General features: G+C 41.9%; 2 protein-coding genes across 4 annotated transcripts; one reads left to right on the plus strand and one right to left on the minus strand.

Annotated features, from left to right (window-relative positions):
- Positions 1-10,851: 10,851 nt before the first annotated feature.
- CAPN7 (calpain 7) lies at positions 10,852-42,186 on the plus strand. 3 transcript variants are annotated; one of them, XM_038173691.2, is made up of 21 exons: positions 10,852-11,029; positions 12,899-13,007; positions 14,500-14,657; positions 16,869-16,936; positions 17,812-18,012; positions 19,469-19,555; positions 20,406-20,532; positions 21,307-21,392; positions 22,408-22,501; positions 24,054-24,200; positions 25,809-25,915; positions 27,165-27,285; positions 27,521-27,665; positions 28,637-28,736; positions 30,053-30,188; positions 30,620-30,695; positions 33,059-33,204; positions 33,690-33,752; positions 36,302-36,432; positions 37,992-38,084; positions 38,164-42,186. In XM_038173691.2, exons 1-21 carry the CDS (start codon positions 10,928-10,930, stop codon positions 38,306-38,308), a joined length of 2,442 nt encoding a protein of 813 aa, XP_038029619.2. In that variant the 5' UTR covers positions 10,852-10,927; the 3' UTR covers positions 38,309-42,186. The 3 variants fall into 3 exon arrangements, with proteins under 3 accessions (XP_038029619.2, XP_038029621.2, XP_038029620.2); XM_038173693.2 differs by lacking the exons at positions 30,053-30,188; positions 33,059-33,204 and having other exon boundaries at positions 10,854-11,029; positions 38,164-38,455; XM_038173692.2 differs by lacking the exons at positions 10,852-11,029; positions 12,899-13,007 and having other exon boundaries at positions 14,514-14,698.
- Positions 42,187-42,991: 805 nt separating this feature from the next.
- Positions 42,992-85,338, minus strand: SH3BP5 (SH3 domain binding protein 5). The gene is made up of 9 exons (XM_038173694.2): positions 85,014-85,338; positions 83,547-83,609; positions 74,909-75,037; positions 57,539-57,703; positions 50,700-50,830; positions 48,088-48,130; positions 47,365-47,584; positions 45,111-45,371; positions 42,992-44,435 (listed from the first exon to the last, which is right to left on the minus strand). The coding sequence occupies exons 1-9, from the start codon at positions 85,140-85,142 to the stop codon at positions 44,254-44,256; spliced, it is 1,323 nt and encodes a 440-aa protein (XP_038029622.1). The 5' UTR covers positions 85,143-85,338; the 3' UTR covers positions 42,992-44,253.
- Between the last annotated feature and the right edge of the window lie 22,217 nt (positions 85,339-107,555).

A 107,555-nucleotide genomic window follows, 5' to 3' on the forward strand; every position in this document is an offset into this window, starting at 1 on the left:
GCCATGAGGTGGATGAGATGGCAATTCCACTACAACCAATGCTAATGCTGAAATAAAAAATCTGTGACAAGTTAAGTTTTAAAAAAAAAAAGAGCCACTAAATTTATAATCCTGAGGGCTGGTCATGAGAAAAACTAGCTGATCTACTTGAAAATTTTAAGAATGCAGTGAAAGGTGACTGAATGACAGCACATAGACAATGTCTCTGACTGAAACATCCTCCTCATGGCTGCACATGGCTCACATAGGTGCACTTTTGCAAGTCTAGTATTTTTGTACTCTCCTGACACCATACTGTGAGTTTTTTTCCCCACTAGTCTGAGCAGCTCTTAGATGAAAATTGCTTTCAAGGTAGATGCACAAACACTTGCACACATACACAAAGAAGTACACTTTAGCATTTTTTTTGTGCATTCTGCAGGTATTTTGCAACAACAAACAGGTCTCAACAAACAAGGTACAGTCCTGCTAAGAAATTAAATATTAGACTTAGGGATTCTGCAGTTATCCAACAAGATCTGTTCAAGATCCGTGTGAAAAACTTTGTTGCCTTTAAATGCATAAACACTTTCTTTTTTTAATCAATGTGCAAGATAAAAACGCATCAACACAACAGATGGAAGCAATAAATCACGTAACTTTGAAGTTCAACAGAAATTGTTTGATTATCTGATAAAAAACACAGATGTAAACAGGCTTACAGTAAAAACTTCTGTTAACTACTACATTTGCCTGTGATGGCAGCTTTTGCTTACAGACAGAAATACTATGTATTTCGCAAGTGGATGTGAAGACTGCCAAAAGTGTTTTGATTTAGACAGCTCATTTTAATTCATGTTCAGATTATCTCCCTGAGCATCCATTTATTAGTCAGATTTGCATCATTAAGCTCACCTAAGAAACTCTGTGTGCCTCAGCTCCCAGTATAGTTTCATGTCATTTCATAAGCCCTATTTATGGAAGAAATGAAATCAATGGTAAACTAAAGGATAACTGAAAAACTCCCCACCCCTCTCCATCCCTTTGCTCGCCTTTAAAGTAGCTACTGGTCTGTCAGAGGTGGGGAAGCAAACCTCTATGCCATTCACTAAATGTCAGTTTCCGACAAAGGAGTAAAATCCCCAATGAAGATTTGAACCGGCAACACTGCAGCAAGCTACAAAGTTTTCTAAAATAAATTTGACAGGTTTGCTGTAAGGCAAGCTTCTCACCTGAAAGGGTAAGGACGTTTAGTTTCATGAGTTTGATGCATCCTTGTTTGCAGTCCATTGTGCTAAAAGATAAATAAAGACTCGCCTACTATCCTTTTCCTTACAAACGAACATCTTAACCTATCATTGCAAGTATTAATTAAATTGTTAAAAGGTTAAATTGTTACTGCTGGACAACTTCTACTTATCGTGTCTTTCACTGAACAACTGATTTCAGGTATCAAAATACCGTAGTGGTTGGCTAATCCCTCCCATACTGGGGCAGGGTGGAAGGGGCTCACTGCTCAGTGTATAGGACTGACACTGCTGAATGTTTGCACTTCCCAAAGGATCATTCCAGCAGTATCTATTTGCAGCATATCCGAAGAAGTTTCTAGAACACCATGTTCCTGTGACAGAATCACTGAAACACTTAGGTTGGAAAAGACATCGGAGACATCAAGTCCAACTGCTAACACAGCAGTGCCAAGTCATGGCATGACAATACACAGTTCGTGCCTCAATCCTACACAGTAGGATTACAAAGAAATCCTCAATCCTCAGGAAAATGGCATTTGATGAGTCAGCAAAGGAAAGTGAAAATTTTTCATTAAAAAAAAAAAAAAAAAAAACATTTGTAAGAACTTGTCAGTTTTCTAAAATATCACTGAATCATTTTTAAACCCTGCAGTGACATCTCATGGCTCCATGGTACTACCAGCAGTGAATACATCAAAAAACAGGGAGAAAATGGGAACATATGGAGATGTAGAACACCAGGTAGCTGGTATTGATGTGATCTAACCTCTTTAGTTACTTACACCCAACTCAATTATCCTCCCAAATGAAGTTAGTACAATACAAAATTCCTGTTATAAGGCAGATAAGGCTGTTTGTGCACATAGACTCATCACATGTCAAGAAAACTAGTTTTAAATAAAAGGAAAGTATCCATGGGGAAAATGAAATTAAATTCATGAAACCTTGTCTAGTTTCTTTCAAGGAGCAAGGCCAGAGGATTGAAACCATCACATGAATATCATTACAGGAAGCTTTATATCTGCTTTGCAAAAGCCAACAAGAAGTGAATTAATCTTTTTTATTAATAAAGTTAACATGTTCTCTCAAAACAGCTTATCTAAATGCTCAGTCAAAAGAGATCTAGGACTAAAACCATTCCAGTCTAAGAACTCACTGCACCCTTACATTCTTCCACAATTAAATGCAAGATCAGATTTCATTCTTTAATTAACTCAAACCACAATATCCTTTTATAGGTCAGAAGAAAACCAGCATATAATTGATTTTCTATGCTGAACAGCAAAGCTTCTAACTAACTACTTCTCTTGGGAGTCTGGTTTTTTTCTTGCTTATGTTGCTGCAAATGTTAAGGCACCTCAAGGATAGAAACAAACCAGGAAGAAAAACGATAAGCATGTTACTTTGCTGTTGTTGTTGAGATTGGGTTTTGAGCCCAATAGAACTCTGGTGTGATTATTTGGATGATCAAACTCAAGCTCTGGGTGAAAACTCAACTACTCCTACCCGTGCACTACCATACCACCTCCGAGTCATTACATTTCACTGTAGCAAATTCTGTAGGAAATAAATAAATAAATAAAAATTGGAAACACAGTTTATTAGCTCATTTGACTAATTTTGTGTCCCACTACAAATATTGAAAAGTGATTATGCCAAAGCAGGAAATGTAATAAGTAAAACCTCTAAAGCCATAATGAAGAGAAAAAATCTAAACTGGAAGACTAGACACCATTTTATCTCTAAACACTTGGCTTTTAGTGAAGTTCATTACTGAAGCCAAATTTCGCAATGGCAATTTTTGATATTTAGTGAATATGATAGCGGTTTTAACTAGAGGACATAAAGACAATCCTCAGAGAAACCCCCCATCTTCTATAGAAACATTTTTTCCTCGTTTGGTAACCACTGGTCCTAGTACAAAAGGAAGGAAAATAGAACATCTGGAAAAGTGACCTCTGCAACGTTCCTGAGAATAGATGGTTTACTGAGCTCCCTTATATAAACTGCAATTCTTTGCACTTGATTGCCACATGAAGACGATATTAGATCAAGTTAATACAACTTTCAGAGTTGCACATCCTTTTTTTCTTTTTTTCCTTTAGTGTTTCGTAACCCATATCACCTTCACTTAAAAATTGATTTTTCTTGCTCTTTATGTCTGTTCTTGTGTCATATGTTGGTTTGGGAGATTTTTGACCTATCCTAAAGAATTTTATCACAGAGTGTCATACAAAAGAAACAGAAGCAGCAATGTTTGCACAACTGCCTCTAATTGCAGGAGAACTTGACAGCTCAGACATGTCAATCCCATGCTTTTTGTTGTTGTTGTTTTTAATATTCTTCCCTCCCATGTGATCAAAACCCCATACCCCCAGTGCAGTAAAGTAACAGTCATTTAGAAATACACCAGCAATAATTCAGCAGATTCAGTCAAGCACAGAGCAAGGCAAAAGGGCTAATCACAGGTATGGAAAGACTTCTAAGTGAAAAATAACTGAGGAAAGATATGACAGATGTTTATGAAGCTGTGAGCAATTTGGAGACAATGTCTCGTTAACAAAAGGGTAGGAAGTCAACTAAATGCAGATGCTGGCAGATTCAGAGTAAGGAAAATGTGCATATATTATGTACTTAAGTTATAGAACATTTCACACCATGATCTCGTGATTGCTAAGAGTTCAGATCAGCAGAGGGTGTGAAAGTAACATATATCAGAGGTCATTACATATAAAGATGCCACCTTTTAGCTTTAATAGACCCCAATCCCTGAGCTGTTGGAGGATGGGAAAAATCTGGAAGTATTACCAGGTTTCTGCTTTGTTCTCTGCTTTTTATACAGCTGCATATGTCCATTATCAGACAGGATAGCAGCTTAGAGGGACATTGGTTGGATCAACTGTTGCCATTCAGGCTTTTATGGCTAGTTATCCAAATGCCAAAAGTGAAGTGATATAAAAACAGAAGCAAGCAATTAAGCCCTACAGATCAAGTGCAAGCCTGTTGCAGCATTGTTTAATTTACTGCCTCAGAGAAGCAAAAGATTATGCCTATTAAAGAACAACTCTGATTTTCATACTTAAGGACTGGCTTAAGGACAAGAGCTCTTGTAGCAGCATTTATCCCACACTGACTTTCAGGGACAAGGGAAAATAATTTGAAAAGTTTCTGCTCGACCAAGGATCTGACAATTTATCATTATACAGAACACAAGGAAAGAAGATTGCTACATAGAGCCTGAAGTCAAGCTCTCTCTAGCAGTAGGATGAACTTAATAAAAGAATGTACACAAGTCACTTATTAAGTGGAGCAGAAAGACAATTTCCTGTAATGGACACAAGGGATTTTGTCCTGAACAGTTACAGCTTCCAGACTGCTCTGCTTCCAGCTCTAAATTGCTCCTTTGTATGTCTCTAGGAAGAAAAACAGGTGAAATATTCAGCTACTAGTACTGATGGAGGTTCAACTTCCAACTTCCAGAACACAGTCAGTACCACCTTCCTTGCCCTCAGTACCTAAAAATAAATTATAGAAATTGTCTTAGTTTAGAAGGACATTTTCAGATCATCCTTTTGTTCACTGTTTTCTGATGGATACTTACCCTACTGAAAACCAAACAAGTACCCTATTTGTTTCAAACTTTAAAGCATTCAATACACACACACAAAAAAAAAAAAAGCTGTCCTGAGACTGTCATTTGTAAAGCCACCTCCAGATGAAAACATAGGATGATGATAGCCAGGTTGGAAGTGACATTTCCACCTGATGTTTTTCTGTCCTTGACTCCTTCAGATTGTATTCATCCGTTTCACGTTAAAGAGACTGATGTCTATAATTCAAGAGTCAGTGTGAACTCATTTTTGGAAGTTTGTAGTAGATATCCTGTAAGGATGAGGGAGCTAGAACTCCATACTATATTCTACTTGGTGTTATTTTATCCCGCAGTTAAACACTGCACAGTGGTCCCACAGGACTAAAGGGAGATTCTGGTTACTTACTGAAATGAAAAAATAGCTAGCTTTTCATTTGAAGAACCAAGAGTTGTTTGTTTTTTGTTTTTCCACACTTGTTTTGATAATAGCTGAAGAATTATGGTTAGATTAAAGGGACTCAAACATGGTGTACACAATTTCTTTTGTTCCAGCTGTGTAAACACTTATGCATGTGACCAAATTTAAGCCTGAAAATGTCACCAGCATTAATTATAAGTTTAGTACATGCAAAAACGGAATCAAATCTATCAGTGCATACATATTTGTGTCACAAACACTGGATTGACTTTACCTATTCTGACACATTCTTAAGCAGCGCAAGTGGCATTATTTATGCATACATTGGGAGGTCTGCCTGCTGTCTGCCTGTTTATATGACAATAATACTGCATCTGGCCTCCTACAAAATAATAATAAAAAAATAATCACATCATTTTCTGATATTTAAAAATAGAGATAATCTATAGGTAAAAATGGCTCAACTGAACACAAACATATTTGTACACAACAGGAAAGACTGGGGAAGTTTAAGATGCAGCCTAAATCTTTACTCAGAATACTATGAAATTTGTTTTCTGCATCAGTTGATGAGGACAAACTTTCTCACTAGAGTGACACTTACCATGATCAAGAAAAATAGTCTTGAAGGAGTTCTTCAGTATCCTAGTGCCCTCCCATTACAGGTGTTTTTTTTTCCCCTTTTCCTCATTCCCTCACATACGTTTGTTCTTCCCACCTAGATCTTATGGCATAAGGACATGAGAACACTTTTACTATAAAGGTTCCTCCATAATTATTAAAGTCCAATGTCATTAGTATAGTAATGAAGTTCATTTGTGAAAGAAAAACAACTTTGACAATCCAAAAATCTTGCTAGCCCCAAAATGTCCCCAAAAATGGACATAATAGACACAATACCAGTCTTGCCACTGGGTATATACAGCACAGACTTGAATTCCACCTGCCCAGATTCAGCTGCAAGGTTAGGAAGCACTAAATAATCTCACCTTACATGTAAGTGTTTCTAAAGACAGTTACAGATGCAATTCAGAAATGGATGTTTGACTGAATTTCTTTGTGCCACGGAGTTTCCAGGAAGCAGAAGCTCCAAAAACATCTGCTCCAGATGTTTGAGCACATCATACTACATGCTTTGCTCCAACCTAGAGCTATGAATTTCAGCCTCAGATGTTGCTCTACAGAAAAGACCACCCTTGCCAAGCGTCTCCAAATGACTTGGAATTGATAAACAACTCTGATGAACCTACCATCTAATTAGACACGTGTTTCAGAAGAATCAGACAAAAAGGGGTCAAAGCCCTGTAATTCATCTGAAGGACTCTGTCAATTAAGATATGCAAATAAAATTACTGTTTGGGAAGATCCAGTGTAAACTAAATCAGCAGCTGCCCCACACATGACATTCCTGAGTACAGTATGCACAAACTAGTTTCGTTCTCACTGATCTCACGCTTACTATTTCATATTGCAGGGTGAAAGCATTTACATGGTACGTGGCACAGAGCAGCAGATACTCCTCAAGGTCACGCCATGTGGTGAAAACACATGAACACCCTTACAATATGAGAAATCAACACTTAATATCCAAATGTTCACAGGACCAGCAGCCGCAGGAGGGTACAAAGCACTTGGAGGTGTCAGTGGTTCTAACTTTTGTCCCTTTGATAAACAACATGTTACAACTGGGTCTTCGACAATGGCTATCCCTGTGTGATTTCAACATCAAGTTAGGCAGACCCTGTTGCCTAACTTCCTTCTGCAGTTGTGGCTGTAGTTTAATCAACAAACTTCACTTTGGGGTACACCTGTTACCAATTGCACAAGGCAACCCCAGAAAGGGAACCTGAACTGCTTGTACCATAAGATCAATTAGCAACTAACCCAGCCCAACTGACTACTGCAGCAGTAGTTTCTCTCATTTTCCATACAAATTTTATCAGCCCAATGCATGACTGATTATATATATCTATATATGCATAAATACTATGTGCAGACCTCTTAATGCAATTGTTCATTCAGTGGAAGTCATTGGTACCTTCCACTCTAACATTAATTTTATATAAAGCTTTATTTAATAAAACTTCCTTTTGTTAATCTCATTTTCCCAGTCAACACAGTCAGATGAAAGGATCTGCAGATGCAATTCTAAAAGGAAGTGCGCTTACTAAAGTGAAGAATAATCTTTCTAACAAAATACACTTTTCACTTTCTTCCTTTATTTCATAGTTAGGATCACAGTCCCTATCATCATAACTGTTTACTTCCAAACAGATGCCAAAAATTACAGCCTCTAAAAAAGCTGAGAGACAGCATTTTAACTGTATAAAGAGGGATTCCTTACTTTCAGTGATCAAAGTACTTTTTCTAAGAAACTAATCTAAAGCATTTTCGGAGGAATCCAATCTCTGGTGAAACAGCTCTATTTAATCAAAAATTATCTACAGAATGACAGTAGCGTGATTTTATATGAACCAAAGCAACTTAAGACACATCTGTAACTAAACCAGAGCCAAAATAAACTTCTGCCTTTCTCACCATGCAAAAACTTCTAGTGCTAGTTCTATCTAACAGTAGATGGACATCTAGTGGTGCAATGTAATTGACTCCTTTTATTAAGTAGCTTCATACATTAAAAGCCCCATCAACAGAAGTGCTTCCTAACATACTAATAATTGCAATAGTATATGACCTCTTAAAGGTTTTATTTGTTCTTTAGCTGCCTTTCAATAATCCTTGGGATAGTGTTCTCTGGAACTTTTCCAGGGACTGACGTTAAACTAACAGGTCTGTAGCTTCTGGGGCCTTTTCTTGTGTCTTTTCTGTAAATGGGTGTAACATGGCAGGGGGTTGGAACTCGATGATCTTTAAGGTCCCTTCCAACCCAAGTCGTTCTGTGGTTCTATGGGCTAACCTCCAGCTGGTAGACACCTCCCCAGACTCCCAAGGCCTTCAGTAAATTGTTGATAGGGAACTAGTTAGCTGTAGCTAGCAAACTGTAACATCCACTAACTCCCTCAGTACTCTGGGGTGAACTCCATCAGGCCCCATGGACTTGTGAACGTTTAGCCTATACAACAGGTCCCTTACAAGTCCAGTGACCACAGGCAGAAAGTCACTGTTCCCTCAGTCAGGGTCCTCCAAATCTGAGGACCAGGCAGATGATGAGAAGCAAGTCATCTTTTACATAGAATATTACTGCATTTTATATCACTGCAGTCTATAAAGTTTAAAAAGCATAAGGCAGAAAAGAAGATAGAATGAGAACAGTATCTCTATACGTATGAAATTTGGAGGTGAAAAATAATAGATTTTAGTATTTCAGTACTTAGTATTCCAACATTTATCTGCACCTCTTATTAAGTCTATTCAGAATCAAAGAATGGGTTGGGTTGGAAGGGACCTTAAAGATCACCCCAATCCATCTCCCTGCCATGGGCAGGGACACCTCCCACCATGCTAGGTTGCCCAAAGCCCCATCCAGCCTGGCCTTGAACACCTCCAGGGCTGGGGCATCCACAGCTTCTCTGGGCAACCTGTTCCTGTACCTCACGACCATCACAGTAAAAAATTTCTTCCTTATATATAATCGAAATCTACTCTCTTTTAGTCTAAAACTGTTCCCTGTTGCACTATCATTATCTGCCTGAGCAAAAAGTTGCTCTCTATCTTTTTTATAAGCCCCCTTTAAGTATTGAAAAGCTGCAATAAGGTCTCCCCAGAGCCTTCTCTTCTCTAGGCTGAACATCCCCAGCTCTCTCAGACTTTCTGCATAGGAGAGGTGCTCCAAAAGCCTCCAGATACATTTCCAGGGCATATTTTCATATCTCCTGAAATATGACATATTTTCATATCTCCTGAGATATGACAGGAGACTGTCACAAGTCCATGGAGCCACATGGGATCCACTCGACGGTGCTGAGGGAGTTGGTGGATGTGATTGCTGGGTCACTTTCCATCATCAATCAGTAGTCATGGTCATCTGGAGAGGTCCCAGATGACTGGAGACTTGCTAATGTGATGCCCATCTATAAGAAGGGCTGTGAGGAGGACCTAGGGAACTACAGGTCTGTCAGCCTGACCTTGGTACCAGGAAAGGTGATGGTACAGGTCATCTTGAATGCAATCATGCAGCATATGTGGGACAACCATGGGATCAGGCCCAGTCTGCACAGATTCATTAAAGGCAAGTGCTGCCTGACCAACCTCATCTCCTTCTATGACTGGGTGACCCACCTGGAGGATGAGGGACAGCCTGTTGAAATAGGTTACCTAGACTTCAGCAAAGCCTTTGATACAGTCTCCCACAGTATTCTCCTAGAGAAGTGGGCAGCCTATGGTTTGGACAGGTACACTTTTTGCTGGGTTAACAACTGGCTGGATGGCTGGGCTCAGGGTTTAGTGGTGAATGGAGTGAAATCCCCCTGGCAACCAGTCACCAGTGGAGTTCCCCAGGGGTCGGTGTTGGGGATCATCCTCTTTAATATCTTTATTGATGATTTGGACACTCAGTGCACACTCAGTAAGTCTGCAGATGACACCAAGCTGGGGGGAAGCACTGATCTGCTGGAGGGTAGGAAGGCCCTGCAGAGGGTCGACGGGGAGAGGACAAAGGGATGAGATTCAACATGGCTAAGTGCTGGGTCCTGCACTTTGGCCTCAACAACCCCATGCAGTGCTACAGGCTTGGGGCACAGTGGCTGGAAAGCTGTGCAGAGGAAGAGATCTGGGGGTGCTGGCTGATGCTCGCCTGAACACGATCCAGCAGTGTGCCCAGGTGGCCAAGAAGGGCAACAGCATCCTGGCTTGTATCAGGAACAGTGCAGCCAGCAGGACCAGGGAGGTGATCGTGTCCCTGTACTCTGCTCTGCTGAGGTCGCACCTCGAGTGCCGTGTTCAGCCTTGGGCCCCTTGCTACAAGAAGGACATCGAGGCCCTGGAGAGTATCCAGAGAAGGACTATAAAGATGGTGAAGGGCCTGGAGCACAAGTCCTGTGAGGAGTGGCTGAGGGAACTGGGGTTGTTTAGCCTGGAGAAGAGAAGGCTCAGGGGAGACCTTATTGATCTCTACAACTGCCTGAAAGGAAGGTGAGGGGAGCTGGGGTTGCCCTCTTCTCACAGATAACTAGTGATAGGACCAGAGGGAATGACCTCAAGTTGCGCCAGGAGAGGTTCAGATTGGAAATAAGGAGACATTTCTTCTCAGAAAGATCAGTCGGGCATTGGGATGGGTTGCCCAGGGAGGTGGTAAAGTCATTGTCTCTGGGGGTGTTTAATGTGGTTGGATGAGGTGCTTGGGGACATGGTTTAGTGGGTGACATTGGTGGTAGGGGGGTGTTTGGACCAGGTGATCTTGGAGGTCTCTTCCAACCTTCATGATTCTGTGAGCGCATGATTCTGTGAACTAAAAGAGCCACCTGCACAGCACAGGGCTTTGCAGTACCTACTGCACTGAACACCTCCATTAAAAAAGAATAAAAATAAAAAGCAGAAAACAAACAAACAAACAAACCGGGAGCGCACTCCCCACCGCCACACCGCAGGCGGGCGCCATCTCAAGCACCCTCCCCGGGGCGCGCATGCGCCGCCCGGCTTCCGCGTCAGGGCGGGGAGGGGAAGGGAAGGGAAAGGAAGGGAAGGGAAGGGACAGGGTGAGAGGGGCCGGGGAGGGGGCGGCAGGGCCCGGCCATGGACGCCAGCACCTTGGAGCTGGACGCGGTGAAGTTCGCGCAGCTGGCGGTGCAGCGGGACCAGAGCGGGCGCTACCAGGAGGCCGTCTTCTACTACAGGGTATGGGGCGGGGGGGGGAAGCGCCGGGGGGCGGTGGGGTCCCAGCCCCGGGGCTCTGAAGTGGGTGAGCGCAGTGTTGGGGTGCCTGCGGGCACCAGAGGTGTGGAAAAGGTCTTAAATAGTTAATGTGGGGTGAGCTGAGTGTGTTTGTGGGAAGTGGGTGCTGTTGTGCGACGTTGTTGGTCGTAAATGCCAGCTCTGAACTGTGCTTCCGTCATGTAAACAGCCGGTGTGCTGGCTCTGCAGGCATTTGGAGGCTTAATGTGTGGAAATTTATTGTCACTCTGCCTCTTCAAGCCAGGTAGAACAGTTGTGCTTGAAACAAACCGCAGGAGAAGCATCAATTATGCATGTTTTTTTGACATATTGGGTTGAAGAGCCACATTTGTTTTGTGCGTCATACACAGACAGGTTACAAGGGGATACGAGATCTGTCTGATCTATCTGTACTTCTGGTACGCCACAGACGTGCGTATGGTCCTTCAGCAGGTATCTGTAGAATGTTTTTTCTCCCAAATAGCTGTATGCCACACCTTAGCAGTAGTTAATTGCTACGCATAAAAGGAACAGCACTTCTCTTTTCCTTTGTAATGTGGTGATGGATGTTAACCATGAGCATGAAGCTCTTGGTTCTGCGATGCCCATCGCTAAAATATTTATCCTGATAAGTACAGGCTGTATTTAAGCTTGGGCAAACTAGGCAGGTGCCTATGGGAATAAACTGATAAGCTTGACAACATCATAGCCACAAGAGCAAAAGATGCCAGCTGTGACTGCTTGCCCCACAAGGAGCAGCCTTTCTGGAGACCATCTTTGTGGAGCAGCTCTCAGGGAGTTACTGCTCTGCTTCCTACTAACACAGCCTGCTATGTGACTGCCACCTTCTCATCTGCTGCTGCTAGGAAGAAAAGCACTGCTGCAGAAGTCTGTCTGTTCTTTGCTTTTCCCCCTGTGACAATAATGAGGACAAAGTAAGGTTTTTATCTTCGTTTTTAGGAGTGACAAATTTCAGTTTTCTGTATGCTTGTGAGACTGCGTCAGCTGTGGCTGTTGATTACCACCCTACCAAACCTTAATGTGTTTTTCATAAATGTAGTGAATAGATAGGCAGCTTATGCAACTGAAGGCATTTTTTCTACATAGATTTGTGCGGTATAGAAATAGCCTTAATGTGGATAAACACGCTCTGCATCTGAGCTGGAGACCTACACTCAGTCCTTGATGTACTTTGATTAATATCCAGTGTTTTATGTGCTTACAAACATTTAAAGATCAAAGTTTGAGGAGCTAGGAAACTTTAATTTTATAGAATTTTGAGATTTGATAGCATTATATGAGTAACACTAATAGAAAAGACTTCATAAACCAAAATTCTATGGGTTTGATTTCGAAAAGTTTTTGTATTGGTTTTCTTCTCATTATTATCAAATTCAATGTGAATAAGTTCAGTAGCATTTTCTTTTTTTGTTTGTTTGTTTAAACCATAAATCTGAAGCTTTAAAAATAAAAGACAGCTTGCAACCTGTGAGCTTTACTTAAATGATTTTGGTGCATGCTTGAGAAAGTTTATTTAACGTTTCTGAGTTTGTGGATTAAACTATATGTGCAGATCTAAGATCAGGCCTTAAAGAACTTCAGAAGGTTTATTATAGTTTTATGGGTTGTCCCATGTGTGAGAAATTGAGTGTAGGAGATTGGATTTCATTTATAACTTCCTTGCAACAGATCTTTCCCTCTAGCCACTGAGTCATTATGTAGATGTCAGGTCCTGTTTTCATGCAACTTATGGCAGTTAGAGGCCCTCTGTTCATTGAGAATAATTTTCCAGGCAGGAAATATTATCTTTGTTTCAAATTCTTTTCCTTTCAGGAAGCTGCACAAGCCTTGATTTATGCTGGGATGGCAGGGTCAAGCTTGGAAAACATTCAAGAAAAAATAAATGAGTACTTGGAGAGAGTTCAAGCTCTCCATTCAGCAGGTGGGTAAGGAGCTTTCTAATTAAGCCTTTGTTTCAATTGAGTAGAACGCCTTTCAGTGCTGTGAAATATTTATCTGTGATGTTCGCTCTGCTTTTCATGTTTCTATTATTATTTTTTTTGCACCGTGTAACAGACCATAAATACAATAAGCACATCAGTATTTTGAGTTCTGTAATACCTCAGAAGTGAAGCACTTATTTCCTAAGCACTTGAGTGTGGATATTCTTTCCTTTTAAGTATTCCTAGGAACCATATCTGCACAGCAAACCTGATAAAATAATTAAGCATAGCAACAACAACAACAAAAAACAATCAGGAACTAATCAAAACTTCCATCTAAGCCTCAGCACCATGATGGGTTCAAAGCAGGTGTGTTTGGATATTTATGTAGAATTATTAACTTCAAGAGGGTGAAATAACACAAGAAGTGTTTGGACATAAATCAAAATCCCCAGTTATTGTACACCTGTAATTCTCCTTTAGAATCTCAGCCCAAGTGGGATGGTGGGAGGTCTATAGACCAGTCTCGTGCTCAAATCAGGGTAGATGCTGATTTTTGGATTAGGTTGCTTGGGTCTGGCCAAGTCCAGGAAATCACTACAGACAGAAATTCCCCAATGTATCTGGGCCTGTGTTCCAGGGTGCAATTATCTTTCTTGTACGATTATTATTTTGTGTCTAGTTGAACTTTCCGTTTCAGTCTGTAGGCAGTTCTCTCACTCCCTTGCTTTGCACCACGCTGAAGAGGCTGAATCCATTTCCTTGTTAAACTGATGATTACCAGCAGATTGCTATTAGGTAGCAGGACAAATTCTCCTGCTCCTGACCATGATTAGGGACCCTGGTGATTGAACACAGTATTCCAGATACAGCCTACCGGGCACTGAGTAGGGAAGTACTCAGGGACTCCCATGCCCTTTTCTGCAGAGCTGTTCCCCAGCTGGGCAATCCCAGTCCGTCTGGTGTTGGTCTGTCCCAGGTGTGGGGCATGGCACATCTCCTGGTAGAACTTTCTGTGGTTTCTGTCACCCTGTTACTTTAGTTTGTCTGTGTCCTTTTGAATACAGCTGTGCCCTGGAGTAAATTGGTTTGGTGGGGTCTGCAGTCTTGATGAAAATGCACAAATTCTCCTTCAGGTCATTAATAAAAATATTCAATGAGAGGGACACCTAAGGAACATATATATTGCAGCAGGTGATACATTTTCACAAAGGATACAATATTTCATATAATGAAACAATCTTGTCTTTAGTGTAATATGAAAGATTCTGTGTACCTTACTTGGCATGTGAAATATCCTGAGAGCATGTCCCTGCTTTTGGGGAGAGTGTTTGTTTTTCATCGTTGCAGAGATGTCTGTAGCGAAGTTTTTGTTTCCAGTCAAAAAGTAGATAATGCTCATCTGGTAGAACTGCTAGGGCTTCAGTACTGTGTTAAGGATGCTTTGACGTGTCTGCTACTGTCGAATGCTAAATACTCTTTTTCATTTAGTTCAGTCACAGAAAACAGATCCTCTGAAGTCAAAGCAACAGTTGGACTTGGAGCGTGCTCACTTCCTCGTTACGCAGGCTTTTGATGAAGATGACAAAGGCAACGCAGAAGAAGCTATAGAGTTGTACACAGAAGCGGTGGAACTCTGTTTGAAAACAGTATGTTAAGCTACAAGTTAACTTGGTGGAATTATGTGATGGTAAGAAATTCTTCCACTTACACAAGTGACTGACCCCTAAAGACTGGCTTAAAAATGGAGTACCTGTATTTCTAAAAACTGCTTTTGGATCTTTCTTCCATTGGATGTTTTTGTAATGTTTCTTCCCATTGTTACGTTGTTCAACACAAAATTCATGGGGACTTGTGATTTGTGTATTTTTCTCTGAACCAGATTATACTAAAAACTAGAAATATTCTGGAATTTTTTTCTTGTTAATTTCTGCACTAGAGTGAATGCAATGTTAAAGCAGAAATTAAGAACAGTTAAGATTGAAGATGACTTGCCAGTATGTCAGCTGTATTACTTTCTGAGTTTATTAAAGGAAGTAATTTTTGAGAAATTTTTCATGTAACACTTCCTGAAAACGTAAGTCCCCAATGCCAAAACTAGTAAGAAAAAAAAGTATCACTTGATTACTCAGTGCTCAACATTAAAACTGTTATGAGTGAATTTGATTCATGTTGAAGTTAATGGTAGGGATAAATTGGCTGTAATATAAGAAGAATGTAATTACAGGTACTGCTTTTTTCTCTTAAGTCCAGTTGTCATAACTAACTCATTATAGGAAGAGCTCACCATCATAATGTAACTCCACCAAGTCTGTTTTTCTTTTCTCCTCTTCTCTTCCCTTTTTATAGTGTGAATATATGTGGGTTGTTGGGAGGGAGACATTACTATTGCTGCATACTAGAGTAAAACCTTTGTTCTGCTTTTTGCAAACCAGTTTTAGGTAGCCTGAAAAACCTTGGCGATACAACATAATCAGACCAAGAGCTCTAGTAGAACTGCTCTGTTTTGTTTTTGTTTTTTTCCATTTGAGCTGTTGCATCAGAACTTCTTCAGTCTATTATATAAAACTTACTGCAGCAGCATACTTTTTTCCTCTGCTGCATTCCTCTTTCTGTTCTGTTAGTGCATGCAAATATTACTTACCTATGTAGAAGTTACTCTGAAATTATCTCATGTTAACAACTGATGTTACCTGATCTTTTGTTGTGTGCAGATACTACTGAACTTTCCTTTGGTCTTGATTAGCATATTGTTTTATTAAGGTGACTGTAGGCTTTATCCCTCGAGGGGATCAAAAAGTGTCTTCCTAGGATGAAAGACGATTGAAGGAACTCTATCTTGAAGCAGTACTATTTTGTTTTCTGCTCTGTGTATTCAGGTGGAGAGTTTCACTTTCTTACCCTTGAAGCAGTCAGAGATCAGCCATTCCTTTTCTTCTGTGGCTGTCTCCTGGATGGGTCTGTAGGAGTACCACATCCACTGCTTACCTTCATGGATCTTTCGAAGTCTTTTCCAACCAGGAACTCTTAAGAGTAATTTATTACCAGATAAAAGTAGTTCCTTATAAAGAGTGCTTCTAGTTTCATTTCTTAGGGTGAAAGTAGCTTGCTTTTTGTTTCCTCAATTGACCTAGAATCAGTCAAGGTACGAAGCCAAACCCTGAAACCTGCTTGTGGGTGTCACAGAAAGAGCCACACCTCATGCTGTGTCTCTTGCAGATTACCTAGTTCCACTAATCATGCTTCACTTGGAAGCAAAAAAAAGTGTAAACTGGTTGTACGAGTAATCTATTATGGCCTACCTCCCAACTGGGAATAGAAGTTAGCACACTTGATAACTGTTTTGGTGCCGTGATGTGGATAATTTTATGCTTCACATCTGCAAGAACAAGATTTTTAACTTTCAAGTAGACTCTTTCAACAAAAGCGAACATTCAAATCTATCTTTTCCGAAGTTACTATGGTTATTTTTGACTTGGTTATAGGAGGAAAAAAAAAAAGAACACATCTACGTTCAGTAGTGTACATAACATTTGCTTTTTAATATTTTTTCCTGTTCAGAATTTTAGTATGGTTAATCCTTCTGGCAGTTTTTTGCGTATAGTATTTCCCACACTGAAGAATTTTAAATAACGCTTTCATTCTACAAGCATTTGCTAGGATTGCAAAATGATATTCACTTAGTACACTTTTTATGCTGAGATTTTTAAAAAACACATCTGCTCGTTTCAAAGGAAAATTGGAAAAAATGGGTAGTTACTGTTGGCTGTAATTTAAAAGTGTGGAATTGTACCAACTGAGCTTATAAAACGTGTGTTTTCTTTGGATGTGTAGCTTTTCTGTTTTGTTTTGAATTTAAGGCTACTGAAACTTCAGAAGCAGGCCTGCAGTCAAAACTGAAACAGCTGGCTCGGCAAGCACTGGATAGGTGAGTATAATACTTAGCTCAAGGCAGCAATTTAATTGTATGGGTAAATCTAGTGCATGGGAGTCTATGTCTAAAACAAGTTACGTGAGTGTGAGTTCAATGTAAGTCCTTTTTCCAACAGTACGATGGAAAAAAATGGACTGTACTGGGCTTTTTCAGTATAAGCTGTTTTCCAGCACTTTTTCAGTCTGTGTTTTTAAAAAAAAGTACTGATTTGAATGTGTAGCAAGCCAGCAGTTCAATGCAACAACAAAAAATATGTCTCTTGAATACACAGTCTTCAAGCAGTTGAAATGCTGGGTTATGGTAAAGGTAGTAGGTTTTTCTGTTATGGTAGTTTTTAGACAAATTAAATCCTGAATTTCTGAGAGAAGGCAAAGCAGTAGGTGGTGCTGAAGCCAATGTTGGTGATCCTATGATCACCATGTAGGGTCGGTCTGATCCTACTGTGTCCTGTCAGTGAATTACTCTTAAGAGGGAATTTTTTCTCTCAGAGTTTGTGGTCTTTTTCTGAGGTTCCAGATAATGAATGTTTACCCAAATTCTCCTACTAGCATAGTCTTAAAGGTGACAAAATCTGATGAGTTCTGCTGAAAGTAGTTCATATTTGAGTTGCAAATGGTGGATTTTCATTTATTCTAGAATGGGAAAGTTAAGAAGTACTGGCATCAGTACTGAACGTTTTCTAAAACACCTATTATCTATTGATGTTATTTGTGAATTGATTTTTCATAGGAAAAGTGGTATCGGTCAATTTAAGCATTTGTTCATCCCATTTAACAAATATGGGAGCATGAACAAGGAAATAAATGACTGAAACATAACTTTATATTTTTATTACAATTGTAAATAGAATGCATTTTTATTTGCTTTAGAGCAGAGGCACTGAAGGTATCGATGTCAAAGTCATCTCAGAAGGAGAAGTCAAATGCAGCTAAACCAAATCATCCGGTCAGAACGTTTTTTCCATTGGGACCTGATTTTTCTTTAAATGATAAACCACAGACAATCAGAGCGGTACAAGCTAGTGAATCTCAAGGTCAGAGATACACCGCAGAGGAGATTGAAGTACTCAGGTAAGTTGAGGCCAAGCTTTTCCAAAGTTTTAAAATTTGTGCACGCATTCTTAGTGTATCTTAGACAGTAAATTATTATACACAGAACAGTCTTGGAAAAACACTACTTATTAACTCTGTTGTTGTCATTATATAGATGTTAAATTGTTTTCTCTGTGGTCATGCAATCAGTAGCTTTTATTCACGGAGCATACTACCTGGAGTGTATTTAGAAGACAATTTTTTATAATTGACTGCCAGAATTATTTTTTTATAGCTTTATTTTTGTATATACCTGATTGAATTTATGAAAGATCCAACTCTGAGATGCCAAGGTACAAAGTTGTTTTTACAGATGATACAATTAATATTTCATTGGAAATTGAGGAAGCATAATATATTTCAGGATTATGCCTTTTATTATATCTTGTTCTTTTTGCATTGATTTTTGTTATTATAGGAGTCATAATATACGAATAGTAAGGAATCCATAAACTCTTTAGGCTAAATTGTGAATTTTGAAAAATATTAATTATATGCAAAAATGCGTTGTTTGATAGGTGTTTCAGCATTCTTCCTTCTACCTTCATGGTCAATAAGACCATTGTGTTCAGGATGATGTTCAACGCTGTCCAGGATTTGATCTTAAAATATTTTGTCTGTTACTTTAGTTTCAGGGACTTAAATGGACTAAGGATGTAGTCCTAAAGATGGAAGTGTATGTGCATCTGAAAAGTTGCAGACCATGTAGAATTGCCTTATTAAAATTGCATTTGTTTGTGCAGATATATTTCTGTTCTGTGGATTTTGGGGGGAGTGTTAAGTCTTGCCAGATAAATTAGTTGTGTCTTATCTTTCATTATAATATGATTTTAAAATATTTCACGTATCTTTTTCAGCTAAATTCTTGATTACAACTTAATTGCATTCACATTTAAGTATGATTCTCTTTTTTTAAAAAAACATTCTATGTACTTCAATCAAAAATGTACTAATTAACATATGCAGTGTGTTTATTGGTTTTTGTTTGACAAAGCATTCCAAAATACTACCAATTAGATGAAATTTCATGTCCCTAAGTGTTAATTGTTGTCAATTTACCCTAAAATTCTCTTCAACGAGTTGCTGAAGGGACTTGAGAAATTCTGTTTAGAATAAGGTATTTTTTACATGTTACTTCTAGACCTAGAACAGGTTTGTGGCTTAGTCATTTCTCTCTGGCATGGTGACTTGCCCACAGGTACGTACCTGTTGGATTAGTGACTAAGCCACCAAATGCTGCACATCTCAAAATCAAATGAATGACAGTGCTTATTACATTTGCAAGAGGTGGTCATCTTGTCTTCAAAGGCACCGTTTGTTTTTTTTGTTTGTTTGCTTGTTTGTTTTAAAAACTAATTTGATGAACTTTTATGAATTTAGTCTTGAAAAGATGATAGATAAGTTTGTAACTGTATTTTTCTCTTACGATTTACAGAAAGACTTCAAAAATTAATGGTATTGAATATGTCCCTTTCATGAGTGTTGATCTGAGGGAACGTTTTGCCTTTCCTATGCCATTTTCGTAAGTGCTATTCAATTACTGATCTTGTTCTGTTTTTATTTCCAAAGCTTTCCCATATTATTGCTGTGTTTTTCTTCCTCAGAATTTAAAACTGCTTAAGTAGGATTTTAAGCATAATTCAGACTGAGTTATTTCAATACTGTGGCCTCCTTTATCCAGCCTGGTCTTTGAACTTTAATGTAAGCAGATCCTGCAGTTGTTTCTTCAGGCCTACCAGCAGAACATTTTATTTGGCTTTTTGGAGTATTGAACTAAGATGGAAGTTTGGGTCCACTTCCTGACTGCTGTGTATATTACTTTGCCTCAGTTATCCCACCTGTAAAATGAAGGTGATAGCTGTTTCTTCTCTAAAGAACTATTCAGAGGAAGAGTGATATATAAACCTCTAGATGTTTATTCATGGGCCATGGTATAGGTTCAGATTACATAGTCATAATAGACAAGACATCTGGTTGGTAGTTGTTTTTTTTTTTCAGTTTTCTACTGAAGGCTTGACAATCAGATAAAGCTTGATATTTTCTGAACTAAAGAAACTTTTCAGTATTAGTTCATCCTGTTGAAGTAAAGGAAGTAATTTGGGTTTCTGCTAGTATAGATGGCTTTTTGCAATTCCTTTTTCCTGTTCAGTCTTGTGAAGGAACCTCCTGGGTTTTATTTCACATTTTCAATATTTTTGCTTTTTTTGCCCCAAATCAACTATGGAGTACTGTTCTTTGAAGTTGTCTTACAGCTGTGTACCTGTTCTGTGCATATTTTGTACCATCTGTCAGAAGTACAAGATCTGGATATACCATGAGAAGTTTTTCTAAGCTGTTGACTTATTTCTACTTCCTTCCTCTCTCAAATCTAGCGATAAATGTGGGAAGTTACCGTTATCCCCCAAACAGAAAGCAATGTTTGCCAAGTGGGTACGGCCAGATGACATAACAAATAACCCTACGATGATTTATACCGTATCAAGTTTCAGCATAAAACAGGTAAGTTGTTCCCAAAGAGAAATGTATGCTGTTAGAGTTGATTGCAGGGAATGTGAGACCTTATAAAGGAGAAAAAGCACATTTTTTCAGAAATGAACCTCTAAATGTGAGAGAACTTTCCTTAACTCTCTCGAGACTAAGTAAACAAATCAAGAAATAGTACCACCTCAGATTCCATGCGTTTTCTAGCCATGAAAATGAAGAGGTATGTCATCAATGGAAATGAAAACCAGAATTTGAATTCCAGCTGAAAATCCTTTCTTCCAAAAACAGTAGTAAAGTTCGCATGAAAAAAGGCAAGGTGTACTCTGTGGCAAACAGTTTATTTCATGCAAAAAGTAACGGGCAAGATTTTAATTTTTGTATTTAAAGCACAAGTGGCCCACTGAGAATAGTGGAAATGTTTTTGTGTAGTGTTAAGTTGCAGATGGGCTAAGCTATTTTGAAATCGGCAACAGATTTTGCCATTGAGTATAGTTTACACTACGGAGTGTGTTTTGGGCAAAAAAAGAGGTTAAGTGTGAGTGAATGATGAAGTAGCTGCACTTGTCTCTCATCACATTTAAAAGATTTAATAAAGGTAGTTTGCTCAGTATAGGAAGCAACATGTTTCCTGCCTTTTTGTAGTAACTCTTGTTTCTCTCGGTGTAAGTCCTTTCCCTTTTGAAGGGCATAACCAACGATAACATTTTTCACCTTTCCACACACCCTGTTTGTTTTTTTTCCAGTATCTAAGTATTAGTAAATCACATCGTTGTTCTCTTTTCTTTATAGACAATAGTGTCAGACTGTTCTTTTGTGGCATCACTAGCTATCAGTGCAGCATATGAAAGAAGATATAACAAAAAGTTGATTACAAGGTAAATAGCTACTATTTTCTATGATTTTGTCAGATTTAATAGTGCTGAGCTTTGGCAGTATGTCTGCAGTGGTGGTATGTAAATTGATACCTGTTAAGTTGTATAGTTATATGACTAACGGAAAAATATTTGGATTAGTATTCTCTACTTTCATCAACTTTAGCTGAGATTCTATATTTGTATGACTATACACAGTAAAAGTTAGTGTTTGTTTCACCTTCATCTCCGTGGGACTTGTGTGGCTTTAGCATTTCCAAAAATGAAAACAATTTGAGGTAGATGAGTATAAAGACATTGGAGTCTAATTTCAGATGTGCTTTGAGAAGAACAAATAGTTTGGAAGGCTTGCTTTGTTTTTAATAGAAATGTTACTTAAAACGTTTTATAGGTTTGTTTTCTTCATTTGCTGTACTAAAGGCTGCCAGATGGTCTATCTTCAATCTCACTGCAGAGTTAATGTTAACAACACTATCTCAATTCAGTTTAGCATACTACGATAAATTTAGCATGGGTTTGGCTGTCTGTCTGTCAGGAGCCCATTGCCAGACCAGTGTGTGAATGTTGTGCTTGGAATTTTGTTTCAGCCTGTACTTCTTGAAGTGAAGATGCATTCTTTTCATCAACATTGAGTCCTGTAGCATTGCAGTCTTCAAACCTTTGACTATCCTTCAGGCACTTACTGTATTTAAATGGTATTTGCATATCTTCAGTATGTGTAACAGTAAGATAAAGGTGTTTGCATTGCTTCTGTTAGAGAAACGATTAGGTTACTTGTGTACTTTTTCTTAGTCTATTAAGGGAGGAACCGCAGCAAGAGTAAGGTATGAAAATAAAGCCTACTTAAACACTATTATCACTTTTACTAAATTTGAGTGACTCTTTCATATAAAAATTTCACATTTATCCTTAGCGTGAATTCTAGAAACAGACCATATTAATCCCACTTCTCGTGTTATCAGTGTATCTACAGCCATGTACTTTGTCACAATTTCTTATTCTTTTTTTTTTTTAACAGTATCATTTACCCTCAGAATAAGAAAGGGGAACCAGAGTACAATCCATGTGGCAAATACATGGTGAAACTTCATATCAATGGTGTACCTAGAAAGGTAAATGATTAGGGGGGAAACTTAATACTGTTACTGTTTAAACCATATATTTTGAAGGATTGGTCTGCTTTACTGTGAAGCTGTGCTTTCAAAGCAAAAAATTTAGGAACATTTTGACGGAAAGTGATTTTTAATTGTTAAACTTTTTGGGATTCACTTTGGTAGTGAAATATGTAACGGTAGAGATTTTATCTGCAGATGATCATGAGAATAGCTTTACTCCCATTCAATTCAAAAAAATAAGTTTACATTGCATAAAGGAATTATGAAAACCATACAGAAAAAAAACGCATCCCATATTCATGAATGAGTATTCCTTTTCTCAACCCCATCTCAGAAAAGAAGTTGCAGAACTAGAAAAGTACAAAGAAGAACTTCCAAGGAAGGCTATAGGCCTGGAATGGTCAAAGGACTAAAGTGGATGACCAAAGATTTTTAGTAAAGAGAGGAGATGCCTGAAGATAAATAATACAGCTTTATGACTTCACAAGTGTAATTATCTTAGTGCATATAAATAAGGACATAAATTAAAATTGTGTAGCAGTCACTATTGCAGATCATTGTGGATGATGAATGTTTATGGGAGTTCAAAAATCAAGTGGTTCTATTTAGAGAGAACGGGCTGCGGGGGTGAGTCTTCAAATGCTATTAAATGCTAAGATATAGCCTCTCGGTCAGGAAGTCTGTTGGCAACCCAACAGATACTTCATGGAAGTATCATTTATGTACTTGACAAGCTCTTCATACTCTTTCCAAAAGATCTCGTAATAGCTGCTTTCTGTTAGGATGAATGACTGCGTTTTGTGAAAAAGATTGTCTGTTCTTAAATGAATAGGATTTGACCAGAAAATGTACTGTGTTGGTAGTAGACTAATGTCAATTTGAGACTGAAACATCCATACTGGGGAACTGTTTCGGACCATGACAAGTACTGCATTAATGATCTATACTTATGCAAAGTATATTCCACATGATTTAAAGGAGAAACATTAGTATTTTCACAAGTGTTGCTTTGACATTATTTTCCTTTCTAGAGAGAAGAAATTTAAACCTGGAACTAGAGACTGTGAAAGTAATACGACACATTTTGTTTTGCTGTAGATATGTAACTTTATTTTCCTGCTGGCTACTGAACATAGTATACGTTCTTTTTCCTAATTAGATGAGGGATATTGGTGGCTTTTTTTTTCTTTCTTCTACTGCTGGTAATTACCGAGCTTTTCTGTAGCTGCCTTCAATAAATGTTAAACGCTTTGTGAGTACTGTCAACATCTCCATTTTATATAGGGGAAACTGAGGCAGGTGTTTACTGGTCACCTGGTGGACCAGCATATGCAACACCTGGCAAGACAATTTCTTGTTCACAAGGGCAAATCACTGCAGGATTGATATGGGTGTCCACATCTAAGAGTGGTCAGGTCTGTCTGTGTCTCAGAAGATACATATTGCTGAGAGTTTTTTTTTTTTTTTTTTTTTTTTTATAGTTCTTGAAGTATTTCCAGAATACTGCATTAGCTTTAGGATGACTTTTTCATTTGTTTATTTTACACAGGTAATCATAGATGACCAGTTACCTGTTGATCATAGCGGGGAACTCCTCTGCTCTTATTCTAACAATAAGAATGAATTGTGGGTATCACTAATAGAAAAGGCCTACATGAAGGTCATGGGAGGATATGATTTTCCTGGATCAAATTCTGTAAGTAGTAAATTATTTCTAACAAGCAAAAAAAATCCAGTTAGATAACCTGTCAAATAACTTTCCTTCTAGTGAGATCAAAATTAATTATTTGTGGAGGCAAGTCTTTGATTCCTTCTATTTGTTGCTCTTTTTTGTTGTTGTTTCTTCATTCCACAAGTGTACTTAACCATGCTTGATGAGATCTCTGCCGAAGAAGGTGTCTTACTCATTCTGGTTTGATGGAGTTAATCTTGGTACTGCAACTGTAGGACTGGAATGTATGGTTGGAAAGTATTTGTGTTCTTATTGAGTCTAGGTGAAAATTTTGGGCAAAGTTATTATTGATGCAGGCAAAAGAAGTTATGCTGATTTGTGATTCAACTGTTATTCTATCAATAGGGCAGTTTTTCCTTTTTAGGTTAAAGAGTCAGATAGGAAAGGAACATACTGAAGTATTCCATGTATATGGAGGGAGCAAGTACTTCTGGTCTGTGAAAGTTTACCATATTGTTCCATGTGTTTATATGTTTCAGGTTCCTATAGTGTAGCTACTGAAGAAGCATTAATAATGCTTCCGCTAACTTGACATGCAAGCTATTCTTTCAAAGAGGCTAGTTGACTCAAATGAGTTGCCCAAATAATCTTCATTCATGACTTAAAAAGCATTTCTGATTTTTTTTTTCATTCAAACTTCTTAAGAATGTTGATAGTGTATTTTTGATTCCATGGTGCTGTTTGTGTTCTAGTTGGTGTCTTGATAATTACATTCTTTGTGGGTATGACAGGTAATCATCACCTTTGGAAATATACAAAGCCACGTTTGTCTTGATAAGCAAAAGGAGTAAATGTAGCATGCTTTTGTATGCTATAAAAACATGTATGTTTATGTCAGTGGTGGGCTGATGTTTTGCAGAGCAAAAAATCATGAGACAACAGCTGTGTTATCCACATTGTCCTCCTTTAACTTGTTATCTGGAAAAACAGCTTGACTCATGACATTTAATCTCCACCCATCCCACGTCTTTTGACTATATTATAGCTTCCTTGTCTGTTCAGGTTTACTTATTGTCCATGTTGTATTTGTAATTCCTGAAATTCCCACCCATCAGTGCTGTTTATTGACCCTTCAAGCATTTATAGTTCCTGCTTTTCCTTTGAGGAGTACAAAGCAAAAGAAGCAGTATTTTAAGGAGATGAAATGGAGAGATTAAAGCATCTTTTAACAGGAAAACATGAAAGGCCTTACCAAAAAGAATAAAAAACCTAAACCCTGAGCCTTAGAAATAAAAGTTAAATAATTAAAAATGCATTTATAATATCAAGGTTCAAAATATTTCTTCTGAGATTGTGCTTTAAAAGTGTATGAATCAAAGAAGTAAATGCAACACATCATAGAACTGCGCATGATTGATCACTTTTTAATGCTTATGTAGCTTTGAAATTCTGGTTCTTCATCAGTTCATTTTCTAATTTTATATAGTCTAAATCTTGAGCCTTTTATGTGTGGAACTATACTGTAGCACATATACTTGGTTTCTTTCAAGGCACTTATAATTTATGTGCAGGGCATTGTAAGCTTATAGATGGGTTATCTGTTATGATTTCTTTTGAATGTTTGTATTTCAGAATATTGATCTCCATGCACTGACTGGTTGGATACCGGAAAGAATTGCCATGCACTCTGACAATCAAGCTTTTGATAAAGACAGCACTTTCAGAATGCTCTATCAGAGGTAGATATTCTTTCTTAGCTAATTAAAATGATTAGTATTTGAGCAACTATGCAGCAAAGAGCAGGTTGGAACCACTGTATAAGTTCAGTCTTTAATAGGTAGAAGGAAGTATAGGAAGCGTATCCCCTGGAACTTGATCTGCTGTCCCTAGCAAGTGGATAGAGTATGGTGTTAATCATATCACAAGATCTTGGTTATGTTCCACTAGTAAATCTGGAGGAGCAGCAGAAAGCTGGTCAAAACTGTGATACTGATCTTCAGGCTTACTGTAACAATTCTACTTACAGTGCAAGATACAGCTGTCAGCTGTATTAAACATCAACTAGCAGGTACTTTGATTTATTTCAAAACTTTCTGTGCAACCAGTTTCTTATGCATTTCACAGCAGTGGAAGGGGGATATTCTGTTGACTGAAACAACTCCATGATGAGAGTGTGTGACTGTTTCTGCAGTGCTTTTTCAGTAGGTTAGGAAGTCACACTTAATTGCTAATAGCTTTTCAGATATTCTGGCATTGCAGTTTGGAGATGTGGCTGCAATTAGGATGAGATTATAGCTTCACTGTTGTTTTTGATCTGTGCTAGACTGACAATCTGTAGTGCAGTGACCCTGTAAACCATGTAGGAACCCTGAATGCATACTTGCTTTTTAGCATGTGCTAGAAAGCATGCTAGTAGGTCTTCACAGTCGTACTTGCTGTGAAGTTAATGACTGCAATTCAAAACAATTGCAGAGCTGAGTTGTTGATGTTCAGACCCTATAGGCCTGTGCTGAATAACACAAAACCTTAGCGTAAACATTTGCAAAAGCCTAGAAGGATTAATTTTTCTTTCATATTTGAAAAACATGGAAAAACAAGGAAAGCCACCTCAAAACCCTGGGGTCAGTGGAGTTGTTGATTTACTCTATGTAGTGATTTAGCTAAGTGTTGATGAAACCATGTTTGTGTTCAGCTGAAGATCTGTGAAGAGTCACTTTAATAAGTGCTACAGATTGAACTTCAGGTTGACAGATGATGTTTTTTTGTTTGGAACAAAAATAATATTTTTTTATGTGCAGCCTGTACTTAGATACTGTAAGAAAATAGTTCCACTGTGATTTCTGATTACAAAAAATGTATTCCTTTTTTTTTTTTTTTTTTTTTTTGAAATCATGGTCACACAAATAGTATACAAGCATACCATTGCAGTGTCTGTCAAATGTGAGTTTGCAACTGGTAATGTGTTATTTTTCACCTCTTTTTGAACAGATTTCACAAGGGGGATGTCCTTATCACAACAGCAACAGGTGTGATGTCTGAAGAGGAAGGAGAAAAATGGGGTTTAGTTCCAACCCATGCCTATGCAGTCTTGGATATAAGAGAATATAAGGTACCGAGTGAAAAAGAAAGGTTTTTCAGATACCTGCTTGAAACTTGTGTCTGAGATAGGTATCTACTGATTTTTGTTCTAATGGCTTATATAGTTTATTTTGTCTGAGCTTCACTGGGAAATTCCAGAAGCCTTAATGATGATGTATTTCCTTAAGATATTGGTCTGTATTCATATATTTAAAAAAGGAATCTTGACAAGATGAATCCAGCAATTTTATTTTGTATTTCTTTAGGGACTTAGATTCCTTCAGTTGAAAAATCCCTGGAGCCACTTACGTTGGAAGGGAAGATACAGTGAAAATGACACAAGAAATTGGACCCCAGATTTACAAAAATATTTGAACTTTGATCCAAGAACAGCTCAGAAAATAGACAATGGTAATAAAGCATAAAAAGTAGCTATATAATTAAATAATGTAGATCTTTGTGGTTTATCCCTGAAGAAAGGTAGAAAGAAATACAGAAAAAAATAGCAGTCCTGTTTTTTTCTGATAGTTATGAATGATTAGCTCATTATTTACTTGGTGATTCATTTAGTAAGGAATTGTGTATCTGCAGAATCTAATAGTTAAAATTATTCATGTAATTTTATATAAATTTTAAGGGAGCTAATTTTTCAGACTGTATTGACATACTGGTTTTGTTTTCTAAGTGTAGCTATTCTCTCTATATTTTTTTTTAGTGCTGCAAGATATGCAGCTGCCAATATCAGGGACTTGCATTATGATGGTGTTACTTTTTTTGAGTTCACTTCATCAGGAATCTGTCAGTTTGCAGGTGGTGTTGGTTGGAGTTGTAATTAAGCAAGCTATAGAGAATTCAAATAAATCCATGAGAATTGTAAAGACGAAGCAGATTGGGGGTGCCAAAACAATCCCATGGGTATTGGATGAAGTATCTTAGAAATACATTTAAACATACTCAAGTTTATTGAATGTTTTACTGAGCTACTAAACTAGGTCTCTGAACTAGAGGAGCCTATTTGACTATGTTTTTTTTTTTCTCAGAAACTTAGGAAATAGGCAGTTCAGAATCAATAAGTGATGTATTTTTTTTGGCTACAACAAATATTTTCTCATGCTCCTGATTAGTGCTTGAGAATGAAAAATGCCCCGACAGCTTCAGGTTGAGAATTTGGAGATGTGCAGTTATTCTTTGCTTTTCTTGTTTCAACTTGTTTGTTTTGGGGATTAAGTTTAAATTTAGGAACATGGGCAATGCAAAATTATGACTTTTTACAGAAATGTGGGTTTATATAACCTCTATTATTTGCCTAGAAAGAGACTTCTGAAAAAAAGAGTAAAAGCAAGGTGTCTGGTAAGCAAACAGTAACAGCAGTCCCTTTTTAGGGATCTTCTGGATTGCCTGGGAGGACCTGTGCCAGTACTATGATGTTGTCTATTTGAGTTGGAACCCAAGTCTTTTTAAAGAGTCTACATGTATTCACAGGTTGGTCCAAGATAATTTTTTTGTCAATATAGCATTAAAATTTTTTGAGGTGTTTACTTCCGTCCATTCTTCTCAATTACAGCTGAAGAGCCTGGACTCTGACCATGGTCCCAAGCCTGCCTTTATATTTCTAAATTCAAAACTCAGGCTTGGAGCGTTTCTGTCATGTTGTTACAACTCCTGTGACCTTTATGATGCTGCTGTGGACATAAGGTTGTGTAAGCAGCTTCTGACCTCAGTCCTTTATCTCTGTATGGGAACAGAAATCAGATTTTTGTGCACTCCGTGTTTGTTTAATCAGTCACTAGGCTATGCTTGAGTAACCTAGCTTTTATTTGAAATTGTTTTTCCTGGACAGTTGCAAGTCATTTGTGCAGTGCCTGTTGTCTTTACAAGGTGTGTTCACTCACATCAGAACAGTCAAACTCCATTTTTCACCAGTTGTCTTGTGTTAACTTCCTTGGCCGTTGATTTTTCTGAACACAATACCTGTCTCCCACCTAGTATCCATCACATTCAGCCTTTCTGTTACCCATTTTGAGGAGAAATGCCTCAGTTTCTGGTAGTGAGGGTTCCTCTCTCTTCCCACTCCAGTGTGCTGTACCACACCCCCATATTCTCTTCAGGGCTACTCTCATCCATTCTCTGAGGCAGAAGGATAGTAATAATTTGAAGCTCAGCTGAAAATGCAGCCAGCCATTCACACTGGCTGCCCAGTTAAAAAGGGTGAGAGGGTCAATGGAACTTAAGAATACCTTCATCCATTTTTGTTCCTAGTTTGCCACATTTTGCATCGTCGCCAATACTTTGTGGTTTTCCCCACTGTATTTTTCTTGTCTGGACAGTTCATGAGGCAGGTTTTGTAACAGGGTAGCTAAAGGATTTAAGACTTCATGCAGGCACCTTTCCAAACATGAAAGAGATTAATTTTAATTTTAAAGTTTACCTGAATAAAAAACGATGGGGAAAAAATTGGCAATAGTGACAATATTTGGCTAGCTCATAATCCATGAATTGTTCACCTTTTCCTGTGCTTTGTGTGGTTGCAGTCACCATACCAAACAAGCTGTTTGCATTTAGCATTGCTGATAACCATGCTTGTATTGTAGCAAAGTCGTTTATAAAAACAAATATAAGATAAAGCTTCTGACATGGCAATTACAAATAAAGTAGTTGTAGATACCAGTAGAAAATTAGCCTTTGGTAATTTTGTTACTGATAATAGATAGCTCTGTATGCATGTAGGATTTTCAGTTGGTTTTCAAAATGCAAATCAATATCCTACTGATCTAACGAAGTGTCTGCATTGCTTCTAGTACTTGGGATGCAAAACAAGGTCCAGTGAAGGATGCTTACAGCCTGGCTAATAATCCTCAGTACAAACTGGAGGTCCATTGTCCACAAGGTGGTGCTGCAGTCTGGGTGCTGCTCAGCAGACACATCACAGATAAGGTGCCAAGTTCTTTCTAGATTGAATTCTGTGATGTCTTCTCTAAATTTTTCGATACTGCTGTCTCTAGTATGAGCTTATATTTTCACGTTCAGGTATGTGTGCATGCGTGTGTATATATATAGATTTTAAATTCAGTGGGTATAGATACCTGCATAGAAGATTGTCGAAATGGACCCAAAGTGAAAAATTGAGAGTACACCATAAGGGTACTGAAGTAATTCTAAATCCTGAGGGCCTGAACTTTTTTTCTGTGAGATTGTTCAAAGTTTATATCAGATGTTTTAAAAGGAATTGGTCGGGTATTTCAGTAAATACAGCTATGAGACCATACCATGTGATGATTGAAGGGTTTGAGATAATGTTATACTTGATTTAACGTTAGTTACATTCCACAGAAATATATATCTCTACTTAATTTGTGTTTTTATAGGATGACTTTGCACACAATCGGGAATTCATTACAATGGTTGTATACAAGACTGATGGCAAAAAAGTTTACTATCCAGGTTAGTATACTGTGATTGTCAAAAAGATGATGTTTAAAAGTAAATGAATTCTTGCAAAGGGTTTTGTAGGAAAGAGAGGCACAGTTTGTGTTAAAACTGGATGCCTCATTCTAAGACGTTAGTCTTTCGAAATAGTTGTTTGAGCATTTGACCATCTTTGATAGACTACACTGAAGGAATAAACCAAACTGCAAGCATTAGAAGCGCTGAGCCCTATTTAGAACTTTACCATAGCGCTGCTAACACTTGATTTTGCCACAGCATTTTCTTTATTGACCTGTTTATTTTGCAGTGGCAGTAATGTTTAAAGAGACACTGCTTCTGTTTATCAGATAACATGGTTATTTCCCACATTGGTGAAATGATTTTGGTTTACAGCTTCTCCTAAATGATCAATGTTAACTGTTCTGTGAGCATGGCTTTGCAAAGTATCTAAAGTAAGTTCATGAGATACTCTAAAATATTTTGAAGTGTTCAGCTGCATTGGGTATGTAATGTTTAAGAAAATATTTAGATGTTTAATTTTATCCAAGCGTTACATTACTCTTGGTCATTATAGGTCAGATTCTGCTTACCCTAAGAAGAAGGGGATTGATTTTTGGAGCTTTGTTGTAGCTGCAGGAAAGCCATGCATGTTTTATTTCGAGACAAATAGCAGATCTGAGACACAGGAAGTAAAGGTAATGGCTAGGTAGACTGCAACCTTAAGGTAGAACTGGTAACGTCATGGTTTTATTTGTTCTCTATGTCACCATATAGGTCTTGGCATTTAAACAACAAACAACAACAGCAACAAAAAGCCTCCTTGAATTAATTCAGTGAAAATGCATCCTGTCATAAGCAGGAGTTGGTTTGTTTCTTTTACAGTTAGGGAACCCCTTCAGAACTAGGGTTGTGTTCAGATAGCTCTTCACACAACAGGTAATAGCAGGAGTTAATCAGAGAGCAGCTTCTAAAACTCTTCTGAACAAAGAGAGTGGAATTTGTGCTTGTTTATTATTATTTTCTGTGCATTTTTTTTATTTCTCCTACTGGAATGGCTGATAAGGGTTATAGTGTTCTCTGGTCTTGTTTCAGTTAACTATGCCAACCAGTTTGCCTAAAATCCAAATGCTCTTTGAACAGAAAGCATCCACTGAGACCTTACCAAATAATCATCACTTGTTGCAAGAGCTGATCTTGTTAAAGAATTTGCTCTACCTTACTGCCCAAGACATGCTTGTGATTTTGCAGGTTTTTGTAGCAGTGCTTTTGCATGTGTGTTATACTGAAAACATTCTCAAGTGGGCAAATGAAACGTATTTGTACAGTGAAGGAACTGTTCGGTTGTGCTTGAAACGGTCTTCCAGCAAGACTATTAACAAGAGCTGGATAATTCATCTGCTTTCTCTTGCTACCCAAACTCTTTTATAAACTTTTAATCTCACGAGCTCAAACTCATTTAAAACCCTTTTCCATGGAAATAAATTTGTCAAGCTGCAGTATTATTTTTACCATCTGTTGAAATGAGATCAGAACAAAGCAGGTTAATCCTTTGGCACAGAGGCAGGGCTTTCCCATTCCTAAGCTTCTCATTGTTTTATATTAATCCTTTCCCCTCTCCCATGTTGCTTTGTAGAACAAAGGACCTGATCCTGGGTCTGTTGAAGTAATTGGCTAGGTTTGTTCTTGCTTCACTAAAATTAAAAGAAGTCTGGAAATAACCAATTAGAGACTGAATAACGAACTGTATTGTCTAATTGTAAAAGAAAATGTTTGGGATGTTTATAACAAATGCTGCATTTGCATTGCTACTGGGACGCAACTACATGTATGTGTGCAGTGATACCAAGGGGGAGGGAAAAAGATGGAGATAGTGGGTTTTTTGTTGCTTTTTTGTTGTCTCCTGAAGACATTAAGATCGTTGCAGAATCTTGTTTACCAACTAGAACTGTCCTATCAATAGAGAAGGGAGCATCTCTAGAAGATGCTTCATAGATTTATTTGTATAGAATACTCAAACATTCTTCATTCTTTTCTTTAAACTTCAACATAATCCCAGTAGGTTTCCTCTGGATAGAGACACTGGTAGGAGATGGGCAAGCATTTCTTGTAAGTCATGGGATCTAAGCTCAACTTTTAAGAGCAGAATTTGTCCTGACATGTGATGTACCTCTCCTGAAAATGATAGTTGCTCTTAATATTATTTGTCCTTTATGAGCAAATCTTGAGGCTTTCTTTTGAGAGCACTGAAGTCTGCTTATAGTCTGACCTTAGTACCAACAATCTGACTTTCTGGGTAAAATTTGCTGATTATAAAGTGGCTAAGAAGTTTACCAAGCTGGAGGATTTTTTGATGTGCAAGAAGTCCTTTTCCTTTTCAGCTGATCCTCCTCCATATATTGATGGTATTCGGATCAACAGCCCCCATTATCTGACCAAGATAAAGTTGACCTCTCCGGGGACCCATACGTTTACCTTAGTGGTGTCCCAGTACGAGAAACAAAACACTATCCATTACACCATCAGGGTATGTACTGTTGGCTTCAAATGTAATGTAATGTAAGCAGTTATAGCATAAAATGTGCTTTATTTGTTAATTTGATGAACAAGAATGCTTTTGGGTTGATATTGTTACTTTGAGGGAGGCTATGAATGATGGAGCAGAACCACTGAATAATGTGCTCGATAATGTTCTCCCCTGGAGTTAAGACAATGTATTGTGTCTATACAATACAGTTGGGGCGATAGGAACAGGACTCACCTGCTTTGGCAGTCAGCCACTACTTGAGATCTTTTCGGAGCAGAGATGGGCTCCAATGACCTCCATCCTTCTTACCCAAGTATTAAAGCTGCATTTCCTTGGTGGGGATTTTTTAAAACATGTAAAGTGAACAACTATCTAAAAACTGTGTGTATAGGCAATTTTCCTTTTTTTTTCTTTTCTAGTATGTTATGATTTCATGTGAAAAGTGCCAGATGAATACATAACCAACTTCTGCTTTTACAACACAGGTGTATTCCTTGTGCAAGTTTACCTTTTCCAAGATTCCTACACCTTACACCGTTTCCAAACGGGTAAAGAAATATTTTCTTTTATGGGTCGCTGTATAATAATTTGGTTTTGGCTTTTCCATATGTGAGATATGTAAGGTTTCTAAATACATTTTTACGCTAATGCCCAGACATGCCAGCTTAGGCTATTGTCTCACAAACAAAACTTCTTAGCGAGGTCAACTGAAGCTTAATCTAAGTAATCTGAGCATACCTAGCGTAACACCAATCCTGTACTTTTGTTATATATAACATGCCAAAGCTGCTCTTTAGGTATTGTTCGTACCAACATAAAAGCCTTGGGTGGTTGACTCACTCTGTTCACACCACTCTGTAAGAACAGTTGCTTAACTTTTATTGGCATAAAAATCCTATTTGGTACGTAAACTCCATCTTTGTAGTAGTGTTACAGCTGTACCAGTGCAGATAGTACTACAAAACCTTTGTAGAATAGACAGACCTTTGGAGTAACAGCCTGTACCCTAATATGCAATTATTGTGTGGAGATCAGATTGTGCCAGTGCTACTGTAGAGTAAAAACTCAGCCAAGAATGTCACTCGTTTTCCTTTGTTAGAAGTTTTCTTGAAAAATTCTTGGCATGACGGGGCAAAATCAGCAATGGCAAAGTAAAAGCACCAATACCAAGACTGTGACAAATGGACTTAGCATGGCAATATCATGATACTTCACTGGTCTTCAATTTTGCTAAGGCATCTCGAAAGTCTGTAATCACTGGGATAAGCACTTGCACTGCAAAATAGGAATAAGGTGATGTATGGATGGTACGTTTCATATAGAAATGGTCCCTAAGAGTAGAGCAGCGGGGGCAAGAGCAAAAAACTTGACTAAAACTAGCGAGAAGCCCAGGCGGTTTGGGGGCTGGCTGCTGTTAGTATTTCAGATGTTAACATGAGCTGCAGTTATGCGTTCAGCTGAGGTATAAATATAGATAGGCGATCACAGGATGATGTTTATTTTCAGAGCTATACCTGGTATTAGCAATTTCATCCTCAAGAAAGAATGAATTACCAGCTGTTAACTTTCATCTCTCTACTTGATGTGTACATACCCTGGGAAATCCTAATATAGACAGAAGTTTTCTGTCCAAAGAAGCAATGTCTTCAGGAAAAGAGAAACGGGGCTGCGCTGAGCCACAGTGGAATGGTCCATTTTCTAGGATGCTTGTGCCTGAAGTTGAGGATTATGTTGCTTCACGTAGCCAAGGCACCATACCATCTTGCAGCTAGGCTCTTAAGTTTGGAAAGTGTTTTGTAACAGCCCCTTGAATCTAGCTTGTTTGGGAGAATAGTAGGTGGCTCGAGAGATTCCTGGGAACAATGTGAACACTCAATGCAGAAAATCGTCACTTCTAGCTCTTAAAAACTGAGCTGGGAGAATGGCTTAAGAAGGCAAAAACACACTGAAGGTGACACAGCTGTTTGAGGCAGGTCATTTGTTTGATGTTGTAACATGTTTAAAGAGAGAATTAAGTATGTGGAAACCTGTTAATTATTTGAAGCTGTGTCTAGCCTTCAACCAAAAGGCATGTTCTATCTGTATCATTACATACAAAAAGCAAGTTGCCTTTCTTCAATGCTTACCTGGTATTTGTTTAGTAGTTACTGCAGTTAAAAACAAGCAGATAACTAATTCACAGTTTGCCAGCAAAAGAAAGCTCTGTTAGATATCTCATACTAAAATTGAGAGGTCAACCTCTGGCACTAGCCTAGCTGTAGTGGGGCTCCTGGAGCAAAGTCCAGCTGAGCTGGTTTTTGGACACTGAGCAGAGAAACTAAATCACAAGAAAAAAATCTTGATCCCTGCTGGTTTGACGGAAAGGGGAGGGAAGTAACATCCAAGGAATGTATCTCGGCCATAAATTTGTGCGAATGCCTGGCATGTCTTGCAAGTCTAAGCTTTCACTTTAATGACTAGCAGGGGGAACTCGCAAACAGATGGCCTGTTTCTCCACGTCTGAGCAGCATGCTTTTTCTTGTATTTCTTTGTCCCTTTGGAATCTGTCCTCACGGATACCTTTCTTGTCCCTGCAATGCTGTTTCTCAGAGTGCAGAGATGTGAATGGACCAGTGGTGGGAGGAGTGATTTCAAAAGCCAAGGCTATAACACAGGCAGTGTTGTAACTCTTGTGCTGTTTGTGCTTCTCATTTGGTACAACAGAGGAGATTTTGGGAGAGGAGGGAAACACAACAACAAAAACACGACAAACTAAACACAACAAAAAATCTTGAAGAAGACACAGGATAGATGGGAAGACGGATTCTTCCTTAGATACAATTGCTCATAGTCAGAAACATTCACTGGGTACTGTTACTAAATATAAGCTGAAATAGCCTACCTTTACAAGGGACTGAAGGCTTTGAGTGAGGTAGGTGGAGGACTGCAGTGAAACTTTCTGAATACGAACACATTCTGCATTTCACTTACACTTAAAAAAAATTCAGAGTCCATCAATCAGTGACATCTGAACTGAGAGGATTTTCTAGTCTTATATTGCTTTTCTATACACACAAACCCTCAGGATATAAACATTTCTGTATTTCTCATTTTTTAGGTTAATGGACAATGGAAAGGTCACAGTGCTGGAGGATGTGGAAACTTCAGAGACAGCTACAAAAATAACCCCATTTATCAGTTCCAGATGGACAAGAGTGGGCCATTACTAATTGAACTACGTGGACCAAGGTTTGTAGAATAAGCATGTACCTACACAGTGGGAGTATCATGTGCTATGGACAAGTGTGGTCAGTATTTTCCAAGGAGAGGGCGGGAAGCACCCTGAAAACCCAGAAGATGAGATACAGGAGGCAGCTCAGATAAATAATACTATTTGTTTCTAGCTTTGCCATCAGTAGCAATTTAAACTTCCATTTTTTGCTACTAAGGAAATCCTTGATGTACAGGGAAGGCAGGAGTCTTCTTTCGTTTTAATTCTGGGGTCTGAGCAGAGCTAGGTCTTGCAGAGCAGGGAAGAGGGTACAAAGGACTTGTTTCCTCATATAATTATCTTATGGTCATACTTCCTTTTCTTTTATAGCGGAGCTAATATGCGGGATACTAAACAGTAACTTAAGGGGTTCTTAAATAATGGTCTGGGCAGTAGCTTGAGCTCTGAAAGTGCATTAACTCTGTGACCTGCAGATCAGGAGGAAAAAATGGATGTCAGTGCCCTGTGGAGTATCTTTCACATTAAAAGCTTCTCCCTGGTATTGCAAGTGGTATTTATGAGTTTATGGGCACTCAGCTGTTGCTCTGATAGAATATACCTGTATCAACTACTGCAGCCCATTCCTGGAAAGGCTTAAGAGGACTGAGAGTTGGAGGGGAGATTTGAGACAGCAGAACATAAAATAGGTTTAACTTAAAACATAGCTCAAAGCTTTTGACCCTCACAGCCCCATTTGCACACAAAGTAGTGTCAGTATGCTTTTTTTAAAAAAATAATGTTTTCTCACAACTGGTAGTCTGACTGCTGAGGTTATGCAGGTCAAATTCCTACAGCAAAATTCATTCTCTACCTCAAAATGCCAGCATACGGAGCTTCTAAATAGCAATGTATCTCTTAACATGCAGTCAAGTGTTGTGATGGTTCTTCCGTCTTTTTTTTTTTTTTTTCGCAAAGCTGTACACTATAAAATAGCAGCACATCTTTTTCCTCCCCTTTTGAGGAAACTCCTCTTGTGAAATGAAGATGAGTACAGATGTGCTTCCATGAAGGTGTGGCTCTCCTGCTCCACTAATGAAACATTACTTTTTCTGAACGCATTTTCTGCATTTTTAGCTTGTTCTTGGGCACTCTGAATGACAGGGCCAGCTGTGCCTGTTGCATGTATTAAGATGTAGCAGACAAATTGTCCCAAGTTGTAACGCAACATGAGAAGTTCTGCTGAGATGACCAACATTCCCATTCCTCTGACAGTGATCAGATCACAGCCCAGGATCTGTGCCACTCAGCACAGAAATATGTCACCACAAGCTTAACCACTTGAAGGCTGTTTTGGTGCAGAGACAAAACTAGCAGTAATTTTCCATGGAGTACAGCTCTGAAATGGATGTGTGTGTCTTCCTCCAAACTGTGCAGTCATGCTGTGGTCATTTTCATTAGCAGTTCTGTCACAAATGTTACAAAACTTTTAGATGTGTTCCAGCTGTACTATAGAGTTTTGTTTTTTTAACAAAAATTGCTCTCCTTATGGTAGTCCTGGTGACCCAAATGACTAAAATGTCTGTCACTTTACTTGCAGGCAATACAGCGTTGGCTTTGAACTTGTCACAGTCTCAACAGTAGGAGATCCCGGTTCCTATGGCTTTCAGAAGAAGAGCAGTGGTGACTACAGGTAATAATAGTTCATTCAATGAAGTCTTAGCAGTCTGAAACACTTCAGATCTTATAACGGGTCACTTCTTTTATCATAGGTGTGGATTTTGCTACTTGGAAGTGGAAAACATACCTGCTGGAGTTTACAACATTATCCCCACCACATTCTTGCCTCAACAAGAGGGTCCTTTTTTCTTAGATTTCAACAGTACTACTCCTCTTAAAGTATCACAGCTCCAGTAAGGAGACAGACTTGTGCACTACTCTTAAAAGAAGTCATTTTGTCCTGTCCTACAGCCTGAGAAGAGGTGAATAACTCTTACTACACAAAGAACGCAATTTTATTTTATGCATAAGTCATAGCCAAAAGCATGGAGTCACCCATTTGCTGATTAATTGTGGTAGACAGCTGTGGTTTTTGCTGCTATGGTATGAGAGTGAGCACTGTTCAATAGGCCTGTGAGCAGGCTAAAATGTTTATTTTCAAATGAACTGGCAGGACATAATTTACTGGAATTTTTCTACGTTTCAAATCAAAATATAGTGGGTTTATGTAAGAGAAAAATTAACACTGAAATTCACTTCTCCTGAAATATAGGGCCTATGGGTTTAGGATTTCATTCTTAAAACTAAACATCTAAGAAAATGTTACTGTGCATTCTGCTTATTCAGCCTCAGGACCAAATATGTATTGATTGCTATTTGTACTGAATGTCTTGAATGTTTTCAGCACTGAAGTAGCTCTCACATTTAAATGTGAACTTACTACTGCTGAGCATGTCAACCAGGCTGCCTCTAACATGTTCAGCTTATCTAGAGTGTGTACATAGAAGTAAAAGATAAGGAAGATTCCAGCTTCAGCTATTTCTAGAAGAGGAGCAATGGATTCACCCATATGACATGTGCTTTAAGAGCTGTTATTTTGTATTAGTATTACTTTAATACATATTCTAACACAAGGTACTGTATGGTTTTCTTCCTACTAGCTGCAAAACCTAGCCTGATCACAATCAGCACTAAAATCAAAAGTTAACCAACAGTCACGTACAGAGAGTAGAGCATGCCATTCACTTACTAGATGTGAAATGTTTTCAGCTGAAGGTGCACTGTAAGATTCTCTGTATCTACTAAAGTAGTCTCACTGGTGCTAGGGGGTAGTTCACTCCCTCCCATCAGCATCCTAACAAAAATAACAAGGATAAAGCACTTCTTTCCAAGTACTTGGCCTGTATAGGAAGGGTCATTTTTAAATTGAAACTGATGAATAAAGGTAGCACTTAACCCATGCCATCAGTAGAAATAAGGTTCGAGTTCTTAAGAAAATAGTGGAAGTGGAATTACTCCAAGGGAGGAAAGAAAAAGTAAAGTCTACTGTATCTGCTCTATCTCTAGCTTTTAAGATACATATAAAAATATAAAGATCCGAAAAGGATTTAAAGGTTAACTTTTTTTTTTTTAAACAAATGACAAAAAAAAAACTCTATGTGAAAGGAGGAGAGGGTACTTTTAAAACAGCCATAGGAAGTTCTGTGCCATTCAGGTTTACCTGGCATTTTTTTGACCAAAAAGGTATTACTTATTTAAATAATATCTTAAATAGTACCTGTATCTTAAATAGTACCTGTGCTCTACACAATAAGATTTGTTCATTAGGAAAGTAAGCATGCAGTACAGGAGAACAAGAAATACCTGTGGCCTCAAGTCACTTTCCTGGAAGTCTGCTATTTACATTCTCCATAAAGTACAAGTCCCTTTTTGTTTCATCTCCTTCATCAGACAGCTTTTTAACAACTGCCTAGTTTTCAAAGGACACTGAAAACATGTCTTTAGACTGCACTTTTCTCAAAGACCCTATCTGGGCTTTGTGACAAGTTTGTCATAGTTTGATTTACCTTCTTTTGCAGGGAAGTTTCTGATGATTATTGCAATAAACCAACATAGGGAATTGCATGGGCACAAGATGAGCAAAAAGCAAGTTCCTTTATGGTTATCTTTGGCTTTTGGGAGTAGGCAGTTGTGCCAAGGACTGCTTCCTCTCTACAAAATTAAGATTTCACTTAGCACAGATTTATAGAGGAAAATATAAATCTTAGCACAGGCTAAACCAGAATATATTGCATCTATTTTTAACACCTATGAAGTTAGAGGTAGTTATGAAGTCTAAACAGTGTATTCTTGACCGTATGCAAGGCAGATGCCAGAACTAAGTGTTTGGATGTCCTCTGCTGTTTGAGATCAAGCTCATATACTTGTCTGCAGTAAAACCTGATTTTCTTTTGTAGTCTGTTTCTGCTCTGTAGGAAGTTGTCCCCTCCCCTTTTTTGTTTCTCTCTCCAAGCACAAGCTAGTGCCAAAGCTTATGTTGGATGAAATTCACATGTAAGGCTCAGCTTCCATGCTGTACTAAAGCAAAAGCAAGGAATACTAGACAAAGCTGTCTCTACCCAGACACAGTAACAGTTTGTACGTACACAGTACAGTCAGTGGATTGGGTTTAGGCCCATAAATACACAGGATTTAAGTTCAGTATCACTGTCCTTTTTAAGACAAGTCCTGTTCGAATACTGTACCTGCAGAGTTGGTAGAATCCCATCACCATACATTTCCTTTCACAGGTAGGACAAAACATTCATGTGGAGCATCTCAAAAGAAATACACAAGCTATTCTTGTAAAGTTTGGTCTCTGCCAGTTCTGGTTGTGGCAAATCACTTCTACAATATTATTTGTTTGCCTTTTTTATTAGGAAATCAGTCACAATTACTTCTGATATTTTCTGTCAAATGCATACTTTATCACTTTTTTTTTTTCTGCAAATCTAGAAAAATAATCAGAGATTAAACTGCTCCTTAAGTTTTAGTGCAGCCTCAGCTCAAGATGAAAGTTAAGCTTTTCTTTCCCCTACATCAGTTGTTATTTTTGATCTATAATGACAATATTAGACTGAGTCAAGCTGGGAAATGCTGCACAGAAAATACTTCTAGAAAAGAGTGAGGCCTGTGTGGGGAAAAACTGAAATAGCTGCACAACAGCTTAGATTGTAACAAGGGTACATTGGTCATGTTACTTTACTCGCTCATGCAATTCTTGACCATTAAGTGTTCTCTGCCTGTAAACATTCATTTAAAGCCTTTAAACATTAAACTACAAAGCCTTAGAAAGTTGACCAACAAGCAGACTGTATTGCTAAGTTGTCACATACTGTACAGTTGTAAACTGTCTAAGCTGCAGCTAAATGACAACGAAAGCCAGTTGTTGTAAGGGGCTTTAAGAGGATTTATAATTTCTTTGATTTACTTAGGCTACTATAAAGAAACGATTTTTTAATTAATATATAATAATATCATAATATCATTGGTGCTGAGGGATAACTGGACATACTCTTTTAAAAAGTTTGGATGTTCTCCTTGCTTATGTGCTGAAACACCTTTTCTGAGTTTTTTTGTTTTGTTTTTTTAAATCCTACCTTAGAGCTCCATACACAACACCATATGCTGCTGTTTATAGCTCAGGGTGAGATGCCCCCCCCCCCATGCACACACATCTGTTTGTTTTGTTAGGAAGAAATGGGGTTAGTCCTTCATTAATCTAATCCATCAATTTTCAAATACTTACCAAGAGTTAGAAACTTGATATCATTCATCCATGTACTATGTCATCTGTCCCAAGTCTGAGGTTCAGTCCTAGTTTCCTGATGCAAGTTTCATGAAACTATTTGTACAGTAATTTTTATGCACTTGACCATGTGAACTATAAGGTGTTTGAACAAGCAGCTGCTTAGAATTAAGTTTGTGTACATATAACAGAGGTTTTTATCACTTAGTGAAAAAAGTGACATTGAAGTTGTGTGATAATACCAAAGAGTAGAATTCCTAGATTAAAATTTGCTTTATACATTCTCACTGATCACGTATACTTTGATACACCAGAGGCTTATTTTTATACCCATAAAGGTGGCTGCCATCATGTTACACTTCAGAATACATCAAGAATTCCTACAAACAGTAACCAGAGAAAGCTTGTTCATTTGCCTGTACTCCACAGTGATGTATGTTCATTTAAGTTTGTCATATTTATAATTATGCCTTTTATGGAGTTTCAAATAAAATGAGTTTTCCATTAATTTATTAGACACGCTGTTGTGCCTGTTTGCTTGCACAATTCGAGTGTAGTTTACCTGCTGAGCATTGGGGTTGCTGAAGAAGGCGTCTGTAGCAAGATCTTTGAATAATTACTGGAGAAACACAGTGTAACAGGAAGGGTTGGTTGGGTCCCACACCCTGCCACACTTCTGATCAATGGCTTTCATCTGCTGGGAACTGAACCCCACCATGACATACGCCAGGCAGCACATGCAACATTCTTGCATCCTGCTGAACATAAGGTTATTCATTACACAAGCGCAGGGTCTTTGGGTTTCCAGTCAGACTTGGCTCTGGGAGGAAATTTGATAGCAAGAAGCTTAGAAAAAAAACTCAAGTGTATTAGAGGTTGACTGGCAGGTGTACAAAAATAGATATTCAGCCTCAAGTTCCTCCGTTGGTTTCTCTATCTGTATGCAATACAGGCAGTAGCTTAGTTATGAAATTTTAAGTGAGACATTCAATAGTGTGACACTGCGCTACTGCTTTTCATCTCATATTTAACGCTGGCAGTCCCAGCTTTTCCCCAAGCAATGCTCACAGCAGAAGCTGGAACCAGTCTTCTTTTTCCTAACCACGTATTGGGCTGGGAAATGCTGCCAATGGTCTTTGGACCATGTAAATGCTCATATTCACTGCCACTGTGAGTTTAACAGCTACAATGTGTAGAATCTAATTTTTATGGAAACGGGGTTCTTTACCTGTGGTTCTGCACATCCTTTAAAGACTAAGCTTGCTGTGGGAAAAGATTCGGTTGAGATACACTTAGCTTGCACAAACTCGAAATGAAATGTGGAAAACAAAAATGTTTACTGTAGTGTGAAGAATTTTACATTAACTTGGAGAATAGATACACAAGCTGTGGCAAGGACAAAATACAACAGGACTGCAAAAACATAGAATAGAAAATACTTTGGGCAATACTAAAATTCCCATCAAATTAACAATAGAAACGGACATTTTAGATAAAATGGTGCTTTCAGAAATGCTTAGCCACCAAAACTGAAGAGTCCTAGGATTTTTTACTACCACTTATTAGCATAATTACCAGACACTACTACTGCCTAACAGCTGCTGGCAAAACATGCCCGTGCCCTTTCTAGTTTTATTGAACACTTTTCTCTAGGGCATACTAAAACCTCAAGTCCTTTTAACAGTTATAAAACCCCACACAGTACAACCTACGGAGCAATTTAAGAACACATTGTCAATCTACACTGGCAACTCTTTTTTTCTTCATGCATATTTGAAGGATGAACCCCTTGTCGGAACTGTCCCGAAAACATCTATCACTCCCATTTCCGAGCAATAACACTTAAAGTGCTGAAAAATAATACTTCACTTCGCAGGGGAGGGGGAGGGCGAGGGGCCAATCAACTCTTTTGGTCACTGGATCACCCTCAGAGTCCCTGCCAGACTCAGGAAGGTGGCTAGAAAGGGCCCATCGCTGCTGAGCATTACCATCCCGTTCCTGTCTCTTACGCCGGTTTTTATAGGGCACGACTGATCTTTATCCTTTCTGTGAGCACCAAGGGAAGAGTGAAGGCTTTTAGACCCACACATGCAGCTTTCCTGTACACAAAATATCTCTACAGCTTCAGCATAATACAGACAAATACAGATGTTTAAAGAATATGCCACTGATACTCAAGAGATCCGCTGTATCTAAAGAGCATTTCATTCTACAAAACTGAAGCCAAACTGCTCTCTGCAAACGTCTGGCTTGAATTTCAGACCCCCTACTGGCACGAATTTACACGGGAACATTGCTAGTTATTGCTTCAGCCAGGCTGCTACAAAACAATTTTACAAAGTCAGTGAAATAGGGGCGCAGCTTACCATTTGATAACTTGTCTGGCCTACAAAGGATTTACTGAATAAAAACTTCAGCCCTCCACATCCATTAGACTTCTTAGTGCAGTTTCAAATTCTCAGAGTAAACGCTTAAGATTTGGCATATATTATTGGCACAATGTTCTTCAAACACTTAGAAGTTCATGTATAAATATTTATACTCCCATTAAACCAGGACAGGGCACAAGGAGGACTCAGCCAATCTGGGCAGCTTTTCTGCCCGCGCATATTCCCTCTTTGATTTTCATGCACTGAAGGGAGAGCTGCTTCATTCGGTTATCCAAAGCCAGCCCCTCAGCGGAGCTGCTCCTGTTGCTGCTCCTATTCTTGTTCACTCTGTCGCTTGTCTTGTTCTCAGCCCCTTCTGCCCTATCCCCTGCAAAGAAAGGATTAAACTCCATGTTAAATCCCGATTTCATTCTGAGCAACTTAAAGGCTCAAGCGGGTCCCTCCGCAGCTTCCTTTGCCAAAGCACGCAAAAATATAGGAGCAGGAGCAAGATGCCTTAAAACTGGAGTTGGCCTTCCAAGCCATGCTCATCTTGTGCACTGCATCAGTAAGTTACAGCATGAACAGGTTTAGGTTGGAGCACACAAGAGCAGCCGTAATCCTCTAGTCTGAATAAGTCAGCAAGGGCTTGCAAAGCCTGCAGGTGGTTCCTTTTGACACCTTATTTGATATTTTTTTCCCCCCCTCTGAAAAGCAGGGATTTCAGCAAGCAGGACAGGAATTAAAAACTAAACTCGGATTTTCCTTAAAATAAGTGTACCATCAGAATCCCACTGCTCACTGATTTTCTGAGGAACCTCGAGCCCCTCTGCTGCACTGAGGCAAACCTGGGGAAGCTGCGCAGCCAGCAGGAGAACAGTGAGAGCATTTAGGTGTCACTTAACTGGGATGCAGGGCCTTCAGGAACTGCCTTCCCCAAGGAAGCAGCCAGAGGGTCAGAGCTCAGCGAGCTTGCGACACGCCTAGGGGAGCTGAGAGGGTTTTCCTGCTCCCTTTATAAAGCTGAAAAGCATCGGCCCAGGCCGTATCCAGCTGTGCGTACCTCTTTCGGCTTCACATTCGGGGGACGATGCGCCGCTGCACTCGCTTCGGGGGCCGAGGACGGGGAAGATCATCCCGAACTCGGAGAGGGAGACGGGGCTGGGCAGATCCAGGCTCCCAGGTCGCGTGGCGGGAGGAAACTGAGTGGGCACCTCACAGGGGCTCGTGGGGCCGGAGCTGAAGCTGGACACCGACTGAGTTTCTGAGTCTTCTTCGGATACAAAGCTGCTGCCGTTGTCATCCTCAAACACTTCGGAAGCCACTGCAACAGTGAAGGAAACATTCTCATTAGCAAACCTACTCCCTAATTAGAAGGCACATAGCTCTAGGGGCAGACTGCCTTCACCTTATCTTCCCACTTTTGCAGTTAAAAATCCAACATAAGCTCTTAATATTTCTTTTTGGATGGAGCACTACACAACAACAAATTAAAAAACAACAACAAACCTCACCTGCATCATTCTCCCAGATCATGTTTGCTCCTACCTGGACTCTACCTAAAGCAAAGCAACTCCAAACCGACTAGATTAAGCTGCTCGCAACAGGAGGAGGAATTGACTAATGAAAACTCTGTTTTGTACTAGATACAGGGTGCAGATTTTGCTAAAAAAACAACATTTTTCAGTCTCGGCTCACTGCGGGATGGGGACCTGCAAACCAAAGGCTTTCTGCACTCCAGGAGTCTCACTGGGGTCAGAAGGTTTCTTATGTGCATCAGCCTCAAAACGTGTGCTGGAATCACACCGGCCTGAAGAAATCCCAGAAATAGCAAGACATTTAAGATGCCCTGAGGTTATTTTCAGTTACATCTCCTCACCACTCCTGCTGTCAGAGAGGCTCAGACCCAACTCGAGAGAAGAGCAGGAGCAAAGGAAATCTTCCCAAGCAGTCCCCCTGTTATCCCTGCACACCCCTCAGACACAAAGGGTGCAGATGGGGTTACTTCGGAGATATGCAGCCTCTTTCCGCCGCACGTTCAGATTGCAGGGCTGCATTTACACATTGCAGAACTGACCAACAAGGCTTCAAAAGCACAAAGCTGATGACCAGCGTTCTCCACCTTCCTGAGCCCCCTTCCGTGGCATTTTATTCTCAGAGACAGTTTGCTGTGGTTTGGATTTTGTTGTTTTTGTTGTTTTAGACGTCAAATCCAAGACCGCAACGTGGCCTCTCTTGTCACTTGCTGTGTACTGCTTCCTACATGTTGATAAAACAGATAACTGCAGAAGGTGGAGGCAAAGGTAGAGTAAAAGAGATGTTTCCCATTACAGGAGTCCTCTGCTTGGCCAGGAGCACTGACACCAGCTAGTCTACAGCAAGCAGAAGTGTAACTACAGCTTATTTATTACCATCTGAGCTTACTGTGCCCCACAGGAGCATCTGCTAGGGCAGAAAATCCTTGCTGATGCTGCTTTATTTAACTCCAGCAGACAGAAACCATACGTAAAACATATAAAAGGGCCTCGGTGGAAACTTGCCACGTTGCAATATGAGAGCTTAACCTTTCGTGGCTATTTTGGTTATTGTGCCTAGCAGGCTGCTAGCCCTGCCCTGCCATACCCTGGTTTTATGCTGGCACTGGACACAGCCTGGAGTCCTTCCACCTGTACCACGCTGCCCCTGAAAGGAAACCCTGACTCTGTTACACCTACATCTCTGGGGAGGCCTTCTGCATGCTGAAGGCACACCTGTGGGCATCCCAAGAGCCAATCCCTGTCTCACTTATGGGGACACAACCTAAGGATTTCAGGGAATTCAGAAGTCGTGCTGAAACCACATCGCTCCAGCTGGCCCAGACACCAAAGTTGTTTGCTGTGCCAGGAAGGTCCCAGCTCCAAAGTACATGGTGGGGGGGCTCTGGGGTCGTGAAATTTTGAACTCCTGCAGTCCTGACTTCGACTTTTCCCTGCAGAAATAGAGCTGAAACGCAGATCAAACTGGGATTGGTGGGACAGGGTAGCAAAAAAAAAAAAAAGGACTTTCTGCACCAAGAAGGGGAGGAAGTGTCCAGGAGGGAAGAAAAAATGGGGCTACATGTAGTATCAATCTTATCCACTTCTACCCAGAGCCAGGACAAAAGCAAACCAAACACGTTCAGCTCATACACCTTCCCCTTGACAACTGGCTGTTGAAGAATACAAACTCCTGCAGTAACTGGTACTGTAAGTTCACCAGTCCCACAACAGCCAACCAATTTCGACATTTCTTACAGTGCCCACGGGATATTCCCAGGCACAGGAGCGCTCTGTACTCACTTGAGACGCTGTCTGACTCCAGTTTACTTGCTGACAGGTCTTCCACAGAGGTATTGCTTCCTTCAGCACCCACACCACATCCTCGGGGCCCCATGGCAGTGGACCGTCTCCTCTCATGAATCTCATCTGAGATCATCTCCAGGTTTTTCAAGGCAGTCTTATACTCCCCCTTTGCCAGGGAGAGTTTCGCCTGCAGGTCATCCACTGTTTTCTTCAGTTGCTAACAAGGAAGACAGGTATTAGACGTGCTTTTGCCATGATCAACGTGGACACACAGCATGCAGCTCCACCTCACAAGCCTGGCACCCCCTGGAGCCCATCCAGCTCCATGTCCCAGGCCATGGGCTTGACATCCCACTTCTTCCAGAACCTGAAATTCACCCCTGAGTAACGTCTGAGTACTATCAGCAGCCCAGTGCATGAAACACGGGGCGGGGGAAATCCAGAGAGGAGAAGCAAAGGCAGTCAAACAGTGTTTTTGTTCAGCTCTGAAGATGAGCAGCAGGGCTCAAACAGAGTTGGAGCGCTTTTACTGCACACGAGGAAACAAAATGTCTTTTATCTTTAAAATGTGCGTAGCAAATTGTTGAAGATAAGGGGTTTGGAATAGAATTGGTCGTGTACAGACATGCAACACAGTTGTTCCTGTAGCACTCTGTATGCACTTTCAATATTTACCACACGCAGGAAATAGGCTCAGGTGGATCTGAACGATGCACGTACCTCTAGCTGGACGTAGTACTTCGCCTTGAGTTCAAAATAAGGTCTGTGGAAAGACAAAGAGCATTTGTTTACAACCACTGGGACAAAAGGACAAGAATACTAGAGTGGGAGTTGCTCTCCTCACAGCACTAACAGAGCTATGCTGTGGTTCAGTGTAATCCTGAGAGGATTCCTATCTTATGTAGGTGATAAAACACCTACAGGTGCTCTCAGCTATTTTTTTTCCTCCCCAACACATCTATTTCTTGTGGGTCTTTAACCTAAAGCCAAAGAGCAAAATTCCAATGTTTGGAGCTGACAACGTAATTCCCTCAGGCCTAGATTCTGCAATGTTTAAACACAACGTCCAGCTTCAGGCATAGACATCCTGTCTGTAACCAACAGCAACCTCTTCTGAGCAAATAGCACTTCCCTGAGCAAACAGCACTTGCCTCGGCTGTAAATCCTACTGCAGCTGCATCGTGGACTGTGCACCACGACTCAAGAACTTGAAACTCTGGCTTTCCAATCCATATATGCTTTTTTGGGTTGAATTCAATACACGGTCATACACGAAATAACCTGTTCTCATTCCTCTGTGGTTAGGTTATTTCATAGCTCCTATTTTTTAAAGCACAAGAAGAGTGAAAGGCACTTTGCCCAAGTTACCGGAGCAGAAAGGGACTTCCAAAAACTGGCTAACACAGACAAGTTCATCGTCCTACAGCTCAGTGGCGCTGAGCCATAGATCTGGTGGATGTTAATACGCAGCTGTGTGCGCATTCAGAGCTCGCAAGCAAGGACCCAGAAACAAAATTAAAAGCAAAACCAAACCAAAGCAATCCAGTAATCATCCACACATCGATTTGACAGGGCAAATCACCTAAATGATTTTCCTCCAGGCTGTCCTGGTCCTACTTTAGAACAGTAATGCTTTAAGCATCTTAATTCAAACCGAAGCGTGGAGCAAACACAGATCACTTCTTGCAGGGGAAGCAGCAATTCTTTCACCAGGTCTGCCCAGGGGTTTAGGGAGAGAGAGGCTGGACAACGTGATCCCAAAACGTTCTGCAAGACAAGCAGCTCCAAATTCAACAGCCTCAAGTCCCAGTTTATGTAGCCACTTGACACCACTGATGTTTTCTGCTCAGTTTCAGCTTTCCTTTGTGTGAAACTTGCAGTGCTGTGAGCCAGGTCACCCTTCCAACATCGCTAGGTAGCATGACTTCAGTACACCCATTTTAACACACCTGCTCACCCCATTCAACATTTTCCATTTTAATGTGAGGCTACAATAATTGGCGTTTCTCCTTTTTGGAGAGAAACTCCAAAACATCCTACCTAGGTGGCTCATGCTGTCAGCCCTGCTGTGAAACCAAAGGGAACACACTGGGATCCCTCCACACACAAGTGAAAATCTCCTTATTCTGAGGAAAACAACACAACAACATCCCTACAAGGGTAGTTTCAGCAAGGAAATGGAGACAAATCACACAAGAGGCAATTGGTGCATCAAGCTCAGCACCACAACCATTATAAAAAGGTATATAAGAGCCCGCTGACAACTCACCGGGGTCTTTATTTTAAATCTTACTGTAAGAAAGAAACTCCTGGTAGCCAAACCTCTTCTCAGATATTGCTCTTATCTACAAGAAACTGTCATTTCGTGATCTGGTGATATTTTTGCACAGTCCCTGTGCAGTGCCAGACAAACAGCATGCAACTCATTCGAGGAAGGCACACTGCTATACTGTTTTAGCAAACATGCCTGGATCTTCTTTGAGAAGTGCTAACCCTGTCTTGAATTGAGCAAACACCAATCAAAATAGACTTTTGGTTGACCAATTTCATGAAAAAATCATTTTTAGATAGAGGGATTAAAAGCTGAACACAGCAAGCAGATTGTTTAGACAAGCTACAGTCTGGAACTATAAAGAAAGACTGCGAAATACAAAGAGGATTAAGATTTGGTTGTAAACAGGGCCAAAATTTTAAATGGATTCTGAGCAAAAAGCTGTTTTATTTCTCTGCAACAGAGCAAAACTGCTCATCAAACGCACACACGTTTATTCGTGACATTCACTGTTTAGCTATGCTCTCTGAAGTCTGTTTCTTTCTCCAGGAACAATTCTCACACAGCTTTGCTACGGCAGCGTTAGGAAGTAAACAAGTCTGATGTACAGCATGCTACTCTGATGCAGTCTCACACCTTTCAGGTTTCTGTCACTTGCCTGGTTGCCTTCCTAACTAAAAATAAGAACTGAAAAAAAAATAAAAATAAAAATCCTAAACTGCAAAACATCCCCGCACAGAGCTCTGCGGCTCCGTAGGCAGCATCTATGTGAAATCCCATATGCCTGTTTCTCTAGTCACGTGCCATGAAAGGGTTCAATGCACAAGAACACAACTAAGGACGTGCCCAGGAAACTTTTCTTACCCCACTTAATTCACCAATCTATCAAGTCAGGTGCTTCAAAATGACACTGAGGATGACAGCAAATGCAAGGACAAATATTCTCCTACCAATTGTCTTACAGAAGGCAACACACTCACAAGTTTCAAAAACCCCACGGAATCAGCATCTCCTACAAGCAGACTTGATCATTAAGCTCATCTTGGAATATGAAACCTACTTGGATTTATTGATGGCTCTTTTCAGCTTCTTCTCCAGCTGTTTCATCCTTCCCATGGCGGCGTTGTACTTGGCTGCAGTCTCCTTGTGAACCAGTTCGCTTCTCGTTTTGGTTTGTTCCGCCTCCATGACCTTCAAGGGGGAAAAGACAAGGTTCAAGAGGTTGAGTAGCAAGACCCACTGACCATTTTGATTAACAGTATCTTCGTAATAAATCCAACCAGGAGAGGGCTGAACCCCAACCACAGGAGTGAGAGAACTGAAACGCAGTTCAGGCTGTCCCCTCACCATAACCACCAGCACGCCCAACGAGACAGCCTGCTTGCAGGAGGCTAGAAAGCTGACTTTTCTCCTTAAAGAGTTGGCCAGCCTCAAATCATGCTTTCAACACCGCAAACACAAAGATGTTTGGACCACGAGCTAACGCAGGGGGGTGATGCTATGCTGATGAGCAGCCCCATAACACCCATCAAGCCCAGAGTGTCAGCCACTTTCCGTGGTGAGCAACGGGAAATGTCCTTCCATTCGCTGCTCTGCTGGCCTCTCAGAGCCATGCCTTCTCTCTCCAGGGTACTTTCAGTTTGCAAATTTGAGCTGCAAGTCAGAAAATGCTTTTTCCTTACATGCACTAGCGGACAGGATCCAGAATGGTTTGTTTAAATTAAACTGGTGACACCTCTCCACAGGTCTGGCAGTAAGGAGGAAGCAGGCGATTTTCACACTCCCCCTCCTTCAACTCTGAAGGCATTTGTACAGAACAGAAAGACAGGACCTATTTTCTCCAGCATTAAGTTTTCAAATATTTCAGCCGTAAGACTAACTACTTGAAGCACATTTGTTCCAGCAGGCTTCCACTGCCAGAACATGTCATCTATGCTCCTAGATGCACAGAGAGAGGAAAAAAAAAAAAATCAAAGTGTCTTCATCTCGAAAAACCTCACTCACCGCTCTATGTTCTTGAAAGTGTCAGCCCTCAGGGTAAACTAAGTAGGGAAAAAGAGCACAGTCAACTTTCACCTGCCTGGTGTGCCAGCCTGCTCGGAGATACGGTGTTTTGTCCCTTCTGATACCTAAATGGAAGTGTGAAACTGCCACAGGGCAAAGCTGGGCTGCATCAGCTGGAAGCTCCTGCTGCCATGACTGCAGGCTACAGATGCTCACCTGCACACACTACTTACCATTAAACAAAAGTTGCTGCAGAACTAGAAGAAAGAAAGGTTTCCAGATGCTCTTCTGATTACTTAAAGTAACCTACTCAGCTATAACACCCTTCAACACCCTGCCTCACATATAAATAAGGCAAATGCTTTGAAAGAAAGGTCAAAAAAAAAAAAATCCAGACTCCTAGCGTGCTCGCCTGCATCCATAAAACAAGCTGCAGCCTCATCTCGAAACGTTAGAAAGCTGGGCTGATGTGAAGACTTTCCCTGGTGAAATGTGTCAGACGAGGCTGGTTTTAGCATCTAAATGTCTGAAATGAAAACGCCGTCTCCAAAGGCTGCAGAGAAGCTGGTTTGCCTTCTTTGTAGCATGGTAAAGAAAGTGCAATTTAAAAGCGCTGGAAGCTACAAAATAATGGAGCGGCTGAAATTTGCCCATTTTTAATTAGATGTTGATCCTTTCCATCCATTCTTGGGGCAAAATGAGCACTGGCTTGGAGACCTGGGATCAATCACCTAAGTACTACCAGCACCAGGGACTTAGAACAGGTGAGGTGCTGAGCACCGTGCTTGACTTTGCGCATCTTTCATCTCAAACATCCCAGAAACACAGAACTGGGATTTGAGGATGACAGACTGTAAACACCTCAAACTCGCTGACAAAACACGGAGCTCGCTGCCAGCCACACACACCCACGCTCATTACCCTTTTGGGAAAGGAAAACAGGTTGCATACCTCATCCTTTTGAAGAAATCGGGGATGTGAGGAACGCCATCCCCCCCTGCTCCCCGGTTTTCCTATGGGTGTTCTGCTCTTGTGCTCACCTTACCCACACAATCCTGGTCGGAGGGCAGGGACACTGCATGCCCTGCCCAAGGGAGAGCTGCTCAAGGTGCCAGGCTGAGGGCAAAGACGCAGTTCTGCAATACTTGAAGGCTGTCCCACAGAGGTATCTCCATGGAGATCCCTCTGCTGCCAAGAGGCTTTTTAAGCCTTTCATTCAGACAAGGAGAAGCCACGAGATGATCCACTCCTCCACCAAAGCCAAGCAGCCTCTAAATACAGAAACTGTCAGGGCACGTGGATAGGAAGAGACTTGCAAACCATGCAGCCAGCTCTATATCCAGGAGGTTCAATGGAAGATAAGCTAGGGAAAAGCCTTACCTTTTAAGAGGGTCTTAAGAGAAGACCAGCAAGGCTTGTGTAGGAAAGCAGCATGTTTTATTATACCCAGCAGTACTGCTGGGGGGAAAACATGTTTAGGAGTCCATATAAGAACATGTTTTTGGTCACACTTTCTGAATAAGCTGCTTTGTTTAGTAATGTTACCGTGCTTCCACCAACAAACCTTGCTGAAGCCATCACAGATGCAATAATGTCACTTCAAAAAGGTATCAATCGATGCCTCTTCCCTCTTCTGCCCTCTATTTCCAGCCCAGACTTCTAGGAAAGGAAGGTCAGCACAGAACGTGTGTTATTAGTGAATAGGTCTGCATAAGCAGCTTTGTTGCTCCCCGCCAAGAAATGTGCATGAGCTGAAGTCAAAGATGGACTCCAGGAAAATTGCAGTAACAACAACAGCTGCAAAAGCAACATTTATCAGGGAAATTGAGCAAAGCTGACCATCTGAGCCAGAGAATTATTCTGGACATCTGGTTCTTCCTCCAAAATTTAAATTGATGACTTTTCTAGAAGAACTAGAAATAGAAGAGGTAAGCCAATGCAGGATCAGTAAACCAGAAGGAGGGAATCGATGATACAGGGGATAAAGATATTAGAGGGAGGAACAGAAACCAAACTGCATTTGACTTCCAGCGTGAAGGGATGGAGAGATTAGGGCAGGGAAGGCTGTGGGTATTTTTGTTGTTTCTTTCATCGCCTTTTTTCCCCAAGTAGTTCTCTCTTCTCTCCACATCACGACGTACCCACGCATTTTACACTGACAGATGGTACTGCACGGTGTAATATCAAAGGGAGCTTCACAAGCCAAGTTAAACCAAGAGGGAGCATGCCTCCTCCCTCTTCGCTCTCCCCTCACCCCTTCCTTTTAAAAACGTTTCATGATCCAGAGCCAAAACATTTCTTCTCCCTGCCAGAATTTCTGAAGTGAACATATCCCAGGAAAGACTGTAAAAGCAGAGCATTTTGCAGATTGCATCAGCAATCAGGAATTAGCAGTTCCTCTTGAAATTCATGCAGGATCTTCCTTTCTGCTCCAACTGGTCTCAAACTTCAGGTGACGCTCTGTTAATCTGGCCACGCAGATTGCTCTCCAGACACCATCAGCTTGATGAGCGGACCCCCTCTGATTACAGGGGGATCTTAAATATGCCTAAAAATAGCCAAATCAGAAGTACAAAGTAATGTTCTGGACACCTAAAACTGATGAGCTAAGTCCCAGCCTATGTGTCATTACAGCCACCTCAGATCTGTTGAGAAATGGACTTTTAGAAAAAAAAAAAAAAAAAACACAGGAATTTATCCCAAAACATACACCTGCTTGAGAGCCATAGTGGGAAAAGAAGCTGCCTGACTCGCAGGATCGCTTCACAGCCCTGCACTTCTCTGTGGTCAGCACATAGCTCAAGCACAGACACTTGCAGGGATCAGTTGCATCTTCACAGGCAGGCTGGCATCTATTTAAACACAGCTTCCTTTGCTTTTTTGGAAACCTAGCTCAAAATGCAAGGTAAAAAAAATTACTGACTCCCTGTACCTACTCATGCTGGACATCTGCTCCGCAAATAAAAGCGTCTTCCACACGTTCTGCTTCCAACCCATCCAGGAGAGGCAACGTCTCTGCCACACTTCCATTTCTAATCAGTTTACACAGATGACTTTTCTATTTCAGAGGATACAAAAGGCTTGTTTACCGAATCCTCTTAGACTGCTGAATTAAAAATAGCAGCATTAGCAGCTTCTCGATCCATGAAGAAATCAAAAAGCAGTTACACCGTGCGGCCCTCAGCTCTGCTTCCTTCCAGCAAGGGTCTGCAAATAGCATTTCCTGCTCAGTGCCCTGGAATACAAGTCTTTGTCCACATCCATTAGGTCAAGTGCAAAAGCAACCTGGCAGTATTTCCATAAACATTTATATTTAAAAAAAAAGAAAAGAAAAGAGTCTCATTTGTTCTCTTGCTTACCCTTTTCCCTTATGTTCTTGCACCGTTTGTCAGCTACCAAGCTGTTGTAGGGCTCGGATTTGTTCCAACTTTGGGATTAATTCAATAGGGCCCGCTACCTCTGCCTTAAAATAGCAAATAAAAACACTTTACTCTTGCCTGACATCTCTACCAATATAAAAACAAGTGAATTACTAACCCACTTCTGACATTTGGCCCAGAGACGCTTTTTTGCGCTTGATTCATTGCGGTACAAAGCACAGCACAGGATTTTTCTGTCCAATATATCTGTCACCTACAAGTACAGGCAGAAAACCTAGCAAATCCAAAAAAAAAGTTTAGTGCAACTAGAGTTCAAGAACTTTCTCCAAGAGTGATTCTTCTATGTGGAAGCGGAGGAATTCTTTTTTAAAGCCCAGCCTTCACCCTTAGTAACATTACTCAGCATTAGTAATTTCTAATGTAATTAAGAGCTAATGATCCGAGTATACAAGAACACCAACAGCCAAGAACCTTTGTTCTACGAGATCTCATCTGCCAACTTGTTTTCATTCATGGCTTGGTAGGGACTGCTGATGTTTTCTGCTCCTTCAGCCCCCAGCTATTTTGTTTACCTCGCTGAACCCTAAGCACTCCGCTAATTGCATGCGCTGAAACCAAGAAAGCGTTCACTCTGCTCCTAAAAGGAGATACAAAACTCAGCCAGCGCTCCAAAAAAACAATGCCAGATCTGTTCAGTCAACACTTCCAACAGTATTTGTTTTTATTTTATTTTTCCCCTTGTTGGCTCTGCCCCTAGCCTTGAGATCCCCAGCGTGGCTAATGAAAATCAGGAGACAAACTTCCATGTAATTCTCTTGAAACCTGCTGTATCCTGGAAAGGCACAGATACAACGTTCTGGGAACTGAGGTTACCCAGGCTATTTTAAGCGCCAGAAAGAGTAGGATAACACGGTTTCCATCCAGGGAGCACTCAGCTGCTCTATACAATCCAGCCCGTGCCTAGGAGATTGTACATCTGCCGTGAATAAACACAGGGTTCCTATTGACTGTTCAGCTGCAGCCATCAGAGACATCACGGTTTGAATCTGCTCTCTAACAAGTCCATGTTCTGCACTCGGTGCTGATAAACGTGAACACCACCAGCTCCACATAACACTGAAAAATCACCTTCTGCTCTATGTCACTGGGTCTGCAAACCTCAGGTGCAGTCCTCTTGGCTGCAGGCTGTCAGGGAAGCACTAAGGGTCATACAAGGAGACTGGGATCCCCTAGAAATATCCCAGGAAAAGAGGAATCCATTTGCACTCTTGAGATGCCCAGCACTTGTTCCCTTGTGAATCAAAAAGTGTGTATGCATTTCTGGACTTTGCTCACATCAACCAAGGATAACAACGAGGGAAAAATGACAGCTGCTGGCATCTTGGCACGCGCACACAGAGCACGAAGTTGGGTCTCACTTCAAAAATGCACAGAGGTACCAGATCTGCAAATACTTCGTGACAACAGGGACAGTAACACAAACAATACCCTGGATGATTTCTGTGTGGTTTATTTATTTATTTACTTATACGCCAGGTTTTTCCATCTCTCCCCTACACAGCCAACATCCTTTTTGTTCCCTGTTTTGTCTTCTGGCAGCTGTTTTTTACAATTCACTCTGAAATAGAGGCTTTTTTATAGCTGAGAAGCTTCTGCAACAGAACAGAGCTAACACATTGAGGACTGCAAGACAATGTGAGCATTGTATGGCACGCTCACTACATTTGGAATAGCAAGCTCAGCTTCACTGCCATATCAGGGAAACTCTGACAGAACAACAGTTTTTAACTTAGATTTTTGTTTCTTTCATGTTAAAAAAACCTTTCTTCATTTTTTTTTTAAACAGACAAGCAAAAAAAAGAGGCAAGGCAAATGACAGGAAAGATCATCTTGACAGCTGCTGAAATGAATACTGCCTTTCATTGTTAGTGCATATCTTCTGTAGATTCAAAAAGACCATACAAAGAAGGTAAGACCTTGTTTAAATTTAAGAGCTAATTCGTGATAAAACAGTGTGCAAGCTTAAAATGCAACACACATTCTTGAGTGATTCCACATGCAGACACACACTCCAGAGGAACAGTGTCTTGTTGAAATCTATTCCACGCTGAGAACAGGTTAAACTAAAATTGGAACATAACCCTGGTACTCCACGGTCAGGGCTTCCATGACAAATGCATTTAGGAATATCCAACCCTAGGCAATTAGTTTGGCATAGCTCCAAACACAGATATGCCTGAAGACTTTGTTTATTACTATTATATAGATGGGAATTTTAATTTTTTGTATTTTGAGAGCCACTCCTCTAGCTACCAGTAAAGTCAGAGAGAGAATGACAGAGAACTATAGTTTGTCCCAGTAGCAGCCCAAAGCTCTCAGCTTCATTTCCTACATGTCACGCATCTGGACCAACAGAAAAATATGGTCTTTCACAAACAAGCACCGTGTCCCAAAGGAGAAAAAAAACATGTGGAAAAGAAAGATGCTGTGGCAAGCAACTTTGCTTTTGTATTACCCTCTGAGTAGCATGGTTGAGCATCTCTTGCCAGGCAGAGTCAAACTGTCGCTTGTCATCCTCCAGCAGCCTCTGCTCAGCCAGTGAAATGGTCTCCTTTGCAGCACGCAGCACTTCAGTAGCCCTCTGAAAATCCTGAGTTGCCCTCTGAGCTTCCAGCTGTGCCTAGGGAAGGAGAAATTGGGATTACAGACAAAGTCAGTCAGTCATGTTTAAAGATCTACCATGGCAATCACTGAGAAACGAAAGAAAAAAATGCAATTGCAAACTGGGAGCATGTCAAGAATACACTGAGAAAGGCACTCCCTCAGTTTGGTCAGGGGAGATTTTTATCTGGCAGACCATTAATCATGCTGGGGAAATGTTTTGCAAGTATTACATTGCTATAAAGCATAAACAGCTTTTCCAAGAAGGTAGCAGTAAGTTCTTCGGATGTTCTTTGCTGTCACTGGGACACAAGTGGTACAGCAAGCCCCCAGGACACAGACCCGAGGGTAACCAAGGGAATTTGTAACGCAAGTAAAGCACTGATAAAGGCCCTGAGGTTTCCTTTGGAAACTGCTGTTATTTCAGCAAAACAGCAGCGAGTTTGAGCTTGAAGGAAGTGCTTTTGAGCATAAAAGCAGGGGAGAACAGACTCTTCTGGTGAGGAAGAGTTGCTGTGAGAGCAAACACTGCTCCACAACAACATACAACGCACCCAACAAAGCAAGCACAGCTTAGCAGTCATCCCATCGATGAGCTGGGATCTCTCTTATTCTGAACCAAAACGTAAAACAAAACAACATTCACCAGAGATTGCATTTACAGACCACCAGCATCTCTCCTGCAAGCTTTAGAGGAGCTCTCACAGTCTCTGAGCCCCGCTCCAAGCAGCCCTCAGGATGCTCACACCCCATCTCCCAGGCTGGAGCCACCTCCGCTTCCCACAGCCAAGTGCCAGCCCCCCAGGGTCACTAACACAGCACTGAGCCCTCGCCCATTCAACCCGAAAAGGGAGAGGAGCCAAGAAAGCAGCAATAACGCCAGACACGCCGCAGGCTTCGATAGCATCGCGGTGACAAGAGTTGTAACGGAGTCTACAGGGTTCAGCAGCCTGCAGTGTTGCACTCGAGCATCAGCAACGTGTCCTAAATGTCCAAAATCGGTGACTTTGTGATGAACAGACAAAGAATCTCCACGAACAAATGGCCAGTGTTGAGTGCGTGCTGGTTTTGTTGTTTTTTCTTTTTGTCTGGCTTTAAATAAGATAGAGATGTTGTCTCTTTTTAGGGTTATCACTGAATTGACAGCAATTTTCACATTCAGGCTTTCAAACATGCACATTTCACGTTGCTTTCCTGCATCGGGTCATTTTTTATTCAAAGTTGTGTGGTCATTTTTTAATCTTTCAACTCTACCAGCAGTTTACTGCACCTCAAGTCCTTTTAAGATTGACAGACAAATGCCTCGTTTAGCTGAAAATTAAAATCTTTACCTGAGGTTTTCTACACTATACTTATAAATTTATGAAACATATAAAATAGTGGGTTTGAGCTGTTTTGCACTGACATAAAGCCCTCCAAACATAAGCTTCACAATCGATTAACTGAACGCTGAGCACAGTGAAGGCTGTTTTCATTTACACTTCAATGATTTTTTTTATTTTTATTTTTTTTAAATAGACTGGAAATTACTGAGCTTATACCTATGGGAGATGTCTCTGAGCGGACATGACTGACAGAACAAGATAATTAATAAACCTTTGCATGTCATGATCCACAGAGAAGGAGGCTGAGGCTGAAGCAGAGGGAAGGATTCACATACAGAATGCAAAGCTGAGGAAGATGAAGTCTCTCACGAATAAAGGAAGTTTTGGTGTAAAGGAATTGGGAAGCAGCTAAAAATTCCTGACACAAAGTGGGAAATAAAAAAAAAATATCAATACATTTCTCCAGCTAACAGCTGGCTACACATCCTCAGCACCAGCTGCAGCAAATACCTTCACACTTCAGACACCATCATTACTGGTAAAGGTAATGGAAAGAAAAACCTTCCCTCCCTGCCCCATGGCAGGGCAGAGACGAAAACCTAATTCAAACACAAGTCTCAAAAGGAAATAAAGCAGGCTAAGTCTCCCTTCTGATGTCCTGAAATAGCAGCAAGCTCTGCTTAACTTCCTTCCCTTACCACACAGAAAGGTATTTCGCCCCAAAGTGGCTGTGGAAAAATGAGTTCCGTGTCAGAGGTCTTTCAGCTCTTAGGAGTCAAGGGGGGGAAATCAAAGTTGTCACAGTCGGAGCAATGATTTCCTTTCAGCCTCGGTCCTTGATGCAATTCCTTCTGAAGCGGCTGTTGTTTTCCACAGAGGAGAAGTTCACCCAGCTGTGCCCTTTGCTGCTTTCAGGCAGCTTGCACATCTCCATCTTATCTGAAGTTCTCATTAGGAGCCGGAACACTGAAGCATGAATTTCTGTGCAGGTCTGCACACCCCAAAGTGGCACAGTGCTTCGGGCCACTTAATATTAGCCTAGTGCAAATCCATTAATATGGTCTTTTAGAAATTCTAACAACAAAAAAAGACTCATACCCGAGATTTCCCTACCACTCCAGTCACCAGGTGTCTGTTTCCAACCTGTTAATGCAGTTTACAAATTCAGAATATACCTAAATAAAGAATATTTTGATTTAACCATGAACATTAACCCTGGTACCCTCCAAGCTTTCTGAGGATCTTTAAACAAGGCTCAACCTAAGCTTTTAACAAAGGACACAGAAGAAGCCTAAATCCTGAATCCCCAAAATATCCTCTGCTGAACACTGAAAATTCACAACTCTCTTCTCTCCCAGCAAGTTCAATCCATGCTAGTAAAGGCATCAAATAAAGGTCAGAAGCTTTCCATAAAAATAGTTTGAGCCAGGATTTTAGAAGCAAAATGAAATGCGAGACTCCAGTGACAGCCTGCATTGAGTGCTGGGGAAGCACTGCACCAGAAGAGGACAGATTTCCATGGAAGATCATCCCAGAGGGAGCCAGGTCCCAGCAAGGAGGCCACCAAAGCCCAGTCCCAGAGGAGGCTTCAGCTCCACGGCTCTCCCAGCGCAGGCGAGGGCCTGCCCGTGCAAGGAGCTCCTTGCAAACGCTGGCGACCCATTCCCAGTGCAGGCAGAACTGCACCAGCAAGTCTGTTTTCGAAACTCGAGTAAAACCAGATCCCAGGGGCAAGAGGAGCCCAGGAGAAGTGCAGTTTTCTCACCGTTACTGCATCAGCACTGGAAAGTTTCTGTTGGCACAGACAGCCGGGTCAGGGATCAACACATCGAAGCCAGCAGAGGCTGCAGAGCATTAGGAGCTGAGTTTCCAAATCCCCAAGGAAAACAACGCCTAATGGCAGCTTGCAGTACTAGCAGCTCTTTTGATGAAGCCTCTAAAGCACTGCAAGAAAATGTTCTTTGTGATGAGAAAACCAGAAGCTAAATCTACAGTTCAGCTGGACTTTTCGTTGTTTGGTATCTCTAGCACCTGGACTTGTAGGACGTGTAAGAGCCAAAGCTGAAAACAGGCAGGCCAAACTTCTAGCCACATTCAGTTTCAGGTCCTGTAACGTGTGGGCAAATGGAAAAGTTAAACAAAAACACACCTAAGTACTCTCAGCTCTATTTGTTGAATGCTAGTCAATGAGGCGGGTTTGAAAACACTGCTTGGGAACACAAAATGTTTTTTTGATTTAAGCAAAAAGAATTAGTCCAAATAATTTCACCTCGACAGTTATCTGAAATCAGTCTGCAGTCTCACTCTAAACAGCTTGTTGAGAGCCTGGCAAAGAGAAGAGCTAAATGGTAGGGTACAGAAAGACACGTTAGTCATTAGAGAAACATCAACAGGTCTGTGGTTTTGCCGATCTGAAAAAAGATACTCAAACGCTTGTTGGTTAGTACAGTTACTCAATAATTAGCCTTCATTTAAAATTCCCTCCAGCACGTACGAGTTTTTTTCTGCACCACTACCAACAGACTGCTCCCACAGTCCCAGTCTCAGCTTGATGGAAGAGGTCACAGCCATGCTCTCCCTGTCCTTTGAAAACCAAAGAAAGCAGGAGCTGGCATCTCCAGCCAGCCTCTTACCATTGTTCCAGTACAGTGGTTATTCCCTCTCAAAGCCCAGAACTCAAAATTCAAACAAATGGCTGAAAAAACAGGTGATTGTGCTTTAAAACATGAACTGGTATTTGAGAAGGGAGATGCTTAGCCTTGAGATAGCACAAGTGAAAACGTACCAGGAATCAGGACAAGAAGCTCCTAGGAAGGCTGGGGGCAAGTGGGATGTCAGCTTGCTGCCCGTTACCTGTATCGGTGCTGCTTGATAGAAATTCATCAGCATAAAGGCAAGCATCTCTTTCAGAAGTCACGAGCTCGACCAGCAAAACCCTTTACTGAAGAGGACAAAACTTGATGCCTTGGGAATTGGGGAACCTGTGCGTCAGCTCTCAACCCCACAGTGACCAGGAGCTCATCGTGCCAGATCACCAGAACCTTGTGCTAGAAAATGTAAGTGAATGGTTTGACCACTGCAGACCCTTCCCCTATTAGTGTAAAACACAGGACCCCTTGAAAAATGCAATTAAGCAACCACCCAGACCTCAGCTAAGGAAAATCCCACTGTCACAGCAGCCTCCTGCACTCGTCCACACCAGCGACCTCCTCTCACCAGCTCATCTCCTTCACAGAGCCTCAGACTTGCCAGCTCCCAGATACTCAGAAGCTACACACAGTAGTAGCAGCACTCGCAGAAGCCAGTGTGATAAAAAATGCACCAGCTTTTAATATAAATAACAATATAAAATTAAAGGGACACCAACAGGGGTTCATAATTACAAGCTATTGATTTATTACCGTAACGAGGTCCCTTTGGGGAGATATGATGAGCTCTCCTTTTTGGGAGATGCATCCTCATGGGCAATTCTCCTCTGAGTCTGCACAGGGCCCTGCAGAGAAGGCAGCCAGGCCCAACTGCTGGATTGTGCTTTTAGCTAAAGATAGCGATGAAAACAGACGAGGTAGGCTGTGGCGAGCACGTAGAAGAAAACAGAAACACCACCTTTTAAATAGGGTCATTCTTCTGGAACTGGCAGCAGCACACCTTCAGGCCAGCACAGGCACATCAGCTTGTCCGTTCTCAAAGCAGAAAACCCTGCGCTCTTTAATTATGAAATACAATCTTCCCTTCAGTCCACTTGGCTTTTATTGCCCCAATCCCCATCTGCAGTCCAGCTGACCTAATAGAGGATTTTTCCACCCTACAACACACAGCTTGAATTCTCTGTTTTAACATCAATCAGGACGCACACTACTCTTCCTCTTTTTCACCTATCCTCCCAATTTTTGTTGCTGCCTACCTAGTTGTGCAAGACTGAAGTTTCCCTTTCACAATGGTGTTCAACGAAGGTGAGTTTCTTCCAAGTTTGTGCAAAAATGGCTTTTCATTTTGAAGAGGTTCACCTGCCTTACCTCATCACTTGCTGCCAAGGTCACGACAACTGCTTTATCTCAGCATTTCTGTGCGTTGCCAATAAAAGACAGGACAAATCTCTTCTGTGAAATGATTATAAGCTGGAGCATGAAGGGAACATTCACTGCTCAGAACAAGGCAGCAGCAAGCCACGCGCTGGCCTAAGGCCTTTGCTCTGTAAGAGTCTTTGTGAATGTGAAACCAGTGTCTCCCTCATTCATTACTCTTTAAAACAATAGCTTAATTGCCACCAGCAAAACTTACTTGCTTACTACAAACCAGATAATGACTTCACTGGCTTCCAGTCATGCTCTTCAGGAGCAAGTTAAGTTTCAGATGCTTCCATTCTGGCTCGCTCTCCTTCATTTAACAACATCCCATGGATAATTCACTGAGTAAAACACAACATGCTTTAAAATGGGAACTTTTCTCCATCAGTTGCCTACCAGAAGTTACCACTGCCCCCTACTCAGTGCGGAGGTTCCACAGTGTGGAATATCCAGTTTTGGGGCCCTCAGTTCAAGAGGGATGTCAAGGCACCGTTCAGGGTCCAGTGAAGATTTATGAGAAGGGTCAGAGCCTATCATGGCTCCTGCAAGGAGTGCTGAGGGATAGGGGCTGGTCCTTCCCTCACTAGACTAAACTGAGTGATCGGATTAGGTGTCAGATACAATCTGAAGAGGAGCTGCCAAGATTGTTGTGTCAAATGACCACTTCTCAGCAGCAGCGTTAAGGTGTAACATGAAGCAACAGCCACAGCTTGGAGGTTCGGGTTGCACGCTGAAAAAAAATCTTTTCTACACGAGGGACAGGGTGACCCTCGGGCAGGTTACCCAGAGAGGCTGTAAATCTGTCTCTGGAGGTTTTCAAAACTTGGCACAGCCACAGCGGATGTAATCCAGCGACAGTGACAGCGCAGCTTTGAGCAGGGGGTTGGATCAGATGACCTCCAGAGGTCCTGTACAACCTGCACTTCTGTCAAATACCTTTGCTTTGTTCTGTTTTTCTGTCAAGCAGTGGGAAATCAGCAGCACAAAGAGCACAGTTACAACAAAGACCCTACGCTGATGCTGAATGTTTTCCTGGATTCTCAGACCCACGCACACAATTTCTTGAATAATTGGAATAGTGATTGTGCTGGGACACTTTAAAGAAAAAAAAAAAAAAGACCATGACCTTCCTTTCCCCTCTCCCTACAGACTAAAAACCCCAAGCCAAACCAGAACTGTGAGTTTGTCAAAAGACAGAAACCCCTTCTTGCTGTAGGCTACGTACAGATGCTTATAAACAACTTATAAAAATCCAAAGCCTCTGGAGTGACCTCATTTTGGCAGATCTGAGACTTTTTGTGATCTATACTAAGCTGTGATGATTGTCTGCATTACTGACAGAAAATGCAGTCTCTCACGAGTCTGAAACACCCTTGTATTCTTTAAGCTGATTATTGAAAAGCTATGAAACCACACGGGTTAGAATTTGCTTTTTTAAGAGTAGATTTGAAGATTTTTGTTCGTGTGGAGGAAGGGAAGAGGCGAGGGGAGGGGGAAAAATAAGTCTTGCTACAGCTTTTTGAAGCACAAACCATTTCCTTCCTGCTGCATAACCAATGAAAAGCCTGTGGAATACAATGACCAGATGTCTCGTAGTTTCTGCTTTCCATTAGGTGTCTTTCTGATGCTGTTCGTGCATCTACCTCTCTTCTTCTAACAGCTAAATTGTTCCACATCCCACCTGATTCCTGGTTCTGAGTCAGTTTTGTTTTCCCTGTAAACCTGAGCTACAGAAAGGCCCAGGAGATAAGAGCAGGCCTACGAAACACGTTGCTAAAGTTAGTGGATGTGCGTAGCTCCCCTAAGACAGGCTAACAAGCCGTATTATTCCAAGAGATAAAAGGCTCGGGGCGTCACCAGCAGCTCACTTCATTAACTGTTCTGTTACCAGCATGCAGGCAGACGGCCTCAAGGACAGAATCCCACCTCCCTGCATTAGGAGCTATGGAAGGAAACAAGAAAGAACATATCTAAGTTTACAATACCAAGCCTTTTAGACTTCCACCCTTTTTTTCAAGAGGTTGCTGGTGTGTCTGGAGCTACCCAGCCTAGTTAACGGGTCTACAGCACCAGAATATCCCAAATTGTTCACGCTAACACCATCCAGACCCAGCTTTCTTGGGCACTCGTTGCCATCTGCCTGCTTGTTGTACAAAATTACAAAGCCGCTGCCTGCTGGAAGAAGGGATCACAGAACACATCCAGGTTTTTCTCTCCAAGGTATAATCACCTTATTAAGAAAAATATCAAGACAAGCCCTCAGAACGAGGGTTGGGAGGAGGGTTAGGCAGTGACTCAGTGAGTCCAGGGCTTACAGCTGGTTTCTAGGTTTACAGACGCTCTGCATGCTCCTCTGCACCTGGCAGCAGCCTTCCCGGCTGAAATTAAATATAGAAGCAAGGAACAAACTCCCACAAATACACGCTCTGCTAGTTTTACACCGCCTGCTTTAATGGATCTTGCTAATTAACCAAGATAATAAATACTTAGTGGACATGGCAGAAATATGCAGGAGAAACACTGGGTTGGTGTCTCACCTCGTTGCCTCCAAAGCAGCAATGGGTTTTCTGGACTTGTTCTCCCCATCCCTAGAAAGCCTCACACCTATCAGCAACAGCCCAACAGCAGGGACACTCTCTAGAAGAAAGGCCCAGGCTGACCTTGTGCATCTCTGGCAGATGTACAGGATGCTCAGACAGCTCCTGAGGGGTCCTAGCTTAAAGGACAAAGTTGTGCATGGTGAGCTGGGTACATGAAGGGCCAAGACCATTGCTTGAAGGAGAAAGTCTAGGTAGTAGCAGGGACAGAACTTCATTTCCCCTTCTTAAATCCTCCTGTAAGAAGAACAGGCTATCAGCACCCTTTACTAAGTGAAAAAGGAACATCAGAAGCAGATGCTGCTAAATTAGATGGCCATTTCTTCCACACCTTACCAGTGACATTTGGCTTCTAACAGAAAGACTGCAAGTTTGCTGCAACTAAGAGATTTTTTCTTACAGAAACTGAGTCAATTCAGAGCCATTCTCACGCGTGCTATAGAGAAACTACACTCTTCCGATAATCTTCTTCAGCAAGAATAGGCAAGAGTTCATAAATTCTTACTGTTTTACTAGAAGTCATAACGAAACGCCCCCAGAAGGCAGCAACCAACATCCATATTGGATTTGTTTTGGCAGCAGCCCGTAGCACAAGCATTCTTCATTACACAATAAACTCCCACCCATTTAGACCACTGTACAGAACAAAGGTTGGGGTGGTTGAACAACTTCCCAGAAGTTGCGAGGCTCCTGCTGCCTTCCAACACTCATCGCTGAGCTGTTGCCACACACAACAGGTACACAGTATACTACCCTGACCTCGTGTCACCCAGTCTCAAATGTTGGCTACTATTTTTAACAGAAGCATGTCTGTGGCTTACAATCTCTTGAAATATTAGTATCAGCCAGAAGAAACTGGGAGGGGAAAAGCTGAGAGAGAACAAAGCAAGGGAGTCTTTCCTTTAAATTATAATTATTTTTTTTTAATGCTGTAGAGTTGTGTTCTGAGGATGGCAATGCAAAAGATGTGGCTATGCCAAGGAACCCACTATCTTAAACTCTCTGGGTTTTCCAGATTGAAGAGGATGTGAAATAATCAACTCCTCAGACAACAGCAGAAGGAAAAGGGATACACCTCTGTTTTCACATCCCAGCACCTTTTGAGGAGAGCTACTTACACCTTCCTGCCAGTTCCAGCGTTTGCCATCGCGTCTGTGGCTAAGCTTGGAAGCCAGATCGCCTGCATTGCTTCTTCCTGCTGAAGGCAGCAGATATCTGACAGTGAAACAAATCTTTCCTGCCCTAGCTCCCTCCCTGCTACTCCAAAGAAGGGAGGACATTTCCACACCAGCTTACACACCCCAGCATTCCCATACCCCAGACCTACTTGCACAATACTTGCAATATTTCACAATGGAAAAATGCAAGAAAAGGCGTTCTTAAAGAGCAGGAAAATAATTAGCTCGTTGTATCATCGTCAATTACTGAAGGGGAGGTTGAACCGCTAGCTGGCTTTGTGTTGCTGCCATCCAGAATAGCTAAGGATTTGGGGAGGGGGTTCGAAAAAGTAGATAAAATATCTCTTCTGGAGAAGCTCTTCAATATGTTTTGATGATAATCAGCATTTTCTTCTATGTCTGGAAAGAAAAGCAGAAGAAGAAAGAGACTAATTTACAGTGCACAACTAACCAATTTAAATAACGGAGCCCTCCAAGGCATGTCTTCTATCAATGATGATAAAACCAATCACAGTTTTCGCATCAGCAGCTTACACAAATTAGTCATCTATCAACAGAACAGTATGCTCGCATAAAGCAAAGATGTGGGGTGTATAAATATCAACCCAGAAAGTAACTAGACCCCCTCAATGAGGCACAGAAAGTACAAACAGATGCAGGAGGTCCAACCTAATCAACACAGGTATTTCAACAGAGTGGCTAAACATTAGTTCCTACTTTCCACAGGTGGTAAGAACATGTTATTTCAAGATGGGTTTGCTACAGGTGCCATCTAGGCTGTAGGAAACACAAGTAACAGCAATATGGATCAGGTAAGGATTCTTGGAGGTTTTTTTTTAGTTAGTTTGTGAAGTAGCAGCTGCTGATGTTCCCAAACACAGGGCAGATTTCCAGCTGCTGGGGATTAAGATGGCAGAAAGCTGCCTGGCCCTGTGACCTACTATCCTGCATTAGCAGGGCAGAAAGGAAGGCAAATGCTTTGAGGAGCTTTCCTTCACAGATCTGATCTTTGCTATAACCTTCCAAATCCTACCAGGCAGCATCTGCTACCTTCTCAGCAATTTAAGGGCACTGTTTGAGACACTCGAACACCACAATGCTCAAGCAGCCAACCGAGGCAGAACACAGCCGTAAAACTGAAGTCTTAAAATAAATAAATAACAGCACTATAATAAATAATAATAATATGACAGATGTCAGATTCCCTTGCTTGGCTCACTTCCTCTTCAGATGGGTGCCTGGTCCCACAGCCAGGCACACACGATGCAAGAAGGAGGGTGAATATACTGGAAGTGCCCCTGGGGATCACAGCAATGGGAACTCCACGTTGCACAAGAGGACTAACGTCACACTGACACAGTTTCCCTAAGCCATGCCTTCCGCAACAAAAATGAAATAGTGGGAAGAAAGGGTTCAGGTCTAGAGCAGGCCCACAGGGAACAGAAAGCGAAACAGGCCACACACAACTTCTTAGGCCACCAGGTACAACCCACAGCCTCCACATGTCGTCCTTCAAAGCCCTACTTCTCACATATCTCACCTCTATGTTTCTTCTCCTTACCATTTCTTTACCACATGGCAAGTCCATTTTTCCTTTCCCTCCAGAGCACCCCAGCCACAGCTTTCCAGGCAGGGCCTGTGCTACCTCCCTCCCATGTCTGGCCTCCCATAGCACTGAGGCCACTGCTTGAGCTCACACCCCAAAGGTAGGCAATGATGTTTGAGAAATTTAAGTCCCAGGTCAAGAAGGGAGCTGTTGTCCCCCGTCTCGGTGGCCTCTCCACCCCACCAACCTCACAAAATAATCCAGAGCCTAATAGATAATACCAGTACCTACAGGCCTACAAGAAAGCTGGAGAGGAGCTCTTCATCAGGGAGTGTAGTTATAGCACAAAGGGGAATGGCTTTAATCGAAAAGAAGGTAGGTTTAGACTAGACATAAGGAAGAAATTCTTCACTCTGAGGGTGGTGCTCAAGAGGCTGTAGGAGAGAGACCAGAATTAACAGCCCGTTAATTGCGATGCTGCACAGATGATCATTACTTACCAATGATAATGCAGCACTACAGCTGTAGAAAGCAGTCATGTGCTTTAAGTGTTTTTTAACTTAAGGAATTTGGAAGGATTTTCTAAGGATTGGGAAGGATTTGTAGAAGGTTTGTCATAGTCAATTTTCAAGTCTCTGTATCCTTGGTTCACAAACGGGAGTCCACCAGGCAGTTTTTTGGTTTCCAAACAGTTAACCAGAAACGCTCCTTCAGCCAGGAGGGGTCAGCTGGCTGTCCCCCTGTAACTGTGCCAATAATTTTGCTTTTTTTACTAACTCCGTGGCACGCTGCCAAGCAGGAATTCAAGTTTGTCACAGTTCTGCTGACATTTAATTTTTGCTTCTCAAATTCCCCCTCCCTCCACCTTTTTATTTTGCCAAGATAAGCTTACTAGATAATACGAATCAATCTTAACTCCTTGCTGCCTTAAATGCAAGCATCAGGACTTCAGCTCACAAAAGCAGCCGTGTCACAAGGAACCTCTTTTCCATCCTACCTCCAAAATACCATTGATAGCACACCTAGGAACCAGAGGGGAGGACCTGGATATCCTGCGGTTGGATTTGGACCCAGGAGCTGTCGCTCACCCTCAGAGCTGCCCCCCTGCCTGCAGCCCAGCCAGCTGGTGCTGTGATCCAATTAGTTCTCAGTCACTGAGCGGATTTGGATGGGGAACTAGGGTGCTGTAGGAAGCAACACTGGCAAGACAACACTTTCCAGTTCCTAATTAATTTTTTTAAGAGTGATTGGCAAGTTATGTTGATGGAAAAAGCCTTCGTTTCTTGAGCTAAGCAAGTTACCATCTGCAGAGCCATACTGCTTGCAGACATCTCAAGCTGAGCACCTAGAATCCAAGATGCGATGGCCACCGTGAAAAGTTTCGTTGAACTACAGGTGCTGCAATCTTCTGCACAGAATGGTTACCAGCCTCAGCAGCTGAGGAGGAGTCTTCCAACTAGGTAAATGTGCTCCTGTCTGCTTACACCCTTCCCACCTTCACCATCAAGCAGCTAAATTACTCCTCAGCTCCTGTTGTGCAAGGAGTTCCTCTGCATTTAAGGAAGAGGGATGCATTTTAGAAGGCTTTTCACATGCACCTGCCTCTCACCACTGACCACAGACAGTGATTAAGGGCCTGAATGATTACTTTAGACTCTAAATCCTTCCGTAGATAAAGCTAATCAAGTTAAATCCTACACACTCACTCAGTCTACTATAACCTTCTGATCCTGCTGGTCAAATCCAACCAAAATCCACATTTGAAAGAGGAACTAATTGCTCGGTGGTAACCGGCTTCCCCTACATTTTGTGAAGACAACCAGATTAGAGACCCAGGGTCCAAATATCTGAAAGCTCACCCTTAATTCTTTACCTTGTCAGCTGACTTCTTTAAACAGATGTATCGATCCAATATAAAATATGACAGGAGAGAAAGATTATTGGTGAAGCGAGGGGAAGGAGCTGTACTATATACAAAGTGGTAGAGAGCACAGTGGCTGTCCCTGATGGACCAAATCTACTTGTCCACCAGCTGTGTTTAATCCCAGGTACACCCAGACATCAGCAGCAAAGACACTGTTGCACAGCCATGCCTTCATGTTTTTCCAAGCTTTTTGTGACAAAAGGGTCCTTTTAGGTTAAGTACGCCAACAAAATGAAAGGCAGAATTCGTCGTAAAGCTAAATCAGGGAAAGTCACCCAAGGGGAAGGAAGATGAGTGCACCCTTTCAGTGTGTTGCTCTCTGAGCACTTGTTACAGATGGGTCCCTCAGTGAGTGACACACATACATATGACCTAGCATAGATCTTTCCTCTCTTTTTGCCTCAGGCAAGCTTTTCAATGCTCTTTTGTAAAAGCTAGACAGGGCAGGGGGTGGAGGGGAATACCACAAAGCAAAAACATGTTCCTCCCAAAACAGGCTCAGCACTCAAGCTGAGCAAAGCATCCACACCTACTCCCACTCTGAGCCAGTACTAGGGACTGAAACATCACTTCTCACTCTGCAAAAAGAGCTCAGTAACGGGAGAGAAGGCTTCGTTAAGAGCAACACCCCCAGGGCTTTTATTCTGGTAAGGGTCACTACAGATGCATAGGTTTTTGTACTTGTAGGGATGGGGAATACTTTTTTATCTGACTTTTTTTTTTTCCATCAGAAGCAAAGCAGGGAAGTCAAGTTCTCCTCTTCAGTCTGTCCCTGGGCTCCCAAGTGATGATGTATGGGTAACAGTGTTTTAATGGCACCTTTCACCCTAAAGTGCTTTTACTGCCCTTAATGAACTCAGCCTCACAGCAGTTTGACAGCTCTATTTTATACAGAAAACGAGATAAAAATGAAGTAACATATTTAAGCCATGCAGCAACACAAGATCAACTCTGAACAGCCCGGTGACTTACACAATAGACCACACTTGTTTTAGCACAGCATCCTGCCCCAGTGCACGATACCACTAGTGAGGTAACACACTCCTCAAGCTCTTACCACACGCTCAGACACTATTGCATAGGAGCTTTCCAGACCCAACCCTGCAAAATGCTAAGTCAACCGTGGCTTAAGACACTCCTTACCTCAGAGGCTCAAGACGTACACTTGTTTACATTATTAACGTTTGCTGGCAATGTCACCCTTCTCCCCCATTACATTTGGGGAAAAAAAGAGGCCAATTTTCAGACTAGTCACATAGGGAAGCAGGACCTTATAGGTCCCTTCCAACTCGGGATATTCTGTGATGCCATTACAGCGTAAGTCAAAGAACAACCTTAAAAAGAAAATATGCCAAATGCAAAAAAGTCCTTGCAGTAGAACAATAAAATCTGATTAAACAACTAATTTGGATCAAAATGCTCTGAAACAGTAGGGTACCCCTGTAGTCAACATGAGAGACCCACTCTGAGACCCAACAAGGAACCACAAAGTCGTCTTTGGAGAAGTTGCACGAAATCTTCATGGTCAAGAGCAGCAGCTCGCTCTTGCTTCAGCCTCAGCAGAAGCTGAATATTACTGCTTTTGTGCCAACAGACAGCATCCTGATTCCCCGTGCCACCGCTTCGGAGGACAAAGCACTGCAACGGCAACACCAAGGGCCCATTGTTCTGCCAGAGCAAAGTTCCACCCTGAGACAGACCACGCTGAAATTCTCTTGGCACATGTTACACAAGCAAGATGCTACAGGACTCTTGCATGGGAGAATTCATTTGTTTTGAATTCCCCACCTCCTGCCAACACAGGATTGCACAAGATGGGGATAAGGGTGAAGAGACGAAAGGACTCACGATCCTGAAGCTTCTCCAGGGAGTACTTGACTCGAGGACGTGTTGTTTTTTTTTTTTTTCCTGGCCCCACATCAGTGCCCTTGTACCATTTTAATGTGTTTTATTTTAATAGCTTAAATAATATTTCCAGAAGAGAATCACGTTGGTGCCATGAGAAAGCAACCTCCTTGGTTTCACTAAATACAGCTTTTATCAGATAACTTGCCCTACAACTGGCATCTTAAATGCAAGCAACTCTGGACAACTCCTGCATTTCTGCCAAACTAGGTTTCTCTAATTATGCAGTTCTTTGTTCCCAGAAGACTTCAATTTACAGGCCTTATTTTTTACTTCCCTTTACTGAGAACAACAAACAAAAATTTACACTTCCCTTTCTCTTACAAGCACAGCAGTGCAATTTTATCCCTCATTGTTTAATTAAAGCTCTTTCAGCTACACAGAACCTTTTGTCTGGGCTTTCAGAAGCAGGCTAATGGCTCTGAAATAGCTGTAAAGACAGCAGGTAGGAAAGCAACTTCATAAGCTACGTGTTTTTCTAAACTTGAATGGAAAGATATCGAGCTGTTCCCATGATTTCTTCACAATTTTAGGAATCAAAGTGTTACAGAAAGCTGTCAGGCTTACATCTAAACACACTAATATTCTGGTACTTCCATTTCATATCCCCACCCAATTTGCTCCCAAATAAACTGAACTTTCCTAGACTAAAGAAAGACTACAAAAACTCTTTGGGCAGATGCCTTACTAACAACTGATACCAATCTTTCCAATCTCCCCATTTCCAGAAAAATCCTCTGTTCACTGTCCTTCAACACCAACACTCTTTGCCCTCATATTTTGTATTTCAAGGTTTTATTAGTCAAGGAGCCAAAGGGAAATCAGAGGTGATCTTTCAGCTCTTTCTCCTGAGCGGGTACAAAGAAAGAGCTCTGTTCCACGACTGGCTCCATAACACAAAATGCAAAAAAGTCAAATGAATGGTAGGAAGGGGAAATCAGGGATAAGTAGCATTTAAACTTAGCTAATGACAAAACGAATTGGGAGAAAAATAGGAGAAAAATATGGTATTCTATAACAAGCCCAAGGCAAGTGTAGTGATTTTGCCAGTCTCAGGACTCGAAGCTGTTTCAGTTTTTTAGTGCTCTCATAAAGCACCTTTGAATTAGTATGACCAAATCGATCTCAGAAGCAGCAGAGATATAGGAACAAGAAATTTCACTTTTAGGACATAATCTCCTGCCAGCTTCAGGACAGATGACAACGTTCACTGCTCACACTGCCTGATGTTACAAACCTCAAAGTCATCCCATTTTTTGGTACTGCAGAGTATGGATTTCTACCATTGACTTTTCCAAGTATAACTCCTGAAGTCCTGTGCGTTCTGTACCTTCCACAGCTATTTATAGTAAAAGTAAAAAAGTATGAGATCATATGTGAGGCAGGGTCAGTTTTGTTTTGTCATTGTACATACTAATTAACACAATATAAACAATCAACTCCTTGTTCTTACATCGTTACCAACTTACTCTCTTCCTCCAGATCACTACTACTGGTTTATCTCTACCCCAGGCACTAGGCCCTGTGAGCAAGGACTGCTTTCAGGACAGTTACAGATGAGCAGTAGATACCACACTTTGCTTGGAAGCAGACTTTACTTTTTACCATGCTTTTACTAGTCTCAAGGATTAAGTCTAATAACCCCCACACATCATCTTCACTGCTTGAGACAACAGCTCCAAATAAATGCTGTGCAATTTAAAGGACAAGCAAAGTCCCTATTTTCTTGTGGGACACACCTCATCAGCCCAATTCCTGCTTCATCAGCTTTCAAAGCATAAAGCTTGCATTCACACCTCACTTTTCTGCACCCTGCTCCAAGGATGTATTCTTTTCCCTCCCCCTTCTTCTATTACTTGGTGAGTTTACTTTCTGCCTCCTGGCATACACCAACGCTCACCCCCCTACATATTTTTATAAGCAAAATCCTCCTCCTGTCTTTTTTTTTTTTTTCTTCTCAACACCTTTCACATGTTGCCCCACCTCTCTTTCACTTTTCCCATGAACACAATCACATCCTGGTTACCCAGCTACCGATTACAACACACACATTTCCAGCTCAGCACAGAAGCAGCAACCCCAAGCAACACTTCCCCCTCCTTCTGCCCTCCCTGCCATGAGAGAAAATAGCAACAGTACTCGAGGACAGCCTCTCCCTGGAAGAAATAAATCATGAAAAAGCCTCAGACACCAGCAGAACCCATCAGAGATGCCAAGCAGAAGCACTCCCCAAGCTATCACGTATTCAACTCTCAGCTACTTTGTCCTTTAGGTGAGGAGCTCCTTGACATCTCACAAGCTTCCAGTTGCAGCTTTTTATCCGCTCAGCGTTTTGCTTTAAGGAAAAGTAGCCACACAAGGCCTACACTATATTTCCAAACAATTATAGCTGTTGATAGGACAGAGCGAGGCTCTGAAAGGCCATTCGTAATGAGGAGAGAAGAGCACGAGCTTGCTGCTATTCATAGTTCACGTCTGCTGTAGCTGTCCGTGGCCTGAAGAATATGTGCAGCTGTGGCTGTGAAGAAACACACTTTGCCATCAATTCACACGGCCAACGTGCAACTCAAGACACAGACGGTGTCAGCCGAGTACATACACTTAGGACGTTATTAATAGCAGGGGAGCGCTGCAATCACTGTGTGCTCTCCAGCAGAAGCTTATAAGGCAGAAAGTTCTCACCTGCCTGGCCACCCTCCGAGCTTCCCAGTAAGGTTTAGAGTCTTCTACAGCTTTCCCAATCTTCTTCACCAGCTCATCCAGTTTTACCGTTGCTTCCACCAGCACAGAGCGGAACTTCTGGCGTGCATCCTTTGAAACGTTGCAGAGCAGGGAAAAGGGAAGAAAGGACAAAGATTAGAACTTTAAACTTTAGTTCTGCCCATTTGTTCCTACCTTCAGGATGTTCTTCAGAGAGACAGCTTCTATACAAAGCCCACAATAGCCTGTGCTAGTCGTCACCTCTGGTAGGATTTCTCAGGGAGGAATAGCTAGTAAATGACTTGGTGGGGGAGCAAATCAGGGTGTTACAACTTCTGAGAGAGAGTTAAGTGGCAAAGACATCTCATTTACTGCACCATCTCATAGTTCAGGGTTGCTCAGGAACATGCATTACCTTCACAGAAATGAGAGTCTGTCCTCACGCTTTCCAGAGGACACGTACTAGAAGTCTCCCTGAAACTGCTTTACAAATTTTGAAGCTAGATATTTACTAAGGATTTTCAACACAATTTCCAGAATCCTTCTCGCTGAGCCTCTCCTTTCAGTAAACAGAACTGGGCCTAACCCCACTGAGCAAGCTGGCACTCGGATGGGACCGGCATCTCTTCAACCTTAGCCTGTGTCCCAGCTCCAGCAGCATCCCCCAGCAGAGACACCACTTCACAACGTGGATGAGGATGGACAGGACCTGCTTTCTGCAGGAGGAAGAACCAGACCCATCCCACGTGGCAGTGGGATGTTTTCAAGTGGGCTCCTCTTTCTGTTTCATAAATGCACCCTACTTACTTCAAGAGCAGCAGCAGCTTTCAGCTTTTCATTGCAGAAAGATTTTCCAGCATCAAAGCCCATCTTTTCAGCTATACTTTGTATCAATGGATAAGGACTTCTACTTTCCATTTGATTATTATTTATTATATTTAAGTGAATTCCAGCTACTTCCAAACTAGATGAGTTGCCCTTTTTATGTAATTATCTTTTCAGCTTATCTGCAGCAACTTCCATACCCTCAAGCAGAGCGATCCTGATTTCCATCTCAGCATCCAGCACAAACTAAATCAATGGGATTGTTGCAGAGGGATGCAAATACAGGCTGGGACACGGCCCAGAATTTAAGGAGACCAAGATGAAGGGCCATGTGAGCTCTTGACAAGCTTCGTAATTCTAATTAGAGAGCAGGATTTAGGCAGACTGCTGGAGTGACACGTTGATAAATCAGGAAGCAGCTGGCTTGAAGAAGTGCTCTAATTCAGGAGGCTTTTGTCATTACTGCTGAGGATTTCTAGAATGCACAACTGTTTATTCATTGGAAGAACTAAAATACATCGGAGCCTACTACTTTGCTCACAGAAGCAGAAAAATCTGCAACAATACATTAGTTTTACAGAAAAAGAAACATACTTCAGTAAAAGCTGCTCTCATTCCATTTTAGTCTTCTCTAAAACCTTAATCAGCATCAGTCGTATTTTTTTTTTTTAGTGTAAATTGCTTTGGTTTCTTAAAGTGCTCCAAATTATTCTAAGAAAATACTTAAATGGGTAGCAGGGCCAAAATGGAGAATTAAACGCACATTAACTTACTATTGACTGGATTGGAGTTCTTAAAATGAAATAGTTTCTCAGTGATAGTATGAAGCGTATCTTTCAAACAACATCTACCAAGTCAATGAGTTTCTTAATGAGAACAAGTTAGATACTTCCAATTAAAGTAGTGGATGATACACGGTTCACTGCTCAGTATGAACTTCACGAGAAACTGAAACAGGACTGCACGCATGATGACGATATTGCAAGAAAAATGCTAAGTACTGAAGTATATTTCACAAGAAAACATTTTCCTATAAATGCCTAAATAACATTTAAAAATTCACTTCTAGATTAATGTACCTAAAGCTTTGGTTTTCAGTTTGTGAAAGCTGTGTGGTTGGATACTAGTTGTGGAAAGTGAATAATTAGAGAGAAACAGAGAGATACGCAGCGATTTACCAAAAAAAGCAGTTTGCACGTCCAAAGAAAAGCACTTGGAACAAAGAGATCTGTCAACAGCAACTGTGTATTATCGCTAACAAATCTGTGCTTAGAGACCTGCCCCAAAATTATTCATGTAATTACATCTACACTTAACCAACGTGAAAAAGACTTATCCAAAAGGAAGAGAGAAGAGGCAATAAAACCCCAAGAATACCACGCAGAGAGCAGTCCCACAGGAACATCTGGATCCACGGACCTCCCACCAACTGGGATGAGGTGCATACAAATCACAAAGCTGTAACTAATCCTCTAACAGGCACAGGTCTTGTAAACACTTAAGCAGGAGTTAAACCACGGACACAGCCCCACTGAACAGGATAGTTACACAGGATGGGGAGTTTCAGCTGAGGGACACACAGGAGTGAAGCCGCAGTCCTTACTTCCCCCCAGATGATGCCAGTTTCCTATTTTGAAGCTTCACACGGGGTCTCCCATCCTCATTTTTCCTATGGAGAGGAATAATGAGTAACAAAACGCCCCAGGAACTTTACACCCGTGTCATCTGCTACGTGATGTATTTAAAATGACATCTTTATTCCCAGGCTCCCGATTGCCACGAGCTCAAGCCTGCAGGCTCCGCTACCTTCTGCATGAGAGAAAAAAACAGATGCTGACACTCTGCTTGGATCAGCCCTGAAGCCAAAGGCTCCCAGCCACCTCCTTCAGACACAGCAACTGGGAGCAGAGCTCTCTGAGAAGCAGCGACACCAAACCCAAGAGCTGCCCTTAACTTCAGCCCTCGCTACACCACAAGAGCAAGCGGTTCCCATCACAAACCCACACAGCACAGCAGCCCCGCCACGTGCTGCCACAACACCTGCAGAAGTCAGGTCCCTCGGGACAGCACAAAACTCCTCCGGTGGGCACCACCAGGGAGGTTTAAGTAAGAAATACAGGTGCAGCAGCTATTTTTACTCCTGGTTTGAAACCAGGGGGGTGAGAAGTACCAAGGCTTCTGCACCACGTGCAGCAGGAGCGTTGGGCTTGCTGCACCTGCCTCTGGCATCGCAGTCTTACTAACCAGGCTCTGACACAGGTGTTTGTCATGCACATGCTCCAGCGGGCACAGAGCTTCGTGCATCATGTGCACAACTGCAATTTACTTCTCCACATCTTCTTTTAGTGGCCGCAAGAGCTCCGCTTCCTCCCTGGAAATCCTTCGCCTTTTTCTCCCACGTGGTTGATTTTACAAGGGCAGTTTTAGGGAGCGTGCCAGACCTCCGTCCCTTAAACACTTTTGTTGCAAAAAAAGGTGGAAAGAAACAAAACTAAAGTTCTGCACTTCACACGCACCTGCTGAAGGATAAAGTGTGCTTGTTTTGCTTTCTGATGAATGACGGCAATGAGCTAGTGTTAGATGCCAGGTGACAGGCAAATCACCATCTCTGCCCATCAAAGGAAATGGGTATCCTCAAACCCTTTTCTTTCTCTCTCCAGCTATTAATTTGCCATTTAAGAACAATATAAATCGATATTTGGAAGTTGTTTTAACCTCCTGCTTGCGGACAGGTAGAGACTACAAATACAACCTGATTTTTTTTTTGCCTTTTAGTCCTCTTAGAAAAAGGCCAAGTGAGGTGGGCAGGGAGAGGAACCGGGTGCTCCTTCCAAAGCAGATTTTCTCTGCTGAACTCCTCCTCCCTTCAGATAGAAGCCCTTTTCTGCTTCAAGGCTGTGAATCAAGCAAAGCCCTTTGACTCACTCAGGTGACAAAATCTTTCCAGAGTCAGAGCGGAGGAAGAAGCCTTGCCTTACTCACCCACAGACGAAAAGCAAAAGGCAAAACAACAAAAGCAATGCACAGTCCACGTGCAGGAGCCATTTCCTAAGGAAACAAGCAAATTATAGACGTGGAAAGAGCTGCTAGTGCTGCACAAAAATCCATCACACATGTATATCACACTCTGAAAGACAGCAGCAAAAACGGCTACGGAGCTGCTCCTCCCTTTTCTTCTCTGGGACACTGGAAAATGCTGCACGGGGCTGCTGATAAGGCGGCGGATGTTTCTACAGATAAGCTTCCCCAGCCCGAGCAGGCGTGGTCAGAATGAGATTCCTGCAGCTGACAGGCCATTCTTCTAAAACTTGGAAGGCTGGGGTTTTAAAAAAAAAAATACTTAAAATTCTTATGTGGAACACGGTCAAAATCTCGAGCTTTACCCTGAGAAAAGAAGTATATTGAGGAGGAATTTGATAAAAGGACCCTTCCCCTTTTGAGAGGAGTTTAAATGCTGACAAGGCTCGCAGGGGAAGGAGCAGCACGGCAGATACAACCCTGTCCTGTGACTCTGTACAACACCAACCCAGAGTAACCTTTAGGGTAAACCCAGGCCTAAAATTAGCACAAAGCCTTGCAGATCAGGACCAGAGGATCTAGGCAAGCATAGAAGCAGGATCCTAACCAAGCCCTACCTCCAACAAGCGTGGCTGAATCGAGTTTTCGTGTGCAACCACCACCCCTCAACAAACATTGGCAAGCTCACAGCTCCAGCTGCACAAAAGCTCCCTCTGACATAAACCACACTCTGAGATTGCTGGGATTCCAGCGGTCATGTTAGTGCTACGGGCAGGATTCCTCTCCCCACGATGCTGCCAGAGGGTCCCTCGATGAATCTGCTGCATCTGAACTGCACTTTGGAGAGGTGGTCGAAGGCACGGATGAGTTCACAAAAGTGCATGATTCATGTTATGAGTACATTTGCAACTTCTGATCTGAGCGCTGATGGAGACATTTCCAGCAGGCAGGAAAAAAGCCCCAGTAGTAAAGTGCAGCTCTAACATGCATTTAGTCAAAACGTACTCACATCTCCACTGCAAGATGTTTCCTGCATCTGCTCACAGAGGCTTCAAACAGACAGGAACGCTAGGAAAGCCAAGTGTTAAATCCCCTGGAGGACCTTCATCACCATTTTGCTGTGTCAGTAATGCTCGGCGTTGCACTTAGCGTGAGCAGCGTTAAGGATTTTAAATGAAGGCTAATCAAAGATTCATTAACAGGCAATACATTAATGCAACATGTAACTACCAGCCGCTCAGTGCCCTTTATCAGGGCCACGTGTCCTGAAGAGGCTGCGAGCATCGTCAGGTCAGGATATTTCTCCAGGGTTTAGTGGGATAGGTCAAAAGAGTGAAAAACGAGTAATTATATCAACTAAAAGAAGAGATACAGCCAGCTTCAGCATATCCTCAACACATTCCACACATGTAAAATTTTACAAACATTTCATACCTACAGCTCTTTTGCTGTTAATGGCAACTGGAGAGAGTGGGCACGTGCAGCAGGCCAGCTCAGAGCAACTCGTGCAAGCCTACAGAAGTCCAGGACAGTCTCACAGAAAGCAGATGCCACAAGGCTCCTCTTCCTGCTGATCAGGGAGTACACCAAATCACAAAAATCATAGTTGGTTGGTTTTATTTTCCTAAACTTCCTTCAAAGACATACACCTTCCACTCAAATGCTCCAGTTGCTTTTTCAGATTATTCAGGAAATACTCAGCAGTGGGAATGAATGGACCTCGAAGTAACACCACAAGACGTCGGATGCCGGCTTCCTGTAATATAAATAGCCTAATGATATTGCATTCCCATTAAAGTCAGCTATGACCAGGTATTATTTGTTTCGTATTTTCAATAATGGGATGGAATAGGATAGATAGAACTCCTTTGTTTGGAAGAAGAAAAATAAGCACTACTTCTAATAAAACATCTTGCAATGGCAACACCACCACAAACTAGGAATGGGCAACAAGAGGGGTCTAAAGCAGCTCGTAGCAGTCAAAACAGCAAACCTTCAAAGCCAAATTGGTGTGGCTCTCCCCAAAGCCCACGTTCTTAAGCAGCATTCAAGGACTTGTCTTTGAAACAGAGCAATCCCCATTCTGAATGCCCCCTTCCAAGCTCTGGATTTATCCTACAGAGCTGCTTGGCAGAGCTCTCTTTTTCTGTCTGGAATGAAAATGTGGAATTTTTTTATTGTTATATTGTAGGGGGAGGGGTAAAATATCTTTCCTCCAGAAATGTTCAAGCCCATTTAAAATGCATTTATCAAGATGTATATAAACTTAGGCCTTACATCACCCAACTGCATTTGTCCTCAAGATCAGAGCAGATCAAAAGCAACACAAATCTTCCTGGATTAAAAATGATGCAGTTGCACGATGCTACAAGCTGGCTTCAATCCAGTAAGACTTCAGATGAAAAGTGAAAGGGAAACTTTCATGAAAACATACTGTTGATGGTATCTTAAATTTAATCCATCAAACGTTGCTTACATTGAGTACAATTCAGATCTGCAGTCAACATTTAATAACACGGAGGTAGAAAGCATCGTGTAATTGTTCTCTGTGCTGACACCTAGTATTTCTTAGACTAAGTAAGGTAAACAACAACATAAAACCAAGCTGATGTGGAAATGCTGCTATTTCATTTACAGTGATATATCCAAGGGCCTTTCAGCCTTTTAGAGCTCAGCATGTGTCTCTCGCGTAGTAGCTACAAATCTCCAGACTCTACAAACACTTGAACACATGAATAATTTCAATCAAGCAGTAAAATCCCATCTTCAAGTCATTGGGATTTACTTCATGAGGATGCATTTGCATTATTATTACTATTCTATCTGCTTCATAATATGTCCTCAGCACAAGGTTACGACAAGATTAATGAAATCCAGGCAACTATCCATGGCACCATCTTTCAATTTCAGTACCTCAGCATGAAATAAGGAGATTGCAAAGACTTATCTATATATAGATATATAGATATAAATATAGCTAGCACTGCTCCCGAGGAGACTCGGGGCCAATTTAATTGGGACTGTTGTAACTAAACAGATCCGCTAGCATGCTGTGTGTTTTTTTGTTGTTTTTTGTGTGTTTTTTTTTTTTTTTAAGTTCACTCCTAAAATTTAAATCAACGTAGTGACACAGAACAGTTTTCACAGCTGAAATATAGTTTAATTTCGCATAACAAATAGTCCTCCGTTCTGCTAAGCTTATTTGTCAATAAATTCGCGATCTACATGCCAGAAAGCACAGAAAATGGAAAGAGGTAGGAAGAAGAAGACAGCCACGTGACGAGTTCAGGGACCGCTGCATCCTGCCTGGTCAAACAGAACAGTTCAGTTGGATGCGACCTGCAGAGATCATCGAGTCCAACCGCCTGACCACTTCAGGGCTAACCAAGAGTTAAAGCATGCTGTTGAGGGCATTGTCCAAATGCCTCTTGAACACAGACTGGCTTGGGACATCAACCGCCTGGCCAGGCAGCCTGTTCCAGCGTTTGATCACCCTCACAGTGCAGAAATTTTTCCTCATGTCCAGTCCAAACCTCCCCTGGAACAGCTTTGTGCCATTCCTTCACGTCCTGTCCTCAGTGACCAGGGAACAGAGACTGGCACCTCCCTCTCTGCTTCGCCTCTTGGCCTCCTCTTCTCCAGACTGAACAACCCAAGCGTCCACAGGACGTGCCTTCCAGCCCATTTACCAGCTTTGTTGCCATCCTCCAGATACTTTCAAGCACCTTGACATCCTTTTTATACTGTGAAGCCCAGAACTGCATACAATATTCAAGGTGAGGCCACACCAGTGAGCTGTCACACCACCAGCTTCCTAACTATTATCTAGTTGCTGCTCTGCTTGGTGCGTACAGTGGCATTACTCCAATAACTTCAAAATACTCCAGGTACCCATCCCATGCTTCCCATCTCATGAAAATACACATATAAAGAAAAAAAAAAAAAAAAAACACACAACCAAGACCTTGACATTTTTTAGATAGAGAATATATATATATATATAAAGGTGTACTTTTAGAGTATATGCAATCTTGGTGTGCTTTGATACAGCATTCAAAATATTATGTTATCAAAATTATTTAGGATCTAAAGTAGCATTTCAAGCCAGTTCTCCTTTAACAACATATTCACCTTATACTTCCACAGGTTTTATCTTTTGTTTTGCAGTTAACAAGAAAACGTAGACACTCAAGTATGGCAGTTAATGCTGAGTTGGTATTAGATCAACACCACCAAGCCTTCCAGAATAACGACCAAGTGGCTGAAACTCAAACTTAGAAACAACCACTCAAGAACTTACTATTGGATTTTTAAATGTCAAAAAAATAAAAAAATAAAAAAAAACAAAAGGCAAAACTGACAAGCTTAAACAAACAAACAAGTCAGGAGATCCTGGCAGGTACTTGCATGCCAAAGATCTTTCAAACAAACACACTTTCACTGTCCATAATCAGAAGAACACAAACCTAAAACAGTTACTTGTAAAAACAGAACTTGTCTAAGTTTAGTTTCAAAACCTAAAAATAGGGTTTGGCCGTGGTGGAGGTTGTGTGCTCCGCTCACTGTCAGCATCCCTCTACCTCTCTCTCTCTCTCTCTCTCTCTTTCTGTTCCAGCTGTTATCTCAGTTTACAGCTTTGAAAATTAGCAACAGTTCCTTGTAGCCAAATAACCAATCCAGATGACACAAGTCAGGAGGGAACCTACACAAAAATACTGTTCTATTGCTCACAAAACCCAACGTGCAGAGAAGGAAAATGCAAGGATGAATTCCTTACCTCCAGTTCTGTCTCCCTCCGATTGATATCATCTGTAGATTGATTCAACTTTTCCAGCTCGCCCTGGAAAGAAAGACAGAAAATGTTAAATGTGTATTAAGAAACCTGGGGGGAAAAATGTTTCTGAGAAAGGTCATTCAGCATCCCAACAGAAAGTTCACAAGGGCTGTGGCTTACATGCTTAATGAAAACAGGAAAACTTGAGACACTTAGAATAACTTTGTCTTCTATTCTGCAGCTTACAAGAAAAATAATCAGAGAAGCTCTACAGTTTTATTTTAAGGTAGTGCGTTTCCTGTTCTGGGCTATTCCTCGCTAGAAAAAATAAACATAAGGTACAATAATGTCTGTCCTGTTGATCAACATAGTGAGCATCTGCTAATTTCCAGTGAGATACAACCCCCCCAAAAAAAAAAAAAAATAGCATAACCTTTTTACTGTCACAGTAAGTCCAGCTAAAGCACAGCATTCATAAGAAACACATGAAAAGCGTTTTACTCTGTGTTTTGGCAAACCTTTCTGTAATAAAACCAGTCAATGGGACGTATGATTGTGTTTACTTAGCCTGCCTCCATGCCAACATTTTGATCTCTAGCAGCAAAAACCAGAGGTGCTAAATCCTTTGAATAAATATTTACTAGGGGTGGCGTTGGCATGAACGAAGTTACCGTAAAAACAGAGCTCGCTGTTAATGACTTTCTTACCACAACAAGCAACCCTGGGGAGCAGCTTCCAGTAGCTTTAATTATTTGAGCAACACGTTATGTTTTGAAGCAGGTAGCAGATCCTACCCGCTTCAGCAGGGCTGTCTCTATAACTAAAGGCTTACTCGATTTGCAAACAGCAAAACCGATGGGCACCCGAGCTGGCGAACCCCTGCAAGGTTGCAGCGATGTCTCCGGCTATGATCAGAGGGGGATTAACCCAACAACCCTCCTGTTTTTGGAGGTCAGATCTCACCCCCAGCCCCCAGGATTTGGGAGGCACAGCCCCGCACACCCACGTTTGCTGAAGCAGAAGCGACCTGAACCGCCTCCCGCTGCCGGGCTAGGAAAAGTTCCCGTGCTCATAGCAAGCACTGCACCCTATTTTTTATTATTATTATTTATTTTTAGTCAAAACCAGCAAAAAAAAAAAAAAAAATGAGGCCGGCAGCAGCTGAGGCAGCTCGGCCGCGGGCCTGGCTCCTCCGCCAGGCAGCCGCGGGTGAACCCCGCAAGCCAGGCTGACGGGGGAGGGAAGGGACACGGGGTGGCTGTCAGTCTGTCCGTCTGTCTGTCTGTCGGGGATTTGGGATTTAGGATTTGGGGTCCGGCCGCTCAGGACGCGGGGCTGAGCAAAACGGCGCCTGGGCAGGCAGGCACGGAGGGCAGCCGCCGCCTGCTAAACGGCGAGAGGAGCCCGCAGCGTGCTCATTCCCCCTCCTCTCTCCCCGCACCGCCGAGGGGACGAGCTGCCCTCCCTCACCTGGATGCGGGGGTCCACCTCTTCTTCCTCCTCCTCCTCCTCCTCTTCCTCCTCTTCTTCCTCCTCTTTGGGCCGCGGGCCCTCCTCGGCGGCGGCGCCGCCGCGACCGCGCCTGGACCCCGGCTCCATGGCGGCGGCAACCGGCGGCGACACCGACACCAACAGCGACAACGACACCGGCGACAGCGACAGGGACACGGACACGGCCACCACCGCCGGGGACACCTCGATCCCGGCCCCGCCTCCGGGAAACCCCTCCCCGGCCGCAGCCCCCGGCTCTTTGTGCGAGGAGGAACTGCGGGCTGGCTTCCTTCCTTCTTCCCTTCCCTCCCTCCTCCCTCCTTCCTTCCCCCTCCTCTCTTCTTCCTTCCCCCTCCCTCCTTCCTTCCTTTCTTCCCCCTCCTCTCCTCTTCTCTTCCTTTATTTTTTATTTTTTACCTCCCCTCCCCTTAGCCCAAACCCTCCCAAGCCAAAGTGTTGGGAGCGCAGGTGTGAGGGAACGCCGCCTGCACCTTGCAGGTCCTTTCTCTTCCTAATTATTATTTTACTTGCAAAAATAGGAGGCTTTCGGCAAGCTGGGAAACAGGAATGAAAGCCAGGTTCCCATTGTGTGGCAGCTGGTGCACCTATGCTGGATGCGGCAGAAAAAGGCATCCCAAAGCCATGTCCTCGTCGTGTGGGTGGGAAGGAGCTCGGTTCCTTTTTAGCCCCAGCCTTCCTCGCTTTCCTCACCTCACTTTCCTCAGGCACAGCTGAAAGCCCTTCTGTGGGCAGCAGCAAAGAAATACAAAATTTAAATCAACCCCAAAGAGAGATTCACACCGCATTCCCTCCTCATTCCAAAGGAAAACCACCTGATTTTGTCTTTTCCCTCCCAGCAGGACACGCAGACCATGCTACCCATATGGGAAAAATCAGGCAAAAAGGGTCAACTGGCTCAGCTGAGGCCCTTCAAATCACACCAACTGTGCTGCACCGCTTCCTCACTGCCTTTGGGCAGGTAGAAAGTCATTTCCAACAGGTGAGGAACACATCTCCACCTCAAAAGTGTCACTTTTTAATTTAACCCCATTTTTGTTAAAAGACTCTGCAAACAATACCAACAAAATAAAAATAAGCAAGTAGTTCTTATACTCGGTGGAGAAGCTTGCTTTGAGACTGAAAATCAAAAGAAGATTTCAGCAAAGCATAAGAAGAGAAAAATTCACGTTTCTTGAGGTGAAAAAGGAGGGAAACACAAGTATTCAAGCTCTTCCAAACAATATAAAGTAACTGGGAAAGAAAAAAAAAAAAAAAAGGAAAAAGAGAGTGGCACAAACATTTGAAAATAGTATAAACATGGAAAGTGACACCAACAAACTAAAAGAAATCAAGGAACAGAGGAGGTGTTGCAAAAATGCAGATGGGTTGTTTGCAACATCTTCATTTCTTGCAGCAAAAGAAATCATGTAAAGAACAGGAAAACATCACCAACCCCAAGTGGTTTATTCTTACTCATTTCCAACAAGGGAATTAAACTTGTGCAAACAGCCCAGAGCTTTCAGGGCCTTGGGGTGTCTCATCCCCACTGTGCTGTGGCTCATGCCAAGACGGTGATGGTCCGACACCCTAAAAGGGGCAGAGAAAACACAAAGCAGCATATGGAAGAGTTAATGTTGGCAATCCCACCATCACTGCTTACATTTCTAGAAAACATGGCAGTATAGAACAGCTACAGTATCTTCACCATATTTCCCCAAAAATCCACACAAACTGACCCACAGCAGTGACACACAAAGCCCTGCCTGCTGCTTGGGGTACCCCAGTGCTCCCATACAGACCGTGCTCTCCCCATGGGTTTTGTAATGTTTGAGCGAGGACCCTGTTGTTCCATTGCCACCGTAACGGTCCCAGTGATTGTCACAGCTCAAATAAAACCAAGCCAAATTCATCAATCTGCCACCATCGTGTCAGAGCAAGCTGTTTCTATCCGCATTCGTACTTGGAACAAGTGTGCTGGGGGAGCTGCCTGCACAGCTCAGCCCTGTGCGAGAGATGGTATGAATACACAGCCCCCTCTTCCCACATCTCTGAAAGCTCACACGCAGGCCCCTGGCCACTGAGACCATTTTATATCAAATCAACACATCAGGAAGGTTTATTTTTAAGGACCTGTTGAAGAACACACAGATCGTGAGTTTGCCATCACAAAGGTGCAAACAGAAAAGCAGCCTTGAGGGAGAGGTTTGAAGGAAACAAGAGAGACCGCTCAGTATGCATGAAAATCAATAAAAGACTCAAGAATATTATTTGCATGGTCAGTTTTCTCTCTTCCCCATGAAACAGCTCTGTCTGAAACCGCTGTCACATGCAAAGGGCAGCAGCAGAGCCCCAGGAGCTGCGAGCAGCCGTCCTGCATGGCACACAGGTGGGCTTCATGCTCTGCTTACGCCAATGCAGCACGAGAAGTGAACAGCAGATGATGGCGTTTGGATATTACTTTCATGAAGTCGTGAGTAATATCATCCCAGCAAATGTCCTATGCAACGTGTTAAAAGTCAGCAGCCTCCCCCAAAAAAAGAAAGCCAGTCATGCTGACCTTTTCACTTCCACCCCAGGTCCCATATGCACAAAAGGCGGCTGAGTCAAGCCTGCACAAGGATGGACCGAGACAATCTGTGTGCTTTCTCTTGCATCAATATTTCAAAACCTCGGTCCGAAGCAATGTTTGCATATCAACCGCTGTGCAGTTAAGGCAGGGAGAAACAGCACTCCCTTTCACTAAGGGGATTCCAGGGCGGTCACAGCAGAGAATTAGCGCCGACTCATTGGGTCGGGATGCATCTCGACAAAAGTTAGGCTGGAGATGGTACAGCTCATCTGAAAAAGCACTGGGAGATGTACTGATGCAGGGAGAGTCATGAATGAAGCTACAACGACCTTTTTTATCACACCAGGCAATGCATGGCTGCATTGCACGACACAGCAGCAGCCATTTGGGGTGCAGTCCTTGTCATCAGTGCCAGATCCTGGAGCACAGAAACCTCTGGGCAGGGTGATGCTCAGGCCCAACAGCAGTCTTATCTTTAGGGGAAGGTGCTAGATAACCCCATTTTCTGGTCCCACAGAAATTTTCTATGTACAGGCAGCATGTGGCATGAAAAACAGAGAAACTTCTGTGAGGGAGGCGTACAGGGAGGAATTTTCTCCCTTGTTCTGGAGGATGTTTTGTAGATTAGGTATTACATCTTCTGAATAGGCATTGGGGAAATACAAGTTGCATTTTAAATAAAATCAGCTGGGCAGTACTATGTATCAGTGAAGAACTGCCTGGGGAAACATACTAATGACTGTTAATAATTTAGAGGGGAGGGGGAATTAAAGCAAATGGTTAGCATAAGTTAATGTATACTTGATGATGGTAGATTTTGAATGGATTTTAAGGAAGGAGCTTTTTGTTTTTGTTTAAGTCTAGTCTTACATTCAAATTTCAGCTCATACATGCCCTCAAAGCTTGCTTCTGCCAAGCACTAGAGGCAAGAACATAAAATACAAATCAACGCTACATCTCCTTCCTCAGAAACAAGACCTACTATCTCCTCTTTTTGAACATTGATACCATTTAAGTAGAGTTTGGGATTAATTAACACACACTCGATTACTGAAGACACATTTGCAGTTCATGGGAAACTTTGTGGAGGAAACTGATTGAGACTGCCTTGCTTCCATAATCCCACCTCTCTTTTCTCAAAGGGATTTGAAAAAAATTTTGCCCTGAAAAATTCTGCTTTTGTTGATTATGGTGCTAGAGGCTAATTTCCAACTCACCTCAAATATTGAAGCACTATTGTAATTTGTTTTAAATAACTTACTATCAAATAAACACAGAAGTAGTATAAACAATCCAATTCGAAGAAAAAAAGAAGTGTGTAAATCATGGCTCCCAAAACAAGTTTATGGGCATAAAATCACCTAAGTAATTGCTATAACTAAAGTAATCCTGAAGACCATACTACTTTACCATACTAACTTTGACAATAATAAACCAGAAATTAGCTTAGGCTGGGGAAATTCTCATTTAAAAACAAAGTCACCATCTCTCTCTTCCAAACTGCAGCAAAGATATTGCTCTATCAACATTCAAACCCCATATGCTTCGCTGTTTTTCAGAAGTATATTGCACATGTTCGAAACACTTTTAAGCACTAAGCAGGATCTCGCCCACAATCCCAGTACATTCGAAGATCTGGTTCTCCAAGTCTTAATCTCACTGATAAGAGGCTAAGCCTATTTATTTATTTATTTGTTTGTTTGTTTATTTATTTATTTATTTTGGAAGGTACAGACTGCATTTACAGAACATTTTAAATTCCCTGGATACACACACAGGGTGTTAAACACTTCAGAAAGTGGTCAGAATCAAAACTTCTGGCTTATTTCTCAATCAAATTTTCACTCTTCCTTACTCACAATGCTTGCAGCATGCTTGCACTCTGCATTTTAAGATATGTTAAGAATCAATTATTCTTTTTTACACCTTTTGTTAAGATGCAATCACCTTTTGAACTTGCATACAAATGAAGCACACAAAGATGCATTAATGGGGCCTGAGCATCTATGGTACAAACAATCAAATGTCCCCACACACAAGGAATGTATTTAAAGAAAATGCTACATCCCAAAATACCCTTTAGTTTCACTTCTTTTTTAACAGGAACCATTTAAGGATTATTAAAAAAGTACCCTCTGGGCTTTCCAAGGCTACAATGAAAGTAGGTTCATTTAAAGAGGTACAACCTATTTTCTAGCCACACTGATCTTAGTGTATTTCAGAAAAACTAAATATAAGAATTATTAGCAAAATTACTAGCTTGGCTGATTTCTACTGGATATACATTTGTTCCCCATGAGCTACTGTTCTTATTATTCTGAAACCTGATCTTCTTGATGATGCTTTATACAGATAGTGTGAGTGCAATATATGTATTTTACATAAAATTTTACAAAAATCATACTATATATGGTACATGACTAACAGCTTGATGGGTTCCCTTGCTTGTTGCTGTTTCACTGGGAGAGAACCACCACCACCACCACCACCACAGGACTTTCTCCTCCCCCATGCTGTCCAGGCCAGGGTGGGCAGTGTGGAATTTCTTACTGGAAGTCAGCGGTACAAGGACACTGTGTCTACAGAGAAGCAGAGCAGGCCCACTGCCCACCTGCACAAAATACAAAGTCTGCCTCTGCAGATTTAGGAAATACCACAGTAACATGAGAGAGTCTTCCTTGTATCTGCTGCTGAGCGATAAGGAAGATCCCCTTTACAATGCCTGACACTTGAACAGGGAAAACCCTATACTGCATCCTTTTAAGTTGAATGTATTCACGCAGGCTCACCGTCCTGCCATCTGCTTTCCTCGATAAGTAGTCTCCCATCAGTTTCGATGGGAGCAGGATCAAGTGCAAAGGTGTTAGTCTGTACTCAGAATAAGGCCTTAGACAAGAAGTGGTGCCTCGTGAGGGCCAAAATGAGATGCAAGAGCCATTCTCCTCCACCCAGCCTGATAATTCAGTAATGCTTCTGCAGTGATCCAGATACATCATTGCTATTCAGTACAAAAACACCCACCTTCATCTTTTATTCTTTGTTCTTATGCTAACCACTTTTAATACATTTATTTAAAGAAAAACCTATACTGTCCAAATAACATTAGCCATATGCAAGAACGTATCTCGTTTTGCAGTCCTTTGTTTGCTTACTGTTCAGGTGGGCCTGGTTCAGAGTATTCACTTGACCGATGTAGTCCAGCGAGAGTCACAGTTGCTCAAAGCTGGCAGATTTGTCACACAGGATCCCCACTCGTGCTTTCAGCACAGAGTTTCCCAGCTCAGGAGGAAGGGACTCTCACACACCCCCACTGCACACAACGCTCCTCCTAAGTGTTTTGGGGCACTGCCCCATGCTTCTCCCTTTGACCAAGGAGGCATCGTCCGTGGAGCGAGGCTACCTTGTGTGTGCAGGTAGCACAGCCCTGCACGAGAGCGACCTCGTGGCTGCTAAAAGCTCTCTGACCACAGACTTTGCTTCTCAGTAATCTTGTCACCAGACAGGAAATTCACTGATCTCTCATTTTAAGCTGGTGAGCGTACAGCACTAACAACGTGAGCCTCCAGAGCACCTTTCATCAGAGGACCTCAAAGCACTCCAGCACCAGCTATTCGGGGAAGCGTTCCCTTTGTTTTCCTGTGCAAATCCCACATCATAGAGGTACTAATTGATTAAGTAGAGGGAAGCAGCAGAGATATTTCAAGTACAAGATGGCCCTGAGAAACACAGAAAGAGACTAAAAGTAAATTTTCAAACAGGAGGCTGAGTAGCCCAGATAGCTATAGAAAGGCAGAGGGATTTGGGACCTCATTATCGTCGTGGCCAATTAATGTGCAAAGAGAAAAGGCAGAACCCACTGTCTATAATAAAATAAAAGACAGGGGCTGGCAACCACTCAGGGGAACTCCTGCCTCGGAGTTGTGGAGAAAAAATAGCAGCCAGGGGGGAAGCCCAGAGGTGGGGACAGGCCCTTCCACAGCCAAGCCCAATTAGCAAGGTATTCACCAAGGTCTTTGCACAGTCTCTGTGCTTCCTAACTGTGTCTGACTGAGCCGTAAGTCATGATAGGAGAAATGGGAAATGTTTCTCTACCCTCCTCTTTAGTATCCTTCTGAGGCTTGTTACAGCCTAATTTACCTTGTGCCAGAAAATATGAGCTTTTGCAGCATCTAGACACAGAAACACTCGTCAGTGTAACTAATCTGAGTTTCATGCCTGCAGGATGGGTCCACGCTTTGAGTGTCTCCTAAGTAAGGAAATCCAAAAGCCATTCAAACACTCAGATGTAAAAATCCGTATCAGCTTCATAGAGGTGAGATGCTTCCTGTGTACCAAGAACCTTTGCCCCCTCTCCCACCATTAATAGCAAGGTTTTCTGCCCCCCACCCACCACCTGGCAGAATCGCAGTCTTCAGTGCTTCCCATTACATAAAGCCCAAGCGACTGAGCACATTGTGTGTGGGAGTGAAGCAGAGTCTGCTTTAGCACTCAACATCGTACTTCAGGAGGAGAAGCAGTGCCTGTCTGCACTCCCTCTCATGCCTGCCCTGCATGCCACAGGCTCCGGGAGCCACTGCAGAGCGGCCTACGTGTCCTCTGGGGTCAACAACAGCAGACTGGCCCCCATAGGGTTGAGGTTTTTCCTCTCATATCCCTCTTTCACCCTATCTCTCACCCACTTCCTCACACCCCAACTTTCCACCACCACAACGCAGTCTCAGTGGCGCTCTCGGAGCCTTGCAGCCCAGACCACATGCCAAGTTGTGGGCTGCCATTCGCCCATCCCACCCCTCATCAGCCCTTCCCCATGGGTCCCTCAGCCACACAACTGCTGCCTCCCTAAACCAGAGGCTGGGCGTACATCTGAGCCACCCAGCAAGGAACGGAGGCAGCAGCACCCAGACATGGTATAGGCTCTGCAAAAAATGAAAGCAAAGTTGCCCGCTGCTTTGGGGGCTTCTGAGGATGAGGGAATATCCCTACCGCCTCTGCAACGTGGCATTATGTTTGGAAAGTACAGCACAGATAGGGAAAAAGCTGTCTGCAGAGTTTTGTGACAGTGAGTGGTCCAGATCTCCATCAGCTGAGGAGCGCTATAGACACAATATCAGATCTTTAAGTTACCAGATCACAGGCACCTGCTTCTGGTCTCAGGATAAGCTGAACTGCTTCACATTTTTTTTCTTTTACTAGTTCCAGACCTAGGGTTAAGAATATTAACTCAACACCACTAAAAGTCTCTTTCCAAGGCCAGGCTAGCTCTGGTCTCTCCCAGATGGCAAAAGCAAGCACTGTAACAGAGAATGCTAACAGAAGTAGCTTTGGGTAAGAGACCAAGAGAAGACCTCTTATACTATTATTGTTATATTTGCTTTCCAAACAAACCTGTGAAAATACAAAGAGGCTAAATGACTGCAAAAAGGCCACACATAAGAAACTCCTGGCAAAATTCAAAGTCAGACCTCTGGTCACTTTAATTCTAGCTTCACCTCTCCTCTAGACTTTCCTTTTTAGCATGCTTCACCCTTGCTCCATTCCTCTAGTTCTGCAAAAGGTCTTCTCTCATTTTGAACTAGAATTGCATATTTAGCACCCATGCCTTGCTGTATAGTTCTTGAAAAACTTACTAAAATTTCCATAGCAGAAGTTACACAGCAAAACAAATTCCCCCCAAAAAGTAAGCCTTGGTATGGCAATAAATTCTGTTGTTGTCAAAAAAACTGTTGCATTGTTCTTACTGTTCGATATGGTTCAACACAAGTGTTTGTGCAAACGATGCAGCTACAGCATTTTGACTCCCACTTTGGGGATGTGTTTCCTTGCCTGTTGCAGACACCGGAGCCTGCAGTACTGTCTGGAGTACACTTATCCTCACTAGACCAGCCTCTTTTACCACAAAAAGCACACTTAACCCTAGGAAAGAATAAAGTATGATGCTACAACTTCATCTCTGCTGAAATCTCTCCCATATGAGGGCAGTTTTACAAGCCCGCTTGATAAGATTTGTAGGGTCAGAAGTGAAGCATTTCACCTTGGGAGTACCCGCAGCCCACCCATTGGTCAGAAAACTCATTTTCCATCTCTTTTTCTTTTTTTGAGACATGCTCTAGAGGGGGAGATACATAGGGTTGCTACGTGCCAGGCAACAGTGGCTTCAAAGAGCTGGCTTCAAAAGCTTCTCCCTTCCCTGTCCCAGAAGACCATTCATTGTTCTGTTTCCCTTGCTCCGTTGGCACAAGGAGGAAAGGTGGCATTTCCCTCATTCTCAGCCACCGACTGCGTCAGAACAGCACTTTTCCAGCTCATATGTGCAGACAGGCCATGTCCTGGCTGTAACAGGCGGTGTATATCTCAGGAGCAAGCTCCACAACAGCAGGAAGAGATAAGGGAGCATGCTTCAGTCCTCCGGAAAATCCTGCCCAAGAGGACCCTGGGGAGCCAGACAGAATGTGCTTCATTAACGTAGAGATGAACACAGATCATATTCACGAGGACCTTGTTTCTCTGATCTAAAACGTGACCCTTGAGCTTCCCTTTTAGCTCCTTTGGCCTTTCCTCCAGTTGGCTTCTTTCATTTCCTCCAGTCCCACAGGGTAACTCCTTGCAAGTGAGCTGCTGACAAAAGATGCTGTGCACCCCTGCACCACACATTTCCAACAAGCTGCCGAGGCACAAGCAACTCTCACATGGCCAAGTATCTGAATGCCCTGGATATGGTAGGCATGATAAATACCTGGGGCAGGTTCTGGCAGGACAGTGGGATTTGACATGTCCAAAAGTTGATTTGAAAGGGTGCCTTCAAAGCTTTTCACATTGCTTTTTGTAAAAAGGAGTATTCAGGAACTGTGTCTAGCAAAGGAAAGGATGTGTGGGTGCTTTGCTGACAGGACCATTTCAGCTAATGGACTGAACAGCTCAGGAAATCAGCAAGGTCACCAGCCAAACATGCAGATGAGGAGGAAAGTAGTTGAAAGTCTTTGCATTTGGTGGGTGTGTGAGGATCATCCAGCCCTTGTTTGGAGAGGGATACATGTATCACAAAATATTCTGAGACGCATTTGACATGCAGGTCTTCTCAGGAGCAAGCCAACCAGAAAGAAAATGGATCTTCCTCCTTGGTCATGATCACAGGAAAGGGCTCAGTGTACTCAACTCCCTGGAGATCCAGAAGGTTTTTCTCTCAGATCTCCCAAACAAAACTGCTGCCAAGAGTGTAAATGCAAGGGGGTGAAAATTGCTCTCACTCAGTCTGGCATCCGTGCTGCTCCCCAGCCCCAGCAAGCAGAACTGAGGAGCCCCGGTGTAACAGCAGCTGCAGCAGTGCAATCAGCCCTCCAGCTGCCACTGCAGAGTGCCGGAGATCTGCAGTGGGATGCAAGGACAGGAACCCTCTCCAAACAGCAGGAAATACCATTGATTTTCAGATGCAGGCATTTTGCAGAGAGAGCAAAAGGAACAAAGCAGATGTTGGGCAGCCTGCAGCACAGCTCTCCCCTCACAGGCATCCCTTTAGAGCAATAATTCCTTCAAGGGGGGCACAGGAGAAAAAAAAACAACACCCAGCAGTGTACAGATCTTCACAGACTGAGCAGCTTTAATGCTGTGTAATCCTCCAGAGGGAGGAAACAGCATTTCCTTTGTGCTAAAGACATCAAAATGGTTGAAGGTGGCAATCCCCACTGACATTACCTTTATTAAAGGAGGGATATTCCCACAAGCCCTGAGAAGGCTGGGTCAAGAGCCAGCATCTACTTGTAGTGACAGAAAATAGCAGGCAGTCGGGACCTCTTGAAAGAACATATAGGCAAATGTGCACACAGACTAGAGGCTGCATATCACAGCAGCGCACATCAATTATACAGCTATCAAACAGTAGCGTAGCAGCAGCGATACGAGCGATGTGAGCAGCTCAATAATTGCCTTTTATTCTTCTCGAATTTGGCACCTGTGTTATTTTGCAGCAGGTATATAATTAGCTCGTATTCTGAAGGGGGGAAGCGGTGCCCTAGGGTTGTTGTTACACGAGTGCCAAGCCTTCTTGAGCCACTTCCTCAGCAGAGAAACATTTTTCCATGTAAATTGGATAGAGAAGCGAAAGAAGGGAGATAGGCATTCTCAGTAAAAATCTGAGTACGATGAGCCTGCTTTTAATTAAACCTTACTTTGAATAACAGTAGGATTCATGTTATTCTCACAGACACTCCCCTGCATCTAAATATCAAACAACTGTCAATTCGTAGTGGCACTGAATATAAAATCAGACCCTGAGCACCTTAAGGCAACATGCAAGCCTTGCCTCCTTCTTGCTCAAAATGGGAAGATAAAATTCTGAATAGAGGATCTGAAATACAAAACTATATTATATCGGGAGCAGAAAAAATGCCAATGCATTCACCTCCCCTTCCTTGCGAACTGTTCGGTTATAATCATGTCCCCAAGCACATTCCGCACTGAATCACTGTGACATCTGTTAGGGAAATGAACACAAATCTATATCTGCATGCAGCAAATATATTGGCAAGGTTGCAGCGGGGGGAAGGGAGATTAGGTGTCACTTTTCACACAAACTAGAAAATGACAGCTTGTCACTTCCATGAGTAAATACCAGGAGAAGCGAGAGTAGGCAAGATGCTTCTTCACCTTTTTACCCCACCATAGCATCAGAGAGATGCGGATTAAGGACAAAACCGTGGCTTCGTGTCCCCTGCCTGCAGCAATAGCATCTGGATGTGGATCGCCCCCCCGGGAACACTAACTATAATGGATTGTATCCACCACTCACATATGTCAGCAGAGCTCCCCTGAGTGGAAGGGAGCTGTGCCCCTTCTCCAGCTGAAGAGCCAGACCAACATGCCAGTTATGGGGACAGGCCAGAAGGGACACAGGGGGTGAGGGCACCAAGTAACCTCCTTTGGGTCACTTACAAAAGCAGGAGGAATTGTTCATAGCTTCAACAGCAGCAGGGGCAATGTTACAGTACAGAAGCAAGGGGTTTAGTCATGAGTTGCCTTCATGCAAAAATCACGACATAGTACAGTACAACCCTCTTCCTATGGATGCAGACAGCTACAAGAAGGCAAAGTTAGCTCAAATCCCCATGTATTTCCCCAGGGACAGGTGTCTACCCACAAACAATTGCTGCAGAGCCACTCACACCATAGCTTGCTTGCTCACCTGAGCTGAACCATAATGCTATGGCCTCTTGTCCACCCCTGCCACACAAGGCTGGGGATAAAGGTAACATAACAAAGCATGCTCAAGACACGTATTGCTCCTTCCTCTACAAGAAATGCATTGCATTAACAATTAGCAGTATATCATAGCTGGTGCAGAGCAGCACAGCGCCCTTTCATTGATTATGGGTTGTTTTTAGGAGCATCTTCCCCACACCCAAAAGCCTGTGTTCAAGGCATTGTGCATTCTGTGATTCATGTGGTGAGACTAACATGACGGTAGAAATGATTTTATTTCAATTCCCTTCTAAAGGGATGCACAGCCTCCCACCCACTCTTCCTTGTGCTTTTACAGTGAGAATTTGTTCCTAATTGGTATCCAGGCGTGCATAGTGAAATCGATTCCTCTTCAAAAAAGAGTGCTGCTTTTTATCCTGATGAGAACACACAACACTGACTTCACTTAGAGGATCTGATTTTTCAAATCACTGTGAACAGGTTTTGATGGAACCATTCTTGATAACAGATGTGTAGTTAAAATGTTTCCCGGTTTTATGATAATTTGACTACAACAAAGTAAATAAGTGGCTTGAAAATAAGCAAACCTTTAGGAACTTCGACATTGGAGATGAATACAAAATTCAGAGCTCAGAATTCTCCTTAGGACTGTTATTAGTCCGTAACCTCCTGCTCTTCCACAATCCTAACCTGAAGCTTTAAAGATAAATGTACATAGAGAAAACTTTGACATTTGGACTACTGACGTGCATTTGTTTTCGCATGCAAGAGATAAACTTTAAGCCTTCAGGAGTTACATATTTACAGTGTGATTTCACAACAAAGAACATGGATTCTTCTATTTGGTAGAAAAATAGTAACACTTTCTCTGAGAAAGCTGTGCTTTATAGTTTACAGCGAGAAACCGCTTGGAAAAAAAAGCAGAACAGAAAGAGGAAGGTGTTTTTTTTAAGCTCCTTGAAGGACGATTATTCTTACAACTGTAAGAAATCTTCGCATTGAAATGATTTAGTCAGCACACTGAAATACTTTTCTCCTAACTCATACTTTTCCACCAAGCTTTTTAAATTTGTGTTTTCACAAATCCACACGGTCTGATGGGAGTGCTGTTGGCTACAGCCATCCCACTGCCATTTCGAAGCAGAGGTGGAGGAGAATTATGTGAGCTGCCAGGCGCCTGCTCCTGTGCTTGCCGCAGCCTGAGCGAGAGCCACGCCGCCTCTGCTGCTGCCACCCCCGCCTCCAGCACTGGAGTGGGAGATTGCAATATGAGCGTGCACAGAGACTGCAAAGAAACACCTGGATGCCCTGTAGGGGAAAAGTAAATGCAGAGAAAGAAACAAAATGTTCATTTTAAAATGACTTTTCCGTCAAATATGTAGCAAAAAGGTCTCATCACTGTTTTACACGTAGACTGACAAGCAATAAAAAGTCCGAACGAAGTTCAAAAGACTCTGCTTTTGTCTGCCACGCAATTTGTTTTGGAGTCTGCAGTCCCGTGTGGTTTCTCAGATGAGCAGATCTCTCTTCTAGGTGTTTCTAACACACCTACAGACTTAGATCCCTATCCTGCAAACACTAACGCGCACATTCTCATCTGCAGTACCCAGGATATATTTTATGTGCAGTGTATCTAGGACACCTTCAAATACTATGAGCACCAAAGTCAGACATTACACATGGCACAGTTTGGTGAAATGTTACTATTAAAATAAAACGAAAAGGCCCAGGTTTTTAAGTCAAGGAATCTTAGCCAGCTTTAAGTTAGTCAAGAGTTAATAGAGCACAGCCAGCAGTAGAGCTGAAGTTATCTTGCACTGCATGTTGACTTATGTCCATATTCAAGTTATAGTAGGGATCCTGACCTGAAGCAACTCTCCAAACAATCATTAGCTTTACCGCACTTTTCTGGTGGTCACAAGATCTCACAACTTTTGTTGTTTGGAACCAAAGCAGAAGCCCTTCAGCTTGTGTGCCTCTTCTCAGATACGCAGGAGCCACTCTTTCAGACAGGCTTCTCCTCTCTTTTCCCTCCCAGATGAAGATCATCCTAGTGAGGAGGCAGATCTCTCTTCCTCTCACCATTAGTTTCAGAAGGGAACATGACCCAGAACTGGGAAATAGGCACTGGCCTTGGCTCTACAGAGAACCACGCTATCTTTGCACAGACGTCCACAAGCAGCCCTTGGATGAAAAAATTTAGAACATGAAATTATAAAGAATTAGGTGGTTTTGTTTTTGTTTTTGTTTTTTTGTCTTTTTGTGCAGCCTTGCAAGCCAGGCTGCATTATATGCAGGCTCGCAGATCAATTAATGCAATATAGGGTCTTTAGTAGCCTGAGAGTTTGCTGAGGTGGGAACAAACAGATGAAGGGAAGAGGTTGGATGACACAGTCTGTGTATCTGCACATGAAGAGTGGTGTGCAACTGTTTGAACTCACTAGTCAGAGCAACAACAGGCCAGAGAGGGCTGTTACTGCCCATATATATAAAAATAATAATAAACTGGATTGTCAATATTTCGCTTGTGCTTAATAGAAAAATGAGTAATTAAAAGAAAAATCAAAAAGAAATTGAATAAGGATATAATGAGTAATTAACCCCATTTTGGGTGTACAGCAATTTCCTCCAGCACATCCCCTTTGCAAATGAGGAACAGCTGGAATTTGGACCAATGGAGGCAGCACTTTTGCCACAACACATACCAATAGAGGCTGTTTTTCACAAATTATGAGGAAGAACAGGGGTGACTAAATCACAGTAAAGTCAGCCCAAATTTGCATTCCACTGTTTTAAGTACCACTTACATGCAGGAACTCAAACCTGCCCCCAAACAATTGTAGTCTAAAGACAATAAAACCAGAGGAGGAAGGAAATGTTTAGCACATACAAATAGTAAATGCTAGTTATCTGATAGCTTATATGGCTGAAGGAAAGAATGAAGTCAGGCATGTCATGCTACTGGAAGGAAGGAGAATTAGAAAGAAGGACATTATGGAAAAGGGGGAAAAAGGGCCGGATAGAAGGTGATGTACTTATGGGCTCAGTTTCCTGGTTCAGAAATCACTCAGAGCCAAGCAGGCACGGCAGTGTGCCTTGTGCAGTCTGTGCTACGACCTGAGAAGGCAATGCCCCAGGAATGCAGGAGGTTTAAATACACACAGGCACTGTTTTTAGGCAAGGTGTGTCTTACAGAACTCTGCTGGTGCAACAAAGTAAAGAAATATTTGACATCTTCAAACATTTTTCTTATAGGGCACAGAAAAATGCTCCCATTTAAATTCTTATTAAATTCTTTGGGGTTCATATATGAAGTGGATGATTTGGGGTTCTGCCTTCTCCCACAATAATGAGCAAGTGGGTATCTGTTCTGTTAGAACAGATTGATTTTGTGATTCCCAAGCATAATGAATCTGCCTGTCCCTCCCCAGACATCAGCTCTAGGGTAAGGAGATGTTTACTAAGGGTGTAAATTCAGTAACAGACTGGCTCTGCTTGGTGCACTGTTACAAATATTTCTGATCTGTGAACATATTCCCATGTTCTTTTATCACTTTGGTTTTTCTCCCCATCTCTCTAGTGAGCACAGAGGACCTCCACATGAGGAGGTCAACATCTAGGTAAGTCCCACACTCCCATAACTATTACTGCCCTGCTCCATCCCCATCCCACCCCCCAGCAAACTGTCATAGTCTCAACAGTTTATCAAGATGTTCACTTCATGTCTTACTATTATCACTTAGGACTTATCCATTTCTCTTCAGAGTTATCAACACAGTATTTTATGTTGATATTCCTGTTTCTGATATTATGTTGGTAACCTCACTGCTAACGTGTGCTATTTGCTTTAGGGAGATTAGTCTATACAGCTTTGGCTGCAGCATTATCCTCTTTTCCTTCCTTCCTGAGGCTCACCATTCTTCGATCTGTGCTGCACACACTGCTGGCACCAGCAAACAATACAACCCACAGGTGTTCTCCTGTCCTTCTTTCAGAGCTGCATTGTCTCGGCTCACAATGTTCACCAGCCTGTGCATTGCCAAATTTTGTTCCTTGAGAACCCAGCTTTGAGATCCGGCATGCCCTTCTGCATGAGATCTCTGTACTTGTGGTACTTTAGTTTTCATTCTCTACTACATCCACAGTATTGTAGGCTTGTTCAGCCTCCATAAATTTCATAAACTGCTCTGGGTGTTCTTCTCCACGTTGCAAAGTACAATTGATCTACATAACTGGTCAGTTGTGTGTTCTCCAGTAATCTTTGTCTGATTGCTTCATCTCAGATCCCAATCAGCGTATGGCAATTCATCAGGGCCTATGTTAACTCCCCCAGTTGGAAAAACTGGTTCCTCACTTTCCATCTTCATTTCGTGTTCCCATACTGAAGCCACGAATCTCCCTTCCTTGTATCTTTATTTGGTTCCTATTACGGAGGGTGAAGCGTGCCTCAAAATTCTGGGACACGTCAACTGATTTAGAACATCCTATTGCCAGAAAATAAATAAATAAATAAATAAATAAATAAAAGTATCTTGTGAGTGTCTTTGCTTTTCCTGGTACCCACTGTCTGCATAAAAGGCCTCTGCTTTTCCAGAGGACGCCAGCAGTGGTGGCATTTTCAACTGTGACATTTCCCCCACTCAGAACATTTTCCTAGTCCATTATGCTCCGGGTACCATCTGCTCTACAATCCATACACGGCCAAGAAGCCTGGCCACAGTTATTTATTTATTCGGCGGATAAGCCCTAATTGCTTAGCCTGGAACAACACGAGCCACTGCGCCGCACGGCGTCCTGTTCCAGTCGCTTGTGCCGCGGTTTCTCAGGGGTACAATGCCCCAGCCCTATTTTGGAGGCAGCTGTGACCAGCGATTAGTTCCAACACGGAGCAGTTGTGCCTCCATTCAGCTCCTATGAAGAGAGGAGGGAGCAACCACTCTGTAGGCCTGCAGAAGGCTTTTGTTCCCGGTTTCACGCTAGGAATGAAGCCATGAGGCTGGGAGCCGAGCAAGGCACCAATTGTCAGAAAAGGACATCTGGGATACAAATTGTCAGTCATCCCGCCACCCTGCCCGGTGCTAGGGAGGGCTGGAGGGGTCTGTAGCTGGAAGGCTGGGGTTATGGTGTTGTCCCAAGCTGTGTTTTGGATGCAGACTCAATGAGTATGTGCCAAGATGGTCAAACCTGTTGAACAAAGGGCAGATGACAGCTTTAGTACCCCTCTTGCAGGCTGTACAGCTGCTGGCTCTTAGTATCTGGCTTGGTGCAAGCCCTGTGGAAAGAAGGCTTCCAGGCTCATCCTTAGCCCACGTGGGTTGGTCCTGGCACCTCTGAGCTGCAGGCAGTGACAAAGACCAACCTGCCAACAGGAACATTGCGGTCCAAGGTACCGCTCATCCCACTCACTTGTGCAGAAAACAAAGATAGGTTAGTCCTAAACAAAGAGAAAAGCAAATGAAAGACAGGCACACAGACAAGCTGCCTTCATTTTTTTTTTTTTTTCTTAAAAAGATAGGTTTCTGCAGCGACTGATGATTAGCATTTACAATAATTCAAATACTAAATATCCAGAAGAATTACTGCTGCATTAAATGTGATTGAGGCAGTTTTACATCGTGGCTTATTAGTAATCAGTTACCAGGCAGCATACTAAACACGCAGTGTTTGAAATGAGATATAAAGCCAGCAAGAGGTAAATGCAATTTTGTTCTATTTTTCCTCTTTCCCTTTAAGCGAGGAGGGCATGCTGGAGACAAAATGGGGATTACTACAGTAGAAAAAAATGCAAAATGGCAAACTAAACTACAGCTGAGTTCAACGCTGTAATTAATGAAAAAGATACAGCCTCTCTGGTCACGTGCATCTTATGCAGTTCTGATGCTGCTCAACCGGAGAGCAGCTCACCTATGAAACAAAAGAAGTAGGAAGAAGATGGAAATGGTTCATATAAACAGAGTTTGGTCTCGTATTTTTGAGGGATTAAGAAAATACTGTATTAAGGAAGAGTGCACTTCGAAGCTTTGAAAACTGTATCTTAAATCACTGCAGTTTCTAGGGTAACAGTTCAGGGGGAATCCCATTACACAGAAACAACCTGCAAATCAGCAATGCAACCAATTATTACCTCAGGGGTAGAGGATCCCAGCTGCTGTTACCTGTTAATGGTATTTCACTTCTGTCTCCTTCACATTATTCCAACAACATTGTCTAAATAACAAATACCTCTGCAATACAACTATATTTTCTTTAAATACCTTTTGTGGCCCTTCTCCAAGATCCAAGAGCTATTATAGTAAACAAAAAAGGACTTAATAGCATTAAAGAAAAGACTGTAGTTGTCCTGTCTATAGATTACCATTACCAGCTCCTCCTACCACCGTGTTAAAAGTTAAGACAGCAGCTCAGGCTGGGGTTAGAAGGAAGGCAGCTCTGTGGTTAGCAGCTGCTGCCACCTTGTGAACAAAGTTCCAAACACCTTCCCTCCACCCTTTTTAGTCTACTTAACGAAGCAGGGTGTGAAGGGGAAAAAAATCCAATTTTTGCACAAATAAGTAACTTCGTGATAACATCTCCACATTTAGGCACAAACCATAAGACCAGGTCTTAACAAAACAGAGACATCTTGCAGAGAAGGAAGCTATTTTACTGGTGGTACAAGAATTCCTTTTCCACTGAATTGCAAACAATACCTAATGTTACCCTTACTCAAAAGATACGCATCATACCAGCTGCATACTTTGCTAGCCAGTACTGACAGGCAAACTTTCCTTCCTTTCCTAGGTCAGATTCTTTTTTGAAACCTATGTTCCTTCTGTGCCTGCACTTCAAAGAGCAGTGCAAGACATGTTGCTCTAAAACTATCAAATATAAATGGATTTAAAGCTATAAATCCATCAGGCTTCCAAGCACAGGGATCACCAGCTCTCCATCCTCCCTACAGACACAGTAAGGTTGGAATTGCTGTAGTTCTGACCAGGAGCAGACTGGGAAGACCAGGAGAGTTCGGGTGAAGAACAAAATATGTAGATTTTCAATCTGGAGAAGTACTTTCCAGTGTTGCCCTTTTACCCAACCCTTTTCTTTTCTGTGTAGCTTTGTAGGGTTACCTCTTCAAGCTCTAGACTCTGAAAAAGTTGATGTAGTAGTAGGAAAAATAGGAAGACAGAACCGAGACAAAAACAGCTACCGGTTTCCTAAGCACCATTTTTTCATACCAAGATCATTCTCTCCTCCCTACACAGGGCAAGAAGTGAGAGGCAAATCTTAGAGATCAATGAAACCAACAGCAGAATTGTCTGTGCTCATCTTTCCAACTCATAGGATCACAAATAGGTTGGGTTGGAAGGGATCTTGAAGATCACCTCATTCCAAACCCCTGCTATGGGCAGCAACACCTCCCACTAGACCAGCTTGCTTGAAGCCTCGTCCAGTGTGGCTAGGGGTGGGGCTAACATTTCTAGGGATGGGGCATCCACAGCTTCTCTCACCCTAATAGTGAAGAATTTCTTTCCTGAAATCTTCTTTGGAAGAAGCCATGTGTTAAACTTAATATTTGGGCTCCATTCACTCCAGTTCCAGGGACTCTCCTGTAGCCCTGTACAATCCAATTTTTCAACACTTTATATTTCTTTCTACCTCCTGTAATATTCAACACATTCACCATAAAAATCAATGGCAATAAAAGCACAGCTAAACTAAGGATATACAATGTTAAAGGCTCCAGGAAATGTCAAGGCAAGCCACAAAAGCGAATTTCACAGTGAGACTCACAATTCATTCATATTTATGAATGTAGTCAACAGCAGCAGATTTCCAACCAGCCACAAGACTTTATGAAAGAAAACTGTATCGTCACAGCAACAGACAGTTATACGGCTGCTACCTGTGCTGCAAAACCATTTATTTGAGTGCCCCTGGAGCAAAGTCTGGCGCTGCACATCTTCAGCTTTATTTGGTACGTAAACATGAGTAATGCCACTGTTGCAGCTACAGTTTCACTTGCAAGCTTTTCAAGCTTGCCAGACACATTCTAGCTCTTTTTCATTAAATTTTTGAAAGTTACTACTTTTTTTTTTTTTTAAAGATATTAATCTTTGGACTTTTATTGCAGTACTAAATAATGCTGCCTGACATCACATTTACTGCCAACAGATAGGCAGCCCTGGCATGTGAATAAATCACATTGCTGCTAGCACAGACAAAGAAGTCTTGTTCCTTCAGTTTGTCGGTGAAATTGCAGAAATAAATATTCAGTCATTCACAAGACACCTTTCTTTTTAAAAAAGTACTCACACATCTCAAGATCTGTTGTAACTAGCAGTCATTCTCTCTCACTGATCTATTATAGCTGGCCAAATTAGTCAGAGATCTCACATAAGTTTGTATAGATGAAGTACAAAGCATGCATTATGAAATCAAGGTAATAACTCAGTATTAATTAAGAAACTCACCCTGTCTTCAGTGAGCCTTTGAGAACAACATTACTCTGTTTTAAGGAATATTTGTAATTTCTGTTGTAAAGTCTGCTTGTGATATTTTCTTTTCCTTAAGGTTATGGGTTTTGGGTTGGTTTGTTTGTTTTTAACCCTTTAGTTAGTGGCTTGGAAGGGTCCCTCAAGTAAAAGGAAAGGCTAATATTTGTGTATAGAGGAAAGGCTGTTTGAAAGAGGAAGATTTTTCAGTATTTCTAAGATTTTTCAGTATTTCTAAAATACACTCTGGCTCTGCAGCAGCTTGATTGTTTCAGTTTACTTTAAAGAAGGTTCTTCTCTCTTCTGAGTTTTACTCTTATTTTTAATAGGCATTCTCTTGGCCATGGTGTCTCAGACAAGATCAAGAAGATCCTGATGGTTGCTGGAGGTATGCTACTGTAACAGGTTGAGACACTAGAACATCTTCATGTTCAGCTTACAACTAGTAATTCACATCTGTCCAGACAAAAGGTGACAAATAAACTTCATGTTCCCTGGGGCCAGGTCCTAATGAATACGACAGAGCAGTCCAGAAGGCAAATTGAGTGTTTAGATACTGAAGCCAGCTGGTCACTGCTAAGAGTTTCAAAACAATGTTCCTGAAGGTAGTTCAGAAAGGGATAGTTGTAGTGGTTTTGTGGCTTCTTCACGGTATTTTACATTCCTGTGAAGTTGGTTTCACTAATAAAACAAGTGGAATAGAGCATTTATTGTATTCATGCAGAAAACAACCCTGTTTTCCTCCCAACCACATGCCTTTCCTCTCTCCTTTGAACGCTAGGGTTTTAGCATAACAGCAACAGGTCTGGTATGTTTAAAAGGCTTCCTTTTGATGATAAAATATTCCAGTGAAGTATCACCTTTCATATAAAGCTTGAAGCCAAATCTAGGGAAACAAAAATAAAGAAGGATAATGAATGAAAAGTAGCATCAAAATCTTTAAATGTCAGATGTGTAACAATCCCATATGTGTGAAGATATTACCTCACTGAAGAGTAGCTTTTCAGGTATTTAAAGTCTACTACAGGGAGTAGGGGTCCAGAGAAGCTGACTATAGACAAATACTCAGTGGAGCCCAGGCAATAGGCAGGCTGTGGCTTGTTTGCTCTCTGAATTTTCCTATGAGTACCCTCAGTTATTCCAGTTGCGGGTTCAGTGGATACTACAGATGTTGCAAATGTGAGCTGGAGTTGATAGGGCTTTCAAAATCAATCAAAATTTTCCTAAGATGAGCTTTGAGAGTTGCTGGAAAAGAGGGTAAATGTTCCTAACCTAGGATTAATAAGTAGGGGTACACAAAATCGCTTGTCTTGGAAAAATCACACAGGCTTTTCTTCATGCCCTTGACTTCCCCGATTTCACTGCAGCAGTATTTTCTCTCCAGTGCAAACACCATGAATGGTGCACATCAGCTTGGGAAGAAAGAATGAAAAACAGTTCTCTAATGAAACATTTTACCTGGCTAATAGCTTTTATTTTTGCAAGCAATGCCTCTGTGTGCCTCCCCGTGGTAAAGACTCACCATCTGCCTTTGCTCTAATAAACGAACTCATATTACAAATATGGAGTGCAAACATACTCATATCCTGAATCAACTGCACCCCAGAGTCAGATCTTTTTGCAGAATGTATAACTGGTAAATATTTGCTCCCAAATGTTCAAAATAGCTCGCAATGTTTCCTAATAATAACAAGCATAACCAGCAAAAAAATCATTATTGCTACACTATGGAAGGTAAAAATCCATAAACAAAGACTTACCTATTTTCAATAGCCATATCTTCACACACATCTTTCCAGTATAAAATTCTGCTTCCCAGAATATCCTGAGTGTATTGCTAATATGGTACACAATTAGATGTTGCCCTTCTGTCTTCCTGTACTGTTAGTCTAGTTTTGGAAGCTGCAGGCTTTCATTCCCAAAATTTTACCTTTTAGGTGAGCGACTCATTTAATTGTATATCGCTCCTGGCCTATAAGACTCAGAAAACTTGTTTTGCCTCCTATAACCTTAAACATAATCTTACCTTTTTCCTCTGCCACATACTGGTTCTCACCGCTGATTTCTTCTTCAAACACAGGTCTTTCACAGAACTCTTCCAGAAACTAAAAACAATACAAAATAAACGAGCAAACAAAGCCCAGGAACACCAGTTAGGCCTACACGTGACCTTTCAGTTCCATATACCAGTTTCTTCCACGCAACCCAGGCTGTATGTTTTACAATTCACTGCTCATGCTTACAGATGCTAGATTTTCAGGTCCCGAATTTATAGCACTTTGTTTCATA

The sequence above is a fragment of the Anas platyrhynchos genome, chromosome 2 (genome assembly GCF_047663525.1).
Source record: "Anas platyrhynchos isolate ZD024472 breed Pekin duck chromosome 2, IASCAAS_PekinDuck_T2T, whole genome shotgun sequence".
NCBI classification, from domain to species: Eukaryota; Metazoa; Chordata; class Aves; order Anseriformes; family Anatidae; genus Anas; species Anas platyrhynchos.

Bases quoted from the DNA above. Each gene is read 5' to 3' on its own strand.
- CAPN7 (XM_038173691.2), top strand. From the start codon at position 10,928: ATGGACGCCAGCACCTTGGAGCTGGACGCGGTGAAGTTCGCGCAGCTG. The intron at 27,666-28,636 runs GTAATAAAGCAT...GTCCCTTTTTAG, and splicing joins AGCTCAGAAAATAGACAATG to GGATCTTCTGGATTGCCTGG. The intron at 30,696-33,058 runs GTTAGTATACTG...TTTCCTTTTCAG, and splicing joins CAAAAAAGTTTACTATCCAG to CTGATCCTCCTCCATATATT.
- SH3BP5 (XM_038173694.2), bottom strand. From the start codon at position 85,142: ATGGAGCCGGGGTCCAGGCGCGGTCGCGGCGGCGCCGCCGCCGAGGAG. The intron at 83,610-85,013 runs GTGAGGGAGGGC...CTTTCTTTCCAG, and splicing joins AGGTGGACCCCCGCATCCAG to GGCGAGCTGGAAAAGTTGAA. The intron at 48,131-50,699 runs GTAGGTTTCATA...GTCTTTCCACAG, and splicing joins AGAGCCATCAATAAATCCAA to ACCTTATTTTGAACTCAAGG.